Here is a 102207-nt window from a genome sequence, read left to right as displayed (position 1 = left end):
GTATAGTTTTTAGTTTAGAATAAACTAATTAAAACACTCTAATTTTGTTACAGGTAAAAAAATGTTTAGCTCTTCTCAAGTTAAATGTTTGATTCAGTTCAAACTATAATTTTTACATTACTATTATTATTACTATTACATGTCATTTAGCTGACGCTTTTATCCAAAGCGACTTACAATTAAGTGCTTTCAACTGTGAAGGTTCAAACTCCAGACCACAAGTAGTAAGTGCTAAACAGTAGCGTTAAATAGGCAAAGCAACAAAGAGACATATGAAAGTGCAGGTTCAAAAAAAAAAAAAAAAAAAAAATATATATATATATATATATATTTTTTTTTTTATCCGAGGTGTAGTCGGAAGAGATGTGTTTTTAGCCTTCGGTGGAAGATGTGTAGGCTTTCGGCCATCCTGATATCGATGGGGAACTCGTTCCACCATTTGGGAGCCAGGACAGTGAACAGTCGGGATTTCGTTGAGTGATTAGTTCTCCCTCGCTGTGACGGGGCAGCCAGCAGTTTGGCTGATGCAGAACGAAGTGGGCGGGTTGAGGTATATGGTTTGACCATGTTCTGGATGTAAGCGGGTGCTGATCCGTTCGTGGCCCTGTACGTAAGTACTAGTGTCTTGAAGCGGATGCGGCCCGCAATTGGTAACCAGTGAAGAGAGCGGAGGAGAGGTATAGTGTGAGAGAACTTGGGGAGGTTGAAGACAAGTCGAGCCGCTGCATTCTGAATGAGCTGCAGGGGTCGGATGGCACATGCAGGCAGGCCAATCAGGAGGGAGTTGCAGTAGTCTAGACGTGAGATGACTAGAGCCTGAACCAGAACCTGAGCCGCCTTCTGCGTTAGAAGGAGACGTATCCTTCTGATGTTATGCAGCATGTATCTACACGATCGGGTGGTTGCAGCAATGTTAGCAGTGAAGGAGAGTTGGTCGTCAAGTGTTACACCCAGGTTTCTAGCAGTCTTGGTGGGGACTACCACAGAGTTGTCAATTGTTATAGTCAGGTCTTCGGTAGGAGAGCCCTTCCCTGGAAGGAAAAGGAGCTCAGTCTTGTCAAGGTTGAGTTTCAGATGGTGTGTGGACATTCAAGAAGAGATGTCAGTCAGACAGGCCGAGATACGTGCTGCTACCTGAGTTTCAGACTCAGGAAAGGAGAGAATTAGTTGGGTGTCATCTGCGTAGCTGTGATGAGAAAAGCCGTGCGACTGAATGACAGACCCGAGAGAGTTGGTGTACAGAGAGAAGAGGAGGAGACCCAGGACTGATCCCTGAGGAACGCCAGTTTTAAGTGGGCAAGGTTCTGAGCTAGATCCTCTCCAGGTTACTTGGTAGGTTCGGTCTGCCAGGTAAGATGTGAGCAATGAGAGCGCAGAGCCTGAGACACCCAGATTTCGGAGTGTCGAAATGAGGATCTGGTGGTTCACTGTGTCAAAGGCAGCAGACAGATCCAGAAGGATGATAATGGAAGAGAGAGAGGTTGCTCTAGCGATGTGAAGCTGCTCAGTGACAGCAAGGAGGGCAGTTTCTGTTGAGTGGCCAGCCTTGAAGCCAGACTGGTGGGGATCAAGAAGGTTGTTCTGGTGGAGATAGGTAGAGAGTTGATTATAAATTGCACGCTCAAGAGTTTTAGATAGGAATGGAAGAAGGGAGACGGGTCTATAGTTATTTACATCAGAGGAGTCGAGTGTTGGTTTTTTGAGCAGTGGGGTCACTCTTGCCTCTTTGAGAGCATTGGGGAAACAGCCAGTTGACAAGGAGATGTTAATGAGATGGGTGAGGAAAGGAAGGAGGTCAGGAGCAATGGACTGGAGAAGGTGAGAAGGGATAGGATCCAGGGGGCAGGTGGTTGGGCGGGCAGAGGTAATCAAAGTAAGAATTTGGTTTGGAGATGAAGGGGTGAAAGAGGAAAGAGTACTGGATGTGATGGATGGTAAGGTGATTTTAGAAGGTGTGGTTGAGAATGAAGAGCGTATGTCATCTATCTTTTTTACAAAGTAGTTGACAAAGTGGGTTGGTAGGAGGGAGGAGGTGAACTGGGGGAATCTAGGAGGTTAGAGAAGATGGAAAAAAGTTTTTTGGGGTTCGAGAAAGAGGATGCAATTTTGGTTTGATAAAAAGAGCTTTTGGCTGCAGAAATAGAGGCAGCGAAGGAGGAAAGAAGAGACTGATAGGTAAGCAGATCATCTGGGTGTTTAGATTTCTGCAATTTCCTTTCCGCTGCCCGTATAGTTGATCTTTCAGCACGTACTGAGTCAGATAACCACGGCGCTGGGGAGGATTTGCGAGCCTGTCGTGAAGTAAGAGGGCAGAGAGAGTCGAGAGAGGAGGATAGAGTAGAGAGGAGAGTGTCTGTGGCAGCATTGGGAGGCATGAGTAAGAAAGAGTCGGATGGAGGGAGGGTTGATAAAGTACATGCCGCCAGAGAAGAAGGAGAGAGTGAACGAATATTACGGCGGACAGGTATGGTGTCTCTTGAGATATGGTTGTGAGCTTGGGAGAGCGGGAGAGAGTAAGAGATGAAGAAATGGTCTGAGGTATGGAGTGGAGTAACAGTGAGGTTGGATGTAGAGCAGTTTCTGGTGAAGATGAGATCTAGGTGGTTGCCAGCTTTGTGAGTGGGTGGTGAAGGAGAGAGTGAGAGGGCAAAAGAAGAGAGAAGGTGAGAAAAGGCAGCTGACTTCTCTGTCTGGATGTTGAAGTCGCCCAGAAGTACCAGCGGAGGGCCAGTTTCAGGGATGTTTGAAAGAAGGACATCCAGCTCCTCCAAAAACTCTCCCAGAGGACCTGGTGGGCGGTAGATAACAACAATGACTAGTTGTACCGGATGGGTTATGGTGACAGCATGAAGTTCAAAAGATTGTGGAGTGAAAGTAGAAAAGTACAAGAAGCCGCAAAAACCCAAATAAAGTCTGTACCTAACTTAATATCTAGCTGTCCAGTAGTCAGTTCCTTCAGAAATCAAATGCACTCTGTAGTATTACATATACCTTAAAGGGATATTTCACCGTTGAAAAGATGAATATATCTTTAATTGGGTCACTTATGTAGTAGAAATGTGAATTTTCTTTAGAAATTGGTACTGTTTAGGCCGAGAAAAGCCAGAAAATGTGTTTTTGGCTCATGTGGATGAAAGACCCCAAATCCCAGAATGCACTTGCTTCGCTGCTTTAGAGTCCACTCCCAAGTCATGCCTACCGTTTACAGACAGACAGACAGTAGCTAAGTTATCGAATTGATTTGAGACATTTTAAGGTGTTTCCATTCATTTTCGCACTGAATCGCACAACATTCAAGGAAACATTTGCGAACAAAGTTTTGCTAGACAAAATGGATCGCGCCATCTACTAACAAATGATCAATATTGCACAAATTGTAATTGTGTAATTGTAATTGCACAATTGTTGTAATGCAGATGCACGTAAATGCCCGACAACAACGGAGGCGGCCTGTGGTGTGGGAACGACAGCGCTCCAAACAGTTCCTCGTTCGTCCACTTACATCTGTCTTTGTTGACACCCGCCATGTGTGCAAACAGAGCGGATAGACTGGGCGGAAATTAACTAAAACTTCTTCGTTTTGTGACGGGTTGCAACCATAAAATGACCTAAAACTTAATCGCAATTCATTATTTATTCGGCAAATAACGTTTCCATCAGCGTTTATCGCATAAGCCGTATATCGATCAAGATAAAATCCGATGAGACCGAACGTATTTCCTTTGAGTTGATATTCATGAAATTCAATCGAATTTTACTGTTTCCATAAGGCATTTTTCATTCGATATCACTTAATTCTGATTAAAAACGTGTGGATGGAAACATAGCTAGCAAGACAGTCAACTCAACTCAAGTGTGTTTTATTGTCATTTCAACCATATACACAAAACAACGTTTCACCGTGGCTCAAGTGGTGTTACACATTTAAAATATATTAAAACGACATTATATAAAAATGACATACAAAACAGGCTCCATTTAGTGCACACACATTATATGCTCCGTAAAGTTCAGCTAACGCATACTAGCATTAGCACTTGGTGGGCTGTAAACACAGAGTATAAACACAGCCGTAAATTTGCGTGGAATGTACAATGGTCGGCATTTAACAGTCACAAACTCCACCAGCAGATAGCAGTTAGTTGGATACAAGCACCAGTCTGTGTTAACACAGCCCACCCCACTAGTCTTACCCGGCAACAGAGCAGCAGGCCTGGTAGCTGGATAGTCCTGTACACTGTTGTTCAGCCATGTTTCCACAACAACAAAAACACAGCAGTCTCTGAACTTGCGTTGGGAGTTTCGTTGAAGTTGGTCCAGTTTGTTGTCTAATGAGCGGACACTTGCAAGCAGGATGGATGGGACAGGTGGTTGGCTAGGCCTCGTTCCACGTTTCACCGCTGAGGATGTCCCCTTACCGGCTAGCAGCATTGAGCGACATCGCAGGCTGAGGTGCTGGTCTCCGAAGCAGGCGAAGCTTGCGTAGTGTGTAGAGTATTCCGTCTGTAATAAAGTTTCCTGCATATTCTACATTATTTTGAACTATTACAAATGTAACTACAGACCAGAAAAAAAATTAGAAAATACAGTTCAACTGCTGGGGGTGCAATCTATGAACAGCAGCAGTCATGTTCTTATAATTGCTGCATATTACCACTGTCCACATTAGCTTTTACTCTTCTCTAAAAACCCACAAGGCTTCTGACATTTGAAAACAGATTGCAGTCCTTTTGTTTTTTGTACCAGAAGACATTTTAGAAATGAACATTCACCAGACAAAGTGAGGATTTCTATGCAAGTCTACTTTTCCCTTCACAGAGCAAATTCTTAATCTCTCAATTTGTTTAACTTCTTTTTTTTTTTTTTTTTTTTTTACTTGACACAACTCCACCAGAGCCGCACTCTGACAGTGTTACCAGACATGGGTTTCCACAAAAAATGAGACAAATTCTGTTAAAGAAATTCTGAAAGTAAGGCTGTGTTCAATTGAAGTATGTGTCTCTTATTTACATTTAACAATGACCCCTTTCATTCTCCTGCAAGGTATTTGAATACAAACTAGAACACAGAACAAAAACATGCTGTATCCAAATGTCTGTTTCTTCGAATAATCCATTATTTAGAGCTTGACACTCAGACTGCACTCTCCGCGTCTCATTGTCTTTGGTTCAATCTCCATAAAGATTTTCTGCAGCGCATCAAAAGTGTATTTGAGCTCACCTGGATAGCTCAAGTTTAGAGCGTAGATGAGGCCAAATAACATGACACATGCATGTGTAACTGATGGCAGCTTGTTAAGGACTTCCACACCTTCTATTACAACCCCAACGTCCTGTGGTGGCTGGAGAGGATCCTCCTCCTTTATAACAAACACTGCCACTGTACACCTCTCGAGCTCTGTTTCAGCTTGGTCCTTCTGAACAACCTGATAAAAGACAAGAGATTTATTTTAAGTTATTCTGATTAAACCTTTGTCTGGTGCACCAATTTAAAGAAAAGAAATACCCACGCAAAAGTTTTCTCAATCAAATCTGTAAATACAAATTAATTAAATTAATTGGGATTGAATTTTGGAAATGTAATGACTTGAAAATTCCAGCAGATGGTAAATGGCAGCTCCTCCAAATACCTTTCTCATAGCAAACATTTGACTTCATCGCAAGTAAAGCATTAGTAGAAGTATTACTATTGTCCTCCAAAATGTTATAAACGTTAAACTTCTAGAGTTGCACTATAATGTTAAAAGACACAACTGCCTTGTGCTTTCATATTTTCATTAATTTCAGAATCTGCCCACAGCTTGATACCTTACACAATGCAAGATTTGGAATATCCAGGCTTTCATTGCTCTGTCTGCACTACTGCTGCTGCTCTGAAGAGACAAATATTTTATATAATATATTATTTGTTTTATTGTTTTATTTGACCGGATTCTCTTCTCTTCTGTGTCTGACTTCCTACTCGGCTCATCTGCTCTGTACAGAGGCCGACAGGGGCAAACGCCCTGCAACTTAAGAAAACACATGCAAATAGACAAAACACAAGCAAATAAAAAAACCCCATCAATTTGACAACACATGCGCAGCATTCAGCAAACGCGCTGCAATTGTACACAACACAACCAAATACATAAATGCGCTGCATATACAAAACGATGCAAAAAGAAAAGCACACAAACCCCGAAAAAAGAAGCGATGCAAAAAGAAAAACAACTTCATTCATTTGACAACACATGCGCAGCATCAGCAAACGCGCTGCAAATACACACAACACAACAAACACATAAACACGCTGCAAATACACACAACACAACCAAATACATAAACACGCTGCATATACACACAACCAAATACATAAATGCACTGCAAATACACACAACACAACCAAATACATAAACACGCTGCATATACACACAACACAACCAAATACACGAACGCGCTGCAAATAAAAAACGATGCAAAAAGAAAAGCACACAAACCCAGAAAACAAATGCAACAAAATAAACACTGCATCCAGATTACACAATGGAAGTTGTCTTTTCAAAATAAAAGCTCCCGTCCTATGTCTTTGTACTTTGGTGTTTTGGATGTTTTTGAACTAAACAGTACGGCAATCAAGCTAATGAATACAATAACAGCAGATTTTCAGCAGATGGAGTTAGCAAAGTAGTTTTGTGTTTATATGTGCGGGCGGGATTTATTCAGTTTGATAAATCCCACGGTAAATTGGCTGGTTTACTAAACAGGGAGGGACTATAAATCCTGTCTGTTTTTTGTTTTTTTGTATTTCAAGAGCGAATTGCTCCACAATATGAATACAGATTGATCACTTATTTTGTTGGTAACTGTTGTTGTATAATCACAATATTACACTTGAGGAGGCCTACACTTCAGTGATGCGCCTTTCAAACCCTCTCATGTAATATGGCTTAAACAAACGTCAACGTTAAACGCTGATGCAGTTTTAAATGTTTTATCACCACAAGTTTACAGACGTCAGCTGCTGATTGAGTATCAGCTGGGACCTGAGCCGAGACACACCCACCAAACATTGACTTAATATTTACAGTCTATGATCTCAAAGCAGTCTCTCTCTCTCTCTCTCTCTCTCTCTCTCTCTCTCTCTCTCTCTCTCTCTAGCGTGTTTATGTATTTGGTTGTGTTGTGTGTATTTGCAGTGCATTTACAGAATGCTGCGCATGTGTTGTCAAATTAATGAAGTTGTTTTTCTTTTTGCATCGCTTCTTTTTTCAGGGTTTGTGTGCTTTTCTTTTTGCATCGTTTTGTATATGCAGCGCATTTGTGTATTTGGTTGTGCTGTGTGCAATTGCAGTGCGTTTGCTGAATGCTGTGCATGTGTTGTCAAATTAATGATAATAATAATACGATGTTTTCTTAATTTGCTTGTGTTTTGTTTATTTGCATGTGTTTTCTTAAGTTGCAGGGCGTTTGCCCCTGTCGGCCACCGTAGCTCTGTGTAGCTTGATGCGGCAAGGCCAAGGCTTCTGTCAGAAAAAGAGATGGCACATATTGTTAGCGGAGCAGCGCACCCAGCAACTTGTGAAACGCTCCACGGCGCTTCTGGTGGAAACGCAAGCATTTACTAGAGTGGCCGCGACCAGCTTCAGCGAAGCCAGCACAGACAGAAGGGCACACAGCCATGCCCGGTGGAATTAGGTTAGCAATTAGAAAACCCATACAAATACAAACATCAAAGCAAATATACAACATAATTGTAATTCCTTACATCATGCTTAAGGAACAAATACAGTATCAGATTATGCTATGGATTTTCTCACAAATAAGTAATTGGCCTTTCGCGAGACTTTCAGGTGGCTATGAGTAAATTTAAATGCACCAGGATGCCGGGTTTGAGCAGAGCAGACATTAAAATGATCAGAAATACACTGTTTAAGAAAGATACAATGCTATAAAAGAACACTGTTACCAGCTCTTTTTTTAAAATTTATCTATCTTACACTCATCTATGCTGAGAAAAACGGGGATGCAATCAGTTCTGCTGAATTGATTCTGCCCTTAACACTCAGTAAGGGCACTTCAAATCAAACTGTAATAGGAATAAAAGTTATCAGCACATGCTTTATTTTAACAAGTTTGGAATTTTTGGGGATTTAAAACCCCCCAAAAGTTCACACTCATAAATATCGAAAGACATTTCAAAATAAAAAATAAAAATGCTGCTTCTAAGTTTAACAAAACATTGATGACTAAACAAAACTATACGTTGGATAATTTCTCATGATTGATAAACACCCTCAAAAGTAGTTATAATTTTTAAACAGTACATTACCATGGAAATATTTACAAAGTCTGCTCTACCTCGCACCACATTTAAATTGACTCATAGCGCCACCTGTTGTTGTGGGGGAGGCTAGCTACGCTAAACTGGATAGCCACCTAGCAGACAGGGGTTGATTTTGGTTTTGGAAAGGGGAATAAACGTATGTCCTTCAAACCTTGCCAGGTAACAAGTATCAATATTACACATGATCTAGGTACAACATTTAACCACGACTAGCCCGAAATCCACAGAACCAGCCTGAAAATGAATTCAATCTGAAATGATTGTATGAGCCTCTACGGAGCATAGCTGTGTAGTTGTCGCACCTGTTCGCAGCTGGCAAATACTACGCTATTATTGTTCCGTCGGGCTTGACTTAGCGAAGGGTCAATACCCCACCTCTAACAACCGTTGTAGGAACCAGGTTCAGAGAGGCATGGATGCTTCTTGATTAGTGCTTCGGCAACGTCTCTGAAGTCAGAATCTGTTGGGTAGGCCTACTTGAATATCTCTTCAGCTACCTTTTCCAGAATATCTGATTTTGTTTTTGAACTAGGTGTCAACCTTGTCATGTTTGACCTATATACCACATTCCCCTTTTCAGTGTCATAGGAGAACGTTGGTATCGGAAACTCTCTTGGCCACATCTGAGTTCTTGTAGAGACAGAGCTGGAGGGTGTGGAAAGGAGCTCTGTGTCATCTGATTGAGTTGACAAATCATTACAGACAGTGAGATTAAGTCATTGGCTGCAATCATCAGTTATTGGGATGACCTTGACCGTTGCCAAATCCTCAAGTTCAGCAGTAGATGTCAAGTTCACTAGCGCATCTCCAAAGTCTCTGTCTTGGTACTGCAGTCTGAAATTCCCATTTAACCCACACACTTTCCAGACTTCATCCATAAGCTGCTCCATTAACTCTGGAATTCTGCCTGAATTCCATCAGGCAGAATTAGCTTCCTGGTGTCATCAGGATTCAAAACAACTCGCAACTTGGCTAGCTTTTTCACTGCCATGTCCGCCCATCAAAAAGGATCTAGTAAAAACAAGAATAAAAAAACAGCAGTATTAGTTGTATGGTCCATAACTTTCATCTAATTACTACTCACCAATTGTATGATTAACAATCCCCCTAATCACAATTATAGTGATATAGAGAAGTTTCACACTTTCTTAAATTCCCATAAATTTGTATCAAAAGTCAAACTGCTATGGCCTTAAAGCAGTGTCTTTTTTACATTATGAGAGGGCAGCAAATAAAAGCAAAACAAGGAATTCTCAAATATTTCCAATCCTACACTCATTCATATTCAACCTTATGCATGTATGTATCTCTTCAGAGAGATGAGGTGCCGTCCATCAACCATGTAGTGAGCTAGAGGGTAGGGATCTGTCAATTCATGCACCCCAACAAGCCTTAGTTCCCTATCAGTAGATATGACTAAGTCATAAGCTCTGTAATGTTCCAGGTACCAGGCATCCCATTTTTTGACAATGAAAATTAATCTCTCTTGTAGAACAATCATATGAACTATTTCCCAGAACTCTGGAAGTCCAGCCAGCGACCCATGGGCTACCACCATTTCAGTCCTGTAGTTGAAGCCGTCATAGGATGCACTTTTTGCAAGGTTCACAGTGTCCACATGTTGATGTCTTTGCCAAGAGGGACAGAAGCAGTGCCTATTAAATAGTCAAACTCTTGCAAAAAAGTACATCAACAGCCACACTAGAAACAAGATAAATATGTTCTAGCTTTAGTAAAAGGGAGGCAACTTTGAGCTCAACATTACATGTCAAGTCATTTAAATCCTGCACATCAAAACTGGAATCACCCAAGTCATCTGTACTTAATTCATCTGAGGGCTCAGTACCAACACTATCAATCTGGATACTGCTAGAATGACTTACAGCAGTATCCACTTCAGGCTTTAGGTCATTTTCAGAACAATCCTTATGATTTCTGCTTCTGTGAGTTCGGAAAGAACCATAAATATTTGGTTTGTAGGAACACCCCTGAAATACACAAACTACTGTTTCACTGTTTTTCAGGGGCTGCGCTATAGGTTGAAAATATTTTTTTTAAATTTGAACCTTGATTGCAACTTGCAGTTGAAATAGATGCACTGATAGGAATGGTGACGTCCGTAATGTCTGTGTTCAAGCTTATAATGTTTAAGTAGCTCAGAGCTTTGTGAAACAGATGTACCACAGTCTTTGCATTTCCACATTCATCAGAAGACTAGGAAAGAAAGAAAAGTAGACCCACCTTACCCATTTGCCACTTAATACAATTTACATGATGCAGAATGGTACATTTGCATGCAGTTTATATAAACAGTTATGTTTTTGTAATTTACTTCAGTAGGAAAGCAACACCTTTTCAAAGCAATAGATATTTCATTTTACTAGTTCATTAGTGGTAAAGGTATCATTACTTGTGTCCATATACCGCTACAATTGATCACACTATCCAGAAATATGTCCCTACATTATTCAAAAGCTGTAATAAGTGAATAGGTTTATACAGTATAAAACACAATAAACTGATTTTCTTACAATTACTGCAATCATTTAAATCAATTTTAAGGTTACTTAAACTGCATGAAATGATTTACTATTTATTTAATAGTTTATTGCCTGGTCAAATGAACTTATATTAAGGTGGGTAACTTTTGTAATATTTGTTTTGACTAGAGATATGACGAGACACTTTCATACTGCCATCCACTATATAACAAATGTAACTAAAACTATTTTAATTACATTATTACTAATACATATTACATTAGTAAGTTTAAATATATTAGGCTATTGGCTGCATCTCTATTTTGGGTTCGTAATTCGTAATTAAACATACATGAAAATGTTCACTTAATTCCGGGACTTACCAAATTCAGTAATATGGCTAAAATTGTGACCTTTTCAGGAAACAGCAAACCTGTAAAGCCAAAAAAAGGCGAGATTTCACATTTAGTTTCACATGGGGATATTAGCATTATCCGTAATTGTCACTAAAAACTATTATTACATCAGAAATATTGGCGGTATTGCATTATACTGACAGATTATAGAATTAAACATAAATTCATTTTTAATCAGTACTCATGAAAGAGCAAGAGGACCAAAGTTATGATATCCCTCAAAGCAAAACTGTAACTCTGTATTAAAAAGTCTCTATGGCACAGAAAACGGTCACCTATTAATATCTCTGTTGCTAAACTGAACAGATTCACGGGTAGTGATGTGCAGAGCACTTATTTAAGTGTCATGAATCACTAAAACTAGTTCATTAAAAGACTTGTTCAGTGCTTGAGCGGAGCTCCGACTGCGAATTCCAACTCATTGAACTGAAATACTCCCGTTTATAATTCTGGACGTTTTTTTTCCATCGACTTTTAAAGTTAGTGAAAATTGATCAGGGTGCATTTTATCAGACATGAAGCCGACAATGTTTAATTGCCGTTGGATTAGCACAAACAGACCACGAGCTGTGGCTGTGTAACGTTAAACATATCTGCGGTGGATTAAAGACAAGGGCGGGCAGGCAAACGATCATGACCACAGTCAAACTAACGTTACATTTTTATTTGTTAAATAAACGTTTTAGTAAATTGTTCTTTAGTCTTTTACTCCAAAGGTTTATGCCACTTACAGTAACATGCATTTAAGCCATCAAATGCGACAAAATGTCAACGTTGACGAGTTCTTACCTTCTTCGCCTCACTTTGCTCTGCTGCCAGCTCTGTGTGTACGGCGTGTGCGAGCCGCTGTTGTGTCAAAGTCTGTTCCACCGTCGAATAGTATTTCCCTCCTGTTTAAATGCGTAGCGACCCCACTGTGGTTAGCGATAAGGTGGTTCAAGTTCAGGCATCGTTGGGGGAAACATATCGACGGGGGGAACAGTCTTCCACCTACAGCTTAATTTATGGTAGCTGCGGTGTTCCCGTTGCGAGGTGCACACCTCCCCGCCCTCGGCAAAAACATGTCGAGAGAGCAGAACAGGCCCTCTCCTAGTTTTTTAAGCACGATTTAAATACGAGCGTTATCATACTACCATTATTTTTTGAAATCAAGGCAACAACAGAATCTCCCTGTGCATGTGAAAAGAATTCAAATAACTTAGTTTAGCTAACGTTAGCTAGTGTTAGCTAACATGTGTGCAAAAATAAGAGCAGTTGTAAAGTAGTTGCCCTTCCTTCCACCAACTTTAAATGAGCATGGAAAACAAACGCTACCATTAAAACAACCCAATAAGACTTCTTACCTTGTTTAAACAAGTTTCCTTGAAAAACCAAACGCCGTCTTCATCGAAGCGAGGTATTTGCGGACAGCAGCAAAACTCAGAACGAACGATGCAAGGTCATGGGATTACGTCGTTACGTATGTCACGTGACATGAAAACCTCTGGTTTAAAGTGAAAATAGAATTAAATTTTTTCTATGGGGAGTGTCAGAGTGATAGAGAAAGGCTATGGCTCTGGGGAGTGTTATCTATTTTTATGCAAACAGAAATAAACAGGTTTATCCTAGAAACCATGATTTTTGACTAGACTAACATAAAAATGCACTTTAAATAAATGACACAGTGGTTTAACTTTTTTCAGTGTGATTTCACTCTTTTCTGCCGGATGTCAGTTACCTTCCGCTTTCTTTGCGTTGAAATTTTAAACTCTGGTGGATTTCTGAGGACTATGGTTAACTGCTCCTCAGATCTCTGCAGGGTAAATCCAGACAGCTAGCTAGACTATCTGTCCAATCTGAGTTTTCTGTTGCACGACTAAAACAACCTTTGAACGTACACGTTCCACCAAGTGCCTTCCCGAGGCTATTTTGCAGCGGCACCATGGCTCCCTGTATGGACTAGCCAGACCCTCCTCCGTAGCGCTAAACTGACACAGATTAGACCAAAGATCCATTTGATAAGATTTGGTCCAAGGGATTTGTCTGATAGGAATTTTGCTTTTAGATGTTCTATTACAGAAAGTGAATGAAACCCATAACCAAAATAGTCATACATTCTGTCCTTGCGCTACTTACGTTACGGATGGAAGTATAGTGAAAATAAATTATTATTTTTGAATTATTCCTCTTTTTGCTGGTGACCCCCTGGAACCCCCTCAAGGACCCCTGGGGGGTCCCCGGACCCCACTTTGGGAACCACCAAGAGAGGCACTCCAATGAAACATATAGCCTTTAATAAAAACAGGCAACATAGAATTGATTTGTTGTATCGCTAACTCATAAATATTATAATTTAAATAACTAATAAGTTTTTTTCTGGATTTGCACCGTTTTTTTTTTTTTTTTTTCTTTTATATTTATTAGTAGGCTATTATGTTTCTACTTTGAAGCCTTTGGGTATAGCCTGGATTAAAAAAAGCAAAGACTAAATGTGTTCTATTTAATTCCAGCCTATAGCTTTTCACTTTTAAGGCTTACATTTGGACTGTGTCACGGTCCTGAACACTGAGTGCCATAGGCTACAATAGCTAATAACCTAATAACGCCACAGCCCTACCACTGACTGACTGGGTCGTATTAAACTCCAGTCTTCATGGAGCCCTCCCGATGCGTGTCCACGGCTCTGAAGCGCCTACCTTTCAACAACACCGCGCTGAAAAAGCTGCCGGTGGACGACTCCGAGGAGCCCGGGTCCCGGACGGTCCCAGCGGCATGTTACTCCAGAATCCGGACTCTCCAGCCCCTGATACGTCCGACCTTCGTGGCCCAGTCCCTGTCAGCGCTGGCTCTGCTCGACCTGAGTGAGCGGGATGTGTTGAGTAATCCCCTGGCTCCGGAGTATCTGAGCGGCTCCCGGCTGCTGCCGGGCTCCGAGCCGGCTGCGCACTGTTACAGCGGGCACCAGTTCGGCCTGTTTGCGGGACAACTGGGAGATGGAGCGGTGATGTACCTGGGGGAGGTAGAGTCGGGCACCCATGGGCGATGGGAGATTCAGGTGAAAGGCGCAGGAGTCACACCTTACTCCAGGTATTTTTTTTGCTGTGTGCTGACAGTTCAGCACTTACACATTTGGCATCTCATTTTAAGACAACACATTTGGAACAGTTTATAGCTAGCTGAAGTTTTATCTGACCAAGTGAGAGTATGACAATTTCAGCAGGTGACACAGCCAATCCTTCATAAGATTTGCTAACCAGAGGCATGTGAAAGCATTAACCCAAAGAGAGCTGCTTAAGAGCTTAACTGCTTGGCACACATCAAATGTGTCCCCTATTGCTTAACTACTGTGTGCTGAGTCCAACTAGTGCTACACCTTTAGTTTCTCCAGGTGATTTGGTCTGTTAAACACATATTGAATAAGGAATATTGGAGACTGACTTAAGTAGGCCTATATATCCTATATATATATATATGTGGTTACTTTTTAAAGCTATAGCTTTAGAAAGTAGGGGCAAATTGTAACCTGGCTGGAATTGAGTGTGAAAACTCAAACTTTTTGACCTTTGGAAGGGGCCAGTACTCCCCCAGTACCGGCACCTATGGTCACGTGAGTATTAGAAGTGTAGAGGGTTTCAGAGCACGCAGACTAATAAGAGGTTGTACAAAGTATATTTTATAACTTAATCACTATTTATATTATATATATATATATACACAACACATGCAATGATCTTGTCATGGAACTGCTGAATTTCTTTTTTTTAACATTTTTATTGAGATTTTCATATTGCCTTTGAATATGAACATTTTAACCAATGAAATGAATACATTATCCCCCAATCTGGCAAAACAAAACAAATTAAATAAGATCACAGCATTGCATAAGTTACAGAACATTTCAAATTAATCACAATTCAAAGTCATAACTTTCTAAAAAGTCTATTTTTCTTTCTTTCTTTTTTTTATTACAACATACCGGTATGTTAGTCTCTCCAAAGCTAGACAGACCATCAGTTCATGGAACTGCTGAATTAGTGTACTGGCACCTTTTTTTTGGTCTTAATTCAGGCACTAAGTAGTAGTAGTTTGACATTAAAGAGCTCTTGTTTTGGAACTTTAACAGAACTTTTGAGACAGTTTGCAAGTTCAACTACTGGTGTAATATAATAGCATTAAGTTTTCATGGAATAATTGAATGTATTAACCCGACTGAGCAACATATTTAACTCACTGGTGAATGACAGCTGAATAACAAACAAACCCATTTTGTCAGAGATGGTGATGGCAGGAAGGTGCTTCGCTCCAGCATCAGAGAGTTCCTGTGCAGCGAGGCCATGGCCGCCCTGGGGATACCCAGCACCCGTGCAGCCTCGCTTGTCACCTCCGACCTCTACGTCACCAGGGATCCACTCAACAGCGGCAGGCGCATTCCGGAGCGCTGTTCAGTTGTCCTTCGTCTCGCCCCGTCCTTCATCAGGTAGGACACATTTCTAGTGTTTTCAGACCGTTGGCCATCTGTGGATACATATGGATGTTTGATTATGTCCCTCTCTCCGTTTTAGATTTGGATCTTTTGAGATCTTTCTGGGCCGAGATGATTTCTCAGGCCTGCAGGGTCCCAGTGCAGGACGGCATGACATTCGTGCTCAGCTGCTGGATTATGTCATTGAGGCTTTTTATCCTTATATCCAACAGACTCATAGCAACCGGAAAGACAGGAATATGGCTTTTTTCAGAGAGGTGAGAACTAGGGTGTTAATACACTGTGCTAATAATGATATGTCTCCCTGTAGGTTGGCTCATTTCATGCTGGTGGTTTTGCATATTAACCATCAGATTTGACGTGTCTAACTCCAGGTGATGAAGCAAACCGCTAAGCTAGTGGCCCAGTGGCAGTGTGTCGGATTTTGCCATGGCGTCCTTAACACAGACAACATGAGCATCTTGGGTCTTACTCTGGACTATGGACCCTTTGGTTTCATGGACAGGTAGGCTGCTGAAAGTGGAAGTGCACTTATTATTTGACAAGAGTGTGTTCTTAGCTTTTACACTTACCGGTTACAGTTTTTCTCGATTGCTAAGACACATTTCTTGAAAACTGCTCTCCATTTCTCTAAACTGTGAACACAAAACCCAATTTTCAAGCTACATTCAAAACCTCAGACTCTTCTTGCAAAACCAAACTTTCACCTCAAAACAGTTCAATCTGTGCTCAAAACTGAACTATGTTGTCAAATCGTGCCCCGAGTCAATCAAAATTAAAAACACTACTGAACAGTCACTAAACACTACGTAGAAAAATAGAAAACACAATGCTCAGGACATGAAGCTGGAGAAATAAATGTTTATTGTTCACTGTAGGCTAAATGCATGTTGCAAAACAAAAAAAACCTGTGCATTTAGCACTTGTACAAAAAGACACTGAATGTGGTTAAACTAAAAAAAAATAACCTTTGAGATGGTTCTGAAAGTAAGAATCAGTTTTCACATAACTAAAAAGAAGATACAAATTGAAATACATTAACTCAAATCATATTCTGTATGAAACCCCTCCTCCCCCTCCCCCATGTGTCAGGTTTGATCCAGATTTCGTTTGCAACAACTCCGACAAAAGAGGCCGCTACTCGTACCAAGCCCAGCCATCTATGTGCCGCTGGAACCTGGCCCGTCTGGCAGAGGCGTTGGATTCTGAGCTGGATGCAGCCGAGGCCGGGGCTGTCCTGGATCAATTCATGCCCACATACGAAGCCTTCTACCTGTGTATCATGAGGAAAAAGCTGGGCCTTGTTGGAAAAGAAGAGCCGGAGGACAGCGAACTCATATCAGACCTACTGCGCCTTATGCACAACACTGGTACAAAGACAGACAACTTAAAGGCCCCATATTACGCTCATATTCACATTCATACTTGTATTTTGGGTTTCTGCTATAACATGTTTACATGCTTTAATGTTCATCAAATATCTCATTAATGGCATGGTACTATAACAAAATGTGTTTCCAGGTGCAGATTTCACCAACACCTTCCGCCTGCTGAGCCGTGTCCCCTGGCCTGACGAGGGCCACAGTGGGAGGGCCACAGTGGAGCCAGTAGTACACCTCATCCTAGAGCAGTGTGCCTCTATTGAGGAGCTAAAGGTGGCTAATAAGCCAACTATGGAGGACCGGTGAGGGAGTGTATGGTGGTTGGATACACGTGTTTCTTCACAGAGCAGCTGTATAGCAGGAATTTAAAGTATCTAGCTGCCCCACCATATACTCCCAATGAATGTGCATTTAATGCTAGCTGAACAAAGCACTGGTTAAAATGTCTAAATCTCTCTTGTCCTCTCATTTGTTTTTTTCTTTTATATGCTAGCATTGTGGGGAAAAAGCTTACCAAGACAATATGTAAGTTAAATGTGTGTTTTGTAGCATTTGGAAGGAATTATGTTGAGACCGTAGCAGGTGAACATGGACCATAATGTAGGACTAAGCTGTTTCTGTGGTCAACATCACTTAGCTCTAGCATTTTCTCCATTTCTAGTGAATTGGCGATGATTCTGTCCATGGCACAAACTAACCCAGTCATGTTTGGGATGGTGGCCGATAGGCCAGCTGTGTCCCAGCAACTGGAACTGATGGGACGGCTAAAGGAGCTGCTTGAGACAGATGAGGATGAGCTTAAGAAAAAGCAGCGCGGTGACTGGATTTGCTGGGTTAGCCGATACAGGTGAGGAAAAAAGGAAGACTGTTGTTTCCCCTCAGAGCTTCAGAGTGTTTTAGTGTCTTTCAGCTCATGGTTTTGGCTGTTTCCAACAACAGATGAACCCACTACATGCTACCTGCCCAGCACCAAACAGCAGAGAAAGTTAGAGACTAGCTTCTGAATGTAGTGGAGCATTCAGCAACAAATGAGCTGAATATTTCCCATAAAGGGATAGTTTGGAAGTATGGTTTGAAAGTACGAGGTACTTCTTGATAGTGAGTGTAGCCTATTACGTACAGTAAATGTCGGTCGGCACGTTCCCAGTTTGGACAAACAGACCGGAGTCCTAACATGGAAGCTAAGCAATCTATTGCTGTAGAAGGTGTTGTAAGACACCTAGAAAAAGGCCCACCTAAAAAAATAACGTATTTAAGTGTACATTATATTCAGAATATTTTAAACGCTTTACCTTGCCGTGAGACAGCCCTTTCCTTTGGCACTTTCTTTCTCAACCGTAGAACTTTTGTATTCCTACGCAGAAGTTCAACTGTGCCGTGCACTGGATAACGCTGCAGATCAGCTGTTTGGGTCAGACTTTCTGCAGTTATTAAGACAGCGATGACTCCAATTTAATGCTGTTTTGAATAGTTACATATTTGACACTGAAGTAGAAGTGTATATTTATTCCACATATACGTACGTGTAACTGATATGTAATAGATTTATTATGAATCATATTTCTTTATATCTGTATCAGTGTCTCTGTGTCCCAACCGGCAGCGGCAGATGGCCACCCACCTAGAGCCTGGGTCCGTCTGAGGTTTCTGCCTGTAAGAAGGAAGTTTTTCCTCACCACTGTCGCACCAAATGCTTGCTCTGTGGGGTGAATTGTTGGGTCTTTGTAAATTATAGTGTGTTCTAGACCTACTTTATCGGTTAAGTGTCCTGAGATAACTTCTGTTATGATTTGACACTATAAATAAAATTGAATTGAGCTGGGCTTTTTCCAACGACAGTTCACTATAGGGTCAATACAATCCATCAGTGGTTAGTCGGTCATCATGTTTGCTAGTCTTAAACTTCCTCATAGGGACGTAGAAAACGACTCAAACGGAAGCTGAGCTCTGGTGCGGTGTTGACACAGTGGTGCTGACACAGTACATTAAAGAGGTGGAGGTACTTTTACTTAATCCCATGTAGTTTTCATTTCTGCTATGATTTGACACTATAAAATTGAATTGAAAATTGAGATATATTGGTATAACGTATATGTTATACAAGTTCCAATTTAGAAAATGCACATATATGGCATTTCGATATGTGTAACCAGCATATGTACATATATAACATATCTTATATTTCCATATAGGATAAATCAACACATTTTCTTTCAATTTCTTTCGCGCTGAAACACCAGGAGGCGTTTAGCCAGGGAGTGTGATGGCACAGGTGACCTGTCACTAATAAAAAAGGAGAGGCTCAGTGTGATGAACAGCACCAACCCCAGTGTTGTCCTACGCAACTACATCGCCCAGAATGCAATTCAGGCTGCAGAAAATGGAGACTTCTCTGAGGTCAGGAGACCTATTTTTCTTTCTTTGTCAAAATCCCCATTGGGACATCTAGCTCCATCAAAGCTGGGCTTAAAGGTAACATGGATTCACCACATCATCACAGGGTTTCTCCCAGGAGATTGGTCCAAAATCATTTGCCATCAGAGGAGAATCTGAGTCAGCCACTAGGTGGAGACAAACAGCCATCAATAGTACATTAGTAAACTCTGTGGTGCTGCAAGACCAACAGCTGCTTTAATGGACTGAGTTGTGTCAATGGAGATTGTAAAGAGCAATGTTGTTTTTTTGTATTTTAATTAAATTTAAATGATTTATATCGTTCCTATTTTTTGCCTCAATGATCAATACAGCTCAACAGTGTGATTCCAGGAGTACAAATCCCATTAATTTTCCCCATAAGGATTTTCTTTTTATTATTAGTCATAATGTCTAAACCATCCAAGGTAGAATGAGCACAAACTGCAAGGCTTCATTCCCCTGTAGAAGCCGAAAGTCTGTTTGCTATCAACCATGTTTTAAGAAACCAATGTTTATGCGCAATGCCTTGTAGAAGTACTACACTACCCACAGTCCTAAGCAAATCCTAAGCATTTTCTGAAATGTCAATATACTGTATATTGAATTGGGAAAATCACTACTGGAACCAAAGCTGTTCAAAAGTAGTCACTGTTGAGCTCTATTGAAGTCATCTTACCTGTACCTTGTCCTGTAGGTCAACACGCTCCTCAAAGTTCTGGAGAATCCATATTCTGATGCATTTGCGGAGCCTTTGGATGGACCTAATGCATGTGGTGAAAAGGAGCAGAACAACAGGATACTTGCCTACAACAGGAAACCTCCCGCCTGGGCACAAACGATCTGCATCACCTGATCATCGTAGAGTCTTTCAGACAGGTCAGGGAGAGAGGTTTTTTCCAACCGGTGGACCACCTAAGCCTCAGTATTCAGAGTAAAACACCATGTGGGTTGGCAGTACTGTTACTGCTGCTCCTGTCGTTGCTCTCTACTTCCACCTCAGACTTTCCTTCCTGCTGCCTGAAAAGAGGATGTTATGTAACCCAGTGCGTTCCAGTGTTCATCAGTATGGTCATAGATTAATGTCTGTGTGATCACGACGCTTTTATTGCAGTGTTTAAAGTGGTTGAAGAGTAATACATAGCCCTGGATTTGACCAAAGTTGACCGAATGGTTACCCCTACATGTAGTCAATGAATTTGCTGATGAAGTATGACGGCTCAGATGACCAGTCACTCTGTGACCTGTCTGGGTCTGAAACACCAGGAACACAGTGACATCAATTATTTATAGAAAGTAGGCTTAATGGGTCAACATGTCAATAAACACAAATGCAAGCAAAAATGATTACCATTAGTTTCTTAAAGCTACTGTCGACATATTAGAATGATTATTATTTTGTTGTTCATTAGTTGAGATGTTTGTTATAAACCTATACACACTACGCATTAGCTCAGTATCTTAAAAAGGCCCTGAAATGTCAGTTTCTTACTATAAACTATTAAAATAAGTTGAGTGTGTTTTCAGTGTTCCTGGTTTTTCTCTTTCCCTGGGTATTCCCTATTGTTTTTTTTTTTGTTTTTTTTAAACTGGTTACCTTCGTTAATGTTTGGAGTTTGTTTGTTTCCTGCCATGGACTACGGGCAGAAACACAAGACATCTATTAATGTTTTTTGTGCACTGTCCCTGTTCAAATAAATAAATTACAATTACAATTTTTGGACTCCGTAAGCCTTTAGTTATTAAATTATTTTACTGCATCCGTCTTTCGTTTGCATTTGGGTTCTTCTGCTGCCTGTTCAGCAACCATGACAATTAAGTGTGCCGTCAGAGAGATATATAGTATGTTTTTATCCAACAGTTACCAAAACTGGAGAATTATGCCAATTAATGTTATGGTACCTGAGTTGACATATGAACACAGACTGGATATAACCCATTATTTGAATTCAAATACCTACTGTGTAGCACTGCTCATGCTATTTATTTTATATGCATTTTATTGGCAGCTATTCAGTCCCTTCAGGATTTCGCGATGTCGCGATTGCGCCAATTCACGCAAATTCAACCTATCACCTTGACTTTGGTGCGACTCGCAATTTTGTCCAATCACTGCAACTTTTCCACAAATTTGACCAATAACCAGAGTTTCCCGCAAATTCAACCAATCCCAGCAGTCCCATGTGCCAGACTTTACGTCAGTATAATGTGACTCTTATGCTGCGCTCATAGACATCGTGAAAACGTCATCATTCACATCCCTTCCTGTGGGAATCAGAGGTGGGAAACTCGGGCTAGATTTTGCTAACCGAGTTTCCCAGTTGGTGACGAGTTGTTGACAACTGACGTTTGATGTAGGCGACTTTGGTTCACTGAACATATTTCAATGACAATAAACTGTTTATTGTTGACAAATGCCTCTGCCAAGAAACATACACAGACATAACATGTTTCAAATTATTCATAAATAGGCCCATGTATAAAAAAACACCTTATCCGTGTCCTTTCCCGTCCGTTGTCCTGCAGATAACACAAACACCTGTCCATGTGCTGTTTCTATGCTCGTATAAGAAAACAGCAGCAAATCTTTTGTTATTGTGGCCTCCATGTTTTCACACACCTGATGCTCCAGGCTATGGCCAACCGTTGGTGGCAGTCATGCAACAAGTTGTTATGCCAAACGCCAATATAACAGAAGAAGAAGAAGAACACGCATCCCGGCACGCGCACACACACACACACACACACACAAACACACAGTAGATGCAGGAAAAAGCGGAGATGAGACGTACAGGATGACTTAAATTGAGGACAGCTACGCTCGCTATTGTAAGTGCAATGATAAGTTAAAGTCCAATAAGTACTTTATCAAACCGTATGAATGTGTGTGTCCCAGCCCAGGATAGGGAATTAACTAACAACGTAAAGATCAACAAGCCACTGACACATATGTTCAAATTTGATTCATTCAATAAATTATTATTTTTTGTCTTAAATCCAGCCATTTTCATATTATACCAACATTTGCAGCATCCAGCCTTAACTTTTTGTTAAGGTTACTAGGAAAACTCAGCCTAGAGTAATTTCATTCTCCCCAAAACAAGTTTCCTTTTTATTTTTTAAAGAACTATATAAAAAAAAAAAAAAAAAAAAAAAAAAAAAATCAACTTTTTTTGCAACTTTCACTGTCTCCCGCAACTTCATTGCATCAAACATACAAAAGACATCGCAACTTTTATCGCAATTTTTTTAGAAAAGCTCCAGCAAAAATCAGGCATTTTGGGCCTCAACAGTCTCAAAAAAAGGCTGCGAAATCCTGGAGGGACTGGCTATTGTTGTAACCACCGTGCTACTTAGCTGCCTTTCCTGTTCTTGAATGAAACCACTTCAAAGAGGTTTTAGGTATACAGGTATGTTAGTATCCATTCATCAAAAAGACATGCAAACATGCCTAGATTGTACTGCACCTCATGATGGGAGGACATTCTATTTTGGTTTATTTGGTCACTAAAACAAGAACTAACTGCAGATGTGACACAGAGTGAAACTTATAATGTGTAATGAACTGGGCAGAGTCCCTCCCTTTTTTTCTTCACTATTATGCTTTTCATAAGCACCCCCATACGCGCATATCACCCACTTGACTGGACTGGCTCAACTTGTTTCTTCGTGAATGGAATGTAGACAGATTCACTCTTATAGGAAACTGATAATAGGGGCAGGATGAACAAAGCTGTTTAGTATGTGCTGTGACGGTGCTTTAGTGAGCTCGGCGGAAAGTGAGGAGTACATCAGCTCAAAACTGAAACTGTTGCTGCATTTCAACGTTGCTTCTGCCAGAGGACGGACAAAGAACAACAGGACTGGTTGATCACATGACCAGCTCGGAGAACACCCATGGCTCGTGTCCCAGAGCTGCTCTTGGCCACTTTGGAGGAGCTGCTTGATAAAGAGCTGAGGACTTTCCAGTGGTTTGTATCCAGTAATGTTCTCGAAGGATTCCCTCATATTCCAAAGTCGCGAGTTGATGGGGTGGACAGGCCGCGCACTGTGGATCTTTTGGTGCAGACTTATGGCTACAGCGGTGCTGTTACGGTCACAGTGGATATACTGATGAGAATGAAACTTAAACTGTGGGCTGAAACACTGAAGGAGAACTACGATGAAGGTAAAATATGTCTAAAAAAAACAACATTTGACTGTCTAGTTTGTAAGACAAAATAGCTTGGCCATATAACAGCTATCTGTTCTCTTTGTTTCTTTATCAGTTCCAAGCAATCAAATAGGCAAAGGTAAGATGATAAAAAGATCCCCACACACACACCGCCATGTTATCAAGTTTAAACTCATATACCCATGTACAAACACAAGATTAAAGGTTGAACTTTACAAAACTAAAATAGAATGTTTTATTTATTATTTGAACAGAAATCGACCGCCAAGCAATACGAGAAAAACTGAGATCCACCGTGATGAGAAAGTACCAAAACATTTACGAGGGGAATGCAGATGAAGGAGACACCATCTACCTGAACAAAATCTACACCGAACTGCGCTTGATTGAAGGAGACTGGGGAGGCTTGAGCAATGAGCATGAGGTCAGACAGCAGAGGTCCAACGACGTGACGACAGAAGAAACCTCCATTAAAGCTAACAACATTTTCAAACCAATGCCCAACCAAGAGAAGCGAATCAGAACTGTGCTTACCCAGGGTATACCTGGAGTGGGTAAAACTGTCTGCGCACAGAAGTTTTCCCTAAGCTGGGCTGAAGGCGAGGAAAATCAGGATATAACCTTCCTCTTCCCGCTTCCTTTCCGTGAACTGAATCCAATCATCGGCGAGAAAGACTACAGTCTGATGCAGGTGATCCATCAGTTCTTCCCTGAGATGAAACCTCTTGAGACGCTGGGAACAGAATGCAAAGTCCTCTTCATCTTCGACGGCCTGGACGAGACTCTCCTCCCCTTGGACTTCAAGCACAACAAGGTCTTGAGAGATGAGACGGAGCCGGCCTCTCTAGATGTGCTGGTCACCAACCTCATCACGGGAGATCTGCTTGGCAACGCTCTCATCTGGATCACGTCTAGACCTGCGGCAGCAAGCCGGATCCCTCGAAAGCACATCCACCAATGGACGGAGGTAAAGGGCTTCGCAAATGAACAGAGGGAGGAATACTTTAGGAAGCGTTTGCACGATGATAACCTCGCCACCAGGATCATCAACCATGTGAAGTCATCAAGAAGCCTCGAGATCATGTGTCAGATATCAGTTTTCTGCTGGATCACAGTCACCGTAATGAAGAAAATTTTGCACGACAATGTGACAGGAGGCATGCCCAACACCCTGACTGAGATGTATGCGTATCTCCTTCTCTGCCAGACAGACCGGATGATAGAAGGGCACTACCCAATGTCAAGCGACAATGTTGTCTTGAAGCTAGCAGAGCTGGCATTCCGCCAACTGGAGAAAGGCAAACTGATCTTCTACGAGGCTGACTTGAAAGAGTGTGGCATGGATGTCAAAGAGGCGACCATCTACTCAGGAGTTTGCACAGAGCTGTTTGTGATGGATGGCCGAAGGAGGAGAGAAGTTTTTAGCTTTGTACATTTAACCATCCAGGAGTTTCTCGCAGCTGTGTATGTCCGTCATTCCTATATGCAAAGAAATGAAAATGTTCTTCTTGGATACCTGAAAAGGATGTCTACAAGATGGCTCCCCAAGTCTGTGTTCAGTTTTCACAAGACTGCCATCGATAAAGCCTTGGAGAGTCCAGACGGCCGCTGGGACCTCTTCCTTCGCTTTCTGCTGGGACTGTCGCTGAAGCCGAACCAAGAGCTCCTGGGTAGAATATTGTCTTTGGGAACTGAAGGAAAAGAGGATGTGGAGAGAACCGTCCAGTTTATCAAGGAGAAGATTAGAGAGGATCCAGAGTCCAAGCTCAACCTGTTCCACTGCCTGAGCGAGCTCAAAGAGGAGTCTTTGGTGCAGGAGATCCAGAGCTTTGTGAGTTCTGGGAGGCTTGATGCCAAAAAACTGTCTCCGGTCCAGTGGTCCGCTCTCACTTTCGAACTGATGACATCAGAGGCCACAGAGGAAGAGTTTGACTTGAAGAAGTACATAAGATCAGAAGAAGGGGTAGTGAAGCTGCTGACTGTCATTACTTCCTCCACACGTGCTCTGTGAGTTCACCCACATGATAATAGCGTCTCTTGCATGTTGCTTTTAGTTGCTCTGCAGCCACAAACAAATGTAATGTCTATGTAATACTGCAGCTATTCTTGGACCTTGGCCTGAACATCTTTAATGAAAGAAATGGGTTGTTTGTATTTTTTTTTTAGGCTAAATCACTGCAACCTCACTGAGAACTGCTGTAACGATTTGGCCTCCGCGCTGAGCTCGACCTCCTCTCACCTCACAGAACTGGACCTGAGTGACAACAACCTGAAGGATTCAGGGGTGAAGCTGCTTTCTGTTGGATTAGGGAGTCCACACTGTAAACTGAGGAGGTTAAGGTCTGTAACAATTGCTAGCAGTCTTTTAGAAACCAAAAATTGCACAATACAACCCTGCCAAAATCAGCAACTACATCTTATGGTGAAAGACTTGTGGTTTAGGTTTACTGCTTTTTGCGGTCACATTCTATTGGATTATATACAAACTGCTTACTATTTTTTTTAGGTCAGATTATTAAAAGAGCTTTTTTTTCTACTTTTTTCAGATTACATAAATGTAAACTGGAAGGAGACTGCTGTGAGGTACTGGCTGTTGCTCTCAGCACAAAGTCTACCCAACTCAGAGAACTGGACCTGAGTGCTAATGACTTCCAGGAAGCAGGAGTGAAGTCTCTGTGCGTGGGACTCTGCAGCCACCACTGCAAACTACAAACACTGAGGTTAGACCTTATTCTTGCTGACAAACTTAAATCACTTGCTTGCCATGGAATTTAATCACATTTTTAAGCAAAATAAATCCCTGCTGTTTTGATGTATACTCCTTTGCAGGTTCAACCAGTGCAAGCTGAAAGAGAACTGCTGTGCCAATTTGGCTACAGTTTTGAGTTCAGGCGCATCACACCTGAAATCTCTTGACCTGAGCAACAACAACCTGAAGGATTCTGGTGTATCTCTGCTTACTGCTGGACTGAGGAGTCCACACTGTAGACTGGAAACACTCAAGTCAGTGCAATCCTTTCAAATGAAGATCATGACTGTGGTTGTCCTAGCTACACTATTATTACAGTATATGCGTTTGTGGAGCGTGAAGTGATCAGTTGTCTATCATCACTATGTCACATGTGGTGTGCTGTACCTTCATTTGAAATTCCCTTCCACCTGTCAGGGTCGGCTGGTGTGGCCTTACACAGAAATGCTGCAGTCACATTGGCTCCACTCTGAGCTCTGACTCTACCTCCATCAGAGAGCTGGACCTCAGTGGAAACAACCTGCAGGGTCCAGGCATTCAGCTGCTGTGTGCTGGACTGAGAAGTCCACACTGTAAACTGGAAACACTAAGGTCAGGTCATGTAGGTTCAGTGGACACAACAAATAATACAGTGGCTCACATCGGTGTAATGACACAGTTCTACATGCACTTTCAGTTTGTTTTCAAGCAACAGTACATGGCATTTCAATTAGAAAAAACAGTTACAATACTTACTGATGTCACAAAGTCGAGACGATACGTAAGCCCATTTAACACAATCAGTTACATATATATACATATACATATATATATATACATATATATACATATATATATATACATATATACATATATATATATACATATATATATATATATATATATATATACATATATATATATATATATACATATATACATACATATATATATACATACATATATATATATATATATATATATATATATATATATATATATATATATATATATATATATACACACACACATACATATATATACATATATATACATATATATATACACACATACATATATATACATATATATATATACACATACATATATATACACATACATATATATACATATATATATACACATACATATATATACACATACATATATATACATATATATATACACATACATATATATACATATATATATACACATACATATATATATACACATATATACATAATATATATATACATATATACATATATTTCTAAAAAGCAACTACATATGATTTGACAATTTCATTACTAAGAGCTTCAGACATTTAAATTAAAAACAAACATTTTAATAAAAAAATAAATATAAAATGGGAATTTCAAAATAAAGGCGCATCCTAAAGATGACGATATGTATCGATATTTTCACTTTGTATCCATAATATTGGATCGCTGACGACTGAAGCGATATATCGATCCAGATTGATGTATCGTTACACCCCTAACACAAACCATATCCTCACCTGCAGGTTAAATGAGTGCAATCTCCAGAAATGCTGTGCGGATTCGGCCTCCGTCCTCAGCTGCGGCACCTCTCACCTGAAGGAGCTTGATCTGAGTGGGAACGACCTGCAGGACTCCGAAGTGAAGCGGCTCTCTTCTGGATTGGCAAATCTGGCCTGTAAACTGGAGACGTTAAGGTAAACTGGCTTTACATTCAAAGTGACATAATCTTTACTTCCTCAATCAGCTTATTATTTTTGCAAATAAGTTATTAATCATACGACTCAAAAACTAGAAATTTGCGTTTTTGGATGAATTTTGAATACCCTGCCTCCACACCAGGCTGTCGTTCTGCGGAGTCACAGAGAAAGGCTGCGTGTATTTGGCTTCAGCGCTGAGCTCCAACCCTTCTCACCTGAAGCAGCTTGACCTCAGCTACAACTACGTGCAGGACTCCGGAGTGAAGCTGATCTCTGTTCATTTGAACAACCCGCTCTGTAAACTGGAAAAATTCTGGTAAAACCATCTACTAGGGATTTAGTGTTTTGGGGGATTCCTTGTGGCTTTAGGTTTAAATCTCTCCTTGTTAGGATGGTATTTCTTAGAATAAGCAACAAGTCTTGTGGTTTAAAGTTTCACTTAATGATCAAGTTCCCTTTATAGGAGCTTTAATTGCTGCATAATGTAGTCATCCGGCAAAGTTTGTTTCAGAGCAAAAGCACATGATGAACTGCAGGGAACAGAAAGCAGCAACATGTTCACATGGACTGCCCATGCAATCAAAATCCAAATGCATGTAAAATATAGCCTATATTTTGTAGAATTTGGTTAGAAAGCCAAATATCACTTATTCTAAAACATCATAATGTGTCGCTTAATAATGAATATATCCTCTTGTCTACAGTGTGGACAATAATGCAGAGTGCTACCTGAAATCAACACTGAAAAACTGTAAGTGCAGTATTTTATATTTATATTACCTCCATTCACTTTTAACGTCACCAAACAGCAACAATCTGTAATGCTGGCAGAAGACGATACTCAAAAGCTTTTATTTGTAGTTGTTGGCAGCAGCAGGCTAAGATCAGGCTCTGAACCTGCAATGTCACTGCTGAATGCCTGCCAAAAAGAATTGCAGTAACTGGACACTTAAACAAAACCTTACCTACCACATTTCCTTTTTATCAAATAAATTATTCTAATTACTAAAAATAATGCATACATTCCTGTTTCAACATGTAATCAAGCCTCTCAAAGAGTCTTTGAATTGACAAAGCTTTTTTCTTAAAATGTTTACCTGTTGAATCATTTTTTCCATCTGGGTTCAGTTGTAGTTTCAGTTATGTTATGACTGTGTGCACATATGTGACATGAATGCTGCCATCTTTCAGTCTTTCCACTTGTTTTTGGCTTGACATGTTATGTCACTTGTCCAACAGATGGCAGGATAGAGGTTTATTCACAACTGAGTGTTCTGTGATTTCTCTCTCTCTCTCTCTCTCTCTCTTTATTTCTTTCAGTGTCTATTTGTTAAGATTAGACAAAGTTCAGGCTTTGATCTCATCATGACCCCAGACCCCCAGGGGTCATGATGAGTTGAGTTTTTGAATTTGTGAGTATAATTATTTGAAAATGTGTTTGTTAACCCGATACGCACCACCAAAGCACATAAAAACTGAAATGCTAGGGTTTTTCTGCATTATTCTACATGATGTTGAGACCCGGTTTTGTAGAGGCGCCTTGAGTAAAAATCAGTGGCGGGGCGTGTATTTTACACCTGGGCCTTCAGTACCATCCTACAGCAATTAAACCACCTTTGAATGAACTCACCATGACACTAGGTCATTATCGTGTGGAATAAAGTGATTTAACGCAGGGCACAACACCTAGAGAGTTTCAATACACTATTGCAGAGACATGACTACACGGTGACTGAAGCCATCACTTTCACACAGCATTACATGATGCTGCATCAGATAGTCAAAATGAATGTAGTTACCAAAGAAACAAAAACAAACCCACAACAACTGGTCACATTTACTCATACAGCGACCACAAAGCAATCAAAAACACAAATAACACTATTAGGAATCAACCGGCTTTGCCATCAATTCCAGCCAAACTGCTGGGGCTCAACAACACACATGCCACCATGCAGACACAGAGGCACAGTGGCCACTGACACTGCTCAAACCTTCAACACCAGCAGCAACAACAATCTAAAGCAAGCAGTAAAAGCTAGTAAAATCATTTTACTAAAATGCATACAAATCCACTAAACTTACCAAAGCTGCTCATCATTTGACTTTACATCAAAAAATCTAAACAAACTTGAACTAACGTTACTGCTACGGTTATGTGATGCTAGCTAGTTTTGCTTCTTGGCCCCCGTATGCTAACTGGTCTGAAAAATGCCGATGGGTGGCAAGGCCAGCTAGTAGGCTCTCATTCTGTCAAAGAAAACACCCGACAGGGCAAACTCGAAATTTGATTGGCTAAAGAACATGACAATCAACAACATCGTCCCTATTTGCTTAAACAGCCGAGGGATTCACTGGAAATTCTGAAGGCCTCAGAGTAGATTTTTCACCCGGAGACAGCACAGGGGGAAATCTGATTGGATAAACCGAGGGAGAGAGTAACAATGAAATTACAGCAATAGACTCATGGGAATGGACTTTGTAAAATACATATGAAATGAATAATTATTCAGTTTATATTGTTAGATGGTGTGTTGAAGGGAGAAAGAAGTTAACAGGGACCACAGTTCATTTTTTTCCCAGGGGCCTCCTACTGGGTTAATGTGTGTTTTTTTTAATCAGTTATTAAATACAAATATTGATTAAAAAGAGAACCCTGAAAAAAACATGTCTGTTTTGTACAGATGCATGTACACTCACGTTGGACACAAACACAGCTGCCAGGTCTCTCTTTCTGTACGACGGAGGAAAGCAGGGGACGTGGGTCAGGGAGAGACAGCAGTACCCAGATCACCCCGAGAGGTTCGAGAGCGTCTCCCAGGTGCTGTGTCACCAAGGCCTCACCAAACGTCACTACTGGGAGGTGGAGTGGCGAGGACGCTGGGTGGATGTCGCCGTGGCGGTGAGGGGGATCCGTCGGAGGGCGAGCTCTAACCTCTGCGGGTTTGGGTACACAGATCAATCCTGGAGTATGTTCTGCTCTGAGGATCACTACAGCGCTCAGCACGACCACCAGCCTGTGGAAATACCAGCACCTCTGTCTCGCTCCCACAAGGTGGGAGTGTATCTGGACTGGCCGGGTGGCACCCTGTCCTTCTACAGCGTCTCCTTTGGGACCCTCAGCCACCTTCATACGTTCTACAGCAACTTCACTGAGCCTCTCTACCCAGGGTTTGGGATGGAGGAAGATGACTGCTCTGTAACTATTTCTACAGTGGAGGGCTTGCAAGAACTCATTTCTCGGTCAGCTAGTGCAGAAAGAATTGACGAATTCTGAGTGCAGGTCCATTTGGAGAATTGAAGGAAATTGTGTTTTTCTGCTCCCAGAGGGTGGCAGCAGTGCTGGAGAAAGATATGTGATGAAGAGGGGAAAAAAGAGAATTCTGTATTCTCACTGTATTTTCACTTAGGTTGTCGAAGTTATATTTTAAATCAAACATGGAGGACAAATATATGTTATCATCGGAAAAATAATGTGGATTGGTAGCATCTTGCATTAAAAAGGTTTCTGTTAAACAGCCAACTGTAAACTTCCATCTATAATCTTCCAACCTGCACATACTGTAGATGCACTAAACACAAAAGTATAGCTGAGTCTCATGTGAGACACAGAAGTCTGCACCAAATTTCATGGCAATCCATCCAGTAGTTAAGATATTTTACTCAAACATCCAGGGATCACCAAAGCCGTTAGGATACATCTGGGGACCATGATATCAAAACTTGGTGCCAATCCATCAAGCAGGTGAAGAGGTACAGTATATCCACGGGCAGGGTTCGACATAAGCAATGGCCTGATGGCCTGGGGCCAGTAAAACACTATGTAAGACAAGTTGATTGGCCTGTTCGGGGCAGTGAAATTGTGACAGTCAAAGTCACGAGTCAGTTATTTGTAATGTGATGCTAACGTTAAGTGAAGCACTATCCAACGTTCATTAGAAATGGAGTACACTAACGTCAATAAATGATTGACGTCATAAGAGTCTAGACATACTTTGGACCTTCATTGGCAGCTGCAGCAACTCAAACCCAGCCAGACCGGAGCTGCTGCCCGCTCTCCCCCTTCGCCGGGAGGTGGGAGCTAGCTAGTAATATTTGTGTACGTCACGGTCCCTCCACCGGACAGCCAGCCGCAACTTGACCCCAGTTCCAGCTGCTGTTTGCTCTCCTCCCGACGAAGTAGTCTCCTAGAGGCTGGGAGTCAGGCTGAGGGGCTACAGGGTGCGCTAAAAATTACTAGCTAACGTTAGCTAACTGCAAAGTAAGCTTCCCCAGTGCTGCGTTCAAATGCTGTCGGAAATTGTACAATCATTTCAAAATGAACGCTTAAAATAGCCCAGTAAACATAGCTGGGGAATATTCAGGTTAGTATAATATAAACAGAAGAGGAAACACACTTGTTACCAGATGGGTGTTGTTTAAATAAAATAATTTTACTTTAAATAAGCTATCTGATATTTGCCTTATAAGCATGTATTCTCCTCTTCAGAACAATGTGGCAAATTAGCTATGTTGCATAATTTAAGAGCAATGACATATACACCACAACCATATCACAAAAGTTACCACTAGCTATGTTTCCATTCACACGTTTTTATCCGAATTAAGTGATATTGAATGAAAAATGCCTTAAGGAAACAGTAAAATTCGATTGAATTTCATGAATATCGACTCAAAGGAAATACGTTCAGTCTCATCGGATTTTATCTTGATCGATATACGGCTTATGCGATAAACGCTGATGGAAACGTTATTTGCCGAATAAATAATGAATTGCGATTAAGTTTTAGGTCATTTTATGGTTGCAACCCGCCACAAAACGAAGAAGTTTTAGTTCATTTCCGCCCAGTATTTCCGCTCTGTTTGCACACGTGGCGAGTGTCAACAAAGACAGATGTAAGTGGACGAACAAGGAGACGCACTACCGGGAGTGCCGACACAAATGTCCCTTAAGATGCAACGATCGTCTACCACAGCCTGTAGTACGATTGATGGCCAGCCCTTTCTACTGACTATAGCCTTCAGCAGGGGGTCTAATCAGGACGTGAGTCCCGTCTATTGCGCCATACACCTGTGGCACAAGGTTAGTTACGCAGCGAGATATCATGCGCCTCATCCACTCTAGGTAGGTATATATACCTTCGCATCATCCTCGTTCGTATGGCATTGCACACGGCGTAAACACACCGGTGCACAGTGGTTTTGCTGACTCCAAATGTTTCACCTACCACTCTCTACTCTGCGCATGTAGCCAGTTTGTAGAGCGCAATGGCGATACACTTCTCGGTTGGAAGTGGAGGGTGATAGCTTGCGACATCTGGAGAAAGGTAGGGGCCAATAAAATTACCCAACAGGTCAAATGTTGTCTTGGTCATCCGAAAATGCTTCAATCAAAGGGTTTCCGTGAAGTGTTTCTGAACCACGATCTCCAAGAACTGTTTGGAGCGCTGCGTCGTTCCCACACCACAGGCCGCCTCCGTTGTCGTCGGGCATTTACGTGCATCTGCATCATCATAGCAATGTGTTGATAGCGTCGTTTTGTTATTATAGCTTGATATGTCACTATCATCTGGCACATAAGCACTATTACAACTTGTGCAATATTGATCATTTGTTAGTAGATGGCCCGATCCATTTTGTCTAGCAAAACTTTGTTCGCAAATGTTTCCTTGAATGTTGTGCGATTCCATCTGCAAGCCAGCCATTAGTATTCAAGACATTTCACTAGAAAAGTTAACCTCCTGCTGACGCAAGAGTAAGGATGGTGTCCAAATGGTAACCCTAGATTTGCAAAACCTCTTGCGCAACACACTTTCCGACAACCTATACTAACCTTAACTATCACGCAAGACTTTCGCAAATCTTGGGTTACCATCTGGACACGGCCGAGAGTCAGAGTTAACAAAGTCAGTAGGATTCATCCTCTGGGAACCATGAATGTCAAAATTTCAATGCAACTCATGGCAAAAAATTCAAAAGAGGTGGTAAGTTTCAAATAAGCAGTTTTCTATCCCATGCTATTAAACAGGCATGAGGAAAAGTGAGTACTTGGCACTGTACTAGGCTTCAATAACACAGCAGGTATTTCCTGTTAGACTCACCCTCAGAATGTTGTTTGCCTTGAGAGGTGTAGCTAGATGGGAAAAGTCAGAGAAATGAGCCTGTAAACACTGGTGGGCATATTTTAGTGCAGCAGAGTTTAAATGTCACAGTTGTGAAAGCTGTGGAGAACAAGTTACTTCAGAGGAATAGGGGAAATAAGATCACTGGGTGTGTTGTACAGACTTTGCTCATGCACGACTGGAAGTGACGACATTCATCGTAATCATTAAGGAGGTGTGGCAGTTTATTTAGTGGGAAAAGGGGCTGTTGTGGAATTTGAGCTGGCATTCAAGGTTCATCCAACGCAGAGGTAAGTGCTAGAAAGAATGATTATATTAGTATTGGCTCTTACTGGTATTTTACCCGTAGTCTTGTGAAAGGGAATGAAGGCTGAAATGTCTGATTTCTTAAACTGCGGTTTTCATTTAACATTCAATGAATTAACACTGTTGTGCATGTTGATTAAAAGATTTCTTTATGACATGTTTTAAAAGATATCTATTAAGGCTGACATGTCACTTTCAAACTCAGGTCAAAATGAAGAGTCTGGTTGGGTATTGTGTGCTTATTTTGGCATTTCTTTTGAGCTGCACAGAACAGACTAAGGTAATAATAATGTCGTCTATACTCTTTAATATATTTTAGACTAGAACAAATAAACTCTTCTCCAGCTCTGGCTGTAATGTCTGTACTTTTAAGTCTCATTTTAAAACTGCATTTTAAAATCTCACTTTAAAACGGTTTGTTGTATTTCTAGAAACACCCGAACGTACTTTCTTCTCAAGGTACAGCCAATGTTATTATTGCTTACAATACACTTACAATGTTGTGTAATGTACAAATTATGGAAGGTACAAGGCACCACATATTCAGATTTAATGTTGGTCATGTGTTTTTCTTGTTGTGCTAACCTCAGGAACAGACTGCACACAGATAAAGGCTCTCATGCCACAAGCATCCAGTGGTGTTTATGTAATCCAGCCTCACGGAGTCAACACCCCATTTAAGGTACAATAACAGACACCTGACATGTCTTTTAAACTGACCGGTCGCAAAGCCTCAACCCTTTAGTTACTGTTGCTACGCCCGTCTATTCCATTATTGACTGTTAAAATGTAGTACTTATCTGTTGTGTCATTTTTGACTTAAATCATATGCATGACTGAAAACAATAAACAGTGCTATGACAGATTTTGGAAAGAAAAACAAAATAGAGCATGCAGTTCACTTGTTTATCTAACACATAATGTTGTCTTTTCCAAAGCCCTGTAGAACATGTCTCAGACTTTAGGGAGCGTGTATAAAAAGCCTGCCAGCTGGTTCTCTTATCATGTTTACTGCTCAGGTGTACTGTGAGATGCGGCCAGATGGAGGCTGGACGGTGTTTCAGAGGCGTAGTGGCGGAGCAGTTTCCTTCAATAGGAAATGGGCCGCATATAAAAAGGGTTTTGGAAGCTTGACACGTAAGTAAATCATTTATTTTGGTTGGGTTTGTTGATGGGTGCGGGGCTAAAATCTACTTTGTGATGACTGTGGCACGCCTTACACACACAGTAAATATAAATATCCCAGAAAGGTCTTTGTTAAAGGTCTGATATTATGCTCATTTTCAGGTTCCTACTTGTATTTTGGGAGTCTACTAGAACATGTTTACATGCTTTAATGTTTCTAATACTGTCTGTTTATATATACACCTGTATTCACCCTCTGTCTGAAACGCTCCGTTTTAGCGCTTGCCTCCTTAAGCCTCCCCCCAAAAAAAGTGCCTAGTCTGCTCTGATTGGTTAGCGTTTCGAGGTCTTCCACATCTGCTCTCTCTGGGTCTCAGCACTGTAATGGCCCTGTAGCAACACTTTCTACCTTTATGTAAAATAGGTGTGATATCACAACCGTGCGGAAGTCCTTACGATTCGTTTAAGGGCACAGTTTCTGAATACGGGCTGTGTGCATTTCTCTGTAGATTGAGCATTTTGATACTTTCTCAGTATTTATATAGCACCTCAGCCTTATAATCAAAAAAAGACATGGGAATCTCACTTTTAACAATATGAGACATTTAAATACCTATAGAACAGAGGATTCAGTTATATTAAATAAAGACATTATTTTTCCTTATTGACATTGGCCGGAAAAAGCCCCTTTTGTCACATGCCCTCCTCGAGAATGGCTGACAAAAAGCGGCTTTAGAACTAAATTAATATACACTCTGAGGGTAATATGCACATTTTCTACCACACAGAAATGTATGCAAATCAGCCTGTGGTGCCAACTACTCTTAGAGGAAAGCACTGTGTGAGCTAAAAGCAAGCCTAAACTCTCAGCTGTCCCTGAGTTCTTGCCCGACTCTGCAGGTGACCTAAAGGCCTGCAACAATGACTCAAACTAACAACTCAATACTCCCTCAGTAACTCAAGGCAAAAAAGAATCAGATATACCTAAATCCTGTGCTCTGCTGATTCCCTCAGAGGACCACTGGCTCGGTCTGAAGAAGCTTTTCTCTCTGACCAAGAACAAGACCAAGAAGTGGACCATGAGGGTCAACCTGTGGGACCACGAAGGTGACACCGCTTTCGCCGAGTACAGACACTTCAGATTGGGCAATGAAGAAGAAGCTTTTAAACTCCATGTTGGGAAATACCAAGGAAATGCAGGTACTGCAGGCTTTTCTAACGGCTGATTTTAAGCTTTTTCTCACCGTCCCTCTTTTCTCTCTGCTTTTTAGGGACACACAAATGTTATCCCATTTGTTTTACTTTCATTTATGCTGCTTTGACTGCAGTAGACCACTCTATTTTTACTTTATCATTTTAATAAATGTAGATGAAAGCTGCTTAGTGCAGACATTTCTAACAGAACATCAAGTCTGTTAGCACAACACAATGATGGAAGTTGTATTGTTCATTGTTACCTTGGCAACATCTACTCCTGGGGTCCACATTAAAAGTTGGTTATTGCTTATGATTAAGACGTCAAATTGTTGCTTCGCTTTGCAGATCTTTGCTCCTTCAGGCGCAGTGAAACTGATTTTCCCTTTGACTTTCACTTCTTCCACCATCTGCTTTCAGCACAAACTCTGTCTAAGCTGTTTTCTGTGAAACAACAGTGCCCTCTTTCTGTATTTTGGTGTGAAGCATCCAGCAGCTTCAAATCCAGCCTTGATACATAAGGGTGGATTAACTAGAGGCTGACCGTCTCCTCAGGAATGAACACATTTGTAATGTGTCTAGATCAACGATGTGTTAATCTACAAATAAAATGCTACACATTGTAGCTTTAAAGTGTGACAATAGTACTTTTCAAAAAAGTTTTCTTCTTTCAAATGAAAAGTCCATTCCATAAGTAAGAAAAATACACCTTAATGTACTGCACTCAGGGTTTTACTACAGCCTTACTTTTGCCATGTCTCAATTTGGATACACTCACATGTAGTACACTGTGTACACTATGTACTCACTTGTATAGTGTGTAAATTTCGACAGGGTAGTGTCTCAAATTACACACGGCCAGCATGAAATTACTTCTTTTTAATTGTAAAGAGGAGCATTACCGCCACCTTCTGCTGCCAGCCAAAAATATATACCGGCTGGTTTTCTCACTCTCTGACTTCAGTACGGTTGGTATCCTGTAGCTTCCGCTCCATAGCAAAAATGCGAGAGTGGAAAGTGTCCAGCGCGCAACACTCAACGTTTTGACCGCTTTGAGTGCAACATCCAGGTACTCATAGTACACTGCACCTCGTCAGTGTAAACGCACTACGTACTCAAAATAGCAAGTGTACTGTACAGAAGTCCACTATTTTGAGACACAGCCTTGGTCTGGTATGACCAGTAGCTCATGGTAGCTAACGTTAGCTAATGTTGGCAACCTTAAGCCAGATGTATCTGTATAACTGACATTACTGAATAGGCTCTAGGGCTGCACAATTAATCGCAATTTTATGGAAATCGCAATATGGACTAGTGCAATATTCAAATCCCAGGGGATACATATTTTGTCAAAGGCAAAATATGTGTCAAACCATTCTGAATTAAGTATTGTGGTGCTGTTTGGTACAGATCCTCGCATAAATAACACTATTATCATTTAAAAGATTTTTTAATTTCAATATTTTTCATCGAAAATGAGAAAATGATCACTCCCTCCAATATCGTGAATCATGTCGCAATCGCAGCATCAGTCAAAATAATCACAATTAGATCTTTTCCTGACATCACGCCACCCTAATAGGCTCACTGACTTCATGACTCGTTTAAAAATGAAGGAAAGGTGCCATCATCTTGTAACTGCCACCTGTGGTTGTGATCACAGTGGCCACTGTTCGGCAAATGTTACATTTTAAAGACACCCGCTGAATTCTACATTCTAAACTTCCTTAAAAATGTTTCCAATTTTGTCCAAAGGTGATGCCATCCGTGGTGCCTATTCGGGCATCGACCAGAATGGCTACGGCTTCAGCACCACCGACCGCGACAATGACGGCTGCTCCCCGTGCATCTTTGGTGACATCGCTGAAATGGAATGTACCAATTCAGACGGTGGCAGTTGGTGGTACAGCCGCTGTGGCTCTGCCAGTCTGAACGGCGACTGGCATCCTGCAGGTGACCACATCGGTTGGGCGTCAGGCCTCCACTGGCATACCTGGAAGAATCCTGCGCCTTACTCCTTGAAGGCCACCAGAATGATGATCAAGTCTGTGTGAGAGGAGCCACATTACTAGCTTTTGTTGTAGCACAGCATTACATTTTAGCCATTTCAAAAATGACTCTTTAATATGCAAATCAATTTGTTTTTTGTTTTAGATACTGGTGGTACTAACACTTCCAGGGTGTTTCTGCCTTAGATTGATTCTTCTTTATAGTCTCCTAATTTCTTTATGCCAGGAAGACATGTTAAATGGTCTATGAGGTCACCATTGAGGTGTCCCTTAAATAACAACAACATTCAAACGGGGGTGACCTCTAGCTCACCCAGTAAGAGCGTGTGCCCCGTGTAGGCCAAGTCCTGCACAGCGCTGGTTCGAATCCAACCTGCTGCCCTTTGCGGCGTGTCGTCCCCCATCTCTCTCCCCCTTTCCTGTCTATCCACTGTCACTGTACAATAAAGGGAAAAGCCCCCCAAAAAACCCCCAAAACAAAAAACATTCAAATGAAAACTGATGGAGGCCCATAATTTGATTTACAGACAGTGTTGAGCAAGTTACTTTTAAAAAGTAATTAGTTAGTTACTAGTTACTTCTTCCAAAAAGTAACTAAATTACTCAGTTACAAATTATGAAAGTAACTCGTTACTTCAGAAAATAACTATTGCGTTACTTTCAAGTAGGGCTGGGCGATAAAACGATCTCGATATGGGATCGCAATAAAATTCGGGTCGATAACGATGATTAACTTGGACATATTTTACTCGATTTGGATAGATCTAACGGCCTATCACACAGCAGAAATAAACGGCATTCCATTTCAGAAGGTGGCGGTAATGCACACCAAAAGTTTGCCAACCGCCAAAGAACGTCAATAGAAGAAGAAGTTTTTGGCTTGCCCGTCAAAGTACACGCCCATTTCCTACTCAGAGCATTGTTTGAGCCACCGGTGGTGAAGAAATGAGTGGAACAGAGGGGCATGGGCACCAAAGCGATGGTGAAAGTGAACTTGCGTCATCATCCAAAGCTGAGGAAATTGTTGACAAAAAAAGGTAATGGGACGTCAATTATATGGAAGTGGTTTGGATATCTCAAAAGCGACCAAGCACAGATTAACACGGTCTGCAAAATATGCCGTCGGTTGTTGTCGAAACACAACTAATCTTTTCTGTCAGTTGAAAAGGTACCATCCCAGCGAACACAGCGAGAGTTTGAAAATGCGGGCCCATGTTAACATTAGTCTGCCCACAAGTTTTGTCCAACGTCCTAGTGGTTCTTCTCCTGTTAGCAGCACTAGCGGGGCTGCAAAACAACAGTTGTGTCATCTTTTGCGACCATTGCCCCATATGAAAAAGTGAATGTGATAGTAGTCACAGCTTTTAGTTTTATTTACATTATTTGCATTTACATTACTAACTTGTACTGTTCTGTTAAGGCAGATAAAGCATGTTTGCAAAGTTAAATGTTTACATTTAGGTGTTATTCAATATATTCTGTTATCACACAATATATTCTAAACCAAGCCATGTTTGCACAGTTCAATGTTACATTAGGTTATTCTATTTTTTATGTTAATAAACTATATTCTAAAGTTTAACTAATGGACCCTCTGGTTTCTTCAGGCTTCAGTCATTATCAGGATACTCTTCAAACTTGCTGCATTATCAAATTATATATCGTGATAAATATTGATATTGATCAATATGGAAAAAATGATCATATTTTTTGCCATATCACCCAGCCCTACTTTCAAGTACATTTTTAAATGCTCAAATGTGACCCCACCTCCACCCGTCTTTAACGGAACTTAAAATACACGTGCATGTTCAATTATTTATAATAAATCTGAATATTATAATGAAATGGACACTTAATACAATACATTATTAACAGAAACAATGTACACAAATCTAAACTATTTTAATGTTGCTGTGGGACAAAGTGAGACTAGCCTCCAATCAAAAGCCATGTATGTAGATATTATGTTTATGTAGTGGATCGATACAAAGACAACACCTCAACAGGCCACAACTGGGCAAAATTAAATTATGCTTGTTAAGCACTATACCAAAAATAAATAACACATATATACACTCTTTGTAGTGCAAATAACGTAGGTGGCCTGATCTTTATACTTGTGCGCTGGTGTGTGCGTCGAGCCGGCACATGTGTGTTTGTGTGTGGGGAGTGGGTGATAGAGCGAGGGAGAAGTGAGAGAGTGACGGCGATTAGCTTTGGAGCGAGTACCGACTCTAGAGTCATATAGTAAGAGAAACAAAGTGTCTCCCCTGTTCTTTCTGACCTCGGTGGAAAATCTGTAGCAGGAAAAATTAACCCTCTCCTTGATTTCATAACGCCCTACCTGTCTCTCTCTCTCTCTCGTTGACTGACTCGCTTGTGTTGTTCTTGTGTGTCCGACTATGCATGCTCTCGAACACCCGCCCAACTTTACCTCTGATTGGCTTACCATGACATTTTACTCAACCTCAGCCCATCGTCAGCATTTATGCGCTTGCGTCGTGCACTGCCCACTAACCAAGAAACAACAGTAAAAAAAAAAAGTCTTTGACTCTCGGCTCCGACTCCGATCTAGTTGGTCTGATGAAAAAAAAAAAAACAGCTTCAAATATAGTAACGCGCTGCATTTTTTGGCAGTAACGGTAACGGCGTTATTAAGATGGGAAGAGTAATCAATTAGATTACTTGTTACTGAAAAAAAGTAACACCGTTATTTATAACGCCATTATTCCCATCAGTGTTTACAGGCATCCCTAAAATTCTTGTATTCTTAATAAACCAAACATCTGAACTTCATAAAAATCTATATTTTTAAAACTTTTATTATTTTACGGTTTTATTGTTGGTGTACATTTGCTGAGGATTCTGATAGAATGAATGAATTAAAGTCCACATATAGTGCACAGTTTGTACACCAGTTTCCTTATGAAAACATCTGAGTATTAAATACATATTCATTAAATGGTTTTGTTGCAGAACTCTTGTTTGTTTTTTTTGTATTCCTGTTTATGGGGAAGGAGAACCCGGAATAGGGGGAAATGCAACGCTACCAAGCCAGGGCCAAACAGACCAATCATCGTTGCAGTCTGCGTCGCCGCAACGTGTAGTTAAATTTTTTGAGAGGTGCACTTCAGTCTACGGTGTAGGGTCGGTATCTCCACGTACCTACGTACTAGGGTTGCATGATATTGACAAAATGTGATATTGCGATATCGATTATGAATATTGCGATATCGATATTCATTTCGATGCATACTTATTGCGACACTTTCAATATATTGCGATAACGATATTGAGTCGATTTATCTTTCACCCCCTAGATATAATATTGCGCAACGTGATATTGCGATAACGATATTGAGTCAATATATCTTGCACCCCTACTACGTACGTAACCACGGGTCAATTTAACGCAGGAGCGTTAATTGGCCTTAAAGCTGAGTACTCACTGCAGCAAAACCTACATGTTGTGTTTGCATGTAGGTTTTGTGTACACAGTACATAGGAGGTGGAAAGTATTGTTACTTTAAAGAAATGTCCTCAAGAAAGAGTACTTGTGTAAAATCGTACTTAAATAAAAGTAATAAAGTGGGTCCGTTAAAATGTACTAAGTAGGCTGTTACTGTGTTACAGTTTTTAAGTCCTCCTCAATCTGCTCTAGGTTCAACTTCTCTACTCTTTCATTCCAAAGCCCTGTCTCCTTTAAATTACACTCCAATACAACAAAACGGCATTGTCAATTACGTTTCGAGGGAAACGCATTTTCTCCCAGATTATGTTTTAGATGTATTACTAAACACTAGCCTTCCACCCAGGAGATGGCTGTTTATGTACTGTGTGAAACCAAAAGTTAACATTGAATTATTTCCACGCAACATCCTTAAATTTTTTCAAATATGTAGCATACTTAAGTAGCAACCCAACACTCCATATTATGTCTAAGTTGCCATAACTAACTTTAGACTTTCACTGAGGTGTTTGGGTTCTGCCACAAAGGTTTACCTATTTTGGGTTAAACTTATAATACACTAATAACATACACATCTATTATGCTGTACTAGAAATATCTGACCCCAGACTACTCTTTAAAATCAAAGGGAATAGTTTTTCAATGCTTTTTAAATGTTCAAGTAATATTTAACCTTTAAGTTGAATGAAAAAAAATACACAAAACACAAATTGAAACCTTTTAGCCTAACCAAAAAAAAAATAAACAAAATGTACATTGAAAGTAATTTTACACAAAATGATCATTGACCAAAGTTGATGAAACAAGTTTGAAAGTTGTGTAACACTGAATTGGCAGTACCAAAATTTTTGAACACAAAACCTCAAATGTATTTGGACACACACGGACACACGCACACACGGACACACACACACACACACACACACACACACACACACACACACACACAACCATAGATAAATAATGTATAAAACAGGTCTTAACTCACAAGTCGGGGTCAGTCCAGGAGAGACAGTTCAAGGTCCGAAACATGGAACCAGGCGGCAGCGACGGCAAAAATCCTCATTAGCAGGAACCTCTCCGGTCAGAAATGGCGTCTTCGGTTCAGCGACTTGCCGACGTTAGCTTTAGCGTAGCACCGACACACTCGCACAAACTTTTGCCATATTCAAATGCAAGTAAACAAGAAATGTGCAGCTTCAGTTTCGTCAGTTCACTCCGATCTTCACCAAGCTATATATCCTAGTGTTTTTCGATTTTTCTCCCGCTCCGTGTGTTCTTAACTCTCTCCCCTTGATTCTGTCGTCGCTTTTCGTCGTAGCTGCGCCATGCGTTTTGCACCCCGCACTCACTCGTTCTCTTCCGTACCTACAACCAATTACCACAGGTGACACTGACTGATAGCAAAAGTAACCAATCAAAATAAAACATCTCAAACTAAAGGCGCACTCTGTGTATATTTAGGTTACACCACTGTTTATTATATTATTATATTTAGAACTTTTTATTTTAAATTCGTATTCAACTATTTACATCCTGTTTTATTTAACTAAATAAATCTTAATCTCTCAGTAAACCATTTTCTTTAATTTCTCTATTAAACTAAATTACTTTCATTTTAATTGCCTTAATGACTTATTTTCACACAACTTTAATAACTAACTTGTTTTTATTCCTCATTTTTTACGCCAGCAGGGCTACACCAATCTCACTATGTGTAACGGATGCGACCTGAAATGTAGTGAAGTAGTCTATGATACTTGTGATAAGAAGTAGCCTACTTAAGCAAAAGTAAAATGACAGATTACAAAAAAAAATACTCAAAAAGTACAAGTACACAAAAAACGACTTTTAGAGAGTAAATGTAATTAGTTACTTCCACCGTGCTGACAGTATATAAAATAAAAAAAAACAACTTAGAAGGATAAAACATTTCCCCACTTGACACCAACCCACAATCGAAAGCATAACTCAGTTAACATTTCATATAGTTTTCATAATTGTATTACAGCAGCAGCTTTTTTTAAATGACATGTTATTTAATAGTGTTGCAACGATAGTTTTAAATTCCATACAAAAAGTTCACATGTAAATACACTTTTGTTACATCATCAAAATAGTCTTTGTTCCTGATCTTTCAACAGGTTGGAGCCATTAAACCATTAACATCCCATGAGGGACATTTTTATAAATATGTGGCTGTATTAGTTAATGCTTCTTAAAAAGTGAATTCACTTATAATTTGTAATTTATACTCTTTATTGATCCCCAATGGGGAAATTACAATTTACAGTTTTACTTGCAGTTTTATCCTCCACTGGAAAAAAACAGATTTACATGTTTTTGTTAAACTTACTGTCAGAAAGAATGGAACCTTGACTGAACATAGTAAACCACAATCAGCTTAAATAATACAGGCAACCAGCGGAGACTTCAGGAAGTCACTATGCCCAGCAAAGAAATAGTGACAATCCCAACACATGGGGCAAGTAATGAGGTTGTATAGTATGTGTTAATTGTGATCATTCAGCAGTGGTTATTTGTAATACCCAACCCCAATATGGCTTGGAAATGCAACAAACACGCATCTAGCCACCGTTTTTAGGGCATATGTAGGACAAGAGAAGGTCCATCATAGTCTTAATAATGGGAGGTTGTGGGTGGAGGTTGTGTGGCAGGTGGTGGGCAAGAACCATCTCCCAGGCATCGATCAGATGAATGTTCAGTCCTTTGAACACGGCTCTGAGCACCTTATCACGCTGCAGCGAGTACCAGTCGCTGATGGTTATCGTCTCATAAAGTGTCAAGGCTTTGGGGTTGGCGGTCCGGATGATGACCAGCGTGCCTGGAGCGCGGTCCAGCAGCCGCACCACCGCCCTGCGGATGCTCTGCAGCCGCCGGATGTAGACCTCGATGGGAAAAGTGCTGAAATGAGACCAGATGCCGAAAACTACGACAGTATTGGTGCCTCCGGTTAAGCCATCAATTTCATTGGCAATGTAGCGAAACGCGTTGGTTGGAACGTTGGAAAAACGGATAGGAGGACCGTGGCAGCGGAACGTCACCAAGATGTTGTTTGCATACTCCAGGGCCATGAAAGGTCCAACTTGCTTCAGGCTGTGCAGGTCAAACTCTTTAAGATCTAAAAATATTACAGAGGGAACAGATTCAGCTGCAGTGTCAACAAAAATCAGCCAGAAATCCCTGTGAATCAGCTACCTGGTAGTGCTGCGTTGAGGTATTCAAACCACTGCCTGATGGTGGAGTCTCCATACATGTAGACCCCCTTGCCTTTCAGACACTGACTGATGGCGAAGTTGTTAAATTGGCGAACTGTGGTGCCACCTAGTGCTTGCCACACACCCTGGTAGTAATAACCAGAGGGTCCAGGTTTCACACTGCTGCTCTTCACCTCTGATTGACCTGAGAGGAAGTTAAAGGATAAGGGTAGGTTTTTTGTTATCGACAAATCCAATGAAAAGACCAAAACCAAGGTAGAAAGTGATTGTATGAGCATTTATTGACTATCCTTATTGCTGAGAGACTTATCAGTCGATCTTGTCTTCGACTTACAGTACGTGTCCATATACGGATGGGATCACCCAGCTACCCAGCATTGCACCCTAGTGGGCTTTCCACCAGTTTCTCTTCAATGACCACTGACTGCAAAGAAAACAATCTACACACTCCTACAACCGCGATGGCTGCAGCTGATTGGACGAATATGCCACGTGGGCGGAAAACAGAATACGATTGTTTATTTTATGGAAATAGTTCACCTAAACGTGTTTCTGAAAACATTTTTGAGTCTTTATTTCAGATCGACAACGGTCAGTTTAAAAGATTTCCGACAGCTTTTGAGAGGCGTCAAGCTGAGCCGGCCGCTCATCATTTGCATAAAGTTGGCTGGATTCAACTTTATGCAAATGAGGAGCCGGCGACTCGTCACCCCGCTTCTCCAAAGTCCCCGCAACTCTACCAGAATGCATTGCACGGCTGCTCCCATAGAAATGAATGGGACAATGGACACACACCGTTTCCTTAGATTCATTAGTCATTTTTTAATGCTTTTTCATGCTGAATGACTTTGTTTCCAAGAACTTATGAGCACATATCTGCTAGGCTAATCACAAGATTAAAGTGGTGCTTTTGCACGATTATTTGTGAAGAATTACTTTTAGAGATCTGTTGGAAAAACTGGATTAGTCAAAAAGAATCCACTACAGGAAATATTGTACACTTTTTCCACATTTTACTTTCATTGTCTATAGCACATACTTTAGTAATGGCAGTAGTAAAAATGTACCTTTTTTTTGGCAACACAGTGACATTGGCTGGTCCTGAAGCCTGTAGGTAGACTTTCAAGTTGACACCACTGAAGAAGAGCACACAATAATATGTCTCTTATACACACACTACAACATTAACAACATACAGACAAGAAAGGAAGACAAACATTTGAAATCATGTAATGAAGGTCAAACTAAAACAAATCAAGCACTAAAATGTGAAAAAAAACTGCATTGAAGTTAATCTATCATTACACAAAACTCTAGGAAAATACATTTTGTGAGTTAAAGCTGCACTTATTAATATTTTTCATTTAAGCAATGGGTTCAAAGACTACGTGTAATGTGTCACTCGCAGTGAGGAATCCACAGATAATGATCACCTGACTTCACAGTTCCTCTCAGCTTTATAGTGTTGTAGCATCTTTCAGCTCATCATTTTAGTTTTACGGCCCACAACTTGACTGTTTTGGTTGAGTCTCCCTGCTAGAAGCAGCAGGTAGATGTTTTAATCAAATAAGCTCTGATTTAAAAACTGTGCACTATCTACCACTAAACAGCAGCAGACAAAGTAAGCAACTAGCAGGTGAACACAGCGGAGCATTTAGAAACTAAAGAGTCAGATATGTCCCCATAAAGTGTTGTGGAGCACTAATGGAACGTGTCCTCTGTGGTGTTTTTTTCATGCCAAGGATCTCCCTGCTTTCCAGCATCAGAAGCTTAATGGGCTTTTTCACTAACAGTTATTCTCTTCAATGACCACTGACAAGCAAAGAAAACAGGCTCCACCCTCCTACAACCCCAATGGCTGCACCTGATTGGCTTGCTGCACCCGGATTTCAAAAACAGACCAACATGGCGGCTCATTTGGAAACTTTTTTCTTATTTTACAAACATAGTTCACCGAAATGTGTTTCTGAAAACATTTTGTGCGAGAAATAAGCTATGCAGTTGCTGAAAGGTCAGCTTAAAAGATTTTCGTGAGTTTTTGAGAGGCGGCGAGTCGAGCTAGACGTCCCTGATTTGCATAAAGAAGCCTGGATTCAACTTTATGCAAATGAGGAGCGGGCAATTCGATGCCCCGCTTCTCTAAAGTCGCCGCAATGCTACCAGAATGCATTGCGCGGCTGCTCCCATAGACAATGAATGGGAAATGATGCTTGGCAGTGTACACGTACCATAAAAGGGTGAATGAATATTGTACTTGGTAGCCATTAACCCAACTCCAAAGGAATACTTTGTTGCTCCACATCTACTGGATGTAAATAACCACTGTTTGCTAACGCTTTAGCCAACTTAATGTTTCTCAAAAGACAAATCTCAAATAAGATGTATACATTGACAATAAACCATAAATGAATAAATGAAAAATGAAAATACTATCCAATGTTCTTAATGAAAGTCAACTGGTGTGATTCAGACTGATTAGTTTGATTTGTCCTTTAAAACTTAAAAGATCTTTAGATTTAATCTTAACTGCCAGTAATCACAAACTTCAAAGTCAGTCCTGTCTCTCACCTTTGAAAGAGCTTCTCCTCGTTGGCCCCGAGGTTTTGTTTGTATTTTCCCATTGCGTGGTTGATCCTGGCATCACAGCTCAGCTTCTTTGGCTTGTAGCAGAACCAAGGCTCGCCTGTACGGAGGTCAGTGTAGTTGCACAGCGGCTGCTTTGTTGGACGTAGGCAGACGTTACAGATTGTAGTTTCAGAGAGTAAGGCTGAGCAGAAGAGGATCTGGAAGTAAATCCTGTCAGGCTGTTCGCTGGTCAGTCTGTTCAGCACTGTGACAGCTTCACTAGAGTGAACCAGTGTCACCTGATTGAATAGAGAACCAGAGCTTTAATAAAATCTACTGTTGGTGGCTGGAAATGAGACCCTGCTTTTGTCTGAAATGAAAAGTCCCACTATTTCCAAAAGGTCTAAGAAATTTAAGTTGAAAACTGCCATAGTTATTACAAACTGCATATGTGCCGTGCTAGAAGTGAAAGTTAATAGGCGAGTGGGAAACAACAACAAACTTCCAGCTAAACGCTGAAAATGTCAAGTTTTGAAGAAACTTCGCAACAAGGCAGGCCTGTTTGGTTCTTTCGGTGAATGATTGTAAAGTTTAAAAAAAAATATATGTTTACGACATGTCCTCTCTAACTGGGACGTTTTGGGACCGATTGGTGGGATTGCTATGGACGAAGTACACACGCCGATACACTGGTGAGCCAATTACGTTTAACCATGTATCCAGCTAATTTATATAGCTCACAGTAGTGTATTGTGTTCAACAGTTAACCCTCCCCAGCTCCGCCCTTTTCTCCTAATATGGTCACTTCTGGCTCCAAAATACAAAATGGCAACGGCCAAAAACTCCTGACTTTAAAATGGCAGTTCATAAACCAATGGGTGATGCCACCAATGCTGCGTCCATTAGTTTTACTGTCCATAGTTAAAGATAAAATAAAGAATAAAGATTAAATATGCCTACAATATAACCACATTTAACATGATAGTTTTTAGCATTACCTCAACCTGCGCGTCTCCTTCCCAGAGTAAAGAGAATACAGCAGAGTAGCTGCCATTCAGATGATCCACCACTTGCCCAACCACACCTGCACCAAACTTCGGGTTGTGCAGTCGGGCGAGTAAGAAGTCCCCTCCAGACTTCTTGGGATGGCCCTGGAAATCAGAGATTTTGATCCTAACCTCCAGCTGATCCCCTATGTGCCACTGTCCTCCCCCCCTCCTTGGGAGAATGGTGAAGGAGCTGTGAGCTGGTTCACTGGTCTTCTCCAGGGAAAGAGGAGCTGGCAAAAGTTCCAGGCCAAGCAATGGAGTCCAGTAAGAGGCGTTCCTCCAGAGCGTCGTTAGGGGACAGTGGCTGGAAGGTGCAGAAGTCGCGCTGCACGTCAGGGACAGTGGAAATTCTCGGGACGATGACGGTGGTGGAGTTCACTTTATGCTGAATCTGGCAGGGGGTCGACAGAGAGATGGTGACAAAGATGCATCCATCAAATTTGCCTCTCATGTACACAAACACTGCTGGAGTACAAAACTCCACTCATTAGAGAAGACAAAGCCATTAAACCTCATAGTCATTGCTTCAGTACTGAGCTGTTTTGGGGCGTCTCTTGGCTTTTATACATTCGTGACCCATTTATTAAGATTCATGTCTTCAGTAAAAACAAATACGAACCAGTAGGTTTTTTTCGTCTTGTTTTTGGTAATACGTGGTTCTGTTGCATTGCTAGCAAAGCATGGACAAGTTTGTGAAAGGAGTGCCAGGTCAACGTGAAGCAGACTATGAAGCCACACCAAACACCCAACTATCAAAACAAAGGCAAGAAAACACATAGTGGAGACCACAATTCAATCTAAGGAGCCGAGGTGCCGGTCTGATGTTTGAGGGGAAAATGAAATATTAATATTAAACATTTCAAACAGGGTCCACCCTATAAACAGTCCCACCAAAACCAAGTTCTCACCTCCAGAACTTCCATGTTATGTAACACAATGACGGAGACAGCCACAGCCAGAAAGAAGAAGATGGCAATGTACTCCCTTCTGGTACAAGCTCTGGTTTTCATGGTGGTCTTCATCTATGGCTGCAGCATAGCACTGTTACCACTTCCTCTGGTACTGGATTAAAAAAAAAAACACACAAACAACGAATATAACATGCTAAAACTTGAACTCAATTATGAAATCATCTTTATATAAATAGTGTGACATGTCCGGCTTTCAATCATTAGGGCTAAACTACAGTCACCCAGGAAATTCCTTTGATTGATCAGCCATTAACCAAGGCCACAACCACAGATAGCCTCTCAGAAGCTGTTTTCACTTTCATTATATATATCCAGCACAACTTCACCTACTTCCAATGTGCACTTAGAAAAGGAAAAAGTTTGAAAATTAAAACTCCAGCAACACTTAAAGAATAATGTATTGTTAGCCCAACATGTTCTAGCTTGTAGGCTTCATCACAGGGGTGTTGCACAAAACCAGGATAAGGGATTAAGCTATTCCAGGTATCCTGGATGAATTTAGCCTCGACTTGGTTGCACAAAAGCAGAGGCACCTAAGTTACCATGGAGAATTATTCTGTGCAGCTAGCCTGCTCCTGACCAGGCTAACAGCCAGGATTTATTCATCCTGGAGCCTGATCTGTTCACTCAGCAGTGGTTTTACCTGTTTTTTACAAGCCTGCATTAAAATACAACAGATGCATACTGCTGTTCATTAAAGCACCGTTATTATTTAAAGTTGTTTTAATTTTTTTTTTATAATTCATGTGACAGTCACTGGTTCGGTCATATTTCTTTATGAAAACTGCTGTTCATATTGTTGTTAGACGTTTGGTGAATATATTATGGCAGTTGTTGAGATAATTAGAAAAGGCTGATACAGTTGCAAATGTGTTTTAAATGAAGTCTGTGATGAAGAATAATATATAAAGTGCTATACACGTGTTAGTGGTTCTAACAGCAGCAGACTGGTCAGAGACCAATACACCTTTAATTACTTTAGATGATTTATTTATTTTTGCATTCTTTAACAAAGGATCATGTATGTTCCGCTTCCATGTGCATTTTATTTGGCATTCTTAGCACACAATGTGTGTTCTGTCGAGTAAAATGGGACTATAATTTGGGAGGATTGTACAATTATAAAAACCTATCCTAATTGTCCAATCCTCCTTAGCTATAGTCTTAGTTGACTGGACCAGTAACTATAGTGTAGACTACTGTACATTCATGTAACAGGGAGAGGACACCTCAATGGTTTTTGACCTTATATTTTGCTGGGGGGAAATAACTGATGAATACTCTGTTACATTCATTGTTTACAGTGTGCATTAAATTGATCACTTAATTATCTTTATAGTTTCTAGATTTCAAAGTCTAAATTTCTTCAGTGTATTTTCTATGTCCATATAAACGAGGAAGCAAAGCATTTAATATGTAAAGAAGGAAACAGTGAGAAAAAGTCTGGCAGAAGCGGACTGCTCTTAAATGAAACCATTCAAGGAGTTAGGCTAATTATTTCCACAAACGAACTGTTGTACACTTTGCTTGAAAAGCGAGCAGTGGAAGTTAATACGTTACTTAGGTAATTTATATTTTAGCCCATGCGAGAGAGAGGAGAGCCAGAGTGAGTGACACAGAGAGAGAGAGAGGGAGAGACAGAGTGAGCGTGAGAGAGAGAGATGTATGCATCATATTCTAGCATTGTAGAGTGGTTGTAATTGAGCTTCATGGTACTGTATATTTCATGTATAACATTGTCTTCTGCTCACTTCAAAGGCAAAGAGTACAACTGTTCATTTGTGCAAATAGCCTAACTCCTTGAATTCAGAGGCATGGGAAGATATACACAGATTAGACTAGGTCAAGCCTCGCTTTATCGGTTATCCTGGATTTATAAATTCTGCTTTTGTGCAATACCTCCCCTGGATCATCAGAAAATACGAAACATTTGAAAAAGTAAAAGACAACCAATCATATAGATCCACTCACATATAATGGGGCACACATAGATGGGATGTATAGATGGTCATGTGGTTTCAGGCCAATCACATTCCCAAACAGGCAGAGAGGTGAGGGGAGTGTCCAATAAATGACATGGGTGACAACATTTTGTCCATAGACAAGAGAAGGGCATGGGTCTTAACCCAAAATGTGCCGATTTAGTGTGGAACACTTAGATTGGTTTGCCCAGTGCTAACAGTCTAATCACTGTCAGGTCTACTGAGGTCTTACAGGTTTAGGTTCTGATCTAAAGGACTAATGGATCATTTGTTTGTAAATCCCATTAAATCCCAATCAATCAATGTGCGTTTACATTGAAATATCCAAATAGTACAGCAATGTGCCAGGAACAAACACAAACACATGGAAGTGCAGTTTAGAAGAACAGATACTGTGAGGGGAAATATATCACAATAATATATTGTTCTTAAATGGGCCTTCAGCATAATGAGTACTTTTTCAGTTTTGTACATTAAGTATATTTTGATGCCAATACCTGACTTACATCAAGTTTTCAATGCATGGTTTTATAAACCGATCATATCTTTTTAACTGTATGTAAATCTAATCGACAAAGTATCTGTAACTACAGTCGAGTAAATGTAACGGAGTACAAAAGACAATATTTCCCTCTGAAATGTAGTGGAGCAGAAGTAGGAAGTAGCATAAAATGGTCGTGTTCAAAGTAAACTAACTACCTCAAAAGTATACACATTATATATACTGTAAATATTAGAAGTTAGTGGCAACATTTGGTTTTCATGATGTAATAAAACCTTTAACAGTTTTTTTTTTAAAGCGTATCATGTGTCTTACCTCAGCAAAGAATCCTTAGGAGAGAACACAGCGATGAAATCCAGTGTGATCCTGAACGTTATCTTCCTGGTTTGCAGTAAACGTTCTGTTTGCTTGACTTCCAGGTAATAAATGTAAAGGTAGTGGCCACGGACACCCCTGCAGCATGATGACATAAGATAAAACTTCATTGTCTGTAAGGGCGTTTTCACACATACCTCATTTGGTCCGGACTTTCCAGTTTGATCGAACCAAAATCACAGGTGTGAAACCTCCCCCAGACCACGGTCCGGATCAAAAGACCAAATTTTGGTCCGATAAAAAGAGGTGGTCTCGCTCCGGACCAAACTGAACCATTTAGTGTCTGCTGATCTTGTATCTCTCTGTATGTTTTGTTTAATTATTTCACCTCTGTCTCTTTCCTTGTCACCTTTGCCTGATCTTTATTTCTTCTTGAGCATATCTAATGCTCCTTCCTACGGTGGCCCTGAAGTGCAAATCACAACGGCAATTAGAAAAACACAACAACAAATCATAAAACACAACGGCAAATAGGAAAACAAAACGGCAAATATGAAAACACTTCAACAAATCATAAAACACAACGGCAAATAGAAAAACACGACAGCAAAAATGAAAACACGACAGCAAATAGGAAAACACGACAGCAAATATCAAGCCAACACAGTCGAAACTTTGGGATTGTGGAAGCTGCCATCCTTGCCTCATGGGAGGCCAGCACCTGCCCAAATCGATTGTCAATGGCTTTTATAACAGCTGAGAGGATGTGGGTTGAGAACTGTACTTGGGTCAACTTTTCAGCTAACTTGGCTTTTAGGCTGAGAATGGTGGGAACTATTTATCCAAAGTAACAGTTCTTTTCTCCCTGGAGCAGGTTGATTGAGTAGGCAAGAGGTTTCAGAATGGCTGTGTACTCTTTTAGAAACATTGTCTCTTGAGGATGCAGTTTGGCCACTTTCAGCTGGTCACATTCCATTGAGCTGACTCTCAGTGAGACTCATCAACTTCTCGATTGCATGATACTCTGAGCTCCACCTAGTCACTGAAGGTACCAGACATCTCATTTGGGCAATTTCCTCAATTGCATCAGCAGCACCTGATGAGCGATGAGCCTTATTCCAAATTGCAGCACATTTTGACATTGCACTTCTGTTTAATTTTCGAGAAACACCCTGTGAGGCAGCTTTGTCAAGATCAGTCGTAGCAACAAGATTCAAAGTATGCGCGGCACATCGATGGTGAGGTGGCAAAAAAAGGTTTAGCTCCTCTTCCTCCTTCTGAAGAACTTCAGAGACATCAGCAAACTGCACATCTGTGCTATCCATCTCATCATCCATTTCACACCCTCCATATTCATTGAATGCCTTAACGAAATTGCTACCATTGTCAGTGACTGTGGCACTGACTTTGCCTTGGATCTGAAATTCTGCATGAATCTGACTAATTTTGGCAGCAATGACATCATATGTGTGGCGTCCCCTTATCCTTTCACATGCCAACGCAGCAGACTTTCGATCTAATATCTCTGGCTCAATCCAGTGACATGTGATTCCCATGAAACTCCGATGATGAGCTGTCCATATATCTGCTGTTGTGCACATGGTTTGAACATCCTGAAGAGTTTCAGTAAGTGCCTTCTTCATATTTTGAGATCCCCTTTCAATGCGCTGCAGCAATGTTTTTCTGCACATTGGAGTCCTACCCCCACTAATTCCTGCAATCATCTCATGGAATGATGCATTCTCCACTAATGAAAAGGGCTGCACATCTGCAACTATGAACTCAAGAACCAAGGAGTTTACTTTCCTTTGGGTGATTGCTGAGTGTTGCTTGTTTGAGAGGAGGTGTGGTGGGCGTGTTATTTCGTTAATCGCCATCATCCGATGCCATTTCTGCTCTTTGCAAGACACTGGAATGCTTCCTCTAAAATAAAGAAAGACAGAACGAGCACAAATTGTTAACACTAAAATTGTTTTAGTACTATCCTGAACCCATTTTGCTAGCCAAGTGGTATGAGTATGGTATAAGAACATGAGCATTCATACATGCAACTAAAACCATGTGGAAGCATTTAAAAATGTTATATAGTGACTGTTGGATGCTATTACATAGACCCTTGTATTGGTTGTAAGGAGTTTACCTAGAGCGGGGAGCAGAAGTAAACCGTAGAGTAAATACCCCATGTGTGTCATGTTGTAAAGTATTGCCTGCAATAAAGCTAGCTCGACGGAAATGGAAGTGTCTGCGTTATGGATATCTGAAGATATCACAAAACATATAAAAGCTTCCACAGTAGCGTTACTAACAAGTACCTGAACAAGCAGATAGATTTTTGTATTTGTAGTCCTGAACTGCATACTACAAAAATCTAACCGCAGTCTAACCTACCACGAGCTAATTTTAGCTAGCAAGTCAAACGGGGCTAGCAACAGCTCTGGGACTAGTAAATAAGGAAGTAAGCACATAGGAGAATGTAAAGTCACACGTCGACTAAGCATGTAGCTACCTTATACAACTATAAAATAGCAAGGTGACCAGTAAAACTACAGCAGACAACTACCCTTGGCTAATTTAAAAAAAAAAAAAAAAAAAAAACTTACTTTAAAATGCTTCTTCAGGTTGGAGGTGGATTCTTTGAATGCTGAAAGGAGGTTGGTTGCTGGCAAGCAGAGGTTGCACTGCACAGTTATATTTTGTTCTCCCTTCTCTTTCTTTAATGTAAAATGCTGTTTGAATTTCCAAGATAGAAACGCATTTCTGCCCTGGCTCTGTTGTGCCGGTTCCGGCTCCATCTCCTCTAGCTCCCGCTGCTCCTCTTCCGACTCCATTGGGATTGACCACGCAAACCGCACATTTTTTGGTTTTTATATTGCGGCTTCTGGGAAATGCCTGGAGTTGACTTGGTTTATTTAGAGAGTGAATACACTTGTGAAACAGAAAAGTATCGTCATGTAATCCATTGATTTCAACAATGTATCTGTATTCTAAATACCAACTATTTAAATTGTAACTAACAGAATACAGTTACTCATAATTTGTATTCTAAAGTCTCAGTTACAGAGGGAGGTATTGATGCCCAGTTCACGTAGTTTGGTGATCAGTTTGGAGGGGGAATGATGGTGTTGAATGCTGAACTAAAGTCAATGAATAGTAGAGGGCTGCATTGGGATTGGGTCCCGCCGGGTCCCGTGGGACCCAACGCAAATCTCGTGGGAGTGGGCGGCTAAAAAAAAAACATCGGGATGTAGCCTGGAACCCCCCCCACGCCAGCAGAAACCATAGATATACATATATACTGACTGAGTATATACTGTATAGGCCATCTTTGAGCAGACACCAGCGTGTCTGAGCCTCCCAGGACGGGGGAGCTCTGAGCCAAGGCTCCGTCCACCGTCCGCCCGCTCCCTCATCCTCGGCTCCTTCCTCCCCCTCTCTCCCTCATCCTCGGCTCCTTCCTCCCCCTCTCTCCCTCTCCTTCTGCTCCTTCCTCCCAGTCTAACAGCAGCAAGCACCTGCCTTCTTTGCCTTCATCTTCTCCCTATTAACCTATAAACTGACATGTTTTCTCATGCGGGACGGGAGAAGACACAACATCAATGCATCTCTATTATTGTGCGGGCATAAATTCTCAGAGTTTTGCGGGTGCCGGCGGGAGTGGACGTACACATTGCGGGAGCGGGCGGGAGTGTAACACACATGTTGCGGGTGCGGGCGGTAATGGTCAGAAATTCGCCGGGAGCGGGATGAAGAAAACAGTGCCGCGCAGGCTCTAATGAATAGCATTCTCACATACAGTGGGGAGAACAAGTATTTGATACACTGCCGATTTTGCAGATTTTCTGTAATTTTTATCATAGGTACACTTCAACTATGAGAGACGGAATCTAAAACAAAAATCCAGAAAATCACATTGTATGATTTTTAAGTAATTAATTTGCATTTTATTGTATGACATAACTATTTGCTACATCAGAAAAGCAGAACTTAATATTTGGTACAGAAACCTTTGTATGCAATTACAGAGATCATACGTTTCCTGTAGTTCTTGACCAGGTTTGCACACACTGCAGCAGGGATTTTGGCCCACTCCTCCATACAGACCTTCTCCAGATCCTTCAGGTTTTGGGGCTGTCGCTGGGCAATACGGACTTTCAGCTCCCTCCAAAGATTTTCTATTGGGTTCAGGTCTGGAGACTGGCTAGGCCACTCCAGGACCTTGAGATGCTTCTTACGGAGCCACTCCTTAGTTGCCCTGGCTGTGTGTTTCGGGTCGTTGTCATGCTGGAAGACCCAGCCACGACCCATCTTCAATGCTCTTACTGAGGGAAGGAGGTTGTTGGCCAAGATCTGGCGATACATGGCCCCATCCATCCTCCCCTCAATAAGGTGCAGTCGTCCTGTCCCCTTTGCAGAAAAGCATCCCCAAAGAATGATGTTTCCACCTCCATGCTTCACGGTTGGGATGGTGTTCTTGGGATTGTACTCATCCTTCGTCTTCCTCCAAACACGGCGAGTGGAGTTTAGACCAAAAAGCTCTATTTTTGTCTCATCAGACCACATGACCTTCTCCCATTCCTCCTCTGGATCATCCAGATGGTCATTGACAAACTTCAGACGGGGCTGGACATGCGCTGGCTTGAGTAGGGGGACCTTGCGTGCGCTGCAGGATTTTAATCCATGACGGCGTAGTGTGTTACTAATGGTTTTCTTTGAGAATGTGGTCCCAGCTCTCATCAGGTTATTGACCTGGTCCTGCCGTGTAGTTCTGGGCTGATCCCTCACCTTCCTCGTGATCATTCGATACCCTACGAGGTGAGATCTTGCATGGAGCCCCAGACTGAGGGAGACTGACAGTCATCTTGAACTTCTTCCATTTTCTAATAATTGCGCCAACAGTTGTTGCCTTCTCACCAAGCTGCTTGCCTATTGTCCTGTAGCCCATCCCAGCCTTGTGCAGGTCTACAATTTTATCCCTGATGTCCTTACACAGCTCTCTGGTCTTGGCCATTGTGGAGAGGTTGGAGTCTGTTTGATTGAGTGTGTGGACAGGTGTCTTTTATACAGCTAACGAGTTCAAACAGGTGCAGTTAATACAGGTAATGAGTGGAGAACAGGAGGGCTTCTTAAAGAAAAACTAACAGGTCTGTGAGAGCCAGAATTCTTACTGGTTGGTAGGTGATCAAATACTTATGTCATGCAATAAAATGCAAATTAATTATTTAAAAATCGTACAATGTGATTTTCTGGATTTTTGTTTTAGATTCCGTCTCTCACAGTTGAAGTGTACCTATGATAAAAATTACAGACTTCTACATGCTTTGTAAATGGGAAAACCTGCAAAATCGGCAGTGTATCAAATACTTGTTCTCCCCACTGTATATATATTTCTAAAAAGAAACTACAAATGATGTGACAATTTAATTACTAAGATCTTTAGACATTTAAATTAAAAACAACCTCCTCTTTTTAATAAAAAATAAATTTCAAAAAAGGCGCATCCTAAAGATGACGATATGTATCGATATTTTCACTTTGTATCCATAATATTGGATCGCTGACGACTGAAGCGTTATCGATCCAGATTGATGTCTCGTTACACCCCTAGCACAAACCATATCCTCACCTGCAGGTTAAATGAGTGCAATCTCCAGAAATGCTTTGCGGATTCGGCCTCCGTCCTCAGCTGCGACACCTCTCACCTGAAGCAGCTTGACCTCAGCTACAACTACGTGCAGGACTCCGGAGTGAAGCTGATCTCTGTTCATTTGAACGACCCGCTCTGTAAACTGGAAAAATTCTGGTAAAACCATCTACTAAGGATTTATTGTTTTGGGAGATTCCTTGTGGCTTCAGGTTTAAATCTCTCCTTGTTAGGATGGTATTTCTTAGAATTAGCATCAAGTCTTGTGGTTTAGAGTTTCACTTAATGATCAAGTTCCCTTTATAGGAGCTTTAATCGCCGCATAATGTAGTCATCCGGCAAAGTTTGTTTCAGAGCAAAATAGGGCTGTTGGAACGAATGCCGAAATTCGAATATAATTCGAATAGTAAAAAAATCAATACTATTCGAATGCTGAAATGACTTTTTTTTATAAATATGTTGGCTAACATTAGCCAATCTCCCTCTTCTCGCCTTGGCCTGACCGCATGTGTCACTCATGTCACGTCTTATGAACAATAACTTAGCGGGAGTGAGAAACACAAGGCAGTGTGAGGTCTAAGATAACGTTAGTACAACATTACGGAGCTAGTGTTACGTAGCAGGCAGCGGCTGGAAATCGTAAGAAGGACGGGAAATAGTTTTAACATGACTTTAAAATCGACTTCCACCGAGCCAAAGTGTTAACATTAGTTAGCTTGTTCTTGTTTTCTAACTGCATCGCGAGATACAGTAACGTTAGCGTAGCTGCGAGCTTCATGAAGACAGCTAAAGGTAATGTTAGCTGCCCTACAGCTGTCAGAGTTAGCTTCTACTTATATATTACCTTCTAATAGCTGTATTCTCAGTAACGTGACAATCTGCAAGAAACAGGTTGCTTATAAATCACTAAAATAGTAGTGACAGCCCCGTTTGGCTTAGTTATTAATGCCGTTAGCATCATTTGTTACTTACCTAGCTAGTTTATGACAAAACGTTTCGGCTGTGCTTTCTAACATGATGTCATTGTGCTAACGCTAACCGAGCACCGTTAGCCTTTACAACAGAGCCACTTCAATACACTTGTTGATAATGTTTCATTCCAGAGTTCTCTGTTGATTTGTGTTTGTCGCTGTGTGCTCGTGGTGGAAAATGAATGTAAACGAAGTTGCGTGCAGGTCCCCTCAAGGCCAGGCTAATGTTGGACGCAACTAGCCCCTCTAGTGGACGGAACGTGTAACAACAACCACATGCTTGTAATGCCATAGACAATGCATAAGCCTGAGTAGTGTAGTACATATTTTACAGGCTGCAATTGAGCATTACATATTCGAATATTAAAAAAAAAAATCAAATGGAATTCGAATGGTATTAAAGAGGAAGATTGACAGCTCTAGAGCAAAAGCACATGATGTACTGCAGGGAACAGAAAGCAGCAACATGTTCACATGGACTGCCCATGCAATCAAAATTCAAATGCATGTCAAATATAGCTTATATTTTATGTAGAATTTGGTTAGAAAGCCAAATATCACTTATTCTATAACATCATAATGTGTCGCTTAATAATGAATATATCCTCTTGTCTACAGTGTGGACAATAATGCAGAGTGCTACCTGAAATCAACACTGAAAAACTGTAAGTGCAGTATTTTCTATTTATATTACCTCCATTCACTTTTAACGTCACCAAACAGCAACAATCTGTAATGTGGGCAGAAGACGATACTCAAAAGCTTTTATTTGTAGTTGTTGGCAGCAGCAGGCTAAGATCAGGCTCTGAACCTGCAATGTCACTGCTGAATGCCTGCCAAAAAGAATTGCAGTAACTGGACACTTAAACAAAACCTTACCTACCACATTTCCTTTTTATCAAATAAATTATTCTAATTACTAAAAATAATGCATACATTCCTGTTTCAACATGTAATCAAGCCTCTCAAAGAGTCTTTGAATTGACAAACCTTTTTCTTAAAATAGTTACCTTTTGAATCATTTTCTCATCTAGGTTCAGTTGTAGTTTCAGTTATGTTATGACTGAGTGCACATATGTGACATGAATGATACCATCTTTCTACTTGTTTTTGGCTTGACATGTTATAGTCAGTCACTTGTCCAACAGATGGCAGGATAGAGGTTTATTCACAACTGAGTGTTCTGTGATCGATCTCTCTCTCTCTCTCTCTCTCTCTCTCTCTCTCTCTCTCTCTCTCTTTATTTCTTTCAGTGTCTATTTGTTAAGATTAGACAAAGTTCAGGCTTTGATCTCATCATGACCCCAGACCCCCAGGGGTCATGATGAGTTGAGTTTTTGAATTTGTGAGTATAATTATTTGAAAATGTGTTTGTTAACCCGATACGCACCACCAAAGCACATAAAAACTGAAATGGTTGCTAGGGTTTTTCTGCATTATTCTACATGATGTTGAGACCCGGTTTTGTAGAGGCACCTTGAGTAAAAATCAGTGGCGGGCACACATGCAGACACAGAGGCACAGTGGCCACTGACACTGCTCAAACCTTCAACACCAGCAGCAACAACAATCTAAAGCAAGCAGTAAAAGCTAGTAAAATCATTTTACTAAAATGCATACAAATCCACTAAACTTACCAAAGCTGCTCATCATTTGAAGAAAAAGTACATCCTCCTTTCGTTCATTAACTTTACATCTAAAAATCTAAACAAACTTGAACTAACGTTATTGCTACGGTTATGTGATGCTAGCTAGTTTTGCTTCTCGGCCCCCGTATGCTAACTGGTCCGAAAAATGCCGATGGGTGGCAAGGCCAGCTAGTAGGCTCTCATCCTGTCAAAGAAAACACCCGACAGGGCAAACTCGAAATTTGATTGGCTAAAGAACATGACAATCAATAACATCGTCCCTATTTGCTTAAACAGCAGAGGGATTCACTGGAAATTCTGAAGGCCTCAGAGTAGATTTTTCACCCGGAGACAGCACAGGGGGAAATCTGATTGGATAAACCGAGGGAGAGAGTAACAATGAAATTACAGCAATAGACTCGTGGGAATGGACTTTGTAAAATACATATGAAATTAATAATTATTCAGTTTATATTGTTACATGGTGTGTTGGAGGGAGAAAGAAGTTAACAGGGACCACAGTTCATTTTTTTCCTAGGGGCCTCCTACTGGGTTAATGTGGCTTTTTTAATCAGTTATTAAATACAAATATTGATTAAAAAGAACACTGAAAAAGCCATGTCCGTTTTGTACAGATGCATGTACACTCACGTTGGACACAAACACAGCTGCCAGGTCTCTCTTTCTGTACGACGGAGGAAAGCAGGGGACGTGGGTCAGGGAGAGACAGCAGTACCCAGATCACTCCGAGAGGTTCGAGAGCGTCTCCCAGGTGCTGTGTCACCAAGGCCTCACCAAACGCCACTACTGGGAGGTGGAGTGGCGAGGACGCTGGGTGGATGTCGCCGTGGCGGTGAGGGGGATCCGTCGGAGGGCGAGCTCTAACCTCTGCAGGTTTGGGTACACAGATCAATCCTGGAGTATGTTCTGCTCTGAGGATCACTACAGCGCTCAGCACGACCACCAGCCTGTGGAAATACCAGCACCTCCGTCTCGCTCCCACAAGGTGGGAGTGTATCTGGACTGGCCGGGTGGCACCCTGTCCTTCTACAGCGTCTCCTTTGGGACCCTCAGCCACCTTCATACGTTCTACAGCAACTTCACTTTCTTCACATTCTGTATTCTTACTGTATTTTCACTTAGGTTGTCTCTAAGTTACATTTAAAATCAAACATGGAGGACAAATATATATTATCGGAAAAATAATGTGGATTGGTAGCATCTTTCACTAAAAGGTTTCTATTAAACAGCCAATTGTAAACTTCCATCTATAATCTTCCAACCTGCACATACTGTAGATGCACTAAACACAAAAGTATAGCTGAGTCTCATGTGAGACACAGAAGTCTGCACCAAATTTCATGACAATCCATCCAGTAGTTAAGATATTTTACTCAAACATCCAGAGATCACCAAATCCGTTAGGATACATCTGGGGACCATGATATCAAAACTTGGTGCCAATCCATCAAGCAGGTGAAGAGGTACAGTATATCCACGGGCAGGGTTCGACATAAGCAATGGCCTGATGGCCTGGGGCCAGTAAAACACTATGTAAGACAAGTTGATTGGCCTGTTCGGGGCAGTGAAATTGTGACAGTCAAAGTCACGAGTCAGTTATTTGTAATGTGATGCTAACGTTAAGTGAATCACTATCCAACGTTCATTAGAAATGGAGTTCACCGACGTCAACAAATGATCGCCGTCACAAAGAGTCTAGACATGCTTTTGACCTTCATTGGCAGCTGCAGCAACTCAAACCCAGCCAGAACGGAGCTGCTGCCCGCTCTCCCCCTTCCCCGGGAGGTGGGAGCTAGCTAGTAATATTTGTGTACGTCACGGTCCCTCCACCGGACAGCCAGCCGCAACTTGACCCCAGTTCCAGCTGCTGTTTGCTCTCCTCCCGACGAAGTAGTCTCCTAGAGGCTGGGAGTCAGGCTGAGGGGCCGCAGGGTGCGCTAATAATTACTAGCTAACGTTAGCTAACTGCAAAGTAAGCTTCCCCAGTGCTGCGTTCAAATGCTGTCGGCTTAAAATAACCCAGTAAACATAGCTGGGGAATATTCAGGTAACTGCAATATAAACACGAAGAGGAAACACACTTAAAATTAAATAATTTCACTTTAAATAGGCTATCTGACATTTGCCTTATAAGCATGTATTCTCCTCTTCAAAACAATGTGGCAAATTAGCTATGTTGCATAATTTAAGAACAATGACATATATACCACAACCATATCACAAAAGTTATCAATGATTGCTCTTTTTTTTTTTAACCAAAATTCACTATTTATTCATGACGACAATCATTGACATTGAACGTTTACAAAGACTGAGTGAAGGCAGCATGGCCTTGACACAGTGAAACTGTAGCCTCACTCTGGCCTTTCTACGTAAGTTAAAACAAGCATTACTGTATAATAACTATGAACTATTAGAGTGCAAATCCAACTAAATTGACTGAACTCATATTTGTAGCAGAATAGTTTTTTTCCCCGTGTTGTTTGGATGAATCATTACAATGTATATTCCATTAGTAAATTAACAATTTGGAAAAGTGTTTTTTCCCCCCTTTTTTCCCCAGGCCAGTAAAAATATACAAAGGGCCAGTAAAACCCTGATCTACTGGCTCGGGGGGCTAGTGGGGAAAAAATGTTGGACACTGACGGGTGAGAAAAGTTTGACCTGCTGGTGGCACTATATGAACTTTTAGGGGATCAAAAGTCATAAAAGAGATTAATCCTCTGGGCACCACGAATATCTGTTCCATGGCAAACCAGCCATTAGTATTCAAGACATTTCACTAAAAAAGTTAACCTCCTGCTGACGCAAGAGTAAGGATGATGTCCAAATGGTAACCCTAGATTTGCAAAACCTCTTGCGTGACACACTTTCCGACAACCTATACTAACCTTAACCATTCGAGGTCTATGACTAACCTTAACTATCACGCAAGACTTTCGCAAATCTTGGGTTACCATCTGGACACGGCCGAGAGTCAGAGTTAACAAAGTCAGTAGGATTCATCCTCTGGGAACCACGAATGTCAAAATTTCAATGCAACTCATGGCAAAAAATTCAAAAGAGGTGCTAAGTTTCAAATAAGCAGTTTTCTATCCCATGCTGTTAAACAGGCATGAGGAAAAGTGAGTACTTGGCACTGTACCAGGCTTCAATAACACAGCAGGTATTTCTTGTTTGACTCAGCCTCAGAATGTTGTTTGCCTTGAGGTGTAGCCAAATGGGAAAAGTCAGAGAAATGAGCATTTAAACACTGATGGGCATATTTTAGTGCAGCAGAGTTTAAATGTCACAGTTGTGAAAGCTGAGTGACATACTTTGTAAAAAAAAAGAAAAAAAAAAGAAGAAGTTACTTCAGAGGAATAGGGGAAATAAAGGTCACTGGGTTTGCTCATGCACGATGATGAAGAGGGAAAAAAAGAGAATTCTGTATTCTCACTGTATTTTCACTTAGGTTGTCTCTAAGTTACATTTAAAATCAAACATGGAGGACAAATACATATTATCATCGGAAAAATAATGTGGATTTGTAGCATCTTTCATTAAAAAGGTTTCTATTAAACAGCCAATTGTAAATTTCCATCTATAATCTTCCAACCTGCACATACTGTAGATGCACTAAACACAAAAGTATAGCTGAGTCTCATGTGAGACACAGAAGTCTGCACCAAATTTCATGACAATCCATCCAATAGTTAAGATATTTTACTCAAACATCCAGGGATCACCAAATCCGTTAGGATACATCTAGGGACCATGATATCAAAACTTGGTGCCAATCCATCAAGCAGGTGAAGAGGTACAGTATATCCACGTGCAGGGTTTGACATATGCAATGGCCTGATGGCCTGGGGCCAGTAAAACATTATGTAAGACAAGTTGATTGGCCTGTTCGGGGCAGTGAAATTGTGACAGTCAAAGTCATGAGTCAGTTATTTGTAATGTGATGCTAACGTTAAGTGAAGCACTATCCAACGTTCATTAGAAATGGAGTTCACCGACGTCAACAAATGATCGCCGTCACAAAGAGTCTAGACATGCTTTGGACCTTCATTGGCAGCTGCAGCAACTCAAACCCAGCCAGAACGGAGCTGCTGCCCGCCCTCCCCCTTCGCCGGGAGGTGGGAGCTAGCTAGTAATATTTGTGTACGTCACGGTCCCTCCACCGGACAGCCAGCCGCAACTTGACCCCAGTTCCAGCTGCTGTTTGCTCTCCTCCCGACGAAGTAGTCTCCTAGAGGCTGGGAGTCAGGCTGAGGGGCCGCAGGGTGCGCTAATAATTACTAGCTAACGTTAGCTAACTGCAAAGTAAGCTTCCCCAGTGCTGCGTTCAAATGCTGTCGGCTTAAAATAACCCAGTAAACATAGCTGGGGAATATTCAGGTAACTGCAATATAAACACGAAGAGGAAACACACTTAAAATTAAATAATTTCACTTTAAATAGGCTATCTGACATTTGCCTTATAAGCATGTATTCTCCTCTTCAAAACAATGTGGCAAATTAGCTATGTTGCATAATTTAAGAACAATGACATATATACCACAACCATTATCAATGATTGCTCTTTTTTTTTTTAACCAAAATTCACTATTTATTCATGACGACAATCATTGACATTGAACGTTTACAAAGACTGAGTGAAGGCAGCATGGCCTTGACACAGTGAAACTGTAGCCTCACTCTGGCCTTTCTACGTAAGTTAAAACAAGCATTACTGTATAATAACTATGAACTATTAGAGTGCAAATCCAACTAAATTGACTGAACTCATATTTGTAGCAGAATAGTTTTTTTCCCCGTGTTGTTTGGATGAATCATTACAATGTATATTCCATTAGTAAATTAACAATTTGGAAAAGTGTTTTTTCCCCCAGGCCAGTAAAAATATACAAAGGGCCAGTAAAAACCCTGATCTACTGGCTCGGGGGGCTAGTGGGGAAAAAATGTTGGACACTGACGGGTGAGAAAAGTTTGACCTGCTGGTGGCACTATATGAACTTTTAGGGGATCAAAAGTCATAAAAGAGATTAATCCTCTGGGCACCACGAATATCTGTTCCATGGCAAACCAGCCATTAGTATTCAAGACATTTCACTAAAAAAGTTAACCTCCTGCTGACGCAAGAGTAAGGATGGTGTCCAAATGGTAACCCTAGATTTGCAAAACCTCTTGCGTGACACACTTTCCGACAACCTATACTAACCTTAACCATTCGAGGTCTATGACTAACCTTAACTATCACGCAAGACTTTCGCAAATCTTGGGTTACCATCTGGACACGGCCGAGAGTCAGAGTTAACAAAGTCAGTAGGATTCATCCTCTGGGAACCACGAATGTCAAAATTTCAATGCAACTCATGGCAAAAAATTCAAAAGAGGTGCTAAGTTTCAAATAAGCAGTTTTCTATCCCATGCTGTTAAACAGGCATGAGGAAAAGTGAGTACTTGGCACTGTACCAGGCTTCAATAACACAGCAGGTATTTCTTGTTTGACTCAGCCTCAGAATGTTGTTTGCCTTGAGGTGTAGCCAAATGGGAAAAGTCAGAGAAATGAGCATTTAAACACTGATGGGCATATTTTAGTGCAGCAGAGTTTAAATGTCACAGTTGTGAAAGCTGAGTGACATACTTTGTAAAAGAAAAAAAAAGGAAGAAGTTACTTCAGAGGAATAGGGGAAATAAAGGTCACTGGGTTTGCTCATGCACGATGATGAAGAGGGAAAAAAAGAGAATTCTGTATTCTCACTGTATTTTCACTTAGGTTGTCTCTAAGTTACATTTAAAATCAAACATGGAGGACAAATACATATTATCATCGGAAAAATAATGTGGATTTGTAGCATCTTTCATTAAAAAGGTTTCTATTAAACAGCCAATTGTAAATTTCCATCTATAATCTTCCAACCTGCACATACTGTAGATGCACTAAACACAAAAGTATAGCTGAGTCTCATGTGAGACACAGAAGTCTGCACCAAATTTCATGACAATCCATCCAATAGTTAAGATATTTTACTCAAACATCCAGGGATCACCAAATCCGTTAGGATACATCTGGGGACCATGATATCAAAACTTGGTGCCAATCCATCAAGCAGGTGAAGAGGTACAGTATATCCACGTGCAGGGTTCGACATATGCAATGGCCTGATGGCCTGGGGCCAGTAAAACACTATGTAAGACAAGTTGATTGGCCTGTTCGGGGCAGTGAAATTGTGACAGTCAAAGTCATGAGTCAGTTATTTGTAATGTGATGCTAACGTTAAGTGAAGCACTATCCAACGTTCATTAGAAATGGAGTTCACCGACGTCAACAAATGATCGCCGTCACAAAGAGTCTAGACATGCTTTGGACCTTCATTGGCAGCTGCAGAAACTCAAACCCAGCCAGAACGGAGCTGCTGCCCGCCCTCCCCCTTCCCCGGGAGGTGGGAGCTAGCTAGTAATATTTGTGTACGTCACGGTCCCTCCACCGGACAGGCAGCCGCAACTTGACCCCAGTTCCAGCTGCTGTTTGCTCTCCTCCCGACGAAGTAGTCTCCTAGAGGCTGGGAGTCAGGCTGAGGGGCCGCAGGGTGCGCTAATAATTACTAGCTAACGTTAGCTAACTGCAAAGTAAGCTTCCCCAGTGCTGCGTTCAAATGCTGTCGGCTTAAAATAACCCAGTAAACATAGCTGGGGAATATTCAGGTAACTGCAATATAAACACGAAGAGGAAACACACTTAAAATTAAATAATTTCACTTTAAATAGGCTATCTGACATTTGCCTTATAAGCATGTATTCTCCTCTTCAAAACAATGTGGCAAATTAGCTATGTTGCATAATTTAAGAACAATGACATATATACCACAACCATATCACAAAAGTTATCAATGATTGCTCTTTTTTTTTTTTAACCAAAATTCACTATTTATTCATGACGACAATCATTGACATTGAACGTTTACAAAGACTGAGTGAAGGCAGCATGGCCTTGACACAGTGAAACTGTAGCCTCACTCTGGCCTTTCTACGTAAGTTAAAACAAGCATTACTGTATAATAACTATGAACTATTAGAGTGCAAATCCAACTAAATTGACTGAACTCATATTTGTAGCAGAATAGTTTTTTTCCCCGTGTTGTTTGGATGAATCATTACAATGTATATTCCATTAGTAAATTAACAATTTGGAAAAGTGTTTTTTCCCCCCTTTTTTCCCCAGGCCAGTAAAAATATACAAAGGGCCAGTAAAAACCCTGATCTACTGGCTCGGGGGGCTAGTGGGGAAAAAATGTTGGACACTGACGGGTGAGAAAAGTTTGACCTGCTGGTGGCACTATATGAACTTTTAGGGGATCAAAAGTCATAAAAGAGATTAATCCTCTGGGCACCACGAATATCTGTTCCATGGCAAACCAGCCATTAGTATTCAAGACATTTCACTAAAAAAGTTAACCTCCTGCTGACGCAAGAGTAAGGATGATGTCCAAATGGTAACCCTAGATTTGCAAAACCTCTTGCGTGACACACTTTCCGACAACCTATACTAACCTTAACCATTCGAGGTCTATGACTAACCTTAACTATCACGCAAGACTTTCGCAAATCTTGGGTTACCATCTGGACACGGCCGAGAGTCAGAGTTAACAAAGTCAGTAGGATTCATCCTCTGGGAACCACGAATGTCAAAATTTCAATGCAACTCATGGCAAAAAATTCAAAAGAGGTGCTAAGTTTCAAATAAGCAGTTTTCTATCCCATGCTGTTAAACAGGCATGAGGAAAAGTGAGTACTTGGCACTGTACCAGGCTTCAATAACACAGCAGGTATTTCTTGTTTGACTCAGCCTCAGAATGTTGTTTGCCTTGAGGTGTAGCCAAATGGGAAAAGTCAGAGAAATGAGCATTTAAACACTGATGGGCATATTTTAGTGCAGCAGAGTTTAAATGTCACAGTTGTGAAAGCTGAGTGACATACTTTGTAAAAAATAAATAAATAAATAAATAAATAAAAAAAGAACAAGTTACTTCAGAGGAATAGTAAAATTCTCCTCTTCAAAACAATATGGCAAATTAGCTATGTTGCATAATTTAAGAAATATACCACAACCATATCACAAAAGTTATCAATGATTGCTCTTTTTAACCAAAATTCACTATTTATTCATGATGACAATCATTGACATTGAAACTTTACAAAGACTGAGTGAAGGCAGCATGGCCTTGACACAGTGAAACCGTAGCCTCACTCTGGCCTTTCTACGTAAGTTAAAACAAGCATTACTGTATAATGACTATTAGGGATGTCCAGATCCGATCACGTGATCGGAAATCGGGCCCGATCACGTGGTTTCAGACTTGATCGGAATCGGAAGTTACCTCCCGATCAGGACTCGGATTAGGGCTGGATGATTAATTGAAAAATAACTGTAACCGAAATTCAGAGCCTATAACCGATGTAATTTTACAAAGTCGGTTATTTCGGTCTTTTAATCCTATTAATATTTCCGCGGCCACCCACTGTGTATTAATGTACTTTCCCCTTAAAACATATTACGGCCGCTGCGTGTGTAGTCACGTGACTCCGCCCCGTCGTGTCTGCGACCATAGGTGCTTTCCGATCGGATAGTACTTGTACTTTTTAGAGGAAAAGTACACTTCTAAGCAGTTCTAGGAACTACTCTCCCCCAAAATCTTTTTTCCCGTTTGCATTCCCACTGGCCAAGTGGCCATAGGGACTGGTAGGAGGGGTAAGGGAGCGACGCAAGCACAGCAACGGTCTTTATAGCATCGTCACTAGACCTTAGCGTCACATACAACAACAACAAATTATGCTAATACTTGTGCACTTTTCCTATATTAAATGCACGTCCATTCTCGTAATTCACGTAATGTTTTGCACAACACAGACGGGGCTTTATTATACTCGGAAAAGACCCCGCCTCTGCCTGCTGCGCTATGGACGTGTGTGTGTGAGACTGTGTGTGTGACTGTGTGTGTGTGTGTGTGTGTGTGTGTGTGTGTGTGTGTGTGTGTGTGTGTGTGTGTGTGTGTGTGTGTGTGTGTGACGGCCGGCGAGCCACAGGACACGCTTGTGCAGTTTAAATCCGAAAAGACAGTTAACCACAGGTTCCCGTTAATCTTATGGACATTTATTATTTATTTTCTACATTTTTAGGAAACTTTTTTTTTTTTTTTACATTAAAACTTAAATTACTTTTTTATAAGACGTTTTTATTTCATTGTAAAATCTACTGTTGTAGATTTCAGTTCAGTTGTTTGAAATATTTAATAAATAAGCATTAATTGCTATCTGTGTGTTGTTTCCTTATTTTAGAATCACAAAGATAGGATTATGCACTCTTTCATTAGAAAAAATAACCGTGAACATATTTACAGTATAAGAAAAGAAAAAAAAATTAAAATAATCGTTCAATAATTGTAATCGAGGTAACTTGTTCGATTAATCGTGATTATGATTTTAGCCAAAATCGTCCAGCCCTAACTCGGATATATATGTATATATATTCTCATTATTTTTTAACACATCTATAGTTATGAGAGAGTTAGACCCTTTGAACTCCACACAGAAACAGCAACGTGTGCGGCATGACATCACCTTGTTGCAGAGACGCTATTGGTTAAATGCCGGCAAAGTAGAACACGGAAGCAGCTTGAAGCGGAAAGCGCGAGTATGTCTGCGGTCTGGAGGTATTATAAAGTTGATGACAACAACATTGCCATAGCAAACTGTGAGATATGTAACAGAAGTGCTCTGTTTGTTAACAGAGTTGTTGAAAGTTAAAATAAGGTGAATTAAATAAAAAATAAGGAACATCCTGGATCTGTTTTTTCGCTCTTCTTTATTCTTTTTTTTTATATATTATAGAAGTATCGGATCGGGACTTGGTAGATACTCAAAATCAAATGACTCGGACTCGAGGGCAAAAAAACCTGATCGGGACATCCCTAATAACTATGAAGTATTAGAATGCAAATCCAACTAAATTGACTGAACTCATATCTGTAGCAGAATAGTTATTTTTCCCAGTGTTGTTTGGATGAATCATTACAATGTATATTCGATTAGTAAATTAACAATTTGGAAAAGCGTTTCCCCCCCCCCTTTTTTCCAGTAAAAATATACAAAGGGCCAGTAAAACCCTGATCTACTGGCTCGGGGGGCTAGTGGGGAAAAAATGTTGGACACTGACGGGTGAGAAAAGTTTGACCTGCTGGTGGCACTATATGAACTTTTAGGGGATCAAAAGTCATAAAAGAGATTAATCCTCTGGGCACCACGAATATCTGTTCCATGGCAAACCAGCCATTAGTATTCAAGACATTTCACTAAAAAAGTTAACCTCCTGCTGACGCAAGAGTAAGGATGGTGTCCAAATGGTAACCCTAGATTTGCAAAACCTCTTGCGCGACACACTTTCCGACAACCTATACTAACCTTAACCATTCGAGGTCTATGACTAACCTTAACTATCACGTAAGACTTTCGCAAATCTTGGGTTACCATCTGGACACGGCCGAGAGTCAGAGTTAACAAAGTCAGTAGGATTCATCCTCTGGGAACCACGAATGTCAAAATTTCAATGCAACTCATGGCAAAAAATTCAAAGGAGGTGCTAAGTTTCAAATAAGCAGTTTTCTATCCCATGCTGTTAAACAGGCATGAGGAAAAGTGAGTACTTGGCACTGTACCAGGCTTCAATAACACAGCAGGTATTTCTTGTTTGACTCAGCCTCAGAATGTTGTTTGCCTTGAGGTGTAGCCAAATGGGAAAAGTCAGAGAAATGAGCATTTAAACACTGATGGACATATTTTAGTGCAGCAGAGTTTAAATGTCACAGTTGTGAAAGCTGAGTGACATGCTTTGTAAAAAAAAAAAAAAAAAGTAAAGAAAAAAGAAGAAGTTACTTCAGAGGAATAGGGGAAATAAAGGTCACTGGGTTTGCTCATGCACGATGATGAAGAGGGAAAAAAAGAGAATTCTGTATTCTCACTGTATTTTCACTTAGGTTGTCTCTAAGTTACATTTAAAATCAAACATGGAGGACAAATACATATTATCATCGGAAAAATAATGTGGATTTGTAGCATCTTTCATTAAAAAGGTTTCTATTAAACAGCCAACTGTAAATTTCCATCTATAATCTTCCAACCTGCACATACTGTAGATGCACTAAACACAAAAGTATAGCTGAGTCTCATGTGAGACACAGAAGTCTGCACCAAATTTCATGACAATCCATCCAGTAGTTAAGATATTTTACTCAAACATCCAGAGATCACCAAATCCGTTAGGATACATCTGGGGACCATGATATTAAAACTTGGTGCCAATCCATCAAGCAGGTGAAGAGGTACAGTATATCCACGTGCAGGGTTCGACATATGCAATGGCCTGATGGCCTGGGGCCAGTAAAACATTATGTAAGACAAGTTGACTGGCCTGTTCGGGGCAGTGAAATTGTGACAGTCAAAGTCACGAGTCAGTTATTTGTAATGTGATGCTAACGTTAAGTGAAGCACTATCCAACGTTCATTAGAAATGGAGTTCACTAACGTCAACAAATGATCGCCGTCACAAAGAGCCTAGACATGCTTTGGACCTTCATTGGCAGCTGCAGCAACTCAAACCCAGCCAGACCGGAGCTGCTGCCCGCTCTCCCCCTTCGCCGGGAGGTGGGAGCTAGCTAGTAATATTTGTGTACGTCACGGTCCCTCCACCGGACAGGCAGCCGCAACTTATACGTCACGTAACTACGTACGTACCTACGTCATCCACAAGCGACAGCAGTCGGCGAGGACGAGGCAGCCGGCAGCTGCCTTCAACCTCCTACTTAACAGTCGGCTCTATCGCCTAGTTTTTATTATACTAATAAAGTGTTTTTAAAACCAAAGATACATTTTTACGTGTAAGTAAGTATTAGCCTCACGCTAATTTATCAAGACTAGGCCTACCGGCTAAACTAACGCTAGCTTCATGGCAACCTCTACACCTGGCGAGTCCCCACTCCCCCTCAGGATTTCCTCGTTGTTTAATAATACAAACAAAGAAATTGCTGACCTCAGGGAAGATGTTAGTCGGCTTTCCGAGGACTTAAAAACCAAAGATGCTTTGTTAACCGCCTGCTTGGACGTGGCTCATAATCAGTCGCTCCGGATCTCATCTCTCTCGGCGGCCTTCCAGGATACCGCGCCATGGGACCCAGCTGCCTGCCCACGCCCATCGTCCTGCTCGACACCGGTTATCAAGCCACCCTGGACTGAGGTGGTTTGCGGCCGAAAGAGAGCCTCGGGTAGGGCTCCATCGCCTCCTGCCCTCAGCCTCTCCAACCGCTTCAATGCTTTGTCGGAGCCGGTGGCGGCCAATGCGGCTCACCGGGCTCGCCCCACTTCAAAGCAGACTGACCAGCCGTCGTCACGGAAGACGATTGCTACCGCGCGGCGAAGGCTTCTGAGGGATGCGGTAGTCAGACGGTCCGGTGGCCTACACTGCCTGGATCGGCCAAATGACAACGTTCCTCAAAAACAATCCCCACAACCGAACGGTAAGCAATCTTCCTCTTCTTTTCCCTGCCCATCTGAAACCGACACTGACTGTTTTGCTCCCGTCACCGGCTATCCACACCCCCCCACTCCTCGTCCGCTCTTCCCCCTAACCACAGTAATTATTGGGGACTCCATCACTAGAGACCTACGGTTTCATAATGTCAAAGTTGCAGACATCCTGGCTAAAGTTATGGACCTGATACCCTCATTTTCGACCTCTATCAAACGCATCGTGGTCCATTGTGGACATAACGACATGTCCACTCGGATTCAGGAGTGTGAGCGCACAAGGTGAGACTTTACCACTCTCATTGAGGCTTTAAAAAGCACTGGGAAGTCGGTTTTTATTTCGGGCCCACTTCCATCTCTAGGTCGCGGATCATGCCTCTTTAGTAGACTACTCTCCCTTAACACCTGGCTCCAGCTCACATGCAGCATTCACAGGATAGGTTTTATTGACAACTTCAATCTGTTTTGGGAACGTGGCTCCCTGTTCAGCAGGGATGGGATTCATCCCAATACACGCGGAAGCCAGATGCTACGTGGAAATTTGCACCACGCCCTGCATACCCAGACCTCTGATTGACTGTTTACATCCCGTAAACACTCCCACAAGCACACTGACCAGACACACTCTCCCAAAGTCAATAATCAGAGATACAGCGCTACACGCCCCTCTGTGCTCCCTTCAGAGCAATCACCCATTCATAATCCCATAACCACCGTGTCTGTCCCCCGACTGAGACCGTTTAAACAAAACACTAACAAAAGAGGTGCTATACTAAACAACCTAATTGGAATTAAAACAACCACTGCAACGATAGAACAGAATAGGAAAATCAAATGTGGACTATTAAATATTAGATCTCTGTCATCGAAAGCATTATTGGTAAACGAATTGATATAAGATAACCACATTGATTTATTCTGCCTCTCCGAAACCTGGCTGGGCCATGATGAATATGTTAGTTTAAACGAAGCCACTCCTCCCAGTCACAATAATACCCAAATTCCACGAGGCTCAGGCCGAGGAGGGGGAGTTGCAGCCATATTTGACTCGAGCCTGTTAATTAATCCTAAACCTAAACTAAATTATAACTCGTTTGAAAGCCTTGTTCTTAATCTTCAACACCCAACATGGAAAACAGTACAGCCAATTATATTCGTCGTTGTTTACCGAGCACCAGGTCCATATTCTGAGTTTTTATCTGAATTCTCAGAGTTTTTATCATGCGTAGTCCTTCAATCAGACAAAGTACTTATTGTAGGTGATTTTAATATCCATGTGGACGTTGACAGCAATAGCCTTAGTACTGCTTTCAATTCACTGCTAGATTCTATTGGTTTCAGTCAGAGGGTGCATAAGGCCACGCACTGTTTTAACCACACCCTCGACCTTGTGCTAGAATATGGCATAAAAATTGACGATTTAATAGTATTTCCGCAGAATCCTTTATTATCAGACCATTTTTTAATAACTTTCGAATTCCTACTACCAGACTATACGAAATTAAATAAAAGTTTCTACACTAGATGCTTATCTGACAGTGCTATAGCTAAATTTAAGGAAGATATTCCAACAGCACTTAACTCAATGTCATGCCTTAATATAACAGAGGACCGTTATGTTAACTTTAGTCCCTCCCAACTTGATAACTTTGTAGACGCTGCTACGGCCTGCCTACGGACTACTTTAGACTTGGTTGCTCCTATCAAAAAGAAGATGGTGAAGGAAAGGAAACTAGCACCTTGGTATAACTCCCAAACTCGCAAATTAAAACAAATCTCACAAAAACTTGAAAGTAAATGGCGTTCCACCAAACTGGAAGAATCTCGTGTGGATTGGCAAGATAGTCTAAAAAATTATAGGAGGGCCCTCAGAAATGCCAGATCAGACTACTACTCAATACTAATAGAAGAAAATAAGAACAACCCAAGGTTTCTTTTCAGCACTGTAGCCAGGCTGACAAAGAGTCATAGCTCTGTTGAGCCATCTATTCCTATAGCTCTGAGCAGTGATGACTTCATGACCTTTTTTAATGATAAAATTATAACAATTAGAGAAAAAATTCATCACCTTCTGCCCACAGCTTCTAACGGCTCACCATTGGGCGCAGGAGGGCTAGAGAGACCGATAAGACCTGATACTTATTTAGATGGCTTATCCTTTAGACCTCCAACAATTAATGTTAAGGGTCTCTTCAGCTAAGCCAACTACCTGTCTCTTAGACCCCACTCCAACGAGGCTACTTAAAGAAGCACTACCCGTGGTCAATACCACATTACTAGATACGATCAATATGTCCTTATTAACGGGTCACGTACCGCAGTCTTTTAAAGTAGCTGTGATAAAACCTATTCTGAAAAAACCCACCCTCGACCCTGAGGTCTTAGCCAACTATAGACCTATATCTAACCTCCCGTTTCTCTCCAAAATCCTTGAGAAGGTAGTCGCTAATCAATTGTGTGACTTTCTGCATAGAAATAGTCTATTTGAAGACTTTCAGTCAGGATTTAGAATGCATCATAGCACAGAGACGGCACTGGTGAAAATCACTAACGACCTTCTAACTGCTGCTGACAGAGGACTTGTCTCCATACTTGTCTTATTAGATCTTAGTGCTGCATTCGACACTATTGACCATACCATCCTCTTACAGAGACTGGAACATTTAGTTGGCATTAAAGGAATCGCACTAAGCTGGTTTAAGTCCTATTTTTCTGAGCGATTCCAATTTGTTAATATTAACGATAAACCATCCAAATACGCTAAAGTTAGCCATGACGTTCCTCAAGGCTCAGTGCTTGGACCAATTCTATTCTCTTTATATATGCTTCCTCTAGGCAATATTATTAGGAAACAGTCAATTAACTTTCACTGTTACGCAGACGACACCCAATTATATCTGTCAATTAAGCCAGACGAAAGCGGTCAGTTAGCTAAACTTCAAGCGTGCATTAAAGATATAAAATCCTGGATGACCCACAATTTTCTGATGTTAAACTCAAACAAAACGGAAGTTATTGTGCTGGGACCCAAGCACCACCGAACTTCATTATCTAAAGATATAGCTACCCTAGATGGTATTGCCCTGGCCTCCAGCACTACTGTCAGAAATCTAGGAATCATTTTTGACCAGGATCTATCCTTTAACGCCCACTTAAAAAAAACCTCAAGAACAGCCTTTTTCCATCTTCGTAACATTGCCAAAATCAGGAACATCCTCTCGCAAAACGATGCTGAAAAACTAGTCCATGCATTCGTTACTTCCCGGCTGGACTACTGTAATTCTTTACTATCAGGCTGCTCAAATAAGTCCCTCAAGACCCTCCAGCTGATCCAGAATGCTGCAGCACGTGTTCTGACAAGAACTAACAAAAGAGATCACATTTCTCCTGTATTAGCTTCTCTGCATTGGCTTCCTGTAAAATCCAGGATTGAATTTAAAATCCTTCTCCTGACCTACAAAGCACTAAATGGTCAAGCACCATCATACATAGAAGAGCGCTCAGTACCTTATTGTCCCACTAGAGCACTGCGCTCCCAGAACTCAGAGCTACTTGTGGTTCCTAGAGTCTCTAAAAGTAGAATGGGAGCCAGAGCCTTCAGCTACCAGGCTCCTCTCCTGTGGAACCAGCTCCCAACTTGGGTTCGGGGGGCTGACACCGTCGCCACATTTAAGAATAAACTGAAAACAATCATCTTTGATAAAGCTTATAGTTAGGGAGTGAGGAGTTGCAGCATAGTAGAGTAGAGTAGAGGGAGGCAGGAAGTACAAGCCCGTTCCGGCAGGGGAGAGTACGAGCCCGGTCCAGGGCCCCTCTCTTTAGCCTGCCTCTCTTAGTTATGCTATTATAACTCTAGACTGCTGTGGGAAGCTCCTTCCAAGGACACAATGAGCCGCTCCCTCTTCTCTCTTTTCACTTGTCTCCTTTTGTGTGCATCTTAGTCCCAGAAATGCCTGTTACTAACCTAGCTCTGGGGAGTTTTCTCCCCGGAGTCCCTTTGCTTCTTCTTCACCCAGAACATCGCCTTGGAATTGGGTGGCACCTACACCGGGGTCCTGGGTGCAGCTGACGCTATGGACTTACTACACCCTGCTACGCTCTACGATTCCCCGCAGTGTCCGATTGCGTCCTGCCGCGTCCAACCGCGTCCACCCAGGCTGCTGTGCCACACTACACCCCGTAACGCCCTGCTGTAACCTACTATGACATGAACTACTACCATTGCGATCACTGTTTCACTATCTTTATTTTGACTATTATTGCCACCATTCACCACTCCCCCAACTGGTGCCGTCAGACACCGCCTACCAAGAGTCTGGGTCTGTCCGAGGTTTCTTCCTAACAAAAAAGGGAGTTTTTCCTTGCCACTGTCGCAATAGCTACTGCTAATGCTTGCTCTTGAGGCAACCACTGTAATAGTTGGGGCTTCGTAAACTACAGAGTTTGGTCTAGACCTACTCTATCTGTAAAGTGTCTCGAGATAACTCTTGTTATGATTTGATACTATAAATAAAATTGAATTGAACTTGACCCCAGTTCCAGCTGCTGTTTGCTCTCCTCCCGACGAAGTAGTCTCCTAGAGGCTGGGAGTCAGGCTGAGGGGCCGCAGGGTGCGCTAATAATTACTAGCTAACGTTAGCTAACTGCAAAGTAAGCTTCCCCAGTGCTGCGTTCAAATGCTGTCGGCTTAAAATAGCCCAGTAAACATAGCTGGGGAATATTCAGGTAACTGCAATATAAACACGAAGAGGAAACACACTTAAAATTAAATAATTTTACTTTAAATAGGCTATCTGATATTTGCCTTATAAGCATGTATTCTCCTCTTCAAAACAATGTGGCAAATTAGCTATGTTGCATAATTTAAGAAAAATGACATATATACCACAACCATATCACAAAAGTTATCAATGACTGCTCTTTTTTTTAACCAAAATTCACTATTTATTCATGATGACAATCATTGACATTGAAACTTTACAAAGACTGAGTGAAGGCAGCATGGCCTTGACACAGTGAAACCGTAGCCTCACTCTGGCCTTTCTACGCAAGTTAAAACAAGCATTACTGTATAATGACTATTAGGGATGTCCAGATCCGATCACGTGATCGGAAATCGGGCCCGATCACGTGGTTTCAGACTTGATCGGAATTGGAAGTTACCTCCCGATCAGGACTCGGCTTAGGGCTGGATGATTAATTGAAAAATAATCGTAACCGAAATTCAGAGCCTATAACCGATGTAATTTTACCAAGTCGGTTATTTCGGTCTTTTAATCCTATTAATATTTCCGCGGTCACCCACTGTGTATTAATGTACTTTCCCCTTAAAACATATTACGGCCGCTGCGTGTGTAGTCACGTGACTCCGCCCCGTCGAGTCTGCGACCATAGGTGCTTTCCGATCGGATAGTACTTGTACTTGTACTTTTTAGAGGAAAAGTACACTTCTAAGCAGTTCTAGGAACTACTCTCCCCCAAAATCTTTTTTCCCGTTTGCATTCCCACTGGCCAAGTGGCCATAGGGACTGGTAGGAGGGGTAAGGGAGCGACGCAAGCACAGCAACGGTCTTTATAGCATCGTCACTAGATCTTAGCGTCACATACAACAACAAATTATGCCAATACTTGTGCACTTTTCCTATATTAAATGCACGTCCATTCTCGTAGTAATTCATGTAATGTTTTGCTCAACACAGACGGGGCTTTATTATACTCGGAACAGACCCCGCCTCTGCCTGCTGCGCTATGGACGTGTGTGTGTGTTTGTGTGTGTGACTGTGTGTGCGTGTGTGTGCGTGCGTGTGTGACGGCCGGCGAGCCACAGGACACGCTTGTTCAGTTTAAATCCGAAAAGACAGTTAACCACAGGTTCCCGTTAACCTTATGATGGACATTTATTATTTATTTTCTACATTTTTAGGAAACTTTTTTTTTTTTTTTTTACATTAAAACTTAAATTACTTTTTTATAAGACGTTTTTATTTCATTGTAAAATCTACTGTTGTAGATTTCAGTTCAGTTGTTTGAAATATTTAATAAATAAGCATTAATTGCTATCTGTGTGTTGTTTCCTTATTTTAGAATCACAAAGATAGGATTATGCACTCTTTCATTAGAAAAAATAACCGTGAACATATTTACAGTATAAGAAAAAAAAATTTAAATAATCGTTCAATAATCGTAATCGAGGTAACTTGTTCGATTAATCGTGATTATGATTTTAGCCAAAATCGTCCAGCCCTAACTCAGATATATACAGTGAGGAAAATAAGTATTTGAACACCCTGCTATTTTGCAAGTTCTCCCACTTAGAAATCATGGAGGGGTCTGAAATTGTCATCGTAGGTGCATGTCCACTGTGAGAGACATAATCTATCCAGAAATCACAATGTATGATTTTTTAACTATTTATTTGTATGATACAGCTGCAAATAAGTATTTGAACACCTGAGAAAATCAATGTTAATATTTGGTACAGTAGCCTTTGTTTGCAATTACAGTGGTCAAACGTTTCCTGTAGTTTTTCACCAGGTTTGCACACACTGCAGGAGGGATTTTGGCCCACTCCTCCACACAGATCTTCTCTAGATCAGTCAGGTTTCTGGGCTGTCGCTGAGAAACACAGAGTTTGAGCTCCCTCCAAAGATTCTCTATTGGGTTTAGGTCTGGAGACTGGCTAGGCCACGCCAGAACCTTGATATGCTTCTTACAGAGCCACTCCTTGGTTATCCTGGCTGTGTGCTTCGGGTCATTGTCATGTTGGAAGACCCAGCCTCGACCCATCTTCAATGCTCTAACTGAGGGAAGGAGGTTGTTCCCCAAAATCTCGCAATCATGGCCCCGGTCATCCTCTCCTTAATACAGTGCAGTCGCCCTGTCCCATGTGCAGAAAAACACCCCCAAAGCATGATGCTACCACCCCCATGCTTCACAGTAGGGATGGTGTTCTTGGGATGGTACTCATCATTCTTCTTCCTCCAAACACGGTTAGTGGAATTATGACCAAAAGTTCTATTTTGGTCTCATCTGACCACATGACTTTCTCCCATGACTCCTCTGGATCATCCAAATGGTCATTGGCGAACTTAAGACGGGCCTTGACATGTGCTGGTTTAAGCAGGGGAACCTTCCGTGCCATGCATGATTTCAAACCATGACGTCTTAGTGTATTACCAACAGTAACCTTGGAAACGGTGGTCCCAGCTCTTTTCAGGTCATTGACCAGCTCCTCCCGTGTAGTTCTGGGCTGATTTCTCACCTTTCTTAGGATCATTGAGACCCCACGAGGTGAGATCTTGCATGGAGCCCCAGTCCGAGGGAGACTGACAGTCATGTTTAGCTTCTTCCATTTTCTAATGATTGCTCCAACAGTGGACCTTTTTACACCAAGCTGCTTGGCAATTTCCCCGTAGCCCTTTCCAGCCTTGTGGAGGTGTACAATTTTGTCTCTAGTGTCTTTGGACAGCTCTTTGGTCTTGGCCATGTTAGTAGTTGGATTCTTACTGATTGTATGGGGTGGACAGGTGTCTTTATGCAGCTAACGACCTCAAACAGGTGCATCGAATTTAGGATAATAAATGGAGTGGAGGTGGACATTTTAAAGGCAGACTAACAGGTCTTTGAGGGTCAGAATTCTAGTTGACAGACAGGTGTTCAAATACTTATTTGCAGCTGTATCATACAAATAAATAGTTTAAAAAATCATATATTGTGATTTCTGGATTTTTTTTTTTAGATTATGTCTCACAGTGGACATGCACCTACGATGACAATTTCAGATCCCTCCATGATTTCTAAGTGGGAGAACTTGCAAAATAGCAGGGTGTTCAAATACTTATTTTCCTCACTGTATGTATATATATTCTCATTATTTTTTAACACATCTATAGTTATGAGAGAGTTAGACCCTTTGAACTCCACACAGAAACAGCAACGTGTGCGGCATGACATCACTTTGTTGCAGAGACGCTATTGGTTAAATGCCGGCAAAGTAGAACACGGAAGCAGCTTGAAGCGGAAAGCGCGAGTATGTCTGCGGTCTGGAGGTATTATAAAGTTGATGACAACAACATTGCCATAGCAAACTGTGAGATATGTAACAGAAGTGCTCTGTTTGTTAACAGAGTTGTTGAAAGTTAAAATAAGGTGAATTAAATAAAAAATAAGGAACATCCTGGATCTGTTTTTTCGCTCTTCTTTATTCTTTTTTTTTTATATATTATAGAAGTATCGGATCGGGACTTGGTAGATACTCAAAATCAAATGACTCGGACTTGAGGGCAAAAAAACCTGATCGGGACATCCCTAATAACTATGAAGTATTAGAGTGCAAATCCAACTAAATTGACTGAACTCATATCTGTAGCAGAATAGTTTTTTTCCCAGTGTTGTTTGGATGAATCATTACAATGTATATTCGATTAGTAAATTAACAATTTGGAAAAGCGTTCCCCCCCCCCCCCCCCCCTTTTTTTTTCCAGTAAAAATATACAAAGGGCCAGTAAAACCCTGATCTACTGGCTCGGGGGGCTAGTGGGGAAAAAATGTTGGACATTGACGGGTGAGAAAAGTTTGACCTGCTGGTGGCACTATATGAACTTTTAGGGGATCAAAAGTCATAAAAGAGATTAATCCTCTGGGCACCACGAATATCTGTTCCATGGCAAACCAGCCATTAGTATTCAAGACATTTCACTAAAAAAGTTAACCTCCTGCTGACGCAAGAGTAAGGATGATGTCCAAATGGTAACCCTTAACCTTAACCATTCGAGGTCTATGACTAACCTTAACTATCACGCAAGACTTTCGCAAATCTTGGGTTACCATCTGGTCAAGGCCGAGAGTCAGAGTTAACAAAGTCAGTAGGATTCATCCTCTGGGAACCACGAATGTCAAAATTTCAATGCAACTCATGGCAAAAAATTCAAAAGAGGTGCTAAGTTTCAAATAAGCAGTTTTCTATCCCATGCTGTTAAACAGGCATGAGGAAAAGTGAGTACTTGGCACTGTACCAGGCTTCAATAACACAGCAGGTATTTCTTGTTTGACTCAGCCTCAGAATGTTGTTTGCCTTGAGGTGTAGCCAAATGGGAAAAGTCAGAAATGAGCATTTAAACACTGATGGGCATATTTTAGTGCAGCAGAGTTTAAATGTCACAGTTGTGAAAGCTGAGTGACATGCTTTGTAAAAAAAAAAAAAAAATAAAGAAAAAAGAAGAAGTTACTTCAGAGGAATAGGGGAAATAAAGGTCACTGGGTTTGCTCATGCACGATGATGAAGAGGGAAAAAAAGAGAATTCTGTATTCTCACTGTATTTTCACTTAGGTTGTCTAAGTCAGGCGTTTTCAAACTTTTTGTGTGTTTGGACCACTATTTGTAATCAAAAATTTTCACGGACCACCTCATAATACACATAATTAAATGTCTACGCACATTTCTACCTGAAATAATCCGCACCTCTTCATAGATCTACGAGCACTAAAACTATAACTGGTCATTGCATCAGTACAGGCTTGTTAAAAGAAAAGTTTAAAGAAAAAGTTTACTGCACACAACGGCTGCCACATATTTAATTTATTTATTTATTTACTCAAGCGCCCGAGCGGGCATAATCAGGTTCATTTGAACAACAGGCTTATTTCCATAGCAATGAAGTATTAAATAAGGGAAATAAAGGTCACTGGGTGTGTTGTACAGACTTTGCTCCTGCACGACTGGAAGTGACGACATTCATCGTAATCATTAAGGAGGTGTGGCAGTTTATTTAGTGGGAAAAAGGGCTGTTGTGGAATTTGAGCTGGCATTCAAGGCTCATCCAACGCAGAGGTAAGTGCTAGAAAGAATGATTATATTAGTATTGGCTCTTACTGGTATTTTACCCGTAGTCTTGTGAAAGGGAATGAAGGCTGAAATGTCTTATTTCTTAAACTGCGGTTTTCATTTATCATTCAATGAATTAACACTGTTGTGCATGTTGATTGAAAGATTTCTTTATGACATGTTTTAAAAGATATCTATTAAGGCTGACATGTCACTTTCAAACTCAGGTCAAAATGAAGAGTCTGGTTGGGTATTGCGTGCTTATTTTGGCATTTCTTTTGAGCTGCACAGAACAGACTAAGGTAATAAAAATTACATAAACTGTCCTCTCTCTAATGTCTTCCCCCTCTATTCTCTAATATATTTTAGACTAGAACAAATAAACTCTTCTCCAGCTCTGGCTGTAATGTCTGTATTTTTAAGTCTCATTTTAAAACTGCATTTTAAAATCTCACTTTAAAACGGTTTGTTGTATTTCTAGAAACACCCGAACGTACTTTCTTCTCAAGGTACAGCCAATGTTATTATTGCTTACAATACACTTACAATGTTGTGTAATGTACAAATTATGGAAGGTACAAGGCACCACATATTCAGATTTAATGTTGGTCATGTGTTTTTCTTGTTGTGCTAACCTCAGGAACAGACTGCACACAGATAAAGGCTCTCATGCCACAAGCATCCAGTGGTGTTTATGTAATCCAGCCTCACGGAGTCAACACCCCATTTAAGGTACAATAACAGACACCTGACATGTCTTTTAAACTGACCGGTCGCAAAGCCTCAACCCTTTAGTTACTGTTGCTACGCCCGTCTATTCCATTATTGACTGTTAAAATGTAGTACTTATCTGTTGTGTCATTTTTGACTTAAATCATATGCATGACTGAAAACAATAAACAGTGCTATGACAGATTTTGGAAAGAAAAACAAAATAGAGCATGCAGTTCACTTGTTTATCTAACACATAATGTTGTCTTTTCCAAAGCCCTGTAGAACATGTCTCAGACTTTAGGGAGCGTGTATAAAAAGCCTGCCAGCTGGTTCTCTTATCATGTTTACTGCTCAGGTGTACTGTGAGATGCGGCCAGATGGAGGCTGGACGGTGTTTCAGAGGCGTAGTGGCGGAGCAGTTTCCTTCAACAGGAAATGGGCCGAATATAACAACGGTTTTGGAAGCTTGACACGTAAGTAAATATTTTGTTTTGGTTGGGTTTGTTGATGCGTGCCGGCTAAAATCTACTTTGTGATGACTGTGGCACGCCTTACACACACAGTAAATATAAATATCCCAGAAAGGTCTTTGTTAAAGGTCTGATATTATGCTCATTTTCAGGTTCCTACTTGTATTTTGGGAGTCTACTAGAACATGTTTACATGCTTTAATGTTTCTAATACTGTCTGTTTATATATACACCTGTATTCACCCTCTGTCTGAAACGCTCCGTTTTAGCGCTTGCCTCCTTAAGCCTCCCCCCAAAAAAAAGCCTAGTCTGCTCTGATTGGTTAGCGTTTCGAGGTCTTCCACATCTGCTCTCTCTGGGTCTCAGCACTGTAATGGCCCTGTAGCAACACTTTCTACCTTTATGTAAAATAGGTGTGATATCACAACCGTGCGGAAGTCCTTACGATTCGTTTAAGGGCACAGTTTCTGAATACGGGCTGTGTGCATTTCTCTGTAGATTGAGCATTTTGATACTTTCTCAGTATTTATATAGCACCTCAGCCTTATAATCAAAAAAAGACATGGGAATCTCACTTTTAACAATATGAGACATTTAAATACCTATAGAACAGAGGATTCAGTTACATTAAATAAAGACATTATTTTTCCTTATTGACATTGGCCGGAAAAAGCCCCTTTTGTCACATGCCCTCCTCGAGAATGGCTGACAAAAAGCGGCTTTAGAACTAACTTAATATACACTCTGAGGGTAATATGCACATTTTCTATCACACAGAAATGTATGCAGGGCTCTAGAGCGCGACCAATTATATTATGCGACCAAAATTTGTAAGGGTGCGACAAAGATTTTTCCTAGGTCGCACCGGTGCACCTAACGTCCTCGCATCCGTTGCCTCTCCACTAACGAAGCGATGTCGTTTATATCGATATGGTTTAATGTTGCGTTACGTGACCCATTTCTTCTGTAAAGCCGTGCCTGTGTTTGGATCTCTCCTCTTACTCTCCGCGCAGCCCCGCCCCCAATCACTCACACACGGCCCACCTGCAACATGCAGACAGACACAGCGCCACCGGTCCAAACTGCTGACATTTGTCTACAGTTGTAATTGTTATTAACACAGCTATATATTGTTAAGTATGAGAGGGAAACCTGTATTGTTATTGCGGCCGCCACGGCGAAAAACACAGAAGACGTTATTGAATGGAACTAACTTCAGTTGGTTGAGTAATAGCGTGTGAGACGGAGCCTGCTGGACCTGGGCGAGAGATGTGACCCATGGCCACATTATCATAGTTCATAAAAATGCAGCGCAGCCAGGGACGATACAGACATTTCATACACAAGACGTATGTAACGCCGCTGACCCGCCAAAGAGCATTCGACCCGTCCTGGACTGTACTCTGTGAGTAGCATAGGCTTCAGTCCATCGTACTCCCCCTCTCTCCCTATATGAGCTACTGGACCATCCGGGTCTGTTATTGTTGTTGAAAACAAGTGAAGGAGCTTTCTCAGAGATATATTTTTTTAAATATATCCCAGGCTATTTATTTCAGATAATTTACATGTGTTGCAGCTGTATATTTTCAAATTGGGCAGGAAACCCTGTCTTTGCATTTTATTTTAATCACATCTGTTTTAATAAAAGAGCTTGTGAAAAGTGGCTTTGACTTAAAACTGAACATTTAGCCCACTTTGTAAAAATATATATATATTAGAGATAGAGATATATATATATTGTGTATTGCCATTCAGCCGAAAAATACAGAGATATGATTTTTAGTCCTGGACTAGTGGAAGATCTGATAAGAATCAGTGTGGAGGGGCCCAGTTTGGAGAATTTTGATGCTAGGGAGTGTGGCGAGCTGGTTTAGCCAAGGCCAAAGGGGGAGAAGGCCAGATTACAGGTGTTGGCCATCAGAGGGGCATTTGACAACAAGGGGAGACCCGCTATAAGACTTTGAATACAGTATAATTGTGCTTCAAATTAAAAAAAAAAAAAAAGTTACCAACTACTTATTCTTGTTTAAAATAATTGACATAATATACATATGAATGTATATGGAGCGTGATAAAAAGGTGACCTTGAAATTGTGGCGTTAATGGCGACGCGAGGAAAAATTTGGGTGCACCTGAATTTTGTGCTGGTGCACCTAAATAAAAAAAAGTTAGGCGCACCAGTGCGACCAAGGCAAAAAGTTAGTCTGGAGCCCTGGTATGCAAATCAGCCTGTGGTGTCAACTACTCTTGGAGGAAAGCATTGTGTGAGCTAAAAGCAAGCCTAAACTCTCAGCTGTCCCTGAGTTCTTGACCCAGACTCTGCAGGTGACCTAAAGGCCTGCAACAATGACTCAAACTAACAACTCAATACTCCCTCAGTAACTCAAGGCAAAAAAGAATCAGATATACCTAAATCCTGTGCCTGTGCTCTGCTGGTTCCCTCAGAGGACCACTGGCTCGGTCTGCAGAAGCTTTTCTCTCTGACCAAGAACACCACCAAGAAGTGGACCATGAGGGTCGACCTGTGGGACCACGAAGGTGACACCGCTTTCGCCGAGTACAGACACTTCAGATTGGGCAATGAAGAAGAAGCTTTTAAACTCCATGTTGGGAAATACCAAGGAAATGCAGGTACTGCAGGCTTTTCTAACGGCTGATTTTAAGCTTTTTCTCACCGTCCCTCTTTTCTCTCTGCTTTTTAGGGACACACAAATGTTATCCCATTTGTTTTCCTTTCATTTATGCTGCTTTGACTGCAGTAGACCACTATTTTTAGTTTAGCATTTTAATAAATGTAGATGAAAGCTGCTTGCAGACATTTCTAACAGAACATTGTGGTATATTTAGTTTCGTTGCTGTGATGCTGTATGGAAGAAGTATTCACCGACACTGATCTTGATAATAAAAGGTTTATTACATCAAAGATTACAGCATCAATTAACAGACTCCATGGAAAGTCTGGAGAGCTCCTCAGTCAATATGGCTACTCTGAAGATTTTCTCTTCAAACATGAGGTTAAGTACTGTCCTGTGTAACATGAGACGTGGTGATGGGGGTCTCAGTCAGTGGTCCCCATTTGCTTCAGCAAAGTCACTTCCTCTAGAAGGTGACCTCTAACCATTTGTCTCAGCCAAATGGCACCATGTGTGTAAGTAAATCATATACCACAACATCAAGTCTGTTAGCACAACACAATGATGGAAGTTGTATTGTTCATTGTTGTTACCTTGGCAACTACTTCTCCTGGGGTCCACATTAAAAGTTGGTTATTGCTTATGATTAAGACGTCAAATTGTTGCTTCGCTTTGCAGATCTTTGCTCCTTCAGGCGCAGTGAAACTGATTTTCCCTTTGACTTTCACTTCTTCCACCATCTGCTTTCAGCACAAACTCTGTCTAAGCTGTTTTCTGTGAAACAGTGCCCTCTTTCTGTATTTTGGTGTGAAGCATCCAGCAGCTTCAAATCCAGCCTTGATACATAAGGGTGGATTAACTAGAGGCTGACCGTCTCCTCAGGAATGAACACATTTGTAATGTGTCTAGATCAACGATGTGTTAATCTACAAATAAAATGCTACACATTGTAGCTTTAAAGTGAGACAATAGTACTTTTCAAAAAAGTTTTCTTCTTTCAAATGAAAAGTCCATTCCATAAGTAAGAAAAATACACCTTAATGTACTGCACTCAGGGTTTTACTACAGCCTTACTTTTGCCATGTCTCAATTTGGATACACTCACATGTAGTACACTGTGTACACTATGTACTCACTTGTATAGTGTGTAAATTTCAACAGGGTAGTGTCTCAAATTACACACGGCCAGCATGAAATTACTTCTTTTTATTTGTGAAGAGGAGCATTACCGCCACCTTCTGCTGCCAGCCAAAAATATATACCGGCTGGTTTTCTCACTATCTGACTTCAGTATGGTTGGTAGCGATTAAAAAAACTGTATAAATTACATTAGTATACAGTAGTTCGGTGTTAACCATTTCAATTGCAACCGCTGCAGCATCCTCACCCGCCATTTTCACGTTTGAAAATATGTTGGTGGTCCTGTAGCTTCCGCTCCATATCAAAAATGCGAGAGTGGAAAGTGTCCAGCGTTCCACACTCAACGTTTTAACGCTAACGTTAGCTAATGTTGGCAAACTTAAGCCAGATATATCTGTATAACTGACATTACTGAATAGGCTCTAGGGCTGCACAATTAATCGCAATTTTATGGAAATCGCAATATGGACTAGTGCAATATTCAAATCCCAGGGGATACATATTTTGTCAAAGGCAAAATATGTGTCAAACCATTCTGAATTAAGTATTGTGGTACTGTTTGGTACAGATCCTCGCATAAATCACACTATTATTTAAAAAAATGTAATTTTAATATTTTTCATCGAAAATGAGAATATTGATAAAAAAAATGATCACCCTCCAATATCGTGAATCATGTCGCAATCGCAGCATCAGTCAAAATAATCACAATTAGATCTTTTCCTGACAACACGCCACCCTAATAGGCTCACTGACTTCATGACTCGTTTAAAAATGAAGGAAAGGTGCCATCATCTTGAAACTGCCACCTGTGGTTGTGATCACAGTGGCCACTGTTCGGCAAACGTTACATTTTAAAAGACACCCGCTGAATTCTACATTCTAAACTTCCTTAAAAATGTTTCCAATTTTGTCCAAAGGTGATGCCATCCGTGGTGCCTATTCGGGCATCGACCAGAATGGCTACGGCTTCAGCACCACCGACCGCGACAATGACGGCTGCTCCCCGTGCATCTTTGGTGACATCGCTGAAACAAAATGTACCAATTCAAAGGGCGGTGGTTGGTGGTACAGCCGCTGTGGCTCTGCCAGTCTGAACGGCGACTGGCATCCTGCAGGTGACCACATCGGTTGGGCGTCAGGCCTCTACTGGCATACCTGGAAGAATCCTGCGCCTTACTCCTTGAAGGCCACCAGAATGATGATCAAGTCTGTGTGAGAGGAGCCACATTACTAGCTTTTGTTGTAGCACAGCATTACATTTTAGCCATTTAAAAAATATGCAAATCAATTTGTTTTTTGTTTTAGATACTGGTGGTACTAATACTTCCAGGGTGTTTCTGCCTTAGATTGATTCTTCTTCTTTATAGTCTCCTAATTTCTTTATGCCAGGAAGACATGTTAAATGTATTCTTACAATTGGCTACTATATTAATCAACCAAACATCTGAAGTTTATAAAAATCTATATTTTTAAAACTTTTATTATTTTACTTATTATTTTACTGTGTTATTTTTGGTGTACATTTGCTGAGGATTTTGATAGAATTAATGAATGAAAGTCCACATATAGTATAGTAGTTTGTACACCAGTTTCCTTATGAAAACATCTGAGTACTAAATACATATTCATTAAATGGTTTTGTTGCAGAACCCTTGTTTGTTTTTTTTGTATTCCTGTTTATGGAGAAGGAGAACCCGGAATTGAATAGGGGGAAATGCAACGCTACCAAGCCAGGGCCAAACAAACCAATCATCGTTGCGGTCTGCGTCACCGCGACGTGTAGTTAAATTTTTTGAGAGGTGCACTTCAGTCTACGGTGTAGGGTCGGTATTTCCACGTACCTACGTACGTACCCATGGCGTTGAATTTACACGGAGAATACACGGTATAAAAATAAATAAAACTCCAATTAATTAATGTAATGCGGAACTAATGTAATGCGGAACTACGGTTAAATACATGGGTTCCTTAGGGACACCTAATCTGTAGCCCCGCCTTAGCACTGAAGCGGTTTGGCGCGCTGCCTACGTAGCCGATCTCTGCCTATGTATGCAGTTTTAGTGAGTCAGAGATAGCAGCACTAAGGACGAGTATGGCGAGTGGTGGCGACCCACAAGAGTTAGAGGACCAGTCAGTTCCAGTAGTACAGGCGAGAGAGTGGTGGATAAGACTGCTGTTGCAAATTAGTGGTACTTTTCGTGAGAAAGTTGCATTGATCAGGTAATTTAGTTCATCTTTGCAGAGAACAGAGATGCTGTATTTTCTGTTTTGTAGCTGATTGTCTTATTTTGTTTACAAGTTAGAGATGGAGTCTGGAGATGATTTGGGGTACTTATTGTTTACATCTTACTTTACACACTTCAGGCTGTTGCAGCTAGCTCAGGGGAGAGACTGTATGACACTAGGTGGTACAGCCTGAGACATCAGTGTTTCCCACACACAGACTAATGTGTGGCGGTGTGCCTCACTATCAACACCGGCCGCCGCACATTGCATTTCGTTATAATTTTTTAACGCCATTTAAAACACGTTCTTCTGCATTTCCTTTCCCTGCTCTTCTGCGTCTCTCTGTCACTTGTGTCTCGCTCACATACACACACAGCTCCTCCCACCGTTTGGTGTTTTTAGCCCCCAATGTCGCCTTTCAGGCAGCGCGGCAATGGTTGTGTCAAAGAAGTTATGTTAGTGTTCAGGTGAGGGTTAGCTGCCTGTAAGGCGACATTGGAGGCTTAAAACACCATCGAGCCCACCGTGCACACAGCGTCTGTCACTGCAAAGGAGAGAAGATAGTTGGCAAAATTCACAAGTTCACTAAAGGTTGTTATCTATCTCGTGAACACCTTTACACAATCACACATTCACAATCACCGACCCGACTCTTAGCAAACAAGCGATTGCGCCTGCTTTAGGAAGTTAACTAGTCGCAAGTTTGCGGTAAAATGCAGTTGGGTTGTCGAGGTCAAAACACTATATTGCAGCTGTGAATCAAAAAAAATAAATTGCCTTCTGCATTTTTGTTTTGCTTTTCCCTCCATTGTACCGAACCGTGACTTCTGTGTACCGTTCCACCCCTATTCTCTACTCATTCATTCCAAAGCCCTGTCTCCTTTAAATTACACTCCGATACAGCAAAACGGCATTGTCAATTACGTTTCGAGGGAAACGCATTTTCTCCCGGATTATGTTTGTTTTAGACCAGGGGTGGTCAACCAGTTAGGTATGAAGAGCCACAAAAAAAAAAAAAATACGCACCATAGCAAAAAGCCACACAACACATGCACGTCCACACTACAACAGCAACAGTGTCTTCCAGATCTAATGACAGCAGGGGCGGATTGGCCATCGGGAATACCGGGAACAATCCTGAACTTTTTTTTCCCCTTTCATACGCGACCGGCCTGGCCGGCAGTTCAGCTGCAGCGGAGCGCTGTGTGTGTTTCAGACCGGGCCAAACCAATACTTTCAATCTTGAGGGGGGGGGGGATACGAGCGGCCCCTCCTAACTTGGACTGATCCTCGTTTTTCCTGACATCCGATTGGCTCAAACTTAAGGCGCCGAAAAAAAGAGTTTACTTTCAGTCAGGTTCGGATTTGTATGAATGCAACAGAGACGGACGTTAAAAAATGGTGAAAAGAAGGAAAGAAGAGAAAGAAATGGGTGGGGCCGAAAAAATAAAAATGAAAAAGAAAAATTTTTTGGCACAAGAGGCAGCTAAATGCGCCAAATTAACAGACCTTTTCCGTGAAAAGGGTGCTGTGGCAGGAGGTAACGTTACAGATGAGGAAGGAGGACCCAGCAGCATGGACAGGACAGGTGCACGATTAGTGATGTGATTATTATACGCTGAAATTATTTATATTTGCATTTAAATATAGGCATATATATTATATAAGGGATAATGTAGAGCGAGGCAGTTTGCTATAAAAACGATTGTATTAGTTTCGTGCCATGAATGCGGTCTGTTATTGCTTGATAACAGTCCGCTCAAAGCAGAGCGTTGCCATGGACACGCAGGATTCTAACCGTAGAGACAGAACTATTTTCTTTAGCGGAAGCAATACAATCGTTTTTTAAAACAATAAACTCCTTTTTAAATCAATACTGTCAAATTATTGATTTATTTGGTAGGTAGGTAGCCATGTAATAAAAATGTGCTGTTATCATGTTATAGCCATGTATCCCTTACATATTTATAGATATATTATATATTATAAACAGCAGTTTGCAGTGTGTCATCACACACAGACAACATCCTTCTATAAGCAAGGAATCTCTATCTCTGTATGTATATTAGCTGTATGTATAATTGTGTCAAATTATGGATTTATTTGGTAGGTAGCCATGTAATAAAAATGTGCTGTTATGTTATAGCCATGTATCCCTTACATATTTAGAGATATATTATATATTATAAACAGCAGTGTGCAGTGTGTCACCACACACAGACAACATCCTTCTATAAGCAAGGAATCTCTGTATCTCTGTATGTATATTAGCTGTTAAGGTCAGTGAGGGACAGGTTGAGGATGACCCCTGCAGTCCTAGTGATGAGGAGGGAGAGAAGGAGGAGGAGCAAGAGAAAGAAGAGCAGGAGGAGGAGAATGGAACCAGTATAAAAACAGTGACAGGTACAGGGGCAGTGTCCAGGGCTGGGTAGGCAATCATATTATGCATAGTTGGAAAAAGATATAATGACGTTCTTCTCATGCAGTACAACCAGTAAAGACAGAGGTAGGGTCCAACACAGGTGAAGATGCGCCATTCTGATTCTCTTTATACCATAAAAACACTATTAGAATTAAAATAACTGCAAAAAATGCTTCTGCTCGTGCACCAAGGGCACTCACGTAAAAGGCCTCTCCATCTTAAAGTGCCCATATTATGAAAAAATCACTTTTTCTGGGATTTGGGGTGTTATTTTGTGTCTCTGGTGTTTCCACACACATACAAACTTTGAAAAAAATCCATCCATGCTGTTTAGAGTGAGATACGGTTTCTGAATGTGTCCTGCCTTCAGTCTCTGGGTGAGCTGTTCAAAATCGGCACGGCTTGTGACGTCACAAGCCGAAACGAACTGGCTAACCGCAACCATTAGCTCGTAGCATTAGCGTTAGCATGCTAACGCTAATGCTAACGCTAGCATGCTACCTCCTTCTCAATAGCAAAGCACTGCTACAACACACACAAGTTCACCATAATCTACAAAAGAACTACTTCCATGTGCGCCCTCATTTAGAAGTCTCCCAGCTAATCCTGCCTTGTAACTGACCAAAGTTGTAGAAACAGCCTTTCTTTTACTGTCTATGGAGCTAGCTAGCTGACATGATCTGCATCTGAGCTACTGGGCATGTGCAGTGCAATCAAAGATAGTACAGAAGAAGAAGAAGAAAAGAGGTCTCACTCTGTAGCTAAAACAGATACCAGCTGAAAAGAGGAGCTGCAGCAGTGAGAGAGAGCACTGCAGTACAACAAAAATATGGTGTTTTTTGAAAATTAAACCATGTAAACCTATTCTGGTACAACCTTAAAATACAATTCTGAACCTGAAAATGAGCATAATATGGCTGCTTTAAAGTCCTGGGCTGAATTTCAGTCCCAGTACGGCCCTGAATGACAGTCATAATACATAGCAGTTTTCATAGTTTTTTTTCTCACTTAGATTGACTCAGTGGGAAGCCTGACAGTCTTTGTTATCTACAATCCTTTTCAGGTCTTGCTTGAACTCGGTTGTGGCCACTTGAAGCAACTCTCTCACTCATTTGTCACTAAAGGGGCTTTCAAACAATCGGATTCAGCAGTGAAAGGGTTAACGAGGAAGGTGATCTGTGGCCGCTGTTTTTCCTCAGGTTGCAGAATCTGTCCTCAAAACTCTGCTGCATTATTTTCCATTTTAAAAATAATTGGCAAATATATTGGCAGTATTGGCAGATGCATTAAAATGTGTTTGTTTTTTTTTGACTTATCTGAAATACTGTATGTTTCAGAAAAGTTAAAAACAACAATCAACCAATGACACAGCCCCCAGCCACACAGTAAGAGCCTCACAGGAGCAGGCAAAGAGCCGCATACGGCTCAAGAGCCACAGAAAATGGCTGTTTGTGTACTGTGTGAAACCAAAAGTTAACATTGAATTATTTTCACACAACATAGCCTACTTAACTTTTGTCAAATATGTAGCATACTTAAGGAGCAACCCAACACTCCATATTATGTCTAAGTTGCAATAACTAGCTTTCAACTTTCATTGAGGTGTTTGGGTTCTGCCACAGGTAAAACAGGTCTTAACTCACAAGTAGGGGTCAGTCCAGGAGAGACAGTTCAAGGTCCGAAACATGGAACCAGGCGGCAGTGACGGCAAAAATCCTCATTAGCAGGAACCTCTCCGGTCAGAAATGGCGTCTTCGGTTCAGCGACTCGCCGACGTTAGCTTTAGCTTAGCACCGACACACTCGCACAAAATGTTGCCATATTCAAATGCAAATAAACAAGACATGTGCAGTATTGTCCACCGCTACAGCTTCGTCAGTTCACTCCGATCTTCACCAAGCTATATATCCTAGTGTTTTTCGATTTTTCTCCCGCTCCGTGTGTTCTTAACTCTCTCCCCTTGATTCTGTCGTCGCTTTTTGTCGTACCTGCGCCATGCGTTTTGCACCCCGCACTCACTCGTTCTCTTCCGTACCTACAACCAATTACCACAGGTGACACTGACTGATAGCAAAAGTAACCAATCAAAATAAAACATCTCAAACTAAAGGCGCACTCTGTGTATTTGTTATTTAGGTTACACCACTGTTTACCTTAAATATTATTATATTTAGAACTGTTTATTTACATCCTGTTTTATTTAACTAAATTATCTTAATCTCTCAGTAAACCATTTTGTATTTCTCTATTAAACTAAATTACTTTCATTTTAATTGCCTTAATGACTTATTTTCACACAACTTTAATAACTAACTTGTTTTTATTCCTCATTTTTTTACACCAGCAGGGCTACACCAATCTCACTATGTGTAACGGATGCGACCAGAAATGTAGTGAAGTAGTCTATGATACTTGTGATAAGAAGTAGCCTACTTAAGCAAAAGTAAAATGACAGATTACAAAAAAAATACTCAAAAAGTACAAGTACACAAAAAACGACTTTTAGAGAGTAAATGTAATTAGTTACTTCCACCGTGCTGACAGTATATAAATATAAAAAATAAAAACTCGGAAGGTAATATAACATACAATATAACATTTCCCCACTTCACACCAACCCACAATCAAACGCATAACTCAGTTAACAGTTCATAAAGTAGCCTATTCATAATTGTATTACAGCAGCAGCTTTTTTTAATTACATGTTATTTAATAGTGTTGCAACGATAGTTTTAAATTTCATACAAAAAGTTCACATGTAAATACACTTGTTACATCATCAAAATAGTCTTTGTTCCTGATCTTTCAACAGGTTGGAGCCATTAAACCATTAACATCCCATGAGGGACATTTTTATAAATATGTGGCTGTTTAAGGTAAAGTTAGATATTATTAAGGCTTCTTAAAAAGTGAATCCACTTCCAGTGAATCCAGTTTTATCCTCTATAGAATGGAAAAAAAACTCCCACCATGCTGGATAACAACAGTATCTCGTATATAAGCCATCCTGGAGTCATTCTGAGATAGATGTACATGTTTTTGTTAAACTTACTCTCAGAAAGAATGGAACCTTGACTGAACTTAGTAGACCTCCTTTTAAAGACAAAAAGAGACTAGTTTATTGCATGGCAAATACAAAACTAAAGTCAGGTATCTAGAGCTGTAACAATTCCAAGTGTTGCTGTACAATTAATTGGATGTTTAATCACTGTGTTTGTCGGGCAGATTTCAGGCCAGAAACACTAGCGTGTTGAATTTCTCAGGCTTGAGGCAGCTAACAGCCCAGGATGTTTGGAGTTGCTATGGCAACAAGTGACAGCTGCTGCCAGCATAGCTTTAGCTCAACAGTCCGATCAATAATCACCTATATAATTACAATTTGGCACATCTAAACAAAATACACAATTCATCAACAGTCATACCCTTTAGCACCTTAGCTAATGGTTAAAAAGAAAAGAATTGCGGTTTAACATAGAAACCGCAAAAATAACGTAAAAGAATTGCGATTAGACAATGATGTAATAATTGTTACAGGCCTACAGGTATATCTGCTATTTTGTAGTACTACATATAATGTTCTCTTTTCATTTACATACTAATTGCACTTAAAAGAAAACTATGGTGAGTTACAGTGACCACGTCACACCTTGGAGTCAAACCAAGAAACCAGCAGAGTACAGGTAACTGCTGGATGAGTGTCTTTAAATCCCAGCCTATTGTCGTTAGAACCCCATCGTTTCTTTCATAGACTGACTATGAATTATGTAAGGAGGAAGTTCCATGGCAATACTATCTTGTCTTAATCTGCTTAATCAGATTCTACATTTTTTCTTGACAACTCTAAGACTTGGGCATGAAGTCGTACAGTATGTGATAAGTGTGATTATTAAGCCGTTTGTAATACCCAACCCAGCTCGGAGCTGCTTTCCATCCAGTCGTGTTTCTTTTGTGCTCACTCAACATTCCCTGACTGAAAATAAAAATAGAAACATTGTAGTTAGTCTAGTCAGTGCATGGACTGCTGAAGGAAAAATCCAACACTTGGTAGAAACAGATTGCGTTTTAATCCCCACTCCTCTCCCCCAACACACACACACACACACACACACACACACACACACACACACACACACCTAGTCGCCCTTTTGAGGGCATACGTAGGACAAGATAACGTTAATCATATTTTTAATTATGGGAGATGGTGGGTGGAGGTCGTGTGGCAGTTGGTGGGCAAGAACCATCTCCCAGGCATCGATCAGATGAACGTTCAGTCCTTTGAACACGGCTCTGAGCACCTTGTTACACTGCAGCGAGTGCCAGTCGCTGTTGGTTAGCGCCACATCAAGTGACAAAACTTTGGCGTTCCCTGTCCGGATGATGACCACCGTGCCTGGAGCCCTGTCTAGCAGCCGCGCCACCGCCCTGCGGATGTTCTGCAGCCGCCGGATGTAGATCTCCATGGGGAAAGTTCCAAAGTGAGCCCAAATACCAAAAATTACGACAGTGTTCGTGCCTCCGACTAAGCCATCAATTTCATTGGCAATGTAACGAAGCTCGCTGGTTGAGACAGGGACAATACGGATAGGAGGACCATGGAAGCGTGACATCAACAAGATGTTGTTTGCATAGTCCAAGGAGATGTACGGTCCAGCTTTCTTTGGGCTGTGCAGGTCAAACTCCTTAAGGTCTGAAAGTATTACAGAGGGAAAAGATTAAGTTGCAGTGTGAACAATTCTTGTCTTCATTTTTAAACCTTTATTGAAGACTCGCGGGAATTAGTTGAGGGAGACCCTCATTTTTAATGCTGCTGAGCATGAACAAAGACATCAAACAATCAATAACAAACCAGTTGAAATAGAAATACAATCATACAAACAACAATATCAGTTCAAACTGTTACAGAAGGATAGTGGATGGTTATTAAGTAGAGTCCTAAAGTATCTTTAAGTATTACATTTTAGGTTATGGGGAACCACCCAGCACCTGGAGCGAGTTAAAATTGGACCAGAAAAATGACCATCATATATTGGAACATTCAACAATATATGATGGTAATTTTCTGATCAGGGCTTTAAAGATATACAGATAATTAGAGATGCACCGATTACAATTTTTAGGCCGATTCCGATTTCCGATTTTTCATTGAGTTTGACCAGCCGATACCGATTTTAGCCGATTCCGATTTAATTTTTTCTAACCACTTTACAGCACACACAAATATTTATTTTCTATCTTTTGGGAATGATTGAGATTTCTCTTGGCACAGCTACCAGAAGACTTACAACTTTCAGACACGTTGCTCACAGCACATTTACGTCGTCTCTCTCAGTTGGAGGCTGCGCAGTAACGCTCAGCGCTCACCGGAAAAGTGCTTCTAACGGCCTTCACTGGTCTCCGTCCAGAGCAACGGGATCTGTTGGTCCATTCTTATATACAGTCTATGGGCCAGCGGGGCGTCAGAGGCAGAGGGACTGTAGCGTTTGCTAACGTTAGCTTCTTGTCTCATCTGGGGTCTGATAAACAGTAAATTCATCAAAGTTAGTGTGCCCAACGCTATTTCCAATAAACTGTAGCCGTCATATTTCACGGGACCCGCGTGAGTGCGGTTTTCATGTTCCAGTTGTTCAGCCTCAGAGAGGAGAGAGAGCGGCTGACTGTTCTCCTGAGATCAGTAGAGCAGACGGCTCTGAAGAGCCGTGTATAAGTACAACTTTATGCCTTTTCATAAACAGCTGATCGAGTGGCAGTGCGCCTCTGCTACATGCATATAGCGGTGGTGCTGATGTTGCGCGATGTAAATCATGCGGCGCCCGAGTAAATTTGACCGGCATAAAATCGGCATACGTCAGACTGACCGGCAGGTCGCCGGTCATGGCCGATGACGTGAAAATCGGCCAATTCCGTTCACCGGCCGCTCAATCGGTGCATCTCTACAGATAATAGTAATTACGTCTCTCAGTTAGAGAGGCCCAACTGACCTTACCATAGAGGATTTAGTAGTGTATATTGTAGCTGTCACTGGTAATAATCCCCAGGGCTGAGTGGTATGTTCTTTAAACTAAAAAAACAAACTTAATAATAAGAGCTTCTCAAAGAGCATTAAAAGAAAGTTGCAGGTTCTCTATGGCCAGTTGCATAGAATCAGCAACACGATATATAATAGTATCATCAGCATAAAGATGAGCTTGAAAACCATTCAAAGAAGAGACAATATTTTTGATAAAAATGATGAAAAGGAGTGGACCTAAAATGAAACATTGCGGCACACCCTTTGTTACCAGCCAAAACTCTGATTGTGCACCTCCTGAATTTACACACTGAAGCCTCTGAAACACAACCAGACAACTTTGAAACCAGTCACAAGCCTTTCTGCCCAAACCGATACTACATCATTATTGTAAAAGCAAAGGATGATAAACTGTGTCAAATGCTTTTGACAGACCCACCAAAAGGGCAGCACAGTGTTTCTTATCTAATCTTATCTAATGCAGAATGAGATATTATATCATTTGTAACTACTGTAACTGCTGAAATAGTGCTGTGATTAGCTCTAAATCCAGACTGGTACAGGCTTAAAACTGAGTGACTTGCAAGAAAAGACTTGAGTTGGTTGTTTACCACAGATTCCAGGATTTTTGCGTAGCAGGGGTAGTTTGGAGATTGAGCTATTTAAATCATCTCTATCACCATATTTATGGAATTGAATCACATGGACTTCTAAAAACTCAAAATCAAACTGTTCAGTTACCTGGTAGTGCTGCGTTGAGGTACTCAAAAAACTGCCTGACGGTAGAGTCTCCATACATGTAGACCCCCTTGCCTTTCAGACACTGAATGATGGCAGAGTTGTCAAATTGGCGAACTGTGGTGCCACCGAGTGCTCGCCACACACCCTGGTAGTAATAACCAGAGGGTCCCGACTTCACGCTGCTGCTCTTCACCTCTGATTGGCCTGAGAGGAAGGATAAGGGCAGGGTTATTTTTTTTAAATCTTTTTCCCTTATTATCAATCCCACGAAAAAGCATACCATAACCAAGCTAGAAAGTGATTGTATGAACTTTTTATGGACTATCCTTACTACCGATACTAAAATATATACAACTTCCTGTGGTGGCAGAAAATGAACACCCTGCTTTACCTTTCATTTTTGGCAACATGGTGACAATATTAGGTCCTGAAGCCCGAATGAAGACTTTCAAGTTGACACCCCTGAAGAAGAGCACACAAAAAAGAAGGGCAGGCATTTGAAATAATTTCATTAAGTTTAAACTACAAATTCAAGCACTAAAATAGGAAAAAACTCCTTGAAAGTTCATACATAATTACACAAAACATAGCCTTTAAAAAAACATTTCGTGGGTGCCCGGATAGCTCAGTTGGTGGAGCAGGCGCCCATATATAGAGGTTTACTCCTCAACGCAGTGGGCCTGAGTTCGACTCTGTTCTGTGGCCCTTTGCTGCATGTCATTCCCCCTTTCTCTCTACTCTTTCATTTCTTTAGCTGTCCTGTCAATAAAGGCCTAAAAATGCCCAAAAAATTTTCTTTAAAAAAACATTTTGTGAGATAAAGCTGCACTAATTAATATATTCATATAACAATGGGTCCAATGACAATGTGTCGCTCGCAGTGATGATGACAATGATCACCTGACCTCGCAGTTCCTCTCAGCTCTACAGTGTTGTAGCATCCCAATCTAATGGTTTTGGTTAAAAGTCTCACGGCTCTCATCAACATCTTTTTGATAAGTTTTCATCGTTTCAAGCTCTGATTAAACTTCACAAATCTAACTAACTGGTCTAACTGGAAATCAACTAGTATGTTTCAAATTGATTATTTTGATTTGTATTATCTAAACTTTTAATCTATTTAGATTGAATCTTAACTGCCCTTTGTTACACACTTGTGAAACTTCCACCAAGGAGCTACATAGGTAACATTAGATGAATGTGTTCATTAGAAGTCACACAAAATGTCAGCCCTGTCTCTCTGCTCTGTCACCTTTGAAAGAGCTTATCCTCATTGGCCCTGAAGGTTTGTTCGTATTTTCCCATTGCGTGGTTGATCCTGGCATCACAGCTCAGCTTCTTTGGCTTGTAGCAGAACCAAGGCTCGCCTGTACGGAGGTCAGTGTAGTTGCACAGCGGCTGGGTTGGACGTAGGCAGACGTTACAGATGCTAGTTTCAGAGATTGAGCCAGAGCGGAAGAGGCTCTTAAAGTAAAGCCTGTCAGGCTGTTCGCTGTTTAGCCGGTTCAGCACTGGGATAGCCTCACTAGGGTGAACCAGCGTCACCTGATTGAGGAGAGAACCAAAGTTTTCACTAAGTCATTTTCAGTCATGTCAATAAAGACAAATAAATACTTCTTTGACACATGAAAAATTGTCCATTCACTAAAGCCCTCCCCTAACATGGATTGTCTAATCATAGCTTAGCTAGTCTGGATCAACGGAAATACATTTTTAAGATAAAGCCTGACATCAGATGCAAGACTGTAGCTTAGCAGACATACAGTAAGTTAAGTAGGCAAGGCAGCAGGTCTGTCAAGCTTTGGGTCTCTACGTTGAAGTTTGAAGGGGCTGCAGTAATTGAGATACTCTGATTTAAAGTGTTTAGAGAGGGTAGTCTTCTTAGCCTTTCCGAAACCAAAAAACACAAGCACTAGCTACAGTAGTAACAGAGCAAAAAAATGATCACGCTCACGACTAGCACATATTACCATGTGTAGGAGCCTCCTGGGTGCTACACTACTATTATATTACGTGCCCACTGTCAGCGTCATTTCCACATTTCCCATTCATTTCTATTGGAGCAGCCGTGCAATGCATCACGGTAGCATTGTGGGAATAAAATAATTGGTCATAATCTGTGTTCATGTTTACTTCTCCCATTGGAATCAATATACTCAGGACCTGCCTCTAATCTCCTGAAGAGGCACGGCAGTGGCGGAGCCAACGTGACAGATACAGGAAATTACTTTGAGTTATGGCGTCTCAGTTCTAAACTATCTCTGGCAACAG

General features: G+C 41.1%; 6 protein-coding genes, 2 long non-coding RNA genes and 1 pseudogene across 10 annotated transcripts in view; 6 read left to right on the top strand and 3 right to left on the bottom strand.

Moving 5' to 3' along the window:
• Positions 1-5722: 5722 nt before the first annotated feature.
• Positions 5723-7510, top strand: LOC116054805. Its single transcript, XR_004106142.1, has 2 exons — positions 5723-5977; positions 7481-7510. It is a non-coding gene; the product is annotated as an uncharacterized LOC116054805 (long non-coding RNA).
• A 1577-nt stretch (positions 7511-9087) lies between these two features.
• LOC116054804 lies at positions 9088-12709 on the bottom strand. Its single transcript, XR_004106141.2, has 3 exons — positions 12565-12709; positions 11189-11238; positions 9088-9336 (listed from the first exon to the last, which is right to left on the bottom strand). It is a non-coding gene; the product is annotated as an uncharacterized LOC116054804 (long non-coding RNA).
• A 1066-nt stretch (positions 12710-13775) lies between these two features.
• On the top strand, positions 13776-20880 carry selenoo2 (selenoprotein O2). 3 transcript variants are annotated; one of them, XR_004896079.1, is made up of 11 exons: positions 13777-14287; positions 15474-15677; positions 15763-15940; positions 16058-16188; positions 16776-17053; positions 17205-17338; positions 17559-17590; positions 17727-17912; positions 19306-19462; positions 20175-20750; positions 20845-20880. XR_004896079.1 is itself a non-coding variant. In XM_035996223.1 (10 exons), the coding sequence occupies exons 1-10, from the start codon at positions 13854-13856 to the stop codon at positions 20331-20333; spliced, it is 1893 nt and encodes a 630-aa protein (XP_035852116.1). In that variant the 5' UTR covers positions 13776-13853. The 3 variants fall into 3 exon arrangements, 1 of the variants encoding a protein (XP_035852116.1); XM_035996223.1 differs by lacking the exon at positions 20845-20880 and having other exon boundaries at positions 13776-14287; positions 20175-20333; XR_004896080.1 differs by lacking the exon at positions 17559-17590 and having other exon boundaries at positions 13778-14287; positions 17205-17367.
• Positions 20881-23013: 2133 nt separating this feature from the next.
• On the top strand, positions 23014-31448 carry LOC116054796 (NACHT, LRR and PYD domains-containing protein 12-like). Its single transcript, XM_031306538.2, has 11 exons — positions 23014-23645; positions 23746-23769; positions 23906-25658; positions 25818-25991; positions 26198-26371; positions 26481-26654; positions 26818-26991; positions 27908-28078; positions 28224-28397; positions 28786-28832; positions 30766-31448. The coding sequence occupies exons 1-11, from the start codon at positions 23375-23377 to the stop codon at positions 31356-31358; spliced, it is 3729 nt and encodes a 1242-aa protein (XP_031162398.1). The 5' UTR covers positions 23014-23374; the 3' UTR covers positions 31359-31448.
• On the bottom strand, positions 28297-50499 carry LOC116054803 (annotated as a pseudogene).
• Positions 34311-39118, top strand: LOC116054800 (angiopoietin-related protein 5-like). Its single transcript, XM_035996229.1, has 8 exons — positions 34311-34375; positions 34427-34493; positions 34715-34789; positions 34941-34968; positions 35100-35191; positions 35529-35646; positions 36649-36834; positions 38584-39118. Exons 3-8 carry the CDS (start codon positions 34721-34723, stop codon positions 38880-38882), a joined length of 792 nt encoding a protein of 263 aa, XP_035852122.1. The 5' UTR covers positions 34311-34375; positions 34427-34493; positions 34715-34720; the 3' UTR covers positions 38883-39118.
• Positions 50500-58517: 8018 nt separating the features above from the next.
• On the top strand, positions 58518-62989 carry LOC116054500 (stonustoxin subunit alpha-like). The gene is made up of 4 exons (XM_031306069.2): positions 58518-58732; positions 60163-60209; positions 61808-62301; positions 62918-62989. The coding sequence occupies exons 1-4, from the start codon at positions 58518-58520 to the stop codon at positions 62987-62989; spliced, it is 828 nt and encodes a 275-aa protein (XP_031161929.2).
• Positions 62990-83452: 20463 nt separating this feature from the next.
• Positions 83453-89804, top strand: LOC116054801 (angiopoietin-related protein 5-like). Its single transcript, XM_031306544.2, has 7 exons — positions 83453-83586; positions 83808-83882; positions 84062-84089; positions 84221-84312; positions 84650-84767; positions 87210-87395; positions 89458-89804. The coding sequence occupies exons 2-7, from the start codon at positions 83814-83816 to the stop codon at positions 89754-89756; spliced, it is 792 nt and encodes a 263-aa protein (XP_031162404.1). The 5' UTR covers positions 83453-83586; positions 83808-83813; the 3' UTR covers positions 89757-89804.
• A 6080-nt stretch (positions 89805-95884) lies between these two features.
• Positions 95885-102207, bottom strand: part of LOC116054799 (NXPE family member 3-like) — a 10626-nt gene continuing 4303 nt past the window's right edge. Inside the window, exons 4-7 of the mRNA XM_031306540.2 lie at positions 101189-101481; positions 100328-100398; positions 99937-100140; positions 95885-97875 (exon numbers count right to left, since the gene is read on the bottom strand). Coding sequence (XP_031162400.1) covers positions 97322-97875; positions 99937-100140; positions 100328-100398; positions 101189-101481 — 1122 coding nt within the window. The 3' untranslated portion in view covers positions 95885-97321. The remainder of the gene's footprint in view (positions 97876-99936; positions 100141-100327; positions 100399-101188; positions 101482-102207) is intronic.

This window comes from Sander lucioperca, chromosome 20, assembly GCF_008315115.2.
Source record: "Sander lucioperca isolate FBNREF2018 chromosome 20, SLUC_FBN_1.2, whole genome shotgun sequence".
NCBI lineage: Eukaryota > Metazoa > Chordata > Actinopteri > Perciformes > Percidae > Sander > Sander lucioperca.
This window is presented reverse-complemented; position numbering and strand designations above follow the sequence as displayed.

What these genes read in the sequence shown, in the direction of transcription:
- selenoo2 (XM_035996223.1), top strand. Translation starts at nt 13,854, where the DNA reads ATGGAGCCCTCCCGATGCGTGTCCACGGCTCTGAAGCGCCTACCTTTC. An exon ending in GCGCCTTATGCACAACACTG is followed by an intron (nt 17,054 to 17,204) that starts GTACAAAGACAG and finishes ATGTGTTTCCAG; the next exon opens with GTGCAGATTTCACCAACACC. An exon ending in CCTCTATTGAGGAGCTAAAG is followed by an intron (nt 17,339 to 17,558) that starts GTGGCTAATAAG and finishes TTTATATGCTAG; the next exon opens with CATTGTGGGGAAAAAGCTTA.
- LOC116054796 (XM_031306538.2), top strand. Translation starts at nt 23,375, where the DNA reads ATGGCTCGTGTCCCAGAGCTGCTCTTGGCCACTTTGGAGGAGCTGCTT. An exon ending in GAAGGAGAACTACGATGAAG is followed by an intron (nt 23,646 to 23,745) that starts GTAAAATATGTC and finishes TTTCTTTATCAG; the next exon opens with TTCCAAGCAATCAAATAGGC. An exon ending in TGTAAACTGGAAAAATTCTG is followed by an intron (nt 28,398 to 28,785) that starts GTAAAACCATCT and finishes TCTTGTCTACAG; the next exon opens with TGTGGACAATAATGCAGAGT.
- LOC116054800 (XM_035996229.1), top strand. Translation starts at nt 34,721, where the DNA reads ATGAAGAGTCTGGTTGGGTATTGTGTGCTTATTTTGGCATTTCTTTTG. An exon ending in GAACGTACTTTCTTCTCAAG is followed by an intron (nt 34,969 to 35,099) that starts GTACAGCCAATG and finishes TGCTAACCTCAG; the next exon opens with GAACAGACTGCACACAGATA. An exon ending in GGGTTTTGGAAGCTTGACAC is followed by an intron (nt 35,647 to 36,648) that starts GTAAGTAAATCA and finishes TGATTCCCTCAG; the next exon opens with AGGACCACTGGCTCGGTCTG.
- LOC116054500 (XM_031306069.2), top strand. Translation starts at nt 58,518, where the DNA reads ATGTCTCGTTACACCCCTAGCACAAACCATATCCTCACCTGCAGGTTA. An exon ending in TGTAAACTGGAAAAATTCTG is followed by an intron (nt 58,733 to 60,162) that starts GTAAAACCATCT and finishes TCTTGTCTACAG; the next exon opens with TGTGGACAATAATGCAGAGT. An exon ending in GAAATCAACACTGAAAAACT is followed by an intron (nt 60,210 to 61,807) that starts GTAAGTGCAGTA and finishes CGTTTTGTACAG; the next exon opens with ATGCATGTACACTCACGTTG.
- LOC116054801 (XM_031306544.2), top strand. Translation starts at nt 83,814, where the DNA reads ATGAAGAGTCTGGTTGGGTATTGCGTGCTTATTTTGGCATTTCTTTTG. An exon ending in GAACGTACTTTCTTCTCAAG is followed by an intron (nt 84,090 to 84,220) that starts GTACAGCCAATG and finishes TGCTAACCTCAG; the next exon opens with GAACAGACTGCACACAGATA. An exon ending in CGGTTTTGGAAGCTTGACAC is followed by an intron (nt 84,768 to 87,209) that starts GTAAGTAAATAT and finishes TGGTTCCCTCAG; the next exon opens with AGGACCACTGGCTCGGTCTG.